Source organism: Pantherophis guttatus, chromosome 2 (genome assembly GCF_059756535.1).
Source record: "Pantherophis guttatus breed Tessera chromosome 2, ASM5975653v1, whole genome shotgun sequence".
Classification (NCBI taxonomy): domain Eukaryota; kingdom Metazoa; phylum Chordata; class Lepidosauria; order Squamata; family Colubridae; genus Pantherophis; species Pantherophis guttatus.
In genome coordinates, this window is record NC_142064.1 from 101,552,550 (window position 1) to 101,674,516 (window position 121,967).

Sequence of the window (121,967 nt, forward strand, 5' to 3'; positions counted from 1 at the left end):
GCAGAATTCGAAAATTCGGCAAAAACCTTCAGCACTACATTTTTGATATCAAAAGATAACTGCTTTAATGCATTTTTTGCGCTGTTGTGTAAAATGTGATTATTGCAATGAGCAGCTACAATATTGTCATTTTCCAGCAATAATTTTTGGTAAACAGATTTGTTCACTCCATAATTGACCGATGCATTATCTGCTGAGTAAGCTGAAACATTATTTATTTCCAATTCGTTATCACTAAGAACTCGACACAGCTGATTTTTTATTGATGTAGAATCTTCGAAAGAATCCTCATAAAAGTCTAAAATTTTCACACACAGTCCTTCTTCACAAGTAAAATATTGTGCAACAACGGGATACATTTTGCGATTTCCCTTGTTTGATGCGTCAGTGGAGAGAGAAAATGGAATTCCAGTTTTAAGATCATTGAGAACCAACTCAATAGAAAAAAGATACAAAACCTCATTGACAATAGCTGATGATTTGGTTCTTCCACAAGACATCTTTTTTACAATTTCTGAATCATCAAAAATTTGCTTCATTAACTTAATACCACAATCTTGAACCAGGAAAGAAATATGGTGTTTGATCCCATGGTAAGTTTCAGCCATTTCAGCTACAGTCACTTTCTCACTGAAGAGGAGTCTTTAACAATGAAAAACGAATTGATTCGCTTGTTGCTGGAAGCTATTTTCTCCTTATCTAAATGATATTTTGTGCTTGCATGCTGTGTGACAGCTTTTATACCATTATATTCAATTGTGAACGATTTCTGACACAATTTACAGTAGGCCGTAGTATTTGTTCTGTCGGTTTCGTTGTTGGTAATCCATGCAAAAGTAGCTTCCCAGTCTTTGGTGTATTTGCATACTCCTCTTTTTCATTTTAAAGAATTCGAAATCTCACCGCTATCACTCTCATCACTTGATGCCATTTTAGGTCAGTCGACACAAGCTACAATACATTTTAAAAATGTGAACTGTACATAATTTTATAATATATTTTTATTTTAATCTCATCATTATTTTTTTCGGAGAATCAAGTTCAATGGATATTCGATCTTTGTCTCATTCTAACTTATGAAAAAAAAGACAAAACGCGATTCTCCTATCCTTAGTCTCTTAGACTGTACAGCTTTAGATTATGTACCATTTCATGATAAAGCTTTTGAATAAAACAATGTCCACTATTTTGTGAAAAAAAATAGTGAACATAATGTGAAAAAAGTGGACTGTCCGCTCAAATAGTGGACACCTGGCAATCCTATAAAGAACTCAAGATTCAGCCATCATTATAAACCCCAATAATAGCAAATACCTAAAGGCAAATGTAAAATGCCTCTGCAGTGGGATAATAAAAGCTACTTTGTGAGAACCTGTCCATTAAAAATTATCAGTGGAATTCTTTCAGCTGTAATAAGGGGGATATGAGGATGAGGGTTATTATAAAAAGATCTTTTTAAGGAGAAAATTGTGATTTTTATCCCTAGTTTGTAGTGGTTGTGAACTGCGTTAAGTCATTTCTACATTAATTTTAGGGCAAATGGTTTATTAAACAAAATCAAAGTATTAAATTTAATTAAATTAAACTCATACTTCTAATAATTCCTCATAAAGCATTGCAGAAAACAAGTTCTGGGAAAAAGGAACATACAAAAAGTGGACAGGATTAGGGTCACTGAGGTCAGTATTTAGATGATGAGAGGCTTCCAATTTAGATATTACTTTCTGATATATGACCAAATGGGCTGTGCAGAAAATGTGTAATCCTCTATGAGGGCCATATTTAATATCCTAGGAATTCCTTGCCTCAACACATTCCCAGTTCTGGAACATAATTCAGGAAACCAAGAACCACTTTTGCAATATCTAAAATGGGAAAATTGTACTCCTGTAAGAGCTGTACACATAATGTTCTGTTTGAGTTAGAATATGATTAAATTTATGGCAGCAAAGCTTCCTTTCAGAAAGATTGTAACAAATTTCAAATACCGTAGGCTGAGGGTTTTGCTTTTCAAAGCAACAGGAGTGATGATAAAGAATAATAATACTGTTGGAAGAAAATTTCCTGAGTTTGTTCCCAGATGGGAAGCAGTCACCGATGCTGAGAAGAAATGACACAGAAGCGAGCTGCCAGAAAGCAGGGTTCTTTAATTCAGGAAGGCAAGAAAAGTAGCAAGTAGCAAGAAAAGAGTGTTCCTGGCTTGCAAGCAAAGTGTGACTCTGAACCTTTTATTCTTAATTCCCCTTTGAAGCTCCTTCAGCTTGATGGGTTTTGATGTGTTTCTGATTGCCCTGGGTTTTGTTTTCCTGTTTTCCTGGGTTAATCTTGGTCCCAGGTCTTTTGTTTTTCTTCTCCTAGGAGTTAATCCTAGGAGACACTGAGTTTGTCGATCAGAAAGGCCAGCAGTTTGGCTGTTCGAATCTCTTGTATAGGTCTCCTGCATGAGCAGGGGGTTGGACTAGATGACCTCCAAAGTCCCTTCCAACTCTGTTACTGTTACAATCCTGTCAGGGAGGCAGGAAAAAGGGAGTTTCGGTTTACCTTGGAGAGTTTATTTTTAGCCTGATTCTCCTTATCTTAATGGCTCTACTTAAGTGTTACTTTCAGCCTGTGCTTTTGTTTAGGGTTTTCTTAAAGGGAGAAGGGCTAGCTTGAGTCTCTTGGCACTGTTTTGTGAGGTTTCTGGTGCTGTGAGGTTTCTGGCACTATCCTTTTGGGGTGTACTTCCCACAATACTCATTTCTATAAATTGGAGGTTTTAGAACAGGAAAAAGTATATGAGATTGACTCACTTATCGTTTCCATAAAGCCATTTTGGATTTGTCTAATTATTAGACAAATCAAAATGGAGAATTAATGAACTGGAGGAAACAGTAAAATAACATCATTTCCAAAATGCTGTTTTGGGGGTGCAAGGTAGTCCTCCATTTATGACTACAATTGGGCCCAAAATTTGTCACTGAAGTGGTGGTTAAGTGACACATTAAGTTAAGTACTTAATGATAGCAATCCTGGCTCTTCCAGTTTCAGTTGTTAAGTCAGATCATTAAGCAGAGCCCTGGTGAGATGGCCTGGGTCTGGGTATTGTTGAAGGACTAGGCCCTCTTCCCACTCCACTGGGAAAATGATAATAAGAACGCTAGTATTTTCATCAGATTTGAGGTTCATTCTTCCAGTGCACCAAGGGAAATGCCTCAGTGTGCTGGAGAAATGGACCTCAAATATAGCAAAAAGGCTAGCAAACGCCATCATTCTGAGCCTTTCAGAACACTAGCATTTGTTCACTTTTTCTTCTCCCCCCTGGAATCTTTCTGAGCCTCCTGGAAGGGAGGGAAAAACACTAGCAAATGGCAGCATTCTGAAAGGCTCAAGATATGGTGCTTGGTAGCGTGTTTGCTGGATTTGAGTTCTGTTCCCTCAGCGTGCAAGAGGATTTCCCCTCCCTGCACAAAGTGGATAGGCAAACCCTCAGTGCACTAGAGGAACAGACTTCAAATTCGGTGTCCCCTTTCCTTGCAACTTTCTCTGCAGGCTTCCCCATTGCCTTTCTGCGGAAGCTGGCAGAGAAGATTGCAAATGGTGATCACATGATTGCACGAAACCTGGCAATTGGTTGTAAATACAAACAGGTTGCCATGCAGCCAAAATTCAGTCATGTGAATTTGGGGGACACAATGTTTTATGATGACTGGAAGTGCTTTGTGTTATGTATGTATCTATTTTGTGCGGGAAATTCAAATGCCCTGTGAATTGTGATTGGTTAACGGTTGCCCCTGAAAAATATATAAAAAGGGCTGTTGCCTGTGTTCCTTTGCTGAAGTCTCACCCTGAATTAAAGAGCTGTTGTCACTAGCCTGCTTGTGCCTCTCGTTATTCCCGTGCTACAACATTGGCGACGAAGGTGGGATTGAGGCCACAAGAGGCAAATCAAAAAGAGCTCTGAGTTTCAGCCAGGGTGACGAGCGAACACGGAGACACGGCAATGTCTGCCTATGTTCCGCCAAAACCCTTCGATCCGACCTGAGAGAAGTGGGGATCGTATCTGACCAGGTTCGAGTGTTCCCTGGAAGCAAGCGAGATGCAAGGGCTCTCCGCGAACTGAAAAAGAGCCCTATTCTAAAGCCACTGCGGGCCAGACATATTTGAGATGGCCAAGTCCCTCTGCGAGCTAACCCCAATCCAGACGGTTTCCTGGGATGTCCTTCAAGCAAACCTGAGAGCCCACTACGCTCCAGTTCCTTCGAAATTTGTACAGCGCTACGAGCTCCAGCAACGTGTACAAAGGGAAGGAGGACTGGTCAGCGCATATGTGGCTGCCCTTCAAAAAGCCGCAACGCATTGTGACTACAGAGATCTAGACGACGCGCTACTCGAGCAATTGATTTGTGGTGTTAAAGACACTCGTTTACAGAGGCGCCTTCTGGCGAAGCCAGATTTAACGTTAGCCGGCGCGCTCGACGAAGCCAGAGCACACGAAGCATCCACGAAGGCTTCTGAAGCGTTACAACGGCCACTGCCAAGCAAAGACGGCCCTAAAACAGCCCCCGTCCACAGAGAGGAGGCGCGAACCAGCACGGAGGAAGAGTCAGACGAAGACGACTTCCACACGGAAAAGAAAAAAAGCGAGCAAAGCCGCCACCACGAGAACTGTCCTAGCTGTGGCGGGGATCACGAGAGACAATCCTGTAAATACCGAGATGCCATTTGCAGGCATTGTGAAAAGAAAGGCCACCTAGCACGAGTTTGTAGAGCTCAATTTCCGCGTAGTCGCAAGCCACGTGACTACCGCGACCAACCGGAACCGGCTCGTTCAAAACAGCCAATCAGAGATGACAGTGCGAGAAAACGGCGCGAGATTCAAAAGTGGGAGACCTACAGCATGAGAATCGGCCAAGCTAGCACGACCGACGATGAGAAAATCTACGAAAGTAGAAATCGAAGGCAGACCATGCGAAATGGAAATTGACACCGGGTCTACCCTGTCTATCATGTCCTGGACTACTCTCAAAGCGCTCCTGCCTAAGATCCAGAAAACCCAGCTGTTACAACAAAAAGTTCGCCTCCTCGACTACCAAGGAAACCGAGTTCCTGTGGAAGGCGTGGGCACGTTCTGGGTCACCTACGGCGAGTTCCAGAAAGAACTGCCCCTGACATCATCAGCAAGCCGCTACCAAGTCTCCTGGGCATGGCGTGGTTCCGAGCCCTCGGCATGGGCTTCACGGGCATCTACAGCATTGGCGGGCCATCACTCAAAGAAAACCTCCTTCACGAGTTTCGGGACATTTTTGAGGAGATTCTAGGCAAGTACGTGGGTACCCCTATCTCCTTTAATTTAGACCCCAACGTGACCCAAATCAGACTAAAAGCGAGACGGGTTCCATTCGCTTTAAAGCCCAAAATTGACGCAGAGCTCGACAAGCTAATCAGACAAGGGGTATTTGTTCCCATAGATCACGCCAAGTGGGAAACCCCAATAGTCACGCCAGTTAAATCGGACAGATCAATCAGAATCTGCGCTGACTATAAATGTACGATCATTAAGGCGTTGCAGCAGAGCGCCTATCCCGTTCCGATCGTCCACCATCTACTACACTCCCTGGGGCCTGGCAAGCTATTTGCAGAATTAGACCTTGCGCAGGCATACCAGCAGCTGCCAGTAGATGACGCTACGGCAGAATCGCAGACCATAGTAACTCACACAGGTGCCTTTAAATGCACCAGACTACAGTTCGGGGTTAGCATCGCCCCAAGGCTCTTTCAGAGTACCATGGAGCGCCTTCTACAAGGCCTCCCTGGAGTCGTCCCGTATTTCAACGACGTCTTAATTAGTGGCCAGGACGAAACACAGCTTGGGAATAGGGTTAGACAAGTCCTAACCAGATTCAGAGAAGCGGGACTGAAACTTAAGAAGTCCAAATGCAAAATAGCGGTCCCCTCCGTGGAATTTTTGGGTTACAGAATCAACGGCACAGGCATTCACCCCATGAAAAGCAAAGTCAGGGCCATTCAGAATGCGCCCACCCCCAAATCGAAGCCCGAATTGCAGGCTTTCTTGGGCCTACTTAACTTCTATACGATATTTCTAAAAGACAAGGCCACCATTGCGGAGCCACTGCACAGGCTCCTTGGAAAAAACGTGCCCTGGGTGTGGGGCAAATCAGAAGCGGCTGCATTTAGAGCAGTTAAAAAACTTCTGTCCGAAGACAGTTTCCTCATCCAATACAACTCAGAACTACCTCTAGTACTTGTTTGTGACGCTTCCCCCTTTGGCGTGGGCGCTGTGTTGAGCCATAGACTGCCGAATGGGTTAGAGGCGCCCATTGCCTATTACTCTCGCACTTTATCTAGTGCTGAAAGAAATTATAGCCAGCTGGACAGGGAGGCTTTAGTGGCTGTAGCTGGGGTCAAAAAATTTCATGAGTATTTGTTTGGCCGGACCTTTGAACTTGTTATGGACCATCAGCCTCTTTTGGGACTTTTGGCTGGCGACAAACCAACCCCGGCTGCCCTCTCCCCCCGGATGACCAGATGGTCCATCTTCCTGGCTGTCTACTCCTACAGATGTTTTTCAACGTTCATCTTTGTTATTTTCAAATTGATGGGATACTCATAGTAACTGAGAAAACTGTGTATTGTAGCGGATAAGCTTCCAAGTCAGGTCTTCTGAAAGGTTCAAAATCCAGGTCTTCTGAAAACTCCTCTAACAGTGAATAAGAGTTGGAATAGCACCAAATGCATTGACCTACATTAGAAATGCTTCTCAGGCCTGTTGAAGGTTACTTCCCTCTCCAACTCTCACCCTAGAAGGGTTCTGAGCCACCAGGTGGCAGTAGAGGAACAAGATTGACTAAACTACTGCACTTTTGGATTTAAGATACCATAGTTGTGATTAAGATTAACTGAAGCCCCAATAGAGTTAGCTTCTAAAGAACATTTACAGGATCCCAGGGGCATTGATGAAATGGTTTAATTCCATGCAAGTAATATGTCCAATCTCTAGTAATTTCATAGGAAGTAATTTTTTTTATTTATTTGTGCTTGTACTCTGCATAAAAGTTGCTAGAGCAAATCTGATATCATGGAGGAAGTCTTAAAATGAATCAAGTGTATTTATAAATTGCAACTTAGAGCCTTATTATGCTCCAATGGTTTTTTAAAATTAGCTTCACTTTTTAACTGAAATAACTGTGGATAAACTGCAATTTAAAGAAAAGACAATATCATTGTGTTTTTCTGTTCTTTATTCTTAATGCAAATGTACTTTTTCAATATAATTAGGGGAAATTTTCTCTAATGCAGTGTCACCTTTGATTCCTATGCTAGATGGCCCTACTATATAGCAACAGCAGAAAAGTTTTTTTTTTTTTTAAACTTGGGCTTCCCAGAAAGACAGGTCTGAAAAATCTAGTCTAGTTGCAGATCCTAAATATGTTTAGCACTGCTTTCTGCCATATCCATGGCTGAAATTAAAGTATTACCTGTTTTTTCCCTCTTCATTATGTTCAGTAATAATACCATAAAAAATCCCATACCATAATTCTGGAACAAGATAAAGTCTCCTTCAAGCCTTTGTGCTTTTGTTACTTCTGGGATTTTTTAATGATTATTTGAGATATCTTAGTAAGGAGGTTCTGCAAATAAATACATAGATTTTTCATATTTTTGCCATGAGTTAACATGGCAGAACATTGTAAGAATAGTAAAAATACTGACATTATGGAAGTCCTTAAGAATAAGACACGCAAGCTTGATGTTCACATTTTTATTTTTGATCAAAATACTATTTCTTCTTGCATAGTAAGGAGAGTTTTGGTGTAGCATATTTGTGAATGTTGCTTTGGTGAGATTAAAGCCAGTTCATTTACATTTTGGATCTTTGATACTATGGCATGTTTATAATAAATAAACCATACTTCATACCTTTTCAGATAATACTTCCAGTGAATATTTACTTGGGAAAATGCATGGGTCAAATTCAGAGGTGGGTTTCAGCAGGTTCTGACCAGTTCTGGAGAATCGGTAGTCGAAATTTAGAGTAGTTTGGAGAACCGGTAGTAAAAATTCTGACTGGCCCCGCCCCCATCTATTCTCTGCTTCCCAAGTCCCAGCTGATTGGGAGGAAATGGGGATTTTGCAGTAACCTTCCCCTGGAGTGGGGTGGGAATGGAGATTTTACAGTATCCTTCCCCTGCCACGCCCACCAAGACACACCCACCAAGACATACCCACAGAACTGGTAGTAAAAAAATTTGAAACCTACCACTGGTCAAATTAAGTATTAAATTAGAAATGGCAGTTTTTTCTCTCCAAAGCATATTGAGAGCATGACAATTTCATACTTCAGAGCCAAAAGTTCCTGGACCTATGCTATGTTGTGGAAAATGGGAACAAATACTTTTTTATTGAACATTATGTTCCATATGCCATACTACCCTTTCATGGAAGATTTAAACAGGCTTTAACAAACAACTTGCATAGAACCTTTTATGGCAGCAAGAGATAACATAGAGAAATACAGTGTTTGCATTCAATGTGAGTACAGGTAGTCCTTGACTTATGACCACAGTTGAGCCCCAAATGTTGCTAAGTGAGACAGTTGTTAAGTGAATTTTGCTCCATTTTACGACCTTTCTTGCCACAGTTGTTAAGTGAATCACTGCAGTTAAGTTAGTAACACGGTTGTTAAGGGAATCGGACTTCCCAATGACTTTGTCAGAAGGTCACAAAAGGTGATCACATGATCCCAGGACACTCTAATTGTCATAAATATAAATCAGTTGCGAAGTGTCTGAATTTTGATCATGTGACCTTGGGGATGCTGCAATGGTCATAAGTGTGAAAAACAGTCATAAGTCACTTTTTCAGTATCGTTGTAACTTTGAATCGTCACTAAATGAACTTTTGTAAGTTGAGGACTACCTGTACTGTGTGTGTGTTTGGGGGAGGGGTTTAATCAGTGGTGAAATGTAAAATTTGTTACTACCGGTTCTGTGGGTGTGGCTCAGTGGTGGTCGGCTGAAAAGGTTGTAAAAAAATGCTTTTAAAGCCTCTGATGATCCCAGCTGACTTGCCTGATCGGCAGAGGTTTATTTTCATTTTAAAAACATTTTTTCTACAACCTCTTCGGCTGAAGAGGTTGTAGAAAAAAACCTTTTAAAAGCTTCTGATGATCCCAGCTGAGCTGCACGATCATCAGAGGCTTTTTTTTTTACTTTTAAAAGCATTTTTTCGACCAAAGAGGTTGTAGAAAAAATGCTTTTAAAAATAATAAAGAAGCCTCTGATGATTGCGCGGCTCAACTGGACATTGCGGGGGAGGGGCAGGGATTTTTGCTACCAGTTCTCTGAACCACCGCCTCTATCGCTACTGGATCGAGCGATCCAGTCCAAACCGGGAGCATTTCACCCACTCTCCACTCTCGTCCATAGCGATTGAAGGTTGGCTGTGCAAAAAAACTCTCATCCCTCCCCAATTCAAATCTTTAAGATACCATTGAAACTTTTCTGAATGCCTTCTGCCTAGCACTGGGCCTTAAATCTATGCTGAATGATGTAGGATTTTTTTATTTGGTTGGCTTTTTATTTTAGGTATTTGTAAACTATTTTTCCAATGCTCAAAAAAAAAAAGGGCCATTCTGTCATTAAAATGTAGTTATTATAGATACAGAAACAGATAATAAATGACTATTTGTATTTCTGCAACAGTGTGATCCATAGATCACCACCATTCTTGGTTCATTCTGATGCCAGTTGCTAAATCAAGTGATACTACACCATTGGGAGCCTGAACTGAACCTGGAAATGAGTGACTTTATCATAAATATCTCATAGTATTCATATGAATATCATACAGCTCTATGGATAGAAAATGGAAAATAAACTTTAAAATCAATATCAGAAATTGTTCTTGAAATATAAAATGCTCTTGCTGTACAGTAAAGGACTTTACCGTATTTAAGTGCATCAAGTCTTCATATTTTGTTCAAATGTTTCTGGCAGTCACTTTCTGTAATGCCAATTCATTCCAAAAGCTTTGATAGTTCCTCCATCTCTATATTTCAGAGTCTTCAATGGAGCTACTCAAGAATATCTTAGGGGAAGCAAATGGCAAGTCCTCACAGGGAGCCATTGAATTCTGAACTGGATATTCTTTACTATCCTGCTTAACATTTGCTGCCTTGTAGAAGCCAGCTTTTGTTGCTCGAGTCTGAAGTGTTCCCATCTCAAAATCCCAAGTTTGGCCTCTTCTTATTCTCTTCAAAGTATTTTTGAAGCCTTCTGTATTGAAATAGTAGATCAAGGGGTCCAGGGTACAGTTCATACTTGTAAGTAGCATAGTGATGATAAGGGCATTGCGCACTGAACCCCGCATGGTTGGATCAGTCTTAATCACGCCGGCTTTTATCATCCCATAGGCTGCCAGGATGGTGTTGTAGGGTACAAAGCAGATGATAAAGATGACCAGATTGACTACAAGCATGCGAATGGTCTTTTCTTGACGCAGGCTCCGCGTCCCACGAGCTCGGCATAGTTTCTGAAAAATTTGGATTGAGCAGACTGTCACAGAGGTCAGAGGGAGGAGAAAGCCAAGAATCTCTGCTAAAATGACCAGACCGAAGATTTTTCCCTGCCACAAGTTATTACTGAAGTTTTCAAAGCACACAGTGATTTCATTTTGTTTAAGGTTAGAATTTGTTTCATTTCCCTTAATACATGGAGTTGTCTTGTGGATTAGAGCAACTGGAACAGACCCTATCAGGATTAGTACCCAAACCACACAGCAGAGCATCCTGGCCACTTTGGGACGCCGGAGGTGGCGCCAGCGTAGTGGGTGGACAATAGCAACAAAGCGATCCAAGTTGATGCACATCAGGAAAAGGCAACTACCGTACATATTTATTTGGAAGAGAGAACCCGAGACTTGACAAAGGAAACTTCCAAAGGGCCATTCTCCCATGTAATAGTAATATATACGGAAGGGCAAAGACATGGTGAAAAGGAGGTCACTCATAACCAAGTTACACATGTAGATGGCCACCACTGACTTGAGCTTCAGATAGTACAAGAAGATCAAGAGGGACGCAACATTGAGACATAAGCCTGCTGTGAAGATCAAGATGTATCCAATCAACTGCAGCTTGTGAATGTCACTATTATTCGGGCATATAGTAACATTGGCAGCTGACATGCCTGGAAATAACCTGAAGGTAAGACTTTGATAGGTCTGTTTAAGATTCTGGAAGAAGCAGAGATTACAAGAGACCAAAAAAGAGCCTAGACTTCAAGTTGGTGCTCATAATTCTATTCCTTAATTCAGATGGTGGTCCTAACTCTTTGACTTGGACTTCCAGGCTTCACAATCCATTCTCAGTCATAGAATGATGACTCTAGAGGAAAATGAGAAAAAGTGCTTTATTATAGCATTCCAAAAAAGAAAAAGCATTAAAGTCTCCAAAAATGAAATGGCCCCTAAATTAGAGTCAGTTGATGTAGTGGCTAAGACACCAATCTAGAAACTGGAAGACTGGGAGTTCTACTTTTTCTTAGGCACAAAGCCAGTTGGGTGACCTTGGATCAGTTATTCTTTTTCAGGCAGTGGCAAACCACTTTGGAAATCTTGCCAAGAAAACTTCAGGGACTTTAATATCTTAGTTTTCTCTTTATTAATTTTCAATCCTGCCATCTCACCATATTCTTCTATTCTTTCTAATAGCTTTGGTCCTGTTTCTTCTGGATCTTCTAAGATAAACACCAAATCATCTGCAAATGCCTGTAATTTATATTCCTCCTTTTTAATTTCTATACCTTTTATCCCTTTATCCTGTCTTATATTTCTATTTAATACTTCCAGCGTCAGTACAAATAATAGTGGGGATAGAAGACATCCCTACCTTGTATTTTTCATAATATTAACCTTTTCCATCATATCTCCATTTACCATCACCATTGCCGATTGTTTGCAATATAACGTCTTAATCATATTGGTAAATCTCTCCCCAAAGTCCATAACTTTTAGTTTCGCCAACATAAATGGCCAGTTCACATTATCAAACACCTTCTGCGCATCGATGAATATCAATGCCATTTGTTTCTCTGGATTGGCTTCATAATATTCAAATGTATTCAAAATTATTCTCATATTGTATCTGATCTGTCTCTTTGGTAAAAAAACAATTTTGGTCTGTGTGTATAAATTTATTTAAAAATAACTTTAATCTTTCTGCCATTATTGAAATAAATATCTTGTACTCTGCATTATTTTTTTATCCATTGCAAGTCTGAGTCTGAGTCACTAATAAGATATTAGTGAAAAATGTTACAGAGAAGCAGAAAAGGGAGTTAACGAAGAAGTTAGATATTCAGATTACAAAGAAAGTAAAATATTTAGGGATTCAACTAACAGCAAGATGTGTTACGATTAAGGAAGATAATTATTATAAACTAATAAAACAAATTGAGACAGATTTGGAGAGATGGAAAAATTTTCTTTAATAGGAAGAATAGCAGCAATCAGGATGAACATATTGCCAAGGCTATTGTTTTTATTCCAAACAATTCTGATAAAATTGGAGAAAAAATATTTTGAAATTTTGAATAAAATAATAATGAAATTTATATGGCAGGGGAAGAAGGTGAGAATCAACTTATAACTGTTACAAGATGCGAGAACCAGAGGAGGGTTCGGACTACCAAATTGGGAATTATTTTACCAGGCAGCAGTGTTAACATGGATAAAAGAATGGATTGTACTGAGCAGTGGTGAAATCCAAATTTTTTTACTATCGGTTCTATGGGCGTGGCTTGGTGGCTTGGCGTGGCTTGGTGGGCGTGGTAGGGGAAGGATACTGCAAAATCTCCAATTCTACCCAATCCAGGGGAAGAATATTGCAAAATCCTCATTCCCTCCCCATTCCTGGGGGAAGGATGTTGCAAAATCTCCATTCCCACCCCACTCTGGGTCCAGCCAGAGGTGGTATTAGACGGTTCTCCAAACTACTCAAAATTTCCGCTACAGGTTCTCCAAAACCTGTCAGAACCTGCTGGATTTCACCCCTGGTGCTGAGAAATACAAGATTATTGATATTGGAGGGACATGATTTGCAATTGTGTTGGCACGCCTTTTTATGGTATGGAAAAAATAAGATACATGGTTACTTTCAAAGACATTATATAATAAATGCTTTATTATTAGTATGAGAGAAAATTAGAGAACAACATTACTCGAAGATACCAGTTTGGCTTTCGACAATGGAAGCACTAATACATCCAAATATTTTTCAAATAGATCATAACTTTGAATGGTTGCTAAGCAATCAGTCGTAAGTTGAGGATTACCTGTAACAGTCATCTGTTATTAAGAATTTTGATGGTGCCCATGTATAATCACAGGAGGAGATGGTGGACTTTTGTTGTCTCCTTTTATGAGCATAAAGCAATGTGTGCTTGATGAAGTCAGGAAGTATTCTCTACCTTGCCTACTTTAAGCATTTCCCTCCATGCAGAAACGGGCAGGAAGTGGTCTTTTCCCATCTCCTTCTGCAAGAAAACTTGCACCCTTCCAGGTGCTTCAAATGAAATGTCTGCTAGCACAGCTTTTACCAGCTTTCATCAGCCTGCTCCTTGGTTGAAGGAAAAAAGCAGACTTGCAGGAAATCCGGATGGAGCAGTTAGGAGCACAGTCCTTGCTGCTTAGATCATGTACTGTAAAGTAGAAAAATGAGAGGCATTGAAGCAGAATCAAGCTTCCCAGTACTGCAGATATTATGTATCAAAGAAGGAGGCGAGTTGGGGGTTTGTATCTTCAGGAGTTGTTAGAATGAGACTGAGGAAGCTCTGATCACTGGGGTTTCCATCAATTAGCAGAGGCCAAAGGGTGAAGTCCTGCTGATTTGTTGTGCTGGCAGAGAACTTCAAAACGCACGCCAAGAACGGTTGATGACTTAATAACCTAATTAGAAGCCTTTGGTCTGTCCCAGTTATTATCTAGTGTCATTTACCCAAGAGAGCATAGGTTAAATCTGAGTTTTTCTATTACATGGCATAATAATGACTTGATATTATTCATTGATTTTTTAAATAGTTCACAATTTGATGGGGTTTAGACTTAGTTTCAGATCATCTGTAGGGGCTAACAAATCTAAAAGCTTTCCTGATCATTACATCTGAAGGTTCTCCTTCTACCTGTTCACTGGATGGAACACAATTCTGCTGAAACTCTCTTCTTCCAGTGAAGATTACTGGTTGCCACAGTGACATGGATCACTGAAACAAGAGAAGATTGGTATTATCTCACTTAGTAACCTCCTACTGAACAGAACCTGGAGATCTTCCACTTTCAGGAAGCTGACACCGATAAAAAGAAAGTAGAAAAATTGGAATGAATCATGAGGTAAAGCCAACTTGAGGCATAATGGTAACAGGTGGGAAGCAGGGGTAAGCAGCACGTCACTTGTCAGTACCCCTAAAAAGCTTTATAAGCAATGCAGTTTAAGATTTCTTAAGCTATATTGTATGTCAGGTGCAGAGGTGGTATTCAGCAGGTTCTGACTAGTTCTAGAGAACCGGTAGTGGACATTTTGAGTAATTTGGAGAACCAGTAAATATCACCTCTGACTGGCCCCACCCCATCTATTCTCTGCCTCCCGAGTCCCAGCTGATCGGGAGGAAATGGGGATTTTGCAGTAACCTTCCCCTGGAGTGGGGAGGGAATGGAGATTTTACAGTATCCTTCCCCTGCCATGCCCACCAAGCCACGCCCACCAAGCCATGCCATGTCACGCCCACCAAGCCACGCCCACAGAACCGGTAGTAAAAAAAAATGAATCCCATCACTGGTCAGGTGTATTTCAAGCAAAAAGGAACTAGTTTGAAAATCTCAGAAGCAAGGTTGGGGCTGGCAATTAACTTGGGGTGAGGCCACCCTTTCATCACCAAGTACTTTAAAGTGGGTCCTTCTTTACGTTTTTGATCCTCTTTATGTATGATATCTTGATGTAAGAAAAATCTGGCTGCCATTTAATGGAATGCCCATCTCTTATTTTGCAGAGTTTTGCAAATGCTTATTCTTGTTTCCAGGCTCAGTGATTACCCTTCAATAAGCTCTATCCATGTAAGGTACACGGAGAGAAGCTGGTTTGAACGAATCAGACCTACCTACTGCCCGGGTTAGAGTGATCCTTGAGGAGAAGGTTAAGAGATTGAAGGAAGGGGGCATATCTGCACCATTCTAAAGTGTCCCATTGACATAGGGCTAATCCTAGTCCTTCGGAAGCACTTGACTACAACACCAAATGAATGCTCAGTGGAGCACAAAGGTTTGCATTCAAGGTAACTGCTGCTTAAAGGGGAAAGCACTACTTTAAAAGTGGAATAGCTATGGATTACTTAAGATATGGGTTGGGCATAACATGGCTACATTGTGCAATAACATAGCAAAAAGAGGCCTTTGGGCCAAAATTGTGGAGCTAGGGGCAGGTAAAATCTTTATTTTAAAAAAAGTTTTTTGAATGTCTTTTCCAGAATATAAGACCAAAGGAACAACCAAATAAGACTGACCCTGAAATATCCATTTGCTTGTTAAATAGTATTTTGAGATATTTGAATTTTTTGCCCAATCCCTGATGTTTATTATGAGATACCTACAATGGCATTCTCTCCTTTCATGCTATTATTTGGGCATTAACTGTACATATCTGCAAATTTTAATTGGATGTCAGGAAACCGAATTGCATTGTTACTATTCCATATTATTAAGTGTGAAGCATCCTGTGTAATGGATCAATAAATAAGATTAAATGAATGAGAAGGATTCTCATTCACCAGTGCCCTATTCAATATATCAATCATCTCAGGAATGATCAGCCAAAAACATTTGCATGGGTTGGTCATTTATGTACAGATGTACTATATCCTTGGAAAGGTGGAACTGCACAGAAAAATTTCAGTAGTATGAAAACAATCTTGGACATCAGGAATTTACATTTCATCAAAATAAGCAGAAGAATTAATGGTAAAACAACAATACTGAGAGCAAGCAACTTAGCTCTGTTGCCTAAAAGTATCTAGAACATGGCAGAGGTAACATTTAAAACAGGTCTTAATGAATAATCAGATTGGCACTTTTAACAAATACACTGCTGTTGCTTTATGTGATTTTGTAATAGCCTTTCCCCATGAATGCTTGATAAGAAAAATAATAAGAAAAAAGGGCATTGGGAGTATCTGAAGGATACTGAAGAAGATGCATTGAGGCAAGTATATCAGCAAGGCTTACTGAGTATTGGAGAGACCAAAATGGCCTACCAGAAAGACCAAATGAAGAGAAGAAAAGAGACATGGAAAGACAAAGCCTTATCAACCTAGAAATGAGGAGGAACTTTCTGACAGTGAGAACAATCAACCAATGGAACAACTTTCCTTCGGAAGTTGTGGAAGCTTCATCACTTGAGACTTTCAAGAAAAGATTGGACTGCCATTTGTCAGAAATGGTATAGGGCCATGATGGCGAACCTATGGCATGCGTGCCACAGGTGGCACACGGAGCCATATCTGTGGGCACACAAGCGTTGTCCTAGCTCAATTCCAGCATGCATGCGCACACTGGCCAGCTGATTTTCGGGCCTTCTGGGCCCACCGGAAATTGGGAAACAGTCTCGGGGGGGGAGGCTGTTTTCACCCTCCCCAGGCTCCCAGAAAGCATCTGGAGCCTGGGGAGGGCAAAAAACCCGGGCCTACTGGGCCCACTGCACCATCATGTGTCAAAAGCATGGGGAGCATGGGGGGGCGGTCACATGTGCATGTGCAGGGGGTGGGGTGCATTGAATTATGGGTGTGGGTACGCACGCATGTGACCCCCCCGCGCTCCTTCCACTTTTGGCACGCGATGGCAAAAAGGTTAGCCATTACTGGTATAGGGTCTCCTGCTTGAGTGCGGGGTTGGACTATAAATTCCCTTCCAACTCTGTTAATCTGTTATCTGTTACATGGCCAGTACATTAAAAAAATTGTACTTGAGCATCACTTAACACCATTGGCACTGACAAATTCACCATCGGTCTATGGCAAAAGATAACTGTACTTGGAACAGCTTACATCCTGCAATGATATCTCTAACACAATCAAACATCAACATCTGCCTATCCCTGGTCCTTGGGGAGGATTCAATAGATGGATAAAAATGCCAAATCCAATCCAAACATCTGGCTGACTGTATGACCAACCATAACATTAAAGTTGGCAAAGGTTTTCAAGCTGTGGAACATGTTAGTAAAAAAATAACAATAAATCCCAGAAACCAAAGCTTTAACGATACAAAATTGACTGCATTTGAATGAGCTACTTTTGTTTTAAACTCTCTCATAATCCAGTGTGAAAAACCAGAATTTATATAATACTCTGATGTTCTTTGCCCACATTTTTCCAACATAGCAAAGCAGCAATAAGGAAGCTGTACCTTTGTTGGATTTTTGTTTGCCCCGCAGCAGTACAAGAGAAATTCTGTCCAAATAAAAAGAGCAACTATCTCTGAAAAAAGGGTTTACTAAATCTGAGCAGAATCTTTTTTAAATTTTGTGCACAAAATTCTCTATAAGTATGAATATTTCACATTTTTTACCTCAGAATAATCACTACTCATTTTTCACAACTGGGATGCAGAGAGCAAAATCAGATACAAGATGCAATCAGATACGATATTGATCACTCACAGTACAACTTAATCTCTACTCATACATATGTATCTTCTAATCTCTAATTTAAGTTTGATTGTAGAAACCATATCTCAGACATGATCACACACAAATGGTGGAGTGTTGGTTTGGGCCAGATGACAAATTTTGGTCTGAGGTTTCTATTTTGAAGGTTTTCCTCTTTCCCAAACACCCCAATTTCCTGATTAATTTATTGATGTCAAAAAGGTTTAACTTTCATTTATCAGCATCAGATTTAATCCTGCACCCATTTTCTTTCCACTCCATGTACTTTACCTTTACCTTTGTGTAGGTTGGTGGAGTTACAGGCTTTAAATTTCTTCTGTTTAATGCTTGCAATGACTGAAGAAATGTTGGTTCATCAGCAAAAATTCAAAGAAACATCCAAGCAGTAAAAGAATGTGAGGCAGGTGGCAACAATTCTCAGTCCTACAAACTTCCCTCAATCTGTCCAACTCTACTTCCTCTCTGATTGTTTCCGCTTCTTCCTTCAGATGCATCACTTCACATTTTTGTCTCCATTCCATTATTTTCAGCCTCTTTTTGTAATGCAACTAACTAGGTTTTGGCAGGAATGTTCATTTCAGTAGCTAGTAAGCCATTTTTCATTAAGGCACGAATGAGAATGAAAGAAGCAGCAACTGTGGACATGTGACAAATAAGGAAGTAGGCTGGTTAAAACTCGTATTTACTGTCCCCACTTCACATTTCCTCAAATTTCTACCTTACCTCGAGTAGGGAAGAATGCAGAGCAAAGCAAAAAAATTAATCATTAACCAATATCTATCAGCAACCCTTGAGATCTGTCTTGGGAGTGTTCCCTAGATGGATATGTCACACAAAGCCCGGTACACCAGTGTTTCAACTTTTACACTGCCTTTCTATGGTCTTTCTGAAATAATGTGCAGTGTTGTTTTGCACTTAAGAACTTTTCACATCTTGTATCTGTAATACCTCAAGATAGCATTATTTCCTTTATTCAAATAGCGAGACGGCTCAAGATGTGCTGTGGCAGATAACCCAAACAATGATAACCAAATCCAATTTGGTTAGAGTTATAATATGGAGACCTAGACTCAAATCCCCACATGCAGTACATATTAAGAAAGTTTCAGTGATCTTGGTTGTTCATTTACATGCTAAACCAAGTTCAACCAAGCACATGATGGCCTTGAGTCAGTGGTGAAATCCAATTTTTTTTTACTAACGGTTCTGTGGGCGTGGCTTGGTGGGTATGGCAGGGGAAGCATACTGCAAAATCTTCCTTCCCATCCCACTCCAGGGGAAGGATACTGCAAAATCCCTATTCCCTCCCCACTCCTGGGGGAAGGATATTGCAAAATCTCTATTCCCACCCGACTCTCGGGCCAGCCAGAGATTGTATTTGCCAGTTCTCCAAACTATTCAAAATTTCTGCTTCCAGTTCTCCAGAACCTGCTGGATTTCACCCCTGCCTTGAGTGCTGTGTGAATCCAGACTTTGGCTTTGTTTGCATACTGCAGTGAGCCATCATTTAATATTGACTAAATTATAGATGGTTGACTATATGCACACCATAAACTATGGTTTATAAACCACAAGGCTGTGTTCATACAATACGCCAAACTAAAACAAAGAAGCCTGTTGCAATATTTCCAGGATCAGACTCAATAAAGATAATAGAAGTTAAAGCTTTAAATATATTTCTTTTTAATTATGATAGGCATTCTATATTCACTGAATATTCAAGGTAGAAGCAACGAGAATGGTGAGGGTGGCTCCTTATATATACAAGGGGTGGAGCTAGGAATGGGAGTGATAAGTTATGAATACATTAAAGTCCAAAGAATAAGTTAACCTCTGATGTTCCATATATACATTATTTACACATTGGAGAATAAGGCATTTACATCTGACAAATCCCCCTCTAAATGCCGGTTCGTTACACAACACCAATTACATTCTGATTCAGGACAATATAATACATATAATTTAGAAGTTAAATATTTGTGTTGTTTAGAAGGTAAGGGTTTTGTTAATATGTCAGCTAATTGTTCAGAAGTATCGCAATGTATTGCTTTAATGAATCCGTCTTGAGACAGTTGTCTCACATGCTTAAACTTTATATCAATATGCCTGGACCTTTGTCCAATTGCATCGGATCTGGATATTTCAATGGCCGCTTTATTGTCTTCATGCATAATAAATGGTAAGGTGGGTTTCTTCCAAACATCAGTGATCAGATCATTGAACCATACAAGGTTATTTGCAGCTTTGGACAAACAAACATATTCCGCTTCTGTAGTAGAAGTGGCTACTAGTTCTTGTTTACCAGTATACCAGTAAACTGGACAATCATTCAATAGAAAAACATAACCAGAAGTACTCTTTCTGCATGATGTATCACCAGCCCAATCTGCATCAGCATAACAAGTAATTTTTGGTTCTCTGTCATTATTGGGTTCCAACATTAAACAAAAATCTAATGTACCCTTCAGATATCTTAGAATTCTTTTGACAGCTTCCCAATGATACAAGGTTGGTTTACTAACATATCTTGACAATAGATTGAGAGGTAATGCAATATCTGGCCTAGTCCAATTAGATATATAAAGGAGTGAACCTATAACTGATCTGTAAAATGTGTTGTCTTTAAACTCAGGGGAAGATTCATCAGTGTTTCTAAGAAAATCAGTTTGCATAGGGGTGTCACAGGTTTTAGCATTATTTAAGTTACATTTGTTTAGGAGTTCGATGATTTTATCTTTCTGTGTGAGTTTGAATCCCCTTTTAGTTTTGTTAATTTGCACACCAAGGTATTTATTCACTTTACCCAGAGATTTCAGTGAGAAGTGTTCATTTAACTTATTTACAAAGATTTCCCTGCTCTCTTTATGCTTTCCAATGTATAAAATATCGTCCACGTAAATTAATACAAATTCAATATGATCATTACTCTTTTTTACAAAGAAACAGTTATCAGCAGTGGTGGCGTTGAAATCCATGGTCTTAAGTACTTTTACCAAGCAATCGTACCATCTTTTGCCGGATTGCTTTAATCCGTACAGACTCTTATTTAATAACCAAATTTCGTTCTTATTAGTGTATTGACTGTGTGGTGCTCTTACATATATTTCCTTATCTAATTTTGCATGTAAGTATGCGGTCTGTATGTCATATTGGAATACGTCCAGATTGAGTGCAGATGCTACTACAAGGGCTGTTTTGACACTCTCTGTTCTCACTGTGGGTGAATATGTATCAGTATAGTCTTCTGGATATTTTTGTGCATAGCCTTGTGCAACTAGTCTAGCCTTGTATAAGGTATTGCCTCCTTCTAAGTTCTTAATTTTATAAATCCACCTGGTACCTATAATTGTTTTATCCTTAGGTGCGATCGCAGGTGTGAATACATTTAATCCTTGTAAACTTTCCATCTCTTTTTCCATAGCTAGTTCCCATTTTTCTCTTTCTTCATGTGGAAGTTTCAATACTTCTTCATATGTATTAGGTGTTATTTGTTCTCCATTCATATGCATTATGTAATCTTTGTATTTATTTGGTATTTGGTTTCTATTGTTTCTAATAGTTCTTTCAGGCTTGCTATGGTTATCATGCAAATATCTAGCTTCCTTTTTTGTTAATGTGTCTGTCTTTATTTTATGCTGACTATTAGTCCAAGTTTTGGTTTTGTTCTTACTTTTATTAATATTTTGATTTTCTGTTGTTCCTTCCTCGCAAGATATCGTATCTTTACATTTATTAGGAAATATTTCATTAAGGTGCAATTTTGACCAATTGGCCTGTTCATGGAACACAGCTGTTCTGGATACTATAAATTTGTTATTACTATCAATAAATCTGTACCCTTTGGTTCCAGTTTCGTATCCCATGAATCTTAATCTCCTGGATACGTTTTCTCCCTTTCTCCTCAATTGTTTAGGTATGTGTACGTCTGCAGTGACTCCAAATATGTGCATGTGTGATAATTTGGGTTTTCTATTGTACATCACCTCATATGGTGTCTTATTCACAATACTGGACCAGGTTCTATTTTGAGTGTAATTCGAATAATGTAATGCCTCTGACCAAAATTGTTTGCCTAAACCAGCATCCTCTAATGTGCACCTAATCATGGTTTGTAGTGTGGAATTTTTCCTCTCTGCAACTCCATTTTGAAATGCAGAAAAAGGATTGGACGTGAAATGTAACATTCCTCTATCCTTTAACCATTGGGAGAATTCTTTAGACATGAACTCACATCCCCTATCTGTCATAATTTGCTTTATTCTGATATTATGTTGTGTTTCTATACGTTTGTAGAATTCCTTAAATTTCTGAAATGTTTCATCCTTGTGCTTTAATGTGTAAACAAAACCATATCGGCTGTAGTCATCCACTATTGTTAGGAAGTAACGTTTTCTATAGGTAATTGAGGGACTTAATGGACCAACTAAGTCCATATGTACCAAATCAAAAATATTGTTAGTTGATCTGTTAGATTTTTTTGGTCTGGGACTGGTTTTTAGTTTGGTGGACTTACATACTGAGCATTCCAAATAATTTTCACAATTTTTTATTTTGACACCTTCTGCGTGTTCAGTCATTTTTTGTACTACAGGAAAGCTTGCATGTCCTAACTTCCTGTGTAAGATGTGAGCACACTCATCATGAATTGGTTTACCTATTTTTGGTTTCTTTTCCTTGTATGTGTTTTTGTGATCATGAGTTATTCTACACTCATCATTGTCACTGTTACTGACATTTTCATCATCTGCTTCAATACAATCTTCCATATTTGAATCAATGTTATGTAAACATCTTTCTTTAGTTATCAGATAGGGTAGACCTCCTTTTATCATTACAGTACCTACATTTGTTTTGTTCTTTTCTATAGTTGCTTTCCCCTTTGAGAAAACTATATTGATATCAGATTCTCTGCTTAATTTTATGGCACTTAGTATGTTGTGAGGTATTTCTGGGATTAATAATACCCCCTCTATTTTCCCTAGACCAGGCAAGGTCACATTTCCTTTGCCTAGTACTTGAACCTTTTCTTGATTAGCTACCTTTATCACAAACTTATCTTCTATAAATGAAGATAATATACTTTTGTTGTTGGTGGTGTGATTTGTTGCACCAGAATCAATAAGCCAATTGTTATTCTCATCCTGCTGTGTTCTGGTGCTGTCTTGCTTATTTAGCCCATTCAGTGACCCAGATTTCCTCTCTTTTGAATTTTCTCTACCCCCTCTACCTTCTTTGTAATTTGGTGGGCTTCTATATTTGTGTCTATCTGTGGAAGATTGTCTGTAATTATATTTGCTCCTATATTCTGGTCTATGTCTCTCTCTTGAGACTTTGGGGCAGTCTCTTCTACTATGTTCCCTGGATCCACAATTGTAGCATCTAAAGGCCTCATTATGTTTATCTTGAAAGACTACTTTCCTAAAAGGTTTGTGGTCTGTTTGGTTACTGGATCGATTTTTTCTTGAATTGTCTTCTGCTATCAATTTGTTAGATAGACTTTCTATGGATAAATATCCCAAATTAATGGTATCTAAGTGTGACATAAAGCTATCCCATGATGGATCAAGTGAATTGATAATAACACTTTTCATTGTTTGATCTGAAATCACTTCCCCCCTCAATTGTAGCTCAGCTCTTATTTTGTTTAGATTTATCAAATGCTCACTTATAGAAACCCCTGGTTTTACTCTAGAGGAAAAGAAATCCTTAGACATTCTTGTGGTTGTAGCTACGCTATCGCTGTGAAATAGATTAAACATGCATTGAATTATTTCTGATACAGTTAGGTTTGGTTTGATGCTATGATACATTGCAGGAGACACGCTAGATATTATTATGAAAAATGCTCTATGATGTAAACAATCTATTTTTAAAGTCCAAGGTCTTCTTGGAGGGCTAGTTATAAAGAATAGTAAATTTTCTTTCATGAAAATAACCTGAAGCTGTTGATACCACTCTTGTAAATTAATGCCATCAATTCTAAGTTTTGGGAAGTCACTGGGTAAGTTACCTACATTATTCTGTCCATTACTTACAACCTGGGGCAGTCCATGATCTCTCAAGTGCAGGAAATTACAGAACGGCATTGGGATGCTTGCAATGAGTCTGCGCGGTTCTCTGGCCAGTTCAAGTCCTTCTGGGTCGTCTACGTAGTTTCGCACATGCGCGTTGTTCATTTCTTCTTTGGTGGCGTCGTGGAAGGTTCTCTCCCTTTCAGCTCTCTCGATCCGCTCCTCCTCAGATGAGTCGGTCTCTGGCTCGGTTTTTGGGGTTCTGGTGGTGGTGACGGTTCTTTTCTTCTTTTTGTGTGCGTTGGTATTCGATTTTGTCTGTGGTGTAGGGCGAAATCGGCATGGCTCTCTGGGCTCGGGCGTCGTCGCTTTCGAAGTCAGGATGGGAGCGTGCAGGTCTTGAGTCGCCGGTTTGATTTCTTGCTTCTTCGTAGATGTCTTGGTAATTTTCAGTCTTGGCCCAAAAGCAGCAAAAAGCGTTTTCATTGCTGATTTTACTTGAGATTTTGTTAAATCGTCTTCACTTTCTGATTTTGGATCATCTGAAGAGTTTGAGACTTCTTTCTCACTTTCTTCGTCTGATAGTGTTTTTCGCGCCAGAAATTTTGAACTGAGCGTTTTGATTGGCTCTGCTCCATTCTCTTTTGAAGTTCGTTGAAACCAAGATGGCTGCCATTCAAAATTTCGCGCGGGATCACATCTTTTCTTTTTAACAACTATTTTCTCAGTAGTCATCTCACTTACGATTTTTTGATCTTTGGGTTTTTCTTTAATGACGTTTTTCTCTCTCGCTGCTCCGCTGTTCTTTAGCATCTCCTGGAGGTCCGCGATGAGACTTTCATCATTCTTTTGGCTTTTTAGTATCTTTAATATCTCTGACCTGAGTTCGTTATTTTCTATTTCGATTTCTTTCTGGTCATTATTTTCACTCATTAGTTCTTCTTCTTCAGTGGTGTATTCTTCGGATTCTCTCGAAATCGCATTGGTGGATTCGTTGATCATCTCTTGATCAGTTTCTATTTCTTTGCTGTAGGCCCTGGTGTTGGGCCTATCTTTCTTGGACATTTTTAATTACTTATTGAGTCAATTAACCATCCTCTGCTACCAGCTTGTTGCAATATTTCCAGGATCAGACTCAATAAAGATAATAGAAGTTAAAGCTTTAAATATATTTCTTTTTAATTATGATAGGCATTCTATATTCACTGAATATTCAAGGTAGAAGCAACGAGAATGGTGAGGGTGGCTCCTTATATATACAAGGGGTGGAGCTAGGAATGGGAGTGATAAGTTATGAATACATTAAAGTCCAAAGAATAAGTTAACCTCTGATGTTCCATATATACATTATTTACACATTGGAGAATAAGGCATTTACATCTGACAAAGCCAAAATTTTACTTCATGTGACATGTATAACAGATTGAGATGGAAGGAAGAAAGAGACTTTCTTAGGATTCAGTCTTAATCTGTTTTACACATACTCCCAAAAATGTTCACCAGTCTCCTTCTGCCTGTAAGGGAGACCCAACCTGGAGCTGTTTCAACTGAGCTATTCCTATTTTTCCCCAGTCCTGCTGTAGAGGTAAATAGTCAATCATTGTATGATGATTATACTCTTGTCACTGTCCTCTGTTCTTCTACTTTGCATTTTATGTTCTAATTCTTAAATTAACAAGGTGCTTTAGAACAGGGGTCTCCAACCTTGGCAACTTTAAGACTTGTGGACTTCAACTCCCAGAGTTCCTCAGCCAGCTTGGCAACTTTAAGACTTGTGGACTTCAACTCCCAGAGTTCCTCAGCCAGCTTGGCAACTTTAAGACTTGTGGACTTCAACTCCCAGAGTTCCTCAGCCAGCAAAGCTGGCTGAGGAACTCTGGGAGTTGAAGTCCACAAGTCTTAAAGTTGCCAAGGTTGGAGACCCCTGCTTTAGAAAACACATCTAGGCAGGACTAGTTCCTTCTCTGCATGAAGTATTCCATTCTGAATCTTAGAGGTAGGATTTAAGAAAAATTACCACTTAATTTGACTGTTGTAATGATGGCTTTGCAAGACTGAGCTCCAGCCTTAAAAATTAGTGTTTCAATAATCATTTTCCTCTGCAGGATGGTTACATCATCTTCCTGTTCCAAACAACCACAGGTGCTTCTGCTCTTCTCTCCAACCACAGTCCAGACAGCCATTGCATGGCTACTGGCTTTCCAGATATTGAAACACGCTCATCAAATGAACTAGAGGAGTTGGGGCTGAGACACAAAGGAGGAAGCCAAGGCTCCATGAATCCCATGAGCAAGAAATGTTCTTGGGAATGGCATGTTTGCAGGTGAGGGAGGCAGATGCAGACAGGGACAAAGGCTGAAGCAGGGCAGAGTGTGAGGGAACAATTGGTCCATGAGCTAATAGGGAACTGCACAAGCCATCTCAGCCCCCAGTGCCTAGAGACAAAGCTAGGCAAATCATTCAAAGAGATGCTTTACTTTAAGTGATGTGCCTCTCTAGATACCACAAAACCACAGCTACCAAAGAGGCCTAGATATTTCTACTTTGAGACCATGGGAGGACACAAAGCAGCTGCACTATATATTCAAACAGCTGCTTTGCGACCTTAAGCTGTTCCAGAAGAGTGATTTGCTCTGAAATGAAGGACCTTGCACAGCCTCATAGCAAATAATAGCAAAGACAACTGGATGCAAATATCAGAGTATTATATTTTTATTTCTTGTATACTGTATACTGATAATTTGGATAATGTTCTTGACTACTGTATTAATAGATAGATAGATAGATAGATAGATAGATAGATAGATAGAAAGATAGATGATAAATAGATAGGTAGATAAACAGGTACATAAACATATATCTTATAATAGTGATGGCATGGAAACGTCACACGTGTGCACACATGCTCGTCAGGGCTGTGCTCTGGAAAAGCTGAACTTCTGGGTCCTAGCGCACATGCGTGCCCGACGATCAACTGGCTGGTGCACATGTGCAGGCCGGTTTATGGCACTGGCTCATGCACGAAGGGATCACGCTCCAGAAAAGCCGAACTTCTGGGTTCTGGCACGCATGCACCCCCTACAATCAGCTGGCCAGCGTGCATGTACACAGCAGTTTTTGGCACTGCTGCACACGTGAAGGACAGCTGATCATCCCGCACGCATGCACACCAGAAACCCAGAAGACAAACAGGCAAGGTTGCATGTGCCGGGCGACATGGCTTCACATGCCATTTTGGGCACATGTGCCATAGGTTCGCCATCATGGTCTTATAAGTTTATAAGCTACTTAGAGCTTTATAATAAGTATATGGGAGAAATCTGTGGACGTTCCCCTGGTATGAAAATGCTTATCATTATTATTACTTTTACTACTACTATTCAATTGAAAATATATATTCTCTAGGCAAAGAATATTACACTAACAAAATCTTTTGCAACATTTCCCACTCTATGAACAAACCAAGCCATTAAGATAATATATAAAACTTGATAAGGTAGCCTCAACATCTAGGCATCAGGCTTCCTACATCTATTTACAAAGAAAGCTCTTGGAAACTCTATAAAATCAGAAATGAGGGGGCTAGAGGAGCACTAGGTTCCAATATGTTGGGGCCATCAATAGAAGGCCTGCATTCCACCCCATGAACCTCTTCTCATAGGCTGGGAATCTGAGCAGATCCCTCTTGATGACTTGACAAGACAAACAGACTAGGCAGAGCCTAACATAACCCTGTGTTGCTCCTTGCAAGGACTTAGAGGCAATAATTAACACTTTGTAATCATTTGAGAGCCTTTGTACAACTTTGTGTTCAGTGGTGGGTTTCAAAAATTTTTACTATCAGTTCTTGGATGTGGCTTATTGGGCATGGCATGGCTTGGTGGTGTGGCTCGGTGGACATGGCAGGGGGAGGATACTGTAAAATCTCCATTTCCTCCCCAATCCAGGGGAAGGATACTGCAAAATCCTCATTTCCTCCGAAGAGCGTTCAGAAGCTGCAGCTGGTGCAGAGTGAAGCAGTGCAGATAGATTTGGGCCCCCCAAGAATACCTCCTATAACATCACTGTTTTGCATACAATTCTTCTGGGTACAATTCTTTTTTTTTTTTATAGTCAACATTTTTTATTGAATTATATAGTATTATAAAATACAAAATAAATAGAAAAGCAGTGGGGGAGGATGGAAAAGAGAAGTGAGGAAAGATAAGAAAAAGAAGCATTGACTTCTAACTCTCTCTGTTATAGTAAAATAAGGCATTAACATCAAATCACAACTTTTTGCTTTTTCATAATAATATGAACAAGCCATTTCTGTAAAGATCTATCAGTCTAATCTGTAAAACCCAAAGTCAGATTTTCATTCTTTTCCACATCAAGCACAAAGTTCAGAAGTGGTCTCCATGTGGAAACAAAAGTACTTACCATATTTTTCAGAGTATAACAGGCACCTTTTTACCCCCCAAAAGGGGGTGAAAATTTAGGTGTCTTATACACCAAATGTAGCCCTGCCCACCCACTGGCCCCCACCCTTTGGCTTCTGCCTCCCAGAAGTTACCTCCTTGCATGCAAACAGCAAGAAAAAACAGCCCCATTCAGCTTTAGCCTAGGCTAATTAGCACAAGTTGATTAGATCGGCCTCCCAACTCTCAGCTGATTTGCTCTCAGCTGTTTTGCACAGGCTCTTTTGCAAGCTCTTGTTTTGCAAGCTCTTTGCTTGCTGCAAACAGTTGCTGGAGCAGATTTTTTTTTCCCTAGCTAAAATGAAACTGAAAGTAAAGCAGGCTCTGCTGCAATGTGAAAAAATGAGGCAGGGAGAGAGATTTCTTTTTCTTTTTGCTCACCAAAAAAGGTAGGTGCAATCAGTGGGAAATTTAGGGCAAAAGAGGAGAGTTCAAGATTTTAAAACACAAAAGAAAAAAAGCTCTATTTAACTAGGGAATTGTAATAATTGAGATACTATTAATTGTATATTGTGTTGAAAGCAGAAATGGTTAAGTTGTGGTTTGGAGGAATATATGGGGGAAATTATTTGGTTTATTATTATTGGTAAATATAATTAGTAATTGATTTGTAAGAAATTAGATTGCATGGAAATAATTGGAATATTCATGTTCATATTGATTAATATACAAAAAAGATAGTTATAACTAATTGATTTATATAAAAATGTTGAATTTGTATTAAACAATTGTAATATTAAATAATTAACCAATGTGAGGATGGATATAAAAATAGATGACAATGGGAAGGGGTATAATATAGAATAGAAGGGGAAAATTGAATTTGATTAAGATTAGAGATGAGAATGAAGGGTAATATTGGGTTTTTTTTAAAAAAAATAGATGAGGAATAAATATGGCAAAAAGGAAATATAGAAATTGTAAATTTAATTGAAATGACTAAACACTGTTTAAATTTGTGAACCAGCCAAATACTCTGTTCAAAGAAAATACATTGTATGTGTGCTTGTCTAAAAAATAAAAAAAAACTTAAAAAAACAACAACCAAAAAAGATAGGTGCGTCTTATACTCCGAAAAATACGGTATGTTCTTTTCTTTAATCAAAGTAGTCAATTTTGCCATTTCAGCCAATACCATTTCAGGGTGCAATTCAAGGTGTTGGTGATCATCTTTAAAGCCCTTCATGACATAGGTCCAGGTTACTTCAGGACTGTCTCACCCCACTGCAACTGGCCCATACCACTCATACCAGCAGTGGAGACATGCTGCAGGTCCTGTCAGCCTGATTATTCTGGCTGGTGGGGTCCAGGAAAAAGGCCTTTTTTGCTGCCCTCTGGAATATCTTGCCCTGCAATGTGAGGTTGGCCCCAACCCTCTTATCTTTTTGTAAAGGCCTAAAGATGTGGCTCTGCCAGTCAGCTTGGGGCCCCAGTGAGGAAACAACACAATGGAGGTAAGTGATTGAATAATAACAGATCCCCCCTCCACCCCCACTCTCCCCATTTGTCCTTGTCTTTTTTTGTCTGGTTTTAACTTTTAGGTTTCACTGTAAATGTATCTATAAGACGCCCAGGGTTACCCTATGGTGAGATGAGTAGCCAATAAGTTTTATAAATAAATAAGCAAGCAAGCAAGCAAGCAAATAAATAGTGTTGGGTTTGGTGACCAGTGCAAACTCTGTAACTCTCGTCTCATTGAGTAATAAGAGATTCTTTTTGTTGGCAACCTGGCCATTGCTATCAGAACCAATTTTAGTTTCAAGGCTGTCTTCAAAAGCAACAGTTATCTTGCTACAAGGCTTCCCAGTCCAGGCAAAGCTCTAAATGGAGCATCAACCAAAGTGTACAAGCTGAAGATCAAGCATATTTCTTCCTTTCCCTTTTGTAATATAGTTGAAATATAACATCTGTACTTAAAATCACAATTCCTTTTATCTATTTGTCCTATTGAAAGTTGCCATGAGGATCGCATGAAGGTAAGTAGAATTTCACAAAACCTAATACTGGCATGCAGGTCTCCCTCACTATCTCCTTTCGCTTTGTAAGTCTCTTTTTTTCTTATTTCGCTTTCTTTCTTTTTCTAATATCTTCTTGGGAGATATATGTTTCATTGCCACCTCTACAACTTGAAATAAAACAGAAGTATTATAACCAATTTCATTTTAGAACCTTCTTTCTTGAGCCAGTATGGATCTAAGAGATCTTGTTTCTCAGGATTATTGTTCTTTTACCATGACATTCCTTTTCAGGTATACTGATTCATGGATGTTTTGAAAGGCTCACACTCCCCAAACTTCTATCTTTCCATGGACATTCACAAGAAGGCATCCATCTGGTGATGGATTTCTGAAATGCCTTTATGAAATTCAGAAGCGAAGAGAAGAATCTCTCCACCCTCTATTGATTCAGAGCTAAATTATATTTAAACATGAGGGCTTCATTTAGTTTTTACTATTAATATTTTTTGGCAGACTGATCCCAACCTAATGAGTCCAAATCTTTTTTTAAAAAAATTGCTAACCCTGTTGTTAGGCTATTCATTCAACATTAAAGTCTATAACTAAGCATTATTTGGGGTGAGTGGAAAGAACACTTCCTCCCTCTCCTGAATCTAGGTTAATAACTTTTATTGAAATAATTTTATCCTTATATTTCCCTTTACAACATCCCTGTTTAATTATTTGTGTATTTAGGTATCATTTTTCAAAACAGAAGATTTTTTTAAGGCATCTTATGTTTAAGAATGCCTAAAAAGTTCAGTTTAAAATAATAGGTTGAAATTAATTCATTCTTGATTGGAGAACATGTCTCATCACCACCCTGAACAAGTGACTAATCTATGGTAAGATTTGAACCTGAGATGTTCTGTTTCTTCCTTCCAACTTTTAGCCCCCCAGTTATATCACTCACCAAAGACAGTTCTTGCATTCCTGCTGGATGCCTTCCAAAAGAAAACATGAAAAGAAGTGGCAACAACAAAACATCCTGGTTTCCAGATACAAAAAGGTGCTGAATTAATTCGCTTTCATCAACAGTTAACATGAATCCCCCTTGACTTGCCCTAAGCCTGAACATTAATGGTAAGCGATACATTTGTTGAGTTCCCAGCTTAAGTCTATTGTGCTCTGAATTCCATGCTCAGATTGTCCTACCTCTTGGGTTCTTGAAGTTCTTTAAGCAGTAAAGTTATGCTGTTGTAGTAAAGCATGGGACTGGGAGTTGCACAGCCTGGTCATAGCTCCTTCAGGAAAGGAACAGACATGCTCAGGCTTCCTGAAGTCCTTTTCTGATCTGGCAGCAGGTAAAACCAGTCTTATGGGGTGTGTCAGGTGTGCTAGGAGCTGCAGATCCAAACAAGTTTCTGGGCCTACCTAGTAAGAATATTTAAAAATAATAATGATCAGCTACAATGGCATATGGAAAGATATCCCCTGACATTTCATGGATCAGAGTAATTTCCTTGTCTGGAGACATTATTCTTTTCTCCACATGAATTGCTGCACTTTCTCTTGAACAGACTGCCTGACAAACAACAATCCTAATTATTTATTTATTTATTTAATGAATTAATGTCTATTGTAATGCAATCTTGTGACCCTGGTTCAATGTCACAATGACACAAATTATAGCAATGTACAATCCAAATTACAAAAACAAACCAAAGCAGGACAGAAATATAGTAAGAACAACTAAAGGTGCAGGTGATGCTACTGAAAGATTCTTCAAAAAAGCTCCATTTTTAACAACTAAAACAACAATCTGGGAGCGTCTGGGAAGGTCTCAGCAGGGAGCTCATTCTATAGATCAAGGCTATGTGGAGAAGCAGTGCCTTCTAGCTTCAGCTCTTCTGATGTCCCAGAAATGTAAAACAAGGAGACCCTCCCTACTTGCTCCAATCTGTTGGAGGAGCCAGTCCCATTAGTGCCCAGGTGCCAAGTCATGGAGGGATTTATAGGGAAACAGCAGCACTTTAAAGTTACATTTGGAACTGAACCTGTAACCAATGTAGGGCCTGCCACACACATTTAATATGCTTCCAACATCAGGGGCTAGTTAAAAGACAGGCCACCACATTCTGGGCTAATCACTGCAATTTCTGAGTAGTCTTTAAGGTATCCCCATGTAAAGCATACTGCAGCAGCCTATATGAATGGTGATGAGAACATCAATTATTGTTGCTAGGTTCTCCTGCACCAGCTTAAGGATGTGTTTAAGCTCTGCTAGCCATAGCATTCACCTCCTGTTCAAATGGGAACCACAAGTCCAGGAGGATCCCTACATCAAAGACCTACTCCTCTCCATCCATGAATAACACCAGTATCAAAGGAGAGCCCTGCTATACAGGTAAACCTTGACTTACAACCATTCATTTAGTGACCATTCAAAGTTACAACAGCCTCAAAAACATGACTTACAACCAGTCCTCACAATTATAACCATCACTGCATCCCCACAGTCACATGAACAAAATTGGGTGTTTGAGAACCAACATGTATTTATGATGGTTGCAGCACGCCAAGGTCACATGATTACCATTTGCGACCTGTCCAGCTGACTTCCAACAAGCACAATCAATGAGGAAGACAGATTCGCTTAGTAACCACCTTAACTGCAGTGATTCTCAACAACCGTGGCAAAAAAGGCATAAAATTGGGTGCCACAGACTTAGCAACCATCTTTATTAGCCACAGAAATTTTGGTCCCAATTGTAGTTGTTAGTTGAGGACTACCTGAACAAAGAGCAACTCCAATTTCCTTGGATTCAGTTTGAAACTGTTCTCTCTCCAGACCATCAAGGCCCCAAACCCCAGGAAAGAATATTGGCAGTACCTCCCTTTATTACCCAAGATAGCAATGTGTAGTATACCGATTATTCATAGCTCAAATTGTCATCCTATGATCTGTCCCCAACAGTTTCAAATAAAAGTTAAGAAGCAGGAGGGTGAGGACTAATTCCTGTAAAGTAAGGGTTCGATAGGCTGATCTCACTTCCCTCTTTACAGCAGACTGAAACCATTCATAGGAGTGGAACCAGGGGTGGGCTGCTGGGGGTTCGCAGGGGTTCAGCAGAACTTCTAGCTAAGATTCTGTGCAGTTTGGAGAACCCCCAAATCTCACTCCTGGCTGGCCCTGCCCTGCCCCACCCTGTCCACCCCCCCGCCATCCCCCCAGGAGTCCCCACGTGGCCCGTTTTGGATGCAGCTAAATGCAGGGTGTGTGCGGAGGCTCGGGGAAAACGGGCCTACTGGAAATTCAAGAAGGCCGGAAGCCTGGGGAGGCTGTTTTCGTGCTCCCAGAGGTTTGAGGAAACCCTCTGGAGCTCGGGGAGGGCAAAAGTACCCCACCCCCTCACCCCCGCTGTGGTGCAGGAGGCCGACTAGGCCACGTCCACCATGGCCATGCCCACCCAGCAACCGGGCAGAGAACCCCTTGCTAAAATTTTTGAAGCCCACCCCTGAGTGAAACCCCTGCAAAACAGTGTCCCAATCCCTGACCTCCTTAGGTAGTCTAGTAAGATGCTAGAGAGAAGAAGTCTAAAAGGACAGGAAGGTCACTGTGAGGTCTAAAAGGAAAAGGAGAAGTGCACTATACAGATCACCCAAAAAAGAGACCAAAGTTGTCCCATTCCCATACACAGGCCTGAACCCAGACTGAATAGAGACAACCCATTCTTCTAAAGTAGTACTTTATATGTATTTAGAATATCTACAGTACCATGATTCATAATTCCAACATGCAGCTGGAAAGATGTAAGGCCTATGATGCCTCAATATCCATGCACATTAAAAATGAAGATGTGCTGTTTTTCTGGACTGTATTTAACTTATAAAAAATATGGGAAATGAGTAGCTGAAAAATCTGAAAATGAATGCAGTCAATGGAACTGTCCTACTGTATATAGGTCAAAACAAAGGCAGATATGATATCAGAGGATGGAGCATCAGGTTAAAAAGCAGCAGTTGAAAGGTATCAGTCTTCTAGAGGTAGTTGAGTCCTGTATTGCAAGAAGGCATATCTACACATTTTGATATCTTTCTGTAAAGAAAGAATAAAGCATATGAGGCCTCAATGTAATAAACTAGTATGTCCGTCTGCAAAACCATAATAAAGGAGAATTTTAAAATAGTTGCATAATTATTAAAATAAAGTAATAATTTAAAAGAGTTCAAAACAATTCTATTTACTATCATCACATTTTCCCAGGATTTTTGCTGCTGTAGGAAGTTAGCACCCACCCCTTTCCTAGAGGAATGAAATATTTTGGGAAATATTAAAAAGGCAAAATATTATATTTCCCTGGATGAGAAATGGAGAAGCATGTTCTAAAGACGAAACAGCTCCCATCTTTCTGTCCCCACCCTTTTGTCAATGGGCCAGAGGCAGAAACTCAATCTTTGTCCATGGACCATCAACTGCAACACAACAGGACGCATCTAGCAACAGAAACTCACCACATCGCACCTGGGAAGATTATATCAGCCAGCAAGGCTAGCTAAGACCCCCACCCCCTGGGAGTCTGACAATCAATCAGGATACTCTTTCGGGGTCCCAGGAAGTTCAAAGCCAGAGATAGCATAAAACCCGGGGACTCGCTGTATCTCACCCCTTTTCTGTTCAGGAACTCAAGCCATGTGATCCTGTCCATCATTAAACCATCTTTCCAAGCAGTCTCCATGTTTCCAGTGTCTTTTTCCCCACTTGGAGCTGAACCCAGAAGGATATTTCTTCTAACACTGCTCTGCACTAAGCAGCTAGAAGCATGTTTGCAAAATGGAAGACTATTGAAAAAGGTAGCATTGTACCCAAATGAAAGAAGAACAATTGCTTCCAACCCTTAAAAATAGTGTATGTCCAATAATTATTTTTAATACTCAAAAATGTGATATGATTTTATAGATTGAACTTTAAAACTGATGAAGATTGAGTCAAAAGTAATGTCATTGACAAAAGAATGCCATGTGAATTCTTTTGCCATGCGAAAAGAATGACATTTTTGGAATACTATTTGATCTGTCCCAACTCCTACAATTGTATTCTGTATCTCTGATAGTATTTTGTTCTTAAGGGTAGAGAGCTGTTAAATACTGTAGATAAGGAGGATAGCACCAGTTGAAAGAGCAGGAAACATTTCTCCGGTCACAGAACTACCAAGGAAAAAACCACACTCCCACCATCACTGGCAGGGCAAAATACAAAACAGGCAGCAAACCCGACACTCACTAGAACTAAGGCAGGCAATGAAACATCTGCAAGCAAACAACTAAGCACAGAGAGCAGCAAGAACTCCACATTTCAGCCCTGAGCTATATATATTCTCTTCTATAGGTGCTGTTCAGCCTTGCCCAACCTAAGGATTTCCATATTATGCTAGACTGCAGCTCCCATCAGCTGGCTGCTCAGGAATGTTAGAAATAATAATTAAAATGTCTGGAGACTGTAAGATGGGAAATGCTGATCCAGACCAGTAAAGCGGGCAAAGGGAAGGCCAGTCATGAATCACACATGTATAGGCTTGCTCTGCTTAAGTAACCCACAGTGATGTTGATGGATTGCATGGCAACTTTTATTTGAGCAGGCAATGAAAGGCACCACAGCACGTGGAGTAGCATACAAGTGGCAATGAAGTGTTTCCTCCATGAAGAAAATATTCCAGAGCAAAAAGCGCTGCCATGGAAGAAAACAGTGCCTTTGGGTTTCAGCTCTCCCTCCACCCCAAAACCTCTGGGACATTTAAGTAATGTTTTTTCTTGATTGTTTAAGAGGTCAGACCAATGCTGGTTGAAGGTGATCCCATAGGTACTTTTGAAATACTGGATAATTCAAAAGGTATCTGAGTTTCTATTTCCAGTCCTACTGTATTCATGTCCTACCGTGTTTCCCCAAAAATAAGACCCTGTTTTATATTTTTTGAACCCCGAAATAAGCGCTTGGCCTTATTTTTGGGGAGATCTGGTTATTTTGGGGCGCGTGGGCTCCTCTTGCTGTCTTACCTGATTTCCAGCTCTGCGTTTAAATATTTTCAGGGAGGGCTTATTTTCGGTGGGAGGCTTATTTTAGCGCATGCACTCAAAAGCCTGATTGGGCTTATTATCAGGGGATGTTTAATTTTCGGGGAAACAGGGTAATTAATATGGTGGCCAACCCAGATATCTTAAAAGAATTTTTGGCACCTCAAGCTTTCAAGTGCAACTGGTCTGCCCTCACCATGTGGACAGGTGAGCCATAGTGCTTAGGTATGTTAAGTAGTTGAACGTTTCATAGGTGCTTAATTGAATATAGGCAGTCATATAGTCTTGTCATTTTGTTGACAGTAGGAAAAGTTCTGGGAAGAAAAAACAGCTGGACAAGGAAGCAGATGTTATATTGGTAGAGTCGTAAGTGGACAAGAGCTGCGTGATTCCCAGGGTCTTCAGTTTGGAGGACCCTCAAAATGGGGTTGAAAGATATTTCACTAAAACACTTGCACATTTTTTAACAGACACTGTACCACAGAAATCCATAAACTTTATATTCAGCGCTGTATTGTTAGATATAAGGTGTAAGGCAGTGGTGGGTTGCCCCGGTTTGCACCGGTTCTATAGACCCGGTAGTAAAACCAGCGGGAGGCTCCGCCCACCGACCCCGACGTTATCAAAACGCTTCTGCGCATGTGCAGAAGAGCGCGCGCGCACGGCCCCACTACAAACCAATAATAAAGGTAAGTAGAACCCACCCCTGGTGTAAGGTCATATAACATTAATGCAGTGATAGGTGAAAACTGATAAACATCTAATAAGGAAGATCTGGTCTTCTGTTTTTTTGAAATTATGGTTAACATCGAGTCTTCTGGCTGCTAGTTGCTGTTCATGGACACTTTCTGCCAGTCTTCTCACTTTTCAGGCTTTCAGCCTTGGAACTCCTGGTGTGAGCAGGTCTCCACCTGTTATCTAAGGAAGATTCCCAGCTACGTTTTGTACCTAAATTAAGGCTTGGCCCATCAGCAGCTATCAGCATGCTGCACACTAAGTACCAAGGTGTTCAGGGTCATATGCAGAGACAGTCCCTCTGTAGCTTTCCTTTTCCTGGAAACTACCAAGCACACAGGTCAAAGTGATGCATCAGCAAAAGGGCTGATGAGTTGTCTTTCTGAATACTAATTTCCCACAGGCTGAAGTAGATTTCAGGGCTGCTAGAACAAAGCCAATCATCACAGTTCTTTTCCAAAGCAAAAACTTGTCACTTTTCGGGCAAAAAAGGCCATCGAATCTGAATTCCGTTTATGAGCACTGTGGCGTTGTTTTTCCAACAAGCTGCCCAGCGCATCAGAGCCTGAAACGCATGTCCTGCACTTTGTCCTCACCGGTTTCTGTAGATTACCTCCCGATAAGCCCTTCCTTTCTTTTCGTTTGTGTTCCCTCCCGCAGCGGAGGTGGGTGGGAGCACAAAGGCTGTAAGGGCGTCCAGTTCCAGCGGCGGATCACTCCCAAAACGCGGCTGAAAGCGCCGCGGGAGGAATAGCTGGCGGGACTTGGCCGGCGCAAACCAGGGAGGCGCGCGGGGCGCTGTTCTGTCGGGGCTGGGAGCAAACGGGAAATAATAGCGATTTTGTTACCGGAAGGAGGCAGGGTTTGATGTTTTTCATTTTTAAGCGCCTGAGCTATGGTTTGTGGTTTCTATTTTCATGGCTGGAGGCGTGCTGAACTATTCCAAGCCTGAGCGTAGTATGTACATAATTACCATACCATTTCCTTTCGGGGTGAGCAATTTAGAAAGAATAAAAAAAACCCGAGAGATAGTTAACGAAAGAAATTAATGGCTTGAGACGTGAAAAACTACATCCAAATTATACCGGTGAAATTCACTATACTGCTCCATGCCGTTTTATTCTTTGTAAACCATCTCTCCTTTCTCTTTCAATTCCTGCTATACCTTTTGTTCTTTACACAGCTCTCACTTCTTTTTGGGGAACTCAGCAGCTCCATCCAGTCACGACTTATATCTTATAACTCATTGTATCTTATAACTCATTTATCCTTCACAATCCAGCCCTTGTTCATTCTCTCTGCCTGATCAAACCACCTCACTATACTATTTTTGTAGCATTCATTTTGTATTCAATCAACATTCATTTACTACCCAATTGCTTATTTAACAATGTATACAGTTAAACATCCAGTAAACTATTTTGAAGCTTTTCCTCATCTATTGAAATCACATTTGCACATAAGAAGGTAGACAGAAGGCTGTCAGGGTTCTAAGTAATAGATCCATCGCAAGCAAAAACTCCGAGGCAGGTGGATTCCTCAAAGAACAGCTTTATTGGAAATATCATATTGGCACATATCTGGTGAAAACCAACTCTGAAGGGCCCCTTGGTTTTCACCTAATTAAAAGTGAATGTTTTCCCTCAACCCCAGTCACATGGCCCAATCAAGGTAGTGTCCGCTGGTCTGGTGACATCACTCCTTCCTTTGGCCAGGTGTGAGAACGTCCTTGGTTCCCAAGAGAAAGCATTTTATTTTGACTATACAACCCCAGCTATCTCTAATCCCCCTCCCTATCGCTCGCTCCAGTGTGGCAGCACTGAAGCTCCAAGATGACTTCGGGCAGATCAGCTTCAGGGTTGACAAGGACATTTTTGGATATTGCTGTTTTCAGTTCTTAGTGCAGTCATTCCTTGCAATAAACCACTCACATTTTACCCTCATTTTAATTTTAATTTTGGGTATCTTAAAGCTTCATTTCCCTATTTTTAGTAAATGTTCTTCCAAGGTACACAAATTCATTAACTTGCCCTCATTTTTCATCATTTATGGATAATTTGTAATTGTTCACTCCATTTTCTCTGTTTAAACACAGTTACTTCTTTTATAGATAATTAGTTTTTGGACCCCTGCTTCTCATTGCTCAGCGTTATCACTGGACGCACAATTGAACAGGTTTAAATTACCCTATTCCGGATATATTATGCAAAAACCTGGTTCTCTGGAAAAAGCTGTAATGCTGAGAAAGGTAGAAGGAAAGAAAATAAGAGAATGACCAGCAGCAAGGTGGATGGCTACAGTGGCAATGTGTATATAGTTGGAAGACTTGAAAGAAAAGGCCAGGGGGATAGATTGTAATGGAGAAAGTCTATGTGGTCACTAGGAGTTGAAAATGACTTGATGGATTGTAATCAGCTTCTCTTTCTATCATGCAGTCTACTGAACCTTCCCCACAAATTATTCTGGTTCTTAATAACATAGTAGTATCTGTATATAAAAATGCACTTGCAATCCTATCCACAGCCAATGAATCTCTAATACCACCATAAATATTTCTTATATATAAATCAATAAATACATTAAACAACCATGGAGGATTATACAGCCTTTTCTTACTCCCAGCTCAGAATGATACCATGAGCCATGGTGGTGCAGTGGTTAGAGTGCAGTACTACAGGCTAATTTTGCTGCCTGCTGACTGCCTGCAATTTGGCAGATTGAATCTCATCAGCCTGAAGGTTGACTCAGCCTTCCAACCTTCCGAGGTGGATAAAATGAGGACACAGATTGTTGTGGCCAATATGCTGACTCTGTAAACCGCTTAGAGAGGGCTGTATATAAGTCTTAAGTGCTATTGCTATTGCTATTCACTAAGCCTTCCATTTTAGACTATTCCTTAGACATCCAAATTCAATTCTCCAATCCAGTGTCTTTTTGTAGGATTATGCAACACCTGAGAAAGGGCAGTCCATGCAAACAGAGAAAAAGTGCTTTACAGTAAATCAGAACAGAACAAAATAACAGAGTTGGAAGGGACCTTGGAGGTCTTCTAGTCCCACCTCCTGCCCAAGTAGCAGACCCTATACTATTCCAGATAAATGGATGTCCAGTTTCTTATTAAAAACCTCCAGTGAGGTTTTTCTGAAGGCAAGTCATTCCACTGATTAGTTGTTCTCACTGTCAGGAAATTTCTCCTTAGTTCTAGGTTGGATTTTTTTTTGGTAAGCTTCTATCCGTTACTTCTTGTCCAGCCCTGAGGTGTATTGAAGAATAGATTGTCTCCCTTTTCTTTGTGACAGCCTCTCAAATATTGGAAGACTGCTGTCAGGTGATCACCTTAGTCCTTCTTTTCATTGAACTATACATACCCAATTCCTGCAACAGTTCTTCATATGTTTATTTATTTATTATTTATTATTATTTAAATTTGTATACCGCCCTTCTCCCGAAGGACTCAGGGCGGTGCACAGCCAAATTAAAATACATACAATACAAAATTTAAAATAATTTAAAACAGAATTAAATCCAATTGGCTTCCCGAAATATTTAAAACCCATTACCCTTAAAATAACCCTTTAAAAATTTTAAGCCAGCCCAGCTTGCTGGAATAGGAAGGTCTTCAAAGCTCGACGGAAGGTCCGGAGGTCCGGGATTAGTCGTATTCCTGGGGGTAGCTCATTCCAGAGGGTTAACATCATTTTATCCAGAGGGTTAACATATGTTTTATCCTCCAGTCCCCTAATCATCTTTCTTGCTCTTCTCTGTACTGTTTCTAGAGTCTCAACATATTTTTTGTATCATGGCGATCAGAAATGGATGCAATATTCCAAGTGTTTCAAATCCTGAGATATGCTGTCATACAATCTCATTACCCATTAGATAATTTTTCATCTTAATTTTTTTGCAATTATTTTCTTACATACTGTCAAACTTGCATTGCGTGTCTGAGTCAGAGTGGGAAGAAGAACGCTGCCAACAAGTTTCAGCTGCTGTAATCTTTTATTCCACCTGAACAGCTCCACTAACAAGTAAACTTGATGTGAAAATACACAAAGTCGGCGTTGGGAGCGGCTGCCTCCCAACGCCTTTTAAAGATCGCGCCCGCTCTTGCGGCTTGTTAATACGCCCTTCCGGGTCTAGCATCCACAACGCATGCGTGAGCCGCATCCTCCTCCTTCTCAGCGGCGGGCGGAGGGCGTCAGGAATACAAAGCCTGTCCCGACCGCAGCGTGACCGACTGCCTGCAATTATACTACTCACCCCCACCACCTGTGTAAACGTGAGATCCCACCCAACAACCCAACCAACCCCCACAAGCCGCTTGCTGCTGAAGGTTTCACAGCACCAGGATTCACCGTAATGCAAGGTGTCGTGGGGATCTCGACACATACATTTTGTCATCTGTAACTTCTTTCACATTACCATTCCACCAAACTTTTTAAAAAAAATCATAGTTACCATTTTACACACTTCTAAGACACTTTGTAACATACTGTAATTTTTTTCCTCTGTTTCAATCAGTTTTCACATTTTTCCTTATGTCCTCATTTCATTTATTGTGTTGGTAGGTTATCTTCTAATACTTTTCAATAAGTATCTTGTACTTATTTTCATCAAAACTTTCACTGTAGTTTTTAAAACTTTTATTTCATGTATATTTAAGTCACCTAACATAATCCTGTTCTTCTAGGACACATTCCTTCTGAATAATAGACAGTGCTACCAAATTCATCTCTAATTCTTTCATTATCACTATTTACAGGAATATAATGTGCATCAATGATCAATAAACACGCTTTTTCATTTACCTATACTAATTTAAATGACATCAATTTGTACAGTCAGACATACATTTTATTCCTTTTATTTATAATTAAATCTGTATCTTCACTTCCCTCCGTAAGTTCACCTTCATGCAGATTTGTTATGTTCTCCTCCTTTCTCTTACAGATACATATTTCTTACTTTCACTTCATTTATCAGTTCATACTTTTTTTCATTTATCCTTCTTACATCCAAGTACAACCCAACTAGGAAGATTTGGTAAAAATCATTGTTGAGAGACATTAACAGGACAACCGTATGAGATGGATTTAGTAGGAGGAGCTTCCAGAGTGAAATAAAAGGGTACCACTGTAGTACTTAAATACAGAGACTATATATTTAAACATCTTTAAATTGAGAGTTATAAAACAGTGGCTATTTATATATGTATATATGTTTGTGCATAAGTCTCTTTTGGCCCTGTACCTTTTTAAAAAAAAAAAAACTACTTCATTCTGTTCTGTCATTCACCCTTCGGTAAAATTCAAGAATTTCTGGCTCCAGAGCAGCACTTCAGTTTCTCCTTCCTCCCTGCTTAGCTCATGATACATCTGAACTTTTAGGCAGCCAATCCGCAATACCTGAGGGTGGAGATAGAAAGAATTTAGGGGGGAAAAAAGAGAGTTAGTGATGAATTCATCTGTCCTGAAAAATCGCTATATCTTCAAAGTGATACTTTCCCGGAGGTACTAAGCAATCTATAATGGCCCCATCAAGATGAACAAGATGGGGACACAAAAAAAGGGCAGTCTCAGAAACTGAAAAAAGTAGTTTATACACTGCTCAAACAACTAAAGGGAACACAAAGCTACTGTATGTAACGAACAAAGTATTTAATAAGGTATTTCATTCATTCAGATCTCAGATGTCTTCTGCTTGTATTCCCTTTATTTTTTTGAGCAGTGTATTTGGTGCCTATATCATGTTGGAGATACAGACTACAAGGAAGACTTTGTTTTGCCTGAGTCAGACCTATAGGTCACCCAGAGGTCTTGGATAAGAACTGGAGAGCAAGAGTCTGTTTGTGCCAACCAGAAATATTTAAATGAAAGAAATTTCCCATTGGAAGGAGAACAGCTACTAAAAAAGTATTTGAAAATCATGTTGTAATGTGTGTGTGTGTATATATGTGTGTGTGTATGTGTATATGTGTGTATGTGTATATGTGTATGTGTATTATATATTAATATGTATGCAGTATATTAATTACTAGGCAGTCAAGAAAAAAATGGATTTTCCTCCAAAAGTCTATTGTAGTTAATGCATTCTTTATGCTTATGTGAATCTTACAAGGATTAGTTTTAAGTTAGTAGAAATCCAAGCTGACCCATTTTATTTTTTACATATTTATTGATTCTCAAATACTCTCTTATTGTTTTCGCATTATTAAGTTTGGAATTAATTTAGTTGGTCTGCTCAGTTTTCATGCTTAAATCCAAGAAAAGTTTTTCAACCAACATGGCATTTTTAAAAAACGGTATTCCTGCTTGTGTTGCTTGGCATTTAAATGAGTATCTTGGTAGTCATCATTAATTGATTCCGGGAGATGCAATGAGTATCAAAAATGATGTGTACCAAACAATTTTTTTCCCATAAAATATAATATAGTGAGTCACAAGGCAGCGGACACTGACATGTTCTAGCTTGTGTGCTCAGTACCAAACAAATGATGAGTACCGGGACAAAATTTTGCTTTTTCCAAAATGCCTTGAGTACGAAATTTGATGAGTTTCAAAGCAGTTGAGTACTAAGGTACCACTGTATTTTGCCTAAATACCAGCCTTTCCTATATGGAACAGTATCAGATATTGAAGATCAGAGGTATTGCATCTGTACCTTGCAATATTGTCATACATTATGTAAAGACCTGGCTTTCTGGAAAAAGGCTCTAATGCTGGAAAATGTGGAAAGAAAGAAGACAATCAACTCTAAGATGGATGGACTCAGTTAAGTGATGATGGCACTGTTGGAATACCTATAAAACCAGGTGTGGAATAACTAATCATCAGAAAATATGTATGGTTGCTACTAGTAAAAATGACTTGATGGCACATAATCTATCAAAATTGTATCTCAAGTTAGGTATGACAAATCTTTTTCTATATTCTATAGACATATAGAAAGACAGAATAGGCTTAAAGTGAAAATCCATTTTAATGTTAATGAAACTCAATTCCAACTTTAACTATTAACTGTACCCAAATCAGCAAACATGGAATATCAGTGATGTCTGAAGAAAGGACCACATGAGTTCATTGGGAAAATTACAAGTGACCGAGAGTTGCCCTTTTTTCTTGAACAAACTAATGAAGTTTCATATAGAGTTATTTTGGCTGTTAAAAGGAAAGCAATAATTAAGTCTATCCACTCCTGGAGGGAAAATAACTCATTACAAATAATTTCTATTCTACTTTAGTTCCTAATTAACAAGCAATAAATATTTTATCCATTTAATAGTAGGGGAAAGAAAGAGCCTAGCACTGAAAGGAAGTTATAAAGATCAGGGGTTTTTGCTGAATTGTAAGCATACAATAGGATGCTTTTTAAAGACAGGGATTTTCAGCTTTTTATAACCAGTGAAAAGGTGCCATTTATTATTATTTTCTTCTTCTTCTTCTTCTTCTTCTTCTTCTTCTTCTTCTTCTTCTTCTTCTTCTTCTTCTTCTTCTTCTTCTTCTTCTTCTTCTTCTCCTTCTCCTCCTCCTCCTCCTCCTCCTCCTCCTCCTCCTCCTCCTCCTCCTCCTCCTCAACTTGGATATTAAAAAACATTCCACAGAAATGGTATATGACATTGCAGATATTGTCTAAAGTCTTTATTAGAAATGAGAAAGCTGGCCTCCTTTAGAAAGGCTTACTGATGGCCTGTGGGATAAAAAGATGGAAGTCCTCACCTTCTTGTTTCGGATGGTGTATTCCATGCACTGATTGCTCTTGAATGCACAATAAGTTGGATGTTGAACTCCTGTTGAGTCACAAATCTAAGAAGAATGAAATGAGACAGAAGTGGGAAACATGAGAGGAACAAACAATTCTAAAAAAATGCTGTTTTGTGAATGCCCACCTTGTTTGGGAAATCTCCTCCATGAAAAAAAGAATATTCTGACTGCAGCCAAAGAGCCACACGATAATCATCACAGCCATGAGCAGCCAAGCGACCACACCAATACTCTGCCCGCATGCCACCATAAGTTTCAAATCCATAAAATTCTTGCAGGTTTGGGGAACTCTAACAATAAGAATGTGAAAATAGAGGATTGGCTACATGGAAATATAGCTATAGTAAAAGAGGCAAGATTCTCCAATATCTTATCAATCTAACCTTTATTTACCTCAAGGCTCATAGCCCGATGCTGAGCCAGAATCCCAGGGTTAATATAGTTTGTGAAGATGCCATCACTACAGTGGGTACGTTTAAGATTGGAGGCCCCTTGACACTGCTCTGTTTTTAGAGAGCAGAATGCACATTCAGCACACAGATCTGCATGATGCCGGCCAAGGTTATCGCACACCTAGTAACCAGAGAACAAGATAAAAACAAAGCTCAAATTCTGGCAATAATCTTTAGGCCTTACTTCCCTAAATATGTGGCAAATCATTGTTGGGGTGAATTAGTCAGGAAACTGTCCCCAAATCACCGTATATTCTAACAACATACATGTTGTGGCATAAGCATTTAGTGGGGCCTGGAAATGTCTGTCAAGTGCTGAATTCTACTGGAGGGAAGATATCTTAGGTAATCAGCAGTGAAACTTACCAAATCCTCAGAGCCAAAGATTTTTCTTTCTATTTCTTTCCAGGCCCTGCTAATAGCTGAGGATATGCAAATGTCCTGAAGAACTGCATAGCAGAGAATCACCAGAGCTTCATCCTTGTCAATAGCTAGAAGACTGGTATAGCAAGAGAAAAAGAAGCAAGATAATGGGGGAATGATAAGAAAGACTGTTTTAATTTTATTGCTCTCTCCCCACCTGCCCATCCTATTGGGCAACTGTAATGCCTATTGTTTAGAGCAGAGGTCTTCAACCTTGGCAACTTTAAGCCTGGAGGACTTCAACTCCCAGAATTCCCCAGCCAGCTGGCTGGGGAATTCTGGGAGTTGAAGTCCTCCAGGCTTAAAGTTGCCAAGGTTGGAGACCTCTGGTTTAGAGAATAGTGCTTGTTTGATGTATAGCTAGGAATAAAACTCAAAGTCTTAAAACAAAAGTGCATTCACTAAAGTGGCACCTTATTCTCCCATCCCCACCCATCCCTACCTCTCACTTATCACTAAATTGTTCTTATTTGAGAAAGCTTGTAGGACTAACAAATCTGGGCTACACACATCCAAGACTACCCATAGATGACACCAGAGAATGCTGCAGCCTGTTTCTACAGTTGTTGAAATTCATTTTTTTCTCATTAACCTACACTCAGTAGCCCATAATGACAAAGTGAAAACAGAATTTTAGAAATGTCTGTAAATTTATAAAAAAGAAAAAGCTGAAATATCACATTGGCATAAGTATTCAGACCCTTTGCAACAACACCTGAAATTTAGCTCAGGTACCTCCCATTTCTCTTGATCATTGCTGCCATGTTTCTACACCTTGATTGGAGTTGACCTGTGATAAATTAAATTGATTGGACATGATTTGGAAAGGCACAAACCTCTCTACAGAAGGCCTCATAGCTGACAGTGCATACTTGTAGCAGAGCAAAAGACATGAGGTCAAAGGAACTGCCTGTAGAGGCCAGAAACAGAAATATTGCAAGGTACAGATCTGGGGAAGGCTACAATAAAATTTCTCCTGCACTGAAGGTTCCTAAGAGCACATAATTCTCAAATAGAAGAAGTTTGGCACAATCAGGACTCTTCCAAGAACTGGTTGCCTGGTCAAACTGAGCAATTGGGGGAGAAGCGCCTTAATAAAAGGGGTGTCCAGGAACCCAATGGTCACTCTGACTGTGCTCCAGAGATCCTATGTGGAGATGGGACAGAGTGCCAGAAGAACAATCATCACTGCAGCCCTCCACTGATTTGGGCTTTATGGCAGAGTGGCTAGACGGAAGCTTCTCCTCAGTGCAAAACACATGAAAGCCTGCTTGGAGTTTGCAAAAGAATACCTGAAGGATTCTCAGAGTGTGAGGAACAAGATTCTGTGGTCTGATTAAGCTGTTTGGTCTCTCTAAACATTATGTCTGGAGGAAACCAGGTATCCCTCATCATCTGACCAATATCATCCCAACAGTGAAGCGTGAAGTGAAGGTGGTGGCAGCATCATCATATTGTTGGGGTGTTTTTCAGCAGCAGGGACAGGGAGACTGATCAGGGCTGAGGGAAAGCCGAATAGAGCAAAGTATGGGGATATCCGCAATTAAAACCTGTTCCCCAGTGCTCAGGACCTCAGACTGGGCCAAAGGTTCACTTCCCAACATGACAATGATCCTAAGCACACAGCCAAAACAACACAGGACTGGCTTAGGGACAACTCTGTGAATGTCCTAGAATGGCTCAGCCAAAACTGTAACTTGAACCCTATTGAACATCTCTGGAGAGACCTGAAAGTAGTTGTCCACCGATGGTCGCTATCCAACCTGACTGAGCTTGAGAGGATTTGCAAGGAAGAATGGCAGAAAATCCCCCAATATAGGTGTCTAAAGCTTGTTGCATCATACCCAAAAAGTCTTAAGGCTGTAATTGCTGCCAAAGTTGCTTCAACAAAGTACTGAGTGAAGGATCTGAATACTTATGTCAATGTGATATTTCAGTTTTTTCTTTTTAATAAATTACAGACATTTCTACAATTCTGTTTTCACTTTGTCATTATGGGCTACTGAGTGTAGGTTAATGAGAAAAAAATGAATTTCAACAACTGTAGAATCAGGCTGCAGCATAACAAAATTGACAAAAGTGAAGAAGGTCTGAATACTTTCTGAGCGCACTGTAGTTACCCAAAAGGGCTTCATCCAGTGTCCCACCCGAACAATGGATTTTTTTTTCTTTCCTCACCACTATTGGTGCTCCCTTGTTTTCCCCAGTGGGTATCCAATCTTTAGAATAGCTAGAGTGTGTGGAGAGGGGCTGTAAAAATGGAATTGTCTTTGCAACATTGTTCAAATATCATCTAGAGAATCTCAATAACAAAGGCACAATTATCAGTGGATCAATAATCATTTTTTCATTTTCATTCACAGAAATGTAATAAATGAATAAATATAAATAAATGTATTTCTGTTGCATTTCAGGGAAAGGACTAAGAAGAAATGGTTACAGTAAATTCATTGCTACATTGGAGCAAGGGCAATAACTTACATGATTTAGGTTATGCCCCTACCTCAAACTCTAACATTTACCCAGCTGTAAACAAGACCTTATAGATACCATTGTCAAAGATGCCCATGATCTTCTTGCTATATGCCTTCATCAGCCCTCCAGTGTTATTGATACTTCATGCATGGGGTATAGACAAATCCTATATGACAGAACACTGAGAGGGCCCTGATTATTGGCTAAAAGAGACAAATGCCCATTCAAGTGGAAACATTATTGAAAAACATTGAGGAATTTATATAATTGCCTTTGTCAAACAGCTAAACGTCTTCTTTGATTTATACCCATTTGTTTAGTGACCATTCAAAGTTACCATGGCACTGAAGAGTGACTTACAACTATTCCTCACACTTGTGACCCCCATAGCATCCCCATGATTTGGGTGCTTGACAACTGGCTGGTTGCGGCATCCCTGGGTCATGTGATTGCCATTTGTTGACCTTCCCAGCCAGTAACAGGGGTTTCTGTGACTGTATACTCTCCTGGAGAATCCCTGCCCTCCTGGGTTCTTTGTGCATCCCACATTTTAAATTCAGTGTTTTTTTGTGGTATCAATATGCTTTCATCCATGAACAGATTTGCCTTAATCCAGGGGTGTTAAACTGGCGGCCCGCAGGCTGGATGCATCATGTGCAGGCCATGCCCACCCCAGCTCCGTGAAGGGGAAAAACTTCATGAAACGTCATGTGATGGCAACATGATGCGGCGAGTTTGACACACGTGCCCTAACCTATTGCTCTTCCAAAGTTGGCTTGAGATGTTATCATTTGAGTCTATGGGCAAGATCCAAGTTAAGTGCACTGTCTAGGTCATGCTTATATACTAGCATTTTAATTTTGTGGGGAGGGATTAAATAACAGTTGTAGTAGTATTGTAGAATTAAGAATGGGATGAATTGGATGAATAAAATATGTAGCAGTATTAGAGGATATACCCAATAAACTGTGAACTGCATAGAACTCTGAAGGCTATGGTAGTTGGCAACACTATATGAAATCGTTTGCTTTGCAATGTAGTTCTTCTCACCTCATACATAGCAAGGTCAAATCTTCATGACACTTGCAACGCCCACATTTTTTACTTTATAATATCCTCACTGTGTCTAGAAAGGCTTTGATATGTAGGTCAGTTCTCCTTCAGTTATGTTGATTAACTCAAGGATAAAGATAATGAACTCAGGCTTTCCTATGTTTAGAAAAAGGAAGAGTTGCATTGTTACAATAACTTGAAAGAGTAATTTACAGTCATCTGTGCCTTTGATAATTTAATGCCCATGTGTTGTGATTTCTCTTTCAACAAGAGAGGCCCTCCTGATTCCAGAGATGACACCCTCATTATTATTTTGATCATTATTTTGATTATTGTGATACATGAGTGTTCCTGGCTTTGCTTGCTATGACCCTGATGATCACTCTACGTTTTTGTTAATCTAATAAAGGAACAGGCTTTGACCAACTGCTTTGGCTCAATTCTTTCAGGTGAGATTTTTTCCACTACATTTTATGAAGAGGAGCTGTAAAAAAGACCCACTGGCAATGAATGATAATGCTGGCACCACAGACCTTTTTCCATTCCAAGGTCCTCTTCATACCACAGAGGTGATTTTCGGCACATGGCTGTCATCCCTTAACTCCAAGGTGACAAACCTTAGATAGCCAGTGGTCATACTTAGTCTTTGGCTAGTATCAAACACATGGACAGGACTAAAAGTTAATTCATTCTTTCAACATAGTCAAGTTTATTTTATGGCTTCAATTATAGCTTTACCTTAAAATTGCATAGTTGGGAGTCAGGGTTTGAAGGCCATAAAAAGGGAAGGATGGTGCTTTGCATGGACCTGGTGCATCAAGTCACTCTCCTCAAACCTACTCTTTTCAGAGTGAATAATAACTTAAGCATTTCTTATTTTTGTACCTACTCCTTACCTGTTTGTCTAGGTCAGGATCACTCTTTCTAAAGCAGGGGTCTCCAACCTTGGCACTTTAAGACTTGTGGACTTCACTTCCCTGGATTCCTTTGCTTTGCTGGCTGAGGAACTCTGGGAGTTGAAGTCCACAAGTCTTAAAGTTGCCAAGGTTGGAGACTGCTGTTCTAAAGTATTCCCCATAGCTTCCCACCCATATTTGAATCAACACAAAATAATGCCAGAGTAAACTTTGCTGTTCGAGTTGCCAATCTGTATTCTGCTTGCAGGGCATATGTTCTGTGAGTCAGTGTCACAGGGTTTTTTCTGATTTGCGACTTGCCATTTGTTATAGCCAAAGTGATGACCTTTCTCACCTGGCTTTGCTGTTGTCCCCCTTGAGCAAGTCAGAAGCCAACAATCAGAGCATTGCAGTGGGAATAATGCCAGTCTGACTTTGGGTCTATATCTAGACTTCATTAACTTGGTCTGTCTGCTCATTCTCCCACACCCCATGTCCCCCCCCCAAAAAAAGATATATATATTTTAAATGGGAAGACACCAAATGAGAAATAGCTTCAGAAAGGAGAGAGATATGCTTCCATGATTGCACAGCTACTAGGCCTTGAAAAGAAAAGAACTGACTAGCTCTTCTCTCACTTTGGAGAGAAGAGCAAATACAAGGAAACTGGTAATTAAGCAACCAAAACCCAATTTCATATCCGATTATTCTTTCTATAAAGGCACTGCAGTAAAAATAGTGGAGCCATTTCATATTAAGCCAAAGATACATTTCAGCATATGGATAAAGCAGATTAGCACAAGCATGTCATTTCTCTTTCAAATGAAATAGCAGAGCTATATATATTTTGTTTTCAAGCTGGATTTGGCCATTACCTTCCTGAGATGTCTTTTTCACTATTCAGACCTAGATTTTTGTCTTTCTTCTCTTTCATACTCTTTTCCTTCAGGTTCTTTTCCAATGACAATGCTTCACCAATCAGATGGTGGATGTCTTCAAAGAGATGCTGATTTGTTACCTCTTCTGTGACTTCAGCATTTTTGATAAATAAGGTGAACGCTTCAGGAGGAAAGGTGCTCATCTCAACATTTAAGCCAGTTGACCATTCAGATAGCTTTTGGGCTTCCAGATTACTCTGTGAAACATGGAAATTTTTCTTCAGCATGGGCTCCTGTCCTGAGACTGCAAAGGAGTATTTCAAAATGGAGTCAATATTGGAGCGGAGGCGGTCTTCAAGGGTTAATGGAGAAACCTCAATAGGGGCTAAGGCATGATTCTCCCTTGGGGCTGTAAGGAGAAGGTCAGTCTCTTCAAGGAGTGGCAGCTTAGGACACAGGATCCGCTATCCAGGAAAAAAGGGGGGAAGAATTGGGGATATGTAACTGTAGTATACACACAGAATCTCATTTCCACTCCTTCCCAAGATACAGATATCTCCAACTCCTAATGTATAGTCTATTTTTTATATTCTCTCTAATAAGGATGCCTAATTACATTATTTGTTGCTATTATTTCTCTTCACAATCATCTACCTAAAGATCCTTTCCCTTTGCTGTTGCGAGTACCTGTCATTGGAAGTAGGCTTCCCCATCTCATTGTCTGAAAGGAAGGTAGCACACAAAGACTACTAGTATGTAACTTTGTATTATTCTAAACAGATTTAAGCATTCCCTTGTTATATTGCCTTGTTATATATATATGTCCCTGTCATTAGGCTTCTTGAGTTCCACATAGCCTTAAAGAGCAGATGAACAAAGCCAGAAGAATTAGGAATGGGAAAGAGCTCTTGATATACTCTCTCCATCATCTTCACTCACAATTCATCAAATGGAATGCAACTGAGAAATTGCTGAGAGTTAAACCCAAGTTGAGGTTTTCAGAATTCAGATGAATCCATATATGGTAGCTGGATTGTGCAACTTTTAAAGAATCAAAAGATGACTATGGAATACCATGTTGATTGAAAAGGGACCTAGGCAAGAAAAAGTACTACTGAGTAGTAGTGGGGCAAATAAAAAATTTGACGTAAAATTTAATTTGAAAATAAAAGTAATTAACATTAATTAATATAATGGATACAATAAGTCCATTGTATTCAATAACTTCCTCCCTCTCTTAGATAGAAGAGGTACATAGGTATTTCCAATACAGAGGCTTTGGTCTTGGTTAAAAACATGATCCTTGACCATTTTCAGATATGTCTTCTATTTCCTCCAATTAATCCTGTATTATTGGATGTAGCTATCTGCCCTGGAAAACAAACCCAGTAAGAAGCCTCCTCAACTGTCTCTAGAACTTGGCAACATCTGTGTTTAAGGTGAACCACATAAACTTTGTCCTTTCTGCAAATCTAGCTAGTGGCAAATGTGACACCTCAGATGTAATTCCTAACACACCTAGTAATTATCTTTCTGCCAGGATGAATGGAGCAGAATGGGATAACCAGGGCCTATGCTAAACCAGTAATCAGTAAATACAAAAGCCTTTAGATCCCTTTTAAAGACCTCAGGACTTTCATGGTGAGAAAGACAGCTGGTTCCTGAAAGCCCAGAACTTAGAGACTGTCACCCTGGAGTAGACATAGAAAGACAGATATGATTAAAGGAACACAAGAGGCAAACAGAATTGTAAAGAAAAGTAAGAGTACTTAAATACTGGGGAAATTGTGATCAGGGAGCTCTGAACATTAGTACTAGTAGTTTTCATAATCCCAAGAAAGCTATTTTTACTATAGATGCCATGATTATAATAAAAGCATTGAAGCTATGCTGATACTTGAATCTATACTTCATTTCAGTGTCATTTTCAAGAACACAGACACCTTTCCATTCACCTAGTTTTTGCTCTCTCAACCCTTCACCTTCCATTTTGTTCCTTATCAGATTTTGCAAATAATAAGAAGATTAATGCAGTTTGAACTCCAGATTCTGAATATTCTTAGCTAACCACACTGACTCATAACTGTCAAGAAATGTGTGAGGTGTGAACATTTAATTTGCCATGGGTTAACTTAAGACAGTTAGAAAAAAGAAATAGGACATTCAAGGGGTTTGGCGCCATAGAGGCTTGTGGTGAAAGAAACAATTAGAAGGAGAAACTGTTGAGTGGAGAAGTGTAATACACTCTTAAGGGTTTTAAAAAGAGAGAAGACATTGGGAAGGGGAGGAGAGAAGATCCACTTAGTTTATTTCCTTATGCCTCTGATTTCCCTCCTGCCAACCTATTTCCTACTTCATTTAACTATCTCTGAATAGATAAGTCATGGATGAGATGTTTATTTCCAATTGTACTGATTCAGAAAGAACTTAAGGGTCTTTTCTTTTCCTGTTTCCCATTCCTCTTCATCTTCTATGTCCTTTTCCTTTCTCTTCTGTAGCTACATATGATAATTAATTGCTGAGCTTCAAGCAGAGAAAGCACTGGATATCTTTATGCAAATGAGTTGAATTTTTAGTAGAGAAACAAATGATTAATTCTAGTCTCGGTCTGAATATTTACTTAAAAAGAACAGCGAAAGCATAATCTGGATGTATGAGGGAGGCTATGGTTATGCTGAAAGAAAGCAATGAGAGAGTGGAAGAATGAGAAATAGAATAAATAAAGTCAGGGGTACCTTCAGGATTGATCTAATAAAAGTATCTCTGTGATATCTCTGGTTATATTTGGTAAGGGTTGCCTGGGGAGGGCAACTAATGGTCCCATGTTCCTAATGTGAGAAGACAAAAGGGAATTCTTAGATACTGAGAGAACCTCAAATTGTTGAGTATGTTTCCTTAAGGAGCATGGCTCCATAAAGAGAGTTTAGGTGGTTCTCAAAGGAGGCAAGTGCTTTGACATTGACCCACTCCATGATGTCAGGTAGTATTGCAAAGTCCTGGGTTATCTCCAAAGTACAATACAGACTGACTAAACACGGTGTGAGTGGAAAAGAAAGTGGATAACCTAGATTGGGCATAGACTTTAAATTGGGCTCTGGCTGGATTACTGGGAAGAGCCCTGAGGGGTAATAAGACATGAGCATAGAGTGGAAAATATCTGAATGGTACTATTCTGGACTATGATTAGAAGATGGAGAGAGGATCCTACCAGGAGATTATTGCAATAATTTTACTGTGAAACAATAAAGGCATATACTAATAAAGTCACAATTTTTCCACCAGAAATGCCTAGATCAGTGATGGTGAACCTTTTAGGCACAGAGTGCCCAAACTGGAAGGTGTGCACACTCACGCACCAGAGCACCAGAAACCTGATGGCCAGCTGGCTGGCATGCATGTGTGCCTTGGAAACCCGATGACCAGCTGCCTGAGCTGGGGTTACAGCGCACATGCCCACAGAGAGGGCTCTGCATGACACCTCTGGCACACGTGCCATAGGTTCACCATCACAGGCCTAGATCCTACAAATACTCATCATATAAAATTTACTACCCTGATGTGAGTCAAAAAGACTAGTATAAACTCAGCTATGAGGCAGCCCTCAAGAACTTTTGTTTAAAAAAGAAGCAGTGGGATAGACCAGTACCTTGAGCACAAAGGGAAATCCAATGAGGATCTCAACAACAAAAGACAAATAAGGACTCCTAAACAAAAGAATCTGGAAGTCTACCTGTTGTTAAAGAAGAGTTCACCAGGCAGAGGAACAGAAAAGAGGCAAAATAATAAGATAAAGGAAGGAGGGAATGGGGAGTAATATTAAGATTGTTGAATCTCTTTCCCCAAATAGGGATATATTTACATGCAAAGGGAGGCATTTCAGAATCATAAGTTCATTCATTACTATATTACATACATGCACACATCTATTACCTAGTAGTATTTAGTATCTTTTTGACAACATAGCATGCCCTTGAGTCAGGATGTTCAAATATTCCATGTTTGCCTTATGAAACTTCAAGATGTTATGTACTCCATGCATACATTTATAACAACTTATTTGTTTGACAGCAATATTTATAAACAAGAATATACGGTAGTTGTTTTTTTAAAAACAAAAACAACCTGGTCTTTGCATTTGTTATTTATTGAATCCACCAATATAATTTACAGAGAACTAACTAAACTAACTGCTAGTGGCCTACTGGATTTCCCCCCACCACCACTTAATCTAACTAACAATTACAGTATAAATTGACTTTTTCCAATGTTTCCTCATAAATATTTGAACTTCAAATCTCATTGTCAAATTCTCAGCAGTGGCCCTTCTAATGAGGTAATTACTGTATGTAAATTGGTCCAAACTGCTAGGAGACACCCAGTTTAGAAAGGCTGATTTAAGATCTAAAATAGGCTTAACAGATTTTAAATAAATAAATAAAAAAGAAATCCTATTTTAATTTAATTTAATTTTAAATTGGGGTATTTAAATTTTTGGGGTTTTAAGTTCAGCCGAATTTATTTAATAATTTTAAATTTTTAATTGATGTTTGTCTTGTGTTTTTAAATAGGCTGTACACCGCCCCAAGTCCTTCGGGAGAAGGGCGGTATAGAAATAAAATTATACTATACTATACTAGATAGAGAATTTTGGCCTATCACTTTGCCTTATCTAAAATGGCCCATTTCCCCCAAAACAGAAAGTTGTCCAAAAAGAAAAAAAAAAAAACTTCAGTCATTGCTTCTTTCAAGGTAAGAAACATTTTCTAGGGCATAGTTAGAGGGCCTCTGGCCTTCTGAAGAAGAGGAAGGAAGAGGAGGAAGAGGAGAAGAAGGAAGCATTATTCTCAGCATAGTTCCACACTGAGGGTTGATTACTAAAGCTTTGCCTAGCAACATGTAGAGGTAAATTCTGCTAAGTACACTTTTCATTCCAGTTTCTTTTAGACTTTTTTTTTTTGCTTGCTTGTCTTTGTGACTATTTGCACTTGCATTTTTAGCTGGTGCCCTCTGAATGCTTAATTATCTCAACTCTTCTCTTGGGACTGACTATGCTTTTGGACACATCATCAAGCCATAATAGTCCTTATGAGAAAGTAAATAAGTTATGAGGTGATGTGATGGTATGTGGGAATGACCTTGGGAGGAGGGGGAAAAGAATGGGAAGCATTTCAGAAGAGATCTTCCAGTGATTAAAAGGATAGGAGAAATACTTTCAGTCTTGTAAGATTGATGTTAGCCCTTCATGTTAGTCAGACATGAAGCACAACCAGGAGCAGGCTGAGGAATTCTGGGAGCTGAAGTCCACAAGTCGTAAAGTTGCCAAGGTTGGAGACCCCTGACCAGGAGCATCACCACTATCTTTATTGTAAGGTTACATTAAATAGAATCTTGCAAGACTGAAAGTATTTCTCCCTTCCTTTCTTTTTACCTCTGGAAAACTGGGGAGAGACTCTTCTGACACACTTATCAACTTTTTCCCCATCTGCAAAGTGAACTGCCTCTTATCAGATGGTTGCCTAGGTTGCTGGTCTTTCTCCTGTCTCCCAAGGTCCTTCCCACATACCATCATGGATGCCCTTGACGACATTTTCAAATCTCATCCCTTTACTCTCTTAATTTTAGCCAAGTCACTATCTATTAAGGGATTGACCCCTGTAAAATGGCTGTAAGGTATATTTATGGTGTTACCTTGGTATAGAACTTCTGGTTTAAGCATCGAAACTGTGCAAAAACACAAAAAGTCTCAAAATGTGGGCTTTGGGGAAGTTCAGCACAGACAGGACCTGGAAGCAGAAAGTGGAAGAGAACAAATTTTCTCCCAAGATAGCAACGAGACAAGTTTGCAATGAATGAAATTGTACCAAGCTGATAAAACAGCTATGTTCATTAACATCAATGGGCAGTGAAATTTTAATCTATCGAATACGTTCTGAAGGAGAAAACGTCATAATTTTGTTCCTTAAACCAATTAGAAGTCTCACAATATAAAATGTTCTAACATAGCATTACATTTTACTTACAAAATGCAAGGTATTAAGAATGCCAACATGCATTACAGTATTGTAGGCAAATAGCAACCGGAATTCCAAAGTAAGAAAAAATAAACCCCAACAGATACATTTCAAAAATTAGTTAGGGTGCCTAAATAAAAGAATAAGCACAAATTAATGTTATACAACTCTTCCCCAGATCATCTTCTTGGTAGCAGCTCCATAGCCCTTTTTTGTCCTATATGGCAATATTTTGGCTTTGAATGTGACATCAAGAAAAGAATCACACTTCTGGAAGTGCTGCTGCTGTTGTTAGTAGAAGTATACAGAGATACATACACACACTGATTTCCAAGAAACCCCTCCCCCCATGCATAAAAAATTTCAGCTCTATACAGCACCTTCACCTCTCCTTAGGGCCATTATATCTCACCTAGTGTTATGGACTTAATTGGGTCAATGTTTGATCTAAAGAAAGTAGTATCCACGGAAGAATATAAATAAGATTAAAAAGTCTATCTATTTTACATTTGAGAAAACAATTCTATACAGTTGGTCACAATGATCATCCTGCCAAACTACTGGGAATAAGTTGAGTACAGAGGCTAACTTTCCTTTGTATTGAACCTTTATTCTTCCTTATAGAACTGCAATTCATAAGTGCTCTATTGAAAAGAAAAGAAAGTAAATCCAATTATATATAACCCACTGGCCGAATGCCCCCTCTATTGGCTCATTTGAGAAGTAAAAATCATTTCATTTCTAATGTGACGTTTCCTCAGCCCCTCTAGGCATGAAAGAAAACCGGCTGATTATTTCCTGACACTGTTCATCTGTCCATTTTTCATTGGAGAGCCTTCTTACTGTGTATCCTGCTTCCCAGCATTATTGCTCAGCTTTAGCATTTTATTTGAAACTAGGGCAGATACAGCACCAGCAATCAATCTTCAGGCTTTCTTCTCCCAATTCCATAGAGGATTAGTGTTCACAAGGCAGTCTTCTCTGGCATTTATAACTGTCTTATTGTAGTTGATATTTGACTGTTACCACTCCATTTAGGAAAGCTATTGAATGAAGTTTAGTACCCGCGCTGCCACAGTCACAATGATTCAGGCTTTTGAACTTGGATTTACTGCCATCTTGTAACAGAGCAATCACATCTGAGGCCTTTGCACTCTTAGCGACTCATCTTCCCTTGCTATCAACTTCTACCTTTCAAGAGGGGTTTTGTCTATAGACACATACATGCAAACCAATGCATGGTTAGTGGGGAAATGGGGGTGGGGTGGGGTGGGGTGGGGGAAATACTACTAAGTTATTTTCTTTTCATGGAAAGACTTCTTAATGCTTGTTAATTCACAGCCTGGTAGTGTCTTGGCAGGTGAACAGTTCTAGGCCTGGATAAAACGAAGGCCCATAGGGCACACTAAATTAGTTGACACTTCACTATATTCTTTATATACATGAAGATATAGACTAGTCAATTATGATAAAACTATGAATATCAGCCTATATGTCAAAATGGGTAAAGATAATCTCAAAGCTTTAGATTTTCATTTTAAAATGAAAAAAATAAAAAGATTGGTGTCTCTAAAGTCACAGTATGTCTTCAGTGTGGATACGTCACAACAAAATGAGCAAAGAGGAAGGAATGTTGACCAAATCAAATTTGTGTCCCAACCTGTGCAGAGCTGGGGATAAAGATGGATCCATGTTTTCAAAAAGTGGAAGATTATTACTATAGCATACACATAGATATTTCAGGGTTAAATTAAGAATTTTTAACTACAGGTTATGAAAAACTAGCTATGTATGGGAAATCAAGTGCTACCAGCAACTCTCACCACAAAAGAGTGCTGGAAGAAATCTGAAGTGTGCACCACGTACCCTCTGGGATCTGGCCATGATTCTCAAATTGATCCAGCTCTATTATTTTAGGATCATGGCAACCTTTGTTACGGCGGATCTGACACACGAGGTTTGCCTTCCATGTGGGACTCAAGAAAGAGAAGAAGACCTTATATTCATCGTCCGTGAGTGGGCTGCCTGGGTTTGAGGACAAGGAACTTTGGATTGCTGGTGTCAAAAAGATTGGGAATCCTAAAGGAAAACAGCACAAGAAAGTACATATATTAATTGGGGGGAAAAACAGGACAGAACAATGTTCTGATATTTTATTAATATCAATAAACTCTGAAGAGCATTGGCATCAACCTCCAATATTTCAACAAAACTGATGAGCAAAAAATAAACTGGTCTACTGATAAATTTCCAATAGTGTAGCAAGATTAGACTTCCAGTAACAAAAATAATTTTCCTTCTTCCTCTAAACTATACTACTGAAATGAAAATTTGGAGATCAAAATGGATTTATGACAAAACTTTGAATTTAAATAAATTCTGAAACTCAAAGGCAAATTACTAGTCAAAAAATGTTTAATTTTGGGTTTATGTATGCATCAGGCTCTGATGAATTGATGTTGGGATTTTGGTGAGAAGCAAAATTTCCTAGGAGCCTAGGAGCAAAACTTCCTAGGATCACTTCCTAGAAGTGATCTTTCTCAATTCTAAAAGGCCTTGTATAGTAGAAAAGGTTAAGAGTAAGATATGTAAATTCTTTTCTGTGCCATTTTTCTTGAAGAAAATGGAGTGTATGCTAAATAAATGTGCATTGAGTATTACTGTGAATTTCACAAGGTACAGTACTTGAAAATCCAAAACAAACTAAATCTGGTATTTCGTTATGGAAATTGAATAACATCACTTTTAGATTTCCTTGAAATAAAGAGCCATCAGCTTCCCTAAGATATATTCTTTTCTTCTTTTGAAGGCTTTTCTAGACTTAAAATATAAGGGGGTCTATTGTTCAAATATGGATGTAAAATGTTTGGATATTTTAAAGTCATTGAAAAGAATTTCTTCAATTTGTTTAATGAGCATGCATTCTGATTTGATTTGATTTGAAAATCCCAAAATAGAACAGGCATACATTCAGTTAAAGGTGAAATATTTTTAAAAGTCACTTTTTTCCTCTTAAGTGCAATGTGAAGAAATAATGTTCTGCCATGTATGAAGCAAAAGCCAAGGGATAAATCTTTTCCTAATATGCACATATAGCACTTTAAGAGCAAAAGGAAGCAATGCCAGTTCAGATTTTATCTTTCCACCCACATACTTCCCAGCTTTATCAGATGGCAATCTTTAATCCAGGTAAGCAGACAAAGCCATTCTTCATACTGTCCTGGCTGGAAAAAAACTACTCCTCTCAAAACACAGGAAAAAAACATTGTCAGCAATGTTAATACATGTCAAATTAAAAATACATGTCACATTTTTCACCAAAATGTGAAAGTTCAGTTTCCAAGCTTTGGGAGCATCTTTGCTGTTATTAAGGACTTCACATTTCTAGGCTTTGTGATGGTCCAATATATGAGAAGAAATGGATCAGTACTAAAGAGTTTCTGGGACTTTTGTTTCATTCCATATTGGCAAGAACTGTTGGATAGAGACCATGGGGTAAAATATAAACTAGCAGGTACAATGGCAGTGATGGATTAAGCCAAATTTGATAGAAAAGCAGTAGTTTGAACAGTTTCTCGTCATACAGGTAAGTCAGCCACTCACCCACCAGAAAGGCCCATGGTGAGGTCCTGAACCTCAGGATTGGCATTTTGCTTCTTTCATGTTAGACTTCTCTACTTCTCACCAATACACCCCATTTCAAAGGCTAACAAGACCAGACACTTTTAGAATGAGAACACAATGACCTCACAGTTGAAGCTATTGCAGGAGAAACAAGAATCTTCTAGGCAGGTTAAAAATGCTGGTAGGAAATGGACCCATATAGGGCATATAGGACCCATATAGGCATATAGGGAGTAAACAGCGGTCACCATATTGTAAAGCAACAGGTTTTTCTATGTTCCTGGCCTTTGGTTGCTGTTAAAAATCAGAATATGGTAGGCAGACAGATTGTAGATACAACCTATTGAAAACTTTTTGTGAAATGAATGGAAATTCCACAAGATGCACTCGATTCATTTGAGAAAAACTTGTCTATTATTATACCTCATGTTAATGCCAAGGATGCAATGCAATATTGATTTATCAGGTATTAAGTTTTCTTAAAATCAGCAGAATGAGAAAGTTGAAGGCATAAAGCTCCAAAGGAATGTACTGTAGAAAACACCCATAATGTTTAAAACAATAGACTGAATCATTGGGAGTTTCATACTTTGCTGCAAGATAATCCAGTTCTGGAAGATTGTCTTTTATTAGATCTTCTATGTTTACCTTTGGGAGGCACCTGGATTGAAATGGGAGACTGCAAGTTCTAGTCCTGCTACAGGGTCAAATCCTACTTAGTGACCTTAAGCCTATCACTCTCTTAGAAGTAAGGACAAGCCACTTCCAAAATCTTGACAAGAACTCTGCAGGGACCTGTCCTAGGCAGTTGCCAGAAATCAAGACTGACTTTCCCCACCCCATCCCAAAAGGTATGCATTTAAGTAGGAAATTGATTAAACAACATCAGTTCAGTGCAGTGCTAAGTAGGGAATTTATGTATTGATTTAATGGATTTATAGGGCTACTGAACTCAAATACTATGATCTCAAAGCAACGTTGGATCTATTAATGTGCAAGTAAAGTGTTACATAAAACTATATAATCAGGTACAAATTCAGTCAGCATTTGTAGTAGGCTAGGATCAGGGTGCAAATTCAAGACACCTTCATCTATAGAAAATCACTAGGAAGCATTTGCCACGTTTCCCAGTGTTCTCTCATAGTATTATTGTGGAGATAAAACCAGAACAGAGAATTGTAGATAGTATGCATCACTTCAAGGTCCTATAATAAAACTCCCATTTTCCTTTCCATCAATACCAGTAATCGCTGAATATATTTTGATAGCCCACTTATCACTCAGTTCTGATAAGATTTTAGCTATCATTTGTCCTCTCTCAATTGCTCCTATCTTCAGAAGTATTGATGGCTATAGAATTTTTAACCATAGATAGAGACCCCATAATTCCTTTCATTTTAGTTTCATCTAGTGCCTCGCTTCTCTTTTAGATACCCAACAAAAATATTCTCCCACAATCCCTAGGAACTTCTTGTAATGTAAATCCTGCTGTTTTACTTACTGTTATGTTGCATTTTTAGTAAAAGTTGTATACTAACAATATTGAGTTTCTTAAAATAAATGATGAAATGTCGATATCTGACTCATTGGTATGGATGGAAGCAAAATATATAATATATTTAGGCAGTTCTTTCAAGTATAAAAGTCATTTAGCTCAATCTTATTAAATATCCTACTTATTCATCCAGTTTACTACTTACTTTTTCCCTTCCACTAATTGCTCCTTCTTTTATTCTAGCACCCTTTCCATGTTGGGAGAAACAATTTAATACCCTGAAGTGCTTAAATGGCAAACTGATATTTTGAAGTAGAAGAATTAGCAGCTGATAATTAGATCAATCATGCGACCGTCCACTCAAAAGTGAAAATCACTCATGACATATATTGAATTGGTTTTATTTAATGCATATTTTACAATATGGGGTTTTCCCCTAAAACAAGCACCACCAAGAAAAGACTGGAGTCTGGTTGGCTTCCATTACAAAATCCATGAAATATTTCGGACAGGGAAAAAAAAAAATATCACTTTTTAATATTTTTCCCATGAAGAAAAATGGGTCACTTTCCAGTTGCCTCTGTATAGCTCCCTCCTTTTAAAAAATGGAATGTTGTAGTAGTGGAGAAGGGAGAATAAAAAGCCTGTCTTCTTAAATTAGATACTGCATGAAAGGTTGACCTGATGGCCCCTCCTCTGGAACACCAATTAGGAAGTCTGGAAGGAAAACTGCAGTTTCTTCAATCAGATATTCCCTCACCAAGAAATCTTTGTTCCTTTAAACTGATGCAGGTTTTAAAACCTATGCAGGGAAAAGGGCTGTAGGACAACGACTGACTTCATCTTCCTCTCAAGGACAAGCAGTGAGTGTTTCAGTACACACAGGAACCATCAATGGATACAAGCCATTCACAAGTAGCTCTGCTCACCCAGAGTGGGGACCCCTACCTAACGAAGCCCCAGGAACTGGGAGAAGAGTGCTGAACCCCAACTGCAGAGCAGGGTATTTTGGAAACAGTATCTGGACCTTGGAAGATGATAAAATTTATTTTTTCTTCCTTTCTTGGGAACAGCGAGGACAGAACCTGTATCAGGAAGAAAAGGCAAAGCAATAATTGGGGGATCAATGCTATCCAAGAAAAAAATACACAGAACTGATTAAGAAGCTGATATTACTGCAAGCAAAAAAAAATCTAATATTTTAAGGTATTATTTTGACACTATCACTTTTAAATATTTTGTACCACTCTCAAATATCTATACAAACAGTGTATGTATAAATAGTCATACCACTAACCACATAGAATTCAAATTCTGAATAATACAGTTGAAGCTTTTTCAACATGTGGTCATGCAGGAGTTGGGTTCCAAATGCTCAATAGAGAGATTCATTTCATTTATAAATGAAATTGGATGCTGAAATTGTGGCCTTGATACGCCAAATTGAATTTCTCCAATGATTATAACTTTTCCAAGAGATCTTTGTCACTTGCTGGAAGGTACTAAAACAATTTTTTTCTTCATTTATAGGACAAGATCCTGAGGAGTCTGAGAAATCACTAATGGGACTAATAGGAGAAATCTGAGGATGAACTGTGCGTTCTAAAATCCTGACAATAATAATGCATGGCCAAATGGAGATATCATAATTAATATTTTAATTAAGTTCAAAAGCCGGTAGTTTTTAATGCAATGTTACTTCTGGCTTCCTGGTTTATTTCCTTATCCATGGGAATGGAATACATAAACCTTATTAAACTGAGATTTGATTAAATGTCGCAACTCTATTAAGCTCCTATAAATATTAAACAGACTTTGGTATAGGAATAAAACATAGGAATGATGTTTTATTCCTACTGTTGATTCTTTGAAAAAATCCTCCTCTATCAGGGACCAAAATTTGATATCCCAACATTTCAGAAATCTTACAAAGAAAACCAGGGATTAGAGAGTATAGTTACTTACCATTTCCCTCTTGGCTTTGTTGTCAAGCCGACACAAGCAAAATGGAACCATTCAATGGAGCACTAGTAAAGGATACAAATCACACAGAGATGAATCAGTATTCTTCTGGCAACTGGTCATGATCTAATTCTATTTCAAAATATGGCTCTAATGCAAAACCTCTTTCTTGACCACTTATGTAGTTTTGATACACTATTATAAGAGGATGGAACAAAGTGGCCTGCAGCTATTTAGACAGTGGTAAAAAGTTATTTATTTAGCTATTTAATTTTTATTTTGCCTTTATTATTTTTACAAATAACATAGTGCGGTGGACATATCCAACTCATCTTCTTTCTCCTATTTTCCCCACAACAATCACCCTGTGAGATGAATTGGACTGAAAGTGACTGGTCCAAAGTCATCCATTTGGCAAACTCAGGATCTCCCACTTTGTAGGCTGGTCCTTAACTACTAGAACAAATTGGCTCTCCGTGTGAGGGTATGGGGCAGACTGGATAAATGCTTCAGGCTGCTGAACTTTGGTAGAAAAATGTAGGGCACAGATGAATGACCAGGATAGCATCTGGTCCTTTAAGCGCTTTCCTGAATGCCCACTGACCATAAGTTCTAAAAACTTACAGCATGGTTTCTGCAGTTTAGATTGCACAAATGTAAATTTAAACTCTTTCCTAGAAGAAGCTTAATACTTTTCTAAAAACTCTGAATATCTTCTGCAATCTGGTCAATCAATCAGTAAGTCAATCAAAAGTTGTCAAAAGTTCATTACAATCAAAAATACTCAAGGAATATCTTCCACAAGCCATTAAATAATCCAAAACAGAAAACAGTATGCTCTCCACTGCATTTGTGATACAGTCATGCCTCCTTTGCAATATTGCCCATGCAATTGTTCTCTCCCTCAACCATCAGAAACATGCCCAGCATCCACTCTCCTTAGTCTAAAGGAAAGGTTTATAAACTGTGGGCACACTTGTGCATAACTGTTTCATTAAGTGCCACCTCCATCTATAGCTTCCTTAATGAGAGGGGTGAGGAGGTGAAATATTGATAGAAGAGCTATTGAAATATATACAGATATTTGAATGTAGTGAAATACATTCCAGGGATACTTTTAATGGCTTCAGATAGAATGAATTCAAGTGAAAGTATTTCTTAAAACAGTGCATTTGCCCAATACAGAACTGCAGAAAAGAAAAAGTAATATTTTGGAGGTGCAAAAAGCTCAGGCTTGGCAAGGAAACAAGACTCCTGAAGCAAAGGACTCACTTTCTAAACAAAGTACCTAGCACCGTGATGGCGAACCTATGGCACGCATGCAGTGGGCACGCGAGCTCAGCTCTGCAAGCTGATTTTCGGGTCTTCTGGGCCCACCAGAAGTAGGGAAACAGGCTGTTTCCTGCCTCTGGAGGGCCTGGGGATGGGTGGGTGGGGAAGGCCCGTTTTTCTTTCTCACCTGGCTCCAGGGCCTCTCTAGGAGTCTGGGGGGGCAAAAACGGTCTTCCCCACACTCCCAGAAGTCCTCTGGAAGCCGAAAATGGCCCATTTAACAACTTTTGGTGGGACCGGAATTTGTCAAAAGGGCCATTTTCAGCCTCCGGAAGACCTCTGGGGGGGGGGAGGCAATTTTCGCCCTCCCCAAACTCCTAGAAAGGCCCTGGAGGCTGGAGACAGCAAAAAACGGGCCTTCTGGTCCCACCAGAAGTTGTTAAACGGGCCATTTTCAGCCTCTGGAGGACCTCTGGGTTGGTGGGTGGGGAAGGCCGTTTTCGCCCTCCCCAAACTCCTAGAGACCCTGGAGCCAGGTGAGAAAGAAAAACGGGCCTACTGGGCCATCACATGCCAGGGGTGGGGGGAGGTCACACGTGCATGTGTGAGGGCATGGCGTATAAAATTATGGGTGTGGGCAGTGGTGGGATTCAATTTTTTTAACAACCAGTTCTGTGGGCGTGGCTTAGCTGAGGGCATGGCTAGCTGGTCATGTGACCGGGTGGGCGTGGCTAGCTAGTCATGTGACAGGGTGGCCGTGGCTATGTGCATAGGGACTACTCAGATGGCTGAAAAAAGTCACTTCTGACTGGTCCTCACACTTATGACCATCCTCACGTTTCTGCCCATTGCAGCATTCTTAACAGCCGTGTCAGTCATTTCACAACTAGTTCTCTTCACAGTGAGAAGATAGGGCGCAAAACATAAAATGTGAGGACAGTCATAAGTGCAAGGATTGGTCAAAAGTGAGGACCTGTCAAAAATAACTTTTTCAGCCCTCTGAGTAGTCCATATGCACAAAGGGACTACCCAGAGGGCTGAAAAAAGTGATTTCTGACAGGTCCTCATACTTTTGACTGTTCCTCGCACTTATGTCCGTCCTCACATTTATGCCCATTGCAGCATTCTTAACAACTGTGTCACTCATTTCACAACTACCTCTCTTCACCACGGTGAAAAGATAGGGCGCAAAATGTAAAATGTGAGGACAGTCATAAGTGCGAGGACCGGTCAAAAGTGTGACGACCGGTCAAAAATAACTTTTTCAGCCCTCTGAGTAGTCCCTATGCACATAGGGACTACCCAGAGGGCTGAAAAAAGTGGTTTCTGACCGGTCCTCGCACTTTTGACCTGTCATCATTTATGCTCATTATAGCATTCTTAATTAAATTAATTAAATAAAAATGACCTGCTGGAGCAGTCAGAGGCAGTCCAAGGCGGGTGTTCGGGCTGGCTGCAGGGCAAAGTGATACAACTGGGGTAGGTAGGCCGCCCAGATAGGGGCCCAGGTGGGAGGCGGGCGCAGGCCTACAGGGCTGGCTGCAAGGTGAAGCAATGGGATGGGGTAGGTCAGGAGTCTGCAACCTTAAACATTCAACCTAAGCACCCAGTCATTTCTTAATTACCTGGGAATATGCACCTTCTCATATAGTCAATGGGACTTGCTTCGAATAAATATCTGTTGTGAATAGTTCTGTTGTAGAACTGACACATGTGAGATTGCAATATAATACTGGACTGATAGTGGAATCTTTCTTTAGACTAGTGCTTATATAATATTTTAAATTCAGGAGATTGATTTAAGAGCTAAGGAATCAGCTGTGCATTGATCAGGTAGCCTGTTGGGTACTTCCCTAATACCCAACATAAATAATCTAAAATGGCTACTCCACCTAATGATTGTTAGTACTGTTACTATATATGTTTACTTGGTTGTGGTCCTGTGCTCATTTTAAGCTCACATTGAACCCAGAAGGGGAAAAAACTGGAATGTACATGATTTCAGAAAATAAGCATTCCTTGTTGGTTGTAAAGAAACTTCCTGACAGTGTGAACCAATATAGGTGCAGAAATATTTCAGTCATAATTTCACATATAAAATAGCCATTTGAACCTGCATATTGTTCAAAACAGTCATTAGTATTATGGCTGATGTTTGACAGCAAGCCTAAAAGGCAAAGATCATAAGAGTGCTTCTTTCTCTGTATGTATACAAAACATCACATACCAGTAATAGCATATTAAGATGGACTTATGCAACCTGATGTACAAATAAACACGCACATACTTATGCTCTGGACTATAGTCATTGAATGCATGTAAATCCCTGAAAAATATGTGGTAGCCCTGGGCAAAAGAAAGGCAGTAAAATCACTCTAGGTGAAGGGACAGAGTAAAATATTAATACATAATAAATAATGGAACAATTAAAAATAATGGCACAGAGTTTTTTTTCTCTCTCTCTCCCTTCCTTCCTCTTTCTTTCTCTTCTATCTCTCTCTCCTTCCCTTTCTTTCTTTCTTTCTGTCTATCTCTTTCTGTCTCTCTTACTCACTCACTCTCTCACACACACACACACACACACACACACCTGGTCTTGGCACAAAGTATCTGTTGTTACAGAAGTTCTCATTTCTCTCTCTAATACACCTCATACTAATTGATACCCTATCTCTCAATGTAAAGCCTATGCATGTTTACTTGGCAGTAAGGCTACTCTCTTTCAATGAGAATTACTCCTAATAGATACACATGATTGCAGGCAGACAGCTAGCTCCGTTGTTTAATAGGCTGTAAGTAAAATTTCTACATTAACAAAATTTATACCTAAACAACAGAATATAGGAGCAAAAAATCATAGCAATAATCTGAGCTATGCTTTTCTTCTTTAAATGGAAGTACTACCCATTTTAACCAGACATTAAGACTCCCCCCCACTTTTGCTTGAAACTTTAGGGTGGGAGGGAAAAACCAAATAAAAACAGGAAGGAGGCAAGGACAGAAAATGGAAACAGGAGGCATTTTTCAGCTGCTTTCTGGGACTGAAAAGTTGAGGGGACCCAAGGAAGCAGCATCCAGCCGGGATTAAGAAGACCCCCGCTCCCACCCCCCACCATCCCACGCTGCCTTCTTTTTTTCTCCCTGCCCCCGCTCTTCTCTCTCCCGGGAAGAAGGGGACTAACCTTAAAAAAAAAAAGAAAGCTCTGCTGCTGAGCAAGGAAAGCAGTAGCTGGGATGGATATTGCTACGGAGTTAAAACAATGAAAAGATTGCCCTTCCCCTGTTCCTACCCTCCCTCTTTTCCCCCCCCTTTCTTTTGGCACCGGAGCCAAAGTGGTTTCTTTCGCTGCCTGCAAGCTGCCTCTAATCTGCAGTTTACTCGTGAGCAAGTTTACTCGTGAACATAGTTCTCTTTTGTTTGTGAAGTCCCCCTCTTTTTCCACCCGCCCAGCTGGAGAAAGACAGGAGAGGGCTGCTGCTGCCCCTATCAGTCCCAGTGCAGCGGCTGCATGCAACGCCACTGACCGGCAGGGAGGGGAGCAAAGCAAAGCTTGCCGAGCTCCCCCCTCATCCCCTGCCCCACCTGCCACCCCAAATTGCGCCCCACTGCGAGACGCGCATTTTACCGGAGAGTGGCAGCTCTGGGTCATCTCTCAGCCATTGAGTTCAGGGAGTGCGAGGCAATTAACTTCTTGCACTCAGAAGTTTTCCTTTACTTTGCAAGGTTTTTCCCTGCACACAACGGCTCAGAGACGACCTGGAGCTGACAGTCTGCGCTCTGCCAGGCGAGCAGCAGAGCGAGTAAGCCAGTGATCTGCCGGCTTCCTGTAATCTGCAGTTTACTCGTGAGCCAGCAATTTAACAAACGGTTCGGTGTGCTGTGAGGCCAATAAATTACAAAAAAACACTGAACCGTTTGTTAAATTGCTGGCTCACTTGCCCCACCCCACCATTATTTATCGGCAATAAATAGTGGTGCAGAGGGGCGGAGAAAAGGGGCGGGGCGAGCCAGCAACTTAACAAACGGTTCGGCCAAACCCCCTAGAACCGGCAGAATCCCACCACTGGGTGTGGGCATGAGTGTGGATGACCCCACAACCCCCTCCTCCTGGCACACGATGCCAAAAAGGTTAGCCATCACTGACCTAGCATATAATGATAATCCTAATCCAAGGGTTTTCCCAGGGGTTAACTTTTAAAAATGAACAAATGTGGAAAACAAGTGGAAGACTAATTTAGCAATTTAAGAAGATCATATATGCAAATGTGCCACCCTGCCAATTTGTTAAGATCCTAACAAAAGGTTCCAACATGATTTCTATTAAAAAGTATTAAGGCCATTTATGTCCTTCATTATGTCTTATTTGCTTAGCTCCCCTCATTTCCCATCCTCTATTAGCAAGACTCTCTTACGTCAGGGTTGTCACAACCAATCATCTCCCCATAGGAGACCTGGTGGCAGAGGCAGTAGGTGGGCTCATTGGGATCCACAGGCATATCCAACACATCAGAAGGGTGGACATTTCCAAAAGTCACAGAAGGCATCCCATATTCTGTGCTGCTTTAAATGAAAAAAGTTGAGTTAGCAAGAGGTTTTTTTTAAATGTCCCTAGGAGAATTCCCTCCAATCTATATCAAATAAGCCACTTATTATGATAAATGATTGGTCTCAGGTTTAGCACCTGAGAGTGCTAACGAAAGATGGCTGCAAAGAATATAAATCCTTCCATTCCCCACCAGTCAGAACTGAAGAAGTTTCTTGAATGAGAAGTGAAATGTTTTCAAACAAAAAACCAAGAAAGCCCAGCCCGGCCTTTTGGAAAAAGCACCTTTTACAACTTGCCTCGTAGGAACTTTATCTTCTCAAATTTAGGGAAAGCATGAGCAGAACAATTGTGCTGGAAATGGAGTAGACTTATCTAGGGAAGATCAAGCACCACCTACTAGTACATAAACTAGTGGCCTAAGTCTGCTGCTTCTTCCCACCCACTCACGTGCGGACTAATTTCAGCTTCTTCTGGGCTGTTTTTGGTGTTTCTTCATCAGAGTTTTTTCCCTTGGAACGAGCACGAGCAGCTTTCTTTTCTTTTTGGGCACGGCCTTCTGTATGGATAATATAAAAAGAAAAGTACAAGTAAAATATCTCTGTATAGACTGAAATGTTTCAACTAATAAACCAATTAATTGTACAATACACAACTTCCAGTATTCCACCTTTGCTTATGTTCTAACTCTGATCCAGTTCCATGTTGATTGAGTTCATTCAAGAATTTGGACAATGATTATGTCAAAATAAATAAATAATTCAAAGTCCATAATGTCAACTACTATATAATTTTGATATTCTTAAATTATTCTTCGTTTCTCTTTGTAAAAGTCATGTTGATCTTTTTATTCATAAAGCATGTTCTATTGCTCATTTGTTTCAAAATCTAGCATTGATATTTTGTAATATTTTCTGATTTGTCTGAGAGAAGATCTAATAAACACCTTGTTCTCCCACAATCTACTCTCTTAAGCTCTGAATCCTAAAACTGCTTACCAATCTTCTAATAAGAAATTTACATTTATGTTAAAAATATTTTAATATGTATTTTCCATCAAGATGCTAATTTGCAAACTAATCCTGTTTTATTGTTATTAACTACATATGCCCAGCTGCTGCCCAAGACCTTCAAAAAGTTATGTACTTCTAATGCAGCATCCTTCTCAGTTAAGGTACACTTGCAGGAAGAAGGTATTAGGAAAAAAACCAGAAACTGTAGTACAAAACGTATGCAATTTATCTAAACAGTATAGCTTTGGAATAAGCAATTAATCTTCTACAGTATTTGTTACAGGAAAAATATGCTATTTTGGAGAACTTAATTTGTTCATTTTGTTGATTCATAAATTAAATGTCTAGTAGAATATATTCATGTTTTCTTGACCTTTTAAACTGCCCAAGCAATTAGTCTTTTCCCTTAGAGTTAGTCTGGTGGAGTAGTTAAGGTGCTAGCCTAGAAACCAGGAGACCATGAGAAAGATGGGCAGTTGAGAAATGTGAAAAATAAATGGCAGAATATCAATTTAATAAAAATAGTTACTGTTCATATTCTTTGCCTGCATATTTCCACAGACAACTAAGAAATTATTTTATGGCTTTCAACTATACTACAATTATACTCAAATACAATTTTGAGTATATAATAAACAGAAAAAGGCTTGTTTATCATGCTAATCTAGTCTCTAAAACTGCATTTCAAAATTAATTCATTACTGGGTAATCCCCAAATATTCCAAAATAATGTGTATCCAACATAACATTTTTTCTAATACAAAGAACTAAGCAATAGATGCGACTTAGTATTTAAGAAATCAAATAGCTACAAATAAATCTCAATGCATTTTTCTTTTATGATTATGCGTATTAATTTCAAGTAGCTTTCAAAGTCAAATTTATTCCCATTGTCTCATTTCTGTAATAAGATAACAATAATAAGGCTAACAATTATAAGTCAAGGTTAACTCCTTGTAACTGCCTTCTCCCTAGGATGTTTTCCAACAATCCAGTCTAAGCAACATTCCTGGAACTTTCAGTGGTTCCACATCAAAGAAGTAGTCAGGTCCAACCCTGCCTATTTATTGAGCCACATTTGTGTACTGCCTATTCTTGTAACTTGTAGCTTACAATATACAAAATTACAACATGCATAAAAACTCAATATAAAAGCAACTAATAAACAAAACAATAAGGTATTGTTCGTAAGAGACATGGCTACCCTTAAAAAGATTTTCAAGCCTGAATGCCCACTGAAAGAGAACTATCTTAACCACTTTGCTAAAAGCCATAAGGGGAGGGGCACATCTGACCTCCAGGGGCATGCTGTTCCAGAGGGAGGGGCTGCTCCTGAGAATGTGCTTCTCTGAGTCCCTGATCTCTTTCGGGGTGGGCACCTGAAGCATTCTCTCCCTGCTAGACTGCGTAGGGTGAACAGATTCTACCTGGAAAAGACAGTCCCAACAGAAATGAGAGGCCAAGCCATATAGGGTTTTATAGGTAATCATCAACATCTTAAATTGGCCCAGAAGCAATTCCTACAACATGTGGTTTATTCTGCTGAATCAACTAACACCAGTGAGCAAGCGGGTGACCACATTATGTATGATCTAAGGCTTCAGAGTAATCTAGGATAATCCCCTATAAAGCAAATTGCTGTAGTCTGACTGAGAGATGAATTACTGTCTTCTGCATCTCCTGATCCAAGAAAGAGTGCCACTAGTAGATCTGCCAAAGCTGGAAGAAGAGTCTCTTGACCATAGCTTTCAACTACAATTCCAGTAGGAATTACTTATCTTCCAAGGTCAGGGCTGTTACCCTATTTCAATCTTATTTTCATGATGATATCTAAATATTTTCTCAAAATTGGTTCATATTTAAACCAACAGTATTGCTTAAGAGTATAGCTATTAAATGTCAAGACTGGCACCAGGGAGACTCATGTTCAAATCCATCCTCAGCCACAGAAGCTCACTGAAAGTTAGCCCTTGGAGGCTGGTCCAGGCAAGAAATAGTTTGGAATCTAATTGGAACTGCACTTTATTGCAAAGACTATAGGAACAGAATCTTGAAAACCTGCAATGTTTTCCCTTTCTCCCTCTTGTATCAAAGAGAGAAATTTGGTTGCACCTTTTCTGAGTAACAAATTTTATTAACAGAAGCAAGCTTTCATGAGCTGCAACTTTTATCAGGTGGAGTCAGGTTAAACTTCTAATATTCTCCTTATTTATCTTTTACAGTATTTTTCTCCTATACATTCAAATCCAATTGTAAAAGATATTTCTCCCCTGCCCCCCACATCTCTGCAGAACTCACTCTTTTTCCCTTTGCTAGATGAGCTGTCATAATCACTTGATTCAATCTGTTTCTCTTTTAAGTCAGCTTCAAACCGGGCAAGATCCGTATCCAACCTTCGGATGTGCTTATCTACCTGTAAACATAATAGAAGTGCAAGAATATTATTTGAGATGAGGGTCAGTTCATCAGCACAATGGAGATTCTACAAATAAAAGAAAGAAGCTGGTTACACTAGTAACTGAAAATGAATAAGTGAATGAAATCCAATGAATGAATGAAACTTTATAACATTGTCTTCTTGCTGTATCTCATACCATTTCATATGTCTGCATAGCCAATTGTACTTTGTCATCACCAAATTCTTTGCACTTCCCATAGGCCTCCTGGATTTGTTTGAGAAGACCCACTTTCTCTTCTGAAGACAGAGTCCGTGCATTGCTGATATATTCTGTAGCCAGTTTATCAATCTCTGATTTAAGATCTAGAAGAAGCAAAAAAGTAGTCTGATGAAGACTATTTTACATAAATTCCACAGTAACAGAAATGGACATTAAAATTAACTTTAAAAAAATGTGTGACAAACAATTACTCCAAATTAATTGCTGTCTTCCATGCATCCTATCTCTTATTCACCTTCTGTTCGTTGGTCTAGATCTCGCATAAGCTGAAAGTTTCTCTGCAGTTCAAAAGGCAAATTCTCAATACCTAAAAAGGAGGAACCCAAAAACAGGAAAGATGATCAGCCAAGGGGGAAAATAACATTGTGCTATTTTCTTTAACACATTAACACATGAGCACCCATACTAATGGGTGTGCGTAGGTCAATAGAAAATGAATTGTCAGATATTTAATTTTATATTCAAATATCAGCATGAGAAAACACAGAAATGATTATCTGCATCTTAAATGCCATGAGACACAAATTTCTCACTAAACATATCGCAGAGTTCTGGCCAATCCTAGCTGTGACTAGTATATATTTGCTTATATGTATATGAATACTAGCTCAATTAGGTTTTCTGCCATTTATCACAGAGGAATTAGTCAGCTGAAGCAAAAATTAAAAAAAAAATGTTTACAGCAAAGTCTCTTTTATGGTACATTTGTTTCACTGATGCAGGAACATCTGTTTTACTCCCCAAACTGTTTTGTAAATGACCAGCATACTGTCTGCATCTCTGAAAATGTGCTTTCTTCTAACGTATCCTTTAGGTAATTCTACCTCTTTCCTTAAAAGGTTTTAGCCTTCAAAGTACATGTATTTAAGGTACAACAATTATCACTGCTTGGAGTCCACTGGAGCTGAGCAGCTAATAAATTCAAATAAACGAATCATAGATCTACTCTGCATAGGTACACCCATATAGGCTGAATGTTGCTTTTAAAATGAGGGAGGCATGCAATTCCATCCCTTAGAACCGGATTACACTACAATATATCTTAAAGTTGAGCCAAACTGAACAAAGAGATTGAATAATCGCCTGCAAATCTTTCGGCTGCTCTTGGAAAGCTCCATTTCAGCATCTAAGGTGGATCAGAGACAATATCAAGAGTGTCCCTACCACCCTCTTCCCTCATCACACCTTTCCCAGGAATAACGCCCCCGACTAAAAGGGCGCGGCACCGCCTTTTCCCTTAGAACCGCGGGTAACTACGAGAGGCGGGAAGACACTCATTAGGGGTTTCCAGATCATGCTTCACCCACCGGGCAACCATGATGAGCCGAAGCGCCCTCCTGAACAGGTTCTCTCCGCTGCTGAACCTATGAATGGCCCGAACATGCAAAGAAGAGTCCCCTTGACCTCATGCGCCCACCCAGCGACACGAAATCGAGACGTCTGCCGGCATTTCGCGGCCTCCCTCCCGGCCGAATCCCACGCCCGGTCTTACTATCCAGGTAGTGCTCCAGGTACATCCCAGCCGCCATTTTGGGTTCCAGCCAACCGCCCAGGCGCGTCTCTTGGCCCCGCCCAACCCCGGCATTATTTCCGCCCTGAGTGAAAGCGACTTCCGTTCTGCGGCAGAGTCGCTTCCGCCTGCGTGCCGGGTGGTTGCTGCTTTTTAATCCTGTTTGTAGAGGCGGTTGCCCTGCCCGTTTTAGTGATGGCAGAAAGGGGAAGAGGTAGTCCTGGCTATCTCCCCCCCCCCACCCTTTTTTTTTTAACCTACAGTAAATGCATGTGCCCCACCCTTTTTTTTTTAACCTTAAACGAATACCTTTTTTAAAAAACTAAAACAAGTAGATTTTCGGACTGGGCGCTCTGAATAGCAGAATAACAGAGTTGGAAGGGATCTTGGAGATGATCTAGTAGTCCAAGTCCCTGCTTAAGCAGGAGACCCCACATACCACTCCAGAGGAGGGGCTGCCAGTTTCTTCTTAAAGGCCTCCAATGACGGAGCGCCCACGACTTCTGAAGACAAGCTGTTCCACTGGTTAATTGTTCTCACTGTTACGATGGTTCTTAGTTCTAGGTTGCTTCTCTCCTTCATTAGCTTCCATCCATTGCTTCTTGGCCTGCTTTCAGATGCTTTGGAGAATAGGTTGAGCCCCTCTTTATGGCAACCCCTTAGATATCAGAACACTACTATCATGTCATCCCTAGTTCTCCTCACTGGATTAGACATACCCAATTCCTGCAACTGTTTTTCATAGGTTTTAGCCTCCAGCCCCCTAATCATCTTTGTTGTTCTTCACAGCACTCTTTCCAGAGTCTCAATATCTTTTTTATTAATATGGTGAACAAAACTGGATGCAGCATTCCAGGTATGGTCTTACTTTATAAAGCGGTACTAATACTTCATGTGATCTTGATTCTATCGTTCTGTTAATGCAACCTAGGATTGCATTGGCTTTTTTGAATGCTGCCACACACTGCTGGCTCATAGTGATTATCCACTAGGTCTCCAAGATCCCTCTCGCAGTTACTGCTATTGAGCCAGGTTTTGCCTAATCTGTACCTGTAAATTTGGTTTTTTCTTACCTAAATGTAAAACCTTACTTTTCTCTACAGTGAATTTAATTTTGTTAGATAGGACCTAGTGGTCAAATCTGTTGAGATCCATCTGGAGTGTTGGCTAGTCCTGCCAGTTTAGCGTTGTCTGAAAATTTAAGTTCCCTTTCTATTCTGTCATTCAAACTGCTCTTTTCTTACCGTTGATTCTTTTTAGAAAGAAGACGTTTCACAGAAGCTCGGAGGTAGTCACTTTGAAGTGTCTCCATTTTTCAAAACGAAGGAGAATTTGGGAATTTTACAGTCAATTTCATCAGATGCATTGAAGAGGAATGGCGACAGTGAATAATGTATAGAATCTATAGTATTCTAGATTGAGTTGTGCCTTCATTCCAGAAATCCAGTTGATACCTGGTTTACTCACAGAACTTTGGGAATTTTAGTGAAATCACTTTTTTTAAAAAAATCACATGCAAACAAAGAACGAAGCAAATCCACAAAAGCATAAAGTGCTACTACATCAAAAAGCTGATCCTACAGTTAAATTCATATTTATTCTCAGCCCTTTAAGATAATCCCCTCGAGGTATTGTACAACGGTGTAGTCTAGAAATAGAAATGCAATAAAAATTATTTGAAAACACATCACATTGCTAGGATTTTTCCTACAGGGCAAGATTTCTTTGAGCAAGAAGAAAAAAAGGAAATTAAGTTTGTACATAGTTCAAATATATTTTGATTTATTAAACAAATACAAAAATGTAAATTGAATCACTGACAAAAGCAAAGGCAACTGAAAAGGAAAATAAAAATTATGTATGGAAATAGAATCGTAAGTGACCTTGAAAAAGTTGTAAGCATGCTTATACAGTATTTCTTTCCACAGAGAGAACTATACAAAGGCAAAATCATTGGCAACAGTTCTTGAAATTGCAGGATTTTTTTAGAGATCCTAATTGTATTGATTTTTTCTGTTAGAGCAATTTGCGACTTAAGTTTATGTTTATACTTCTGAACCATGTATTTCAGATTTCTTGCCATAAAAAAACTGGTGGCTAATAGAAATTAACTAAATTTCTTGTATTGCAAAGATTTGTTTGTTTTAGGAAAAATTAACAAAACTAACATTTATTTGTTTTAATGCAGGTGTGTCCAACCTGTGGCCCACAGGCTGCATGCAACACTGACAACTACAATAGAGTCCCACAAGATCATATAAAAAATTAAGGAAGTTTGTTATTTATTACATTAACTATATTATATATTTTATGTGGCACAAGACAATTCCTCTTCACTCAGTGGAGCCCAGCCATGCTAAAGTGTTGGATACCCATGTTTTAATGTTTTATCTTGTTTTTATTACCACATAGAGTCACCTCTAGGTAAGATGGGTGGAATATAGGTTTAAATAAATAATTCATTGTGACATATTATTGGATGATGTTCACCTGTTGGAAACATAGAAAGTCAATAGCTGAATAATTGATCCTGTCCTTTTAGTTTTTTGTTTGTTTTTGTTTTCTTTAGAATTATTTATTTATTTATTAATTTTATTTATTAATTAATTTTTGTCGGATGTTAGACATATGTTTATACTGATGGTTAACCTACTATATTGATGATTAACCATATGTTTATACTGATGATCAACTTGGAGGTTGATTCCAAGCTTCCACTACTCATGTTTCCAAAAAAAAATATATATATACAAAATGTCTAAATGGACTTTGCTGTCAAAATGGATATCTATAACTTTAGAATTTTGTCAAACCTGTCTAGAAAAGTTACAGCTGATATGTGGAATAGAGTGCCATCTGTTGATTAACTTCAGAAGCAAATCTAGATGACTCAGTGAAATAAATTTAAAAACCATTTTAAACTACAGAGTACCATATTGAGAATCTCTGAATTCATATTCCAAATAACCATTATAGGACTATCAAAAAAAAAAATCTGTTGTGCTATAATTCCCATCTTAAATGAAGGCTATTGGTAATCTTGTTAATGAATTTAATGGGGAAGATTGATTTATGTAAATAGTTTACAAAAGAATGATTGAACTTAGATCCAGTTGGAATTTATGGCTTATATAAAACATATTCAGCAGTTAATAGGTTTATTGGAGCCCATTATCCTACCATTGTTTTATGGTGGGCATGTACATGTACATTGCACATGTATTTTGTACTAAAATATATCCTTATGCTTAAAAAGAGGATAACCGAAGAAAAAGTTCATGACCTTTAAAATTGTTTCTATTTTTTCCAGCCTTTTAAGTATTCAGGACAGTTTTGAAGTAAAAAAACATTAAATTTCTGCCACGTTAATTCAATTGGTACCCATGGAACAGTTGATTTCCTAATTAAATGATATTTTTAGTTTAAATATATCAAATAATTTCAAGTTGGGTACATCTCAAGCGCCATTATGCTTTGTATTGTATAATTTGTTTATTCCCATGCTTTTTATAGTTATTCATAGTTGCAAAATATGAAATCAGACAATGGACAAAGATTTGAAAGATTTAAGGAAGAAGCTGAATCCATACTAAGCTGTCTGATGTCAAAATGACAACGTGCATCATAAGGTCATCATGCAAAGCAACCAACCTAGAACTTGCATGATGATATCTGATATAAGTATGTAAGTTGTATCATTTCCATCATGTTATAACCCATGTTGTCATTGCTTCTCCCATACCCTTTCCTGAAGATTTCCCTATTTCACCACAAAGCAATGTTAATGTATGATTTTGCAGTAACTTAGAGTAGAAAGTCATAATTACAATTCTGTTGTTTCTAAGTACAGTACTCATTTTAACCGGGCTACTGGCAAAAAGAAAATGCTTGTTCAAATATAGAGAGGGGCAAGCCATTCAAAGCCTTGTAAAACTGATTACTCCATGGAACTGAAATTTGCAAGCACTATTAGGTGAGAGCCAGTTCAAATTTAGACACAATCCTGAGGAAATTGTGTCTTCTTCACTGTGAGTTATATTGTGTATGTGTGTGTGTGGGGGGGGAGTGCGGTGCACTGAGGGAGCTCAACTAATCTCATTGTACGTATGTTGTGCATACGTACAATCTTTGGCTTGTAGATATTGGTATTTGCTTATTTGTTTTGAGGAACAAAAGTTTGAAAGACAGGAACAGAAAAGGAATATTGTGGTTAAAGACCTCCATCCTCTAGCACTAAAAGAAAAGACATCTGAAGTACAAGTGAAGGAGAAATCTGACATATGAATCTTTATAGAATGAATCTTTACTGAGAATGCAAATCAAGAAGTTTATTCTGATCCAGTATGCTTCCTTAAATCCAAATTGATGGTAACATGTTCCAAGCTATCTATTTCTGGAGCAAAATACACTGGCATTAAATGTTGGATGGTGAAAGGCAAAATTTCCCATATAGTGGGGAAAATAAAGGAAGTTCCACTTTCCGGTAGTAAGTTGCAAACAGAGGAATAGAAGAGATCAAGAATATGTATTGATCCTATGAAAATAAGAAAGCCACAATATGTGCAACTCTATTATTCTGCTATCCTTCCTTCCTTCTCCATCTCTGGAGATTTTTAAGAAGAGATTTGACAAACATTTGTCAGGAATGGTCTTGGGTCTCCTGCTTGAGCAGAGGGTTGGACCAGAAGACCTCAAAGGTCCCTTCCAACTCTGTCATTCTGTTAAACAACATGCAGGTACCTGACAGTTTTAGACTTGTTCCAGCATAAAATTAGCATAGTGGATTACTCTGAAAGCCACTTACCATATCACGTGGTAATTTTACATACTGAATTCATACTTTGCAACTGATGAATATATGTTTTCTCTGGCTTTAACTTTAGGCTGTCATGTAAACATAGCTACTGATTTATAAACCATGTTTTTGCACTGTATAAACATACAGTATATAATTTTGCTTTATTTTAAAAAGGTATGGTTATAACAAATCCTGGCTTACTGCAAATCGTGTTTGCTATTGCAGCAAATGCTACAGACATAAAAGACTGTCCAAATTTTAACTAGTTGAAGGCAGTTTTGACTACATCAGAAGTGAGAGCAAAACCAATTTCTCAGGAGTATTAGAAAAATGCAAACAGCCACACTAAAGAGTTTTTCTGTTTAAAATTCAACTTCCTCATGGTTTTACAATCATCATCTTACCTTCTTGTCAGTCAATCATTTCTAGAAGAACTGCCTAGTCTGTCCAAGAATTAGGAAGAGGCATTTGAGATAAATGGAGAATTTATTTGATTGTTTAGGGTTATACCAAGAGCACTGAAAAAAGAGTAGCTAATTCTAGTCCTCTGACAGGCTACATATACAGTTCATTAATACAAGCCATAAAGTGGTTTGGGTGATTGTAATTGAATCTGTGACTAGCCATTGTGATTTGGAAACTATGATCTCTAACTTTAACAAATTATGATTAGGACAGTGGCTTCTTGCTGCAGGCTATGCACAATTTAGAGAGGGTTCATATAGGTTGTATGTATTTTTTTTACAAAAACCTTATGCAAATCACTATTAAAATTTATGGGTTTTGCATCTTGTTTGTGCAAACTGAAAGGAGCACTTGTGGTCCTTCAAAGTTTGAAAAACCTGTGATATATAGATTAAATTTTAATTATTAAAAGTAAGTATATTTATTTATTGCCCCAGCTTAACCCAAGAGAAAAAAATCATTTCTTTTTAAATAATTCCATTGTTATGGGGTATCACACATATTCATTTATCATTTTGGGAGATGCCATATCACAAAAATTTGAGAACCCGTCTTAGTACAATATTTCAACTGAGGCTTTGATTATTAGCCAAACATAGTCAGAAGGAAAAGGCAGTCACTGGGTAAATTTCTGTCTTCTAGCTTCATAACAAGAACCACCTATTAGCGCTCGTCACCTAGAAAGAGAGATTAAAAATTAAGAGAAATGTACACATATTTCCTTGGTAGTACCAGTGTCAGGATGAATGCTGCATTTCTTTGGAAATTTCTAAACAAGGATGTGGAAGCTTGTATCAGCCGATAAAACTAAAAACATATCTATGCTAATTGAAATGAAATTAATTTCTTTCACTGCAACTGTTGTCTGAATGCTGGGAAGCTAATATGCACATACAAAGCAATACCTCCTTTGTGTCCTGCTCCCCATCAGGTTTTCAGTGAGAGCTAACTTGGATTTTACTTTTCACTGCACTGCACTGCTTTTCATAAGCTTCAATTTACTTATTAGGTTTCCCTGGAAATGAAAAAAAGCTTCTGAAATAAGTGCTAGACGGCTGAAACCTATGTCAGTACTGTTTCAGTGTAATCCTCATGGCTCTGATCATAAATGTTAAGTCTGCGAAGGGTGAAGATCTGTTAATAGTAATTTATATTGTAAATTGCTTGGAGTTACCTAAATGAAACGGACAGTTTAGAAATATAATGAATGAATATTCTGATTAATTTATACATTGTATAAACTTAAGCGTAAGCCCACTGAATATATAGGAACTACCTTCCTAACATACATATGTTGGACTGCATTCTTATACACCCCAATTCACAGAATTTTAGATCTCGGAGATTCCTGGAGAAAGGAAATGTAGTTAAAATCAGTTCCTGACTAAAATGTTAAATATACATTAGGAATTGATGGTGGATGTCCTGTCCGCTTCTCAGATGTTATTGCAGTGATAGAGAAGCACAGATTATCTTCAGCTGATCAGAAAGTAAGCAATGATTTCTTTCTTTTATCTCCATTAATTATTTTATGATCTACATGTGAATAATACCTGCATCAATAAAGGAATTAAAGGGGAAGCTGTTAGTCCTGCTGAACAAGAACAAGGGGGCAGCTGACCAGATTGGTCCAAAATACTTTAGCCTCCAAATCAGAAAACTCAAAGGAGATCTCTGTTCACACTAATTACCATAGGGGGAAAAATTTCCACAGAAGGGGGCCAGTTGGGCAATGTGCTACTCTTATTCCACTCGCATGTCTCCCATTTTTCAACAGAACAACTCCAACAGTATGCTTGTGTTGTTGTCCATCCCTTTTTTCTCTAGGCTCATATTTTTTACTCAAGAATATTTTCTAATTTATCTCTTTTTTGCCCTTTAATTTACAGGGCCTTGTCAATAGCATTTTCCCATGATCTAGAAATTTTATCTCAAACAAATCCCTCTAACAGTGATAACCAATGACCCAGCATTTGCAGGATCCTTTTATGTGTTTTTGAAAGAAGGTAAGGAAGTGGCTACCTTGTATCCTACTAAGCACTGGGGAAGATAACTCCTTTCACAATCTCCCCCCCTCCCCCGGGTATTTTTAGATTGGCTTATTTAGGAATGGGGATAAAGCTGGATGAGTAAGGGACAGGGAAGGAAGGACACCATTGGGATGGTGAGAAAGAAATAACTGCATTTGTACCTAAGATGAGAAGCAAGTTTTCAAATTCCAGCACAGCAGTTGGAACAAAATCGTGAATTTTCTGCTCAGCTTTGTAGAAGTTGCCAGAGTAATGTAACATTGCCCAAGTCCTAGGCTGATTTTTTTGTGAAATGAGTAGAGACCAGAAAAAGGCTTAGCACAAGATATAAATTAGAATTTATACAAAGTATGAGTCTAAAGTAGAATCCTTTGGAGATCAAAGCTCAAGATGGCCACAACTATGCAGTCAAAGTTCTAGTCTTTTTATATGTGTGTTGTGCAATGAGGAGCTGTCTCTTCCCAGTTATATCTACCCATCCATCCATCAGATCCAGCAGAAGTATGGTCTGGATCCTGCCTGTGAAGGAGTTCCATTGGTCAGGACCCAGGCGATGCACCTTTCCTCCTGTAACTCCATCCCCAGGAACATTATTCTCCCTGAGGTGAAGTTAGCCCCATCTCTTGATCAAGCCTTGATCAATAAAGGAGAATATTTGTAGCTCACAGTTGAAATGAAGGGGTCCTTGGTGTTCTCTGAGCTTGCTTGTTTTCTTGCAGACATTTCATTACCCAAACTAGGTAAACATCATACATAGGTGCTGATGATGTTACTTAGTTTGGGTAATGAAACATTGTAAGAAAGCAACCAACCAAACACAGAGAGCACCAAGGATCCTTCAGAAAATGTTGAAAATGTTATTCCATCAATCCTAGAAATCCTGTGGTGAGTCTGTGAAGTGGTTGAATGAGACTAAATGACCATTGTCTTCCCGCAGTCTTGGGGTTCTTTATTCCTTTATGTTTTATTTCTTATTTATGTCAGATTTGTAAAATATTGTGATACAGTTTGATTATTTTGTAAGATGCCCACAGGCACTTTTTATGATATGGGCAGCTGTAGGAATTTGCTAAATAAAGCAATATAAGAAAAGGGGTGGGCCGCCAATCATATGGTTATAGCACCATTTCTACTTTTTTAAAGACCTCCCTAAACAGTCTGGGAAAAACTTTTTTTCATAGTAAATGATAGGCATATGCATTTAAATTTATTGTTGTAATTCACAATTCAAAGAAGTCTAGATTACTATTTGAATCCAACCTCTAACCACTCTGGTATACCCAGTCATATATTCTAGTTATATATTATATAACTATTTATATATTATATATTCTAGTTATATATTATATACTAGAATATAGTCATATATTCTAGTCATATATTCTAGGTCTCAACCAAACTGCCCACCAGAGCCTCAAAAAACTGAAAACCCACTACCAGTTTGGGAAACTTTACTGTCACCTCAGCAATTAGGCAAAGCAGCCCTGGCAGGGAACTCAATTTCAGGGGGCTATATCTCAGAGAGAGACAGCTGTCCATCCAGGTTTTGGTAATGCATATCAGGCTTGCCCTGACATCCACAATTAAATGGCAGATAATAATTGTAGAGAGATAGATCTTGCAATTTGTAGCAGCTGCCAAAACCTCAGGGCTTTGTTGGATGAATCTGTTATGGCCTGAAGACATAAATTAGCAGGTAAAAGAGAGTAGCCTATTAAGAATATGCTTTACTTGTCCTGCAAGGTAATTTAATATCCATTTGTGAGGACAATTAGTTCTGTCTCCTTGAAAGACAGTTATAACGCTACCCCCCCCCCCCAAGGCTTTTGTTTGCACCAGAGATTGTGATGGCTTTGGCCAGACGCTCCTTGGGGGAGTGGGGGGGATTGGACTAGAAGACCTACCAGGTCCCTTCCAACTCTGTTAATCTGTTAAATATATCATTTGAGATAAATTCACTTCAGTGCATATTTATTATAGGATATGATACACTCATGCATAAGATTGAAGCAGATCAATAGTCAATCTGACTTCAGACATGGCTTCAATCCTGAATCAGCTTTAATTGTTCTAAAACAATTAGGAGTATGGCCCATCTTAATTTAGCTGGACTTCTTGGCAGCTTTCAGTATTATTGATTACAACATCCAATCTGATTGTGGTTAAAACACAGAAGGGCATCACCTTGAAATATTCATTGGAGGGTTTTTTTAAAAATTAAAACGTCAAGATTGTTTCAGTATCAATTATAAATGACTTAAGTCTTAGTTTGTGCTTAGTATGCAAATCAGTTTTCTGTATTCAACAGTACTTATTTCTCACATGCAAGTTCACTTCCTATACTTTGTTTGAACAGTCTAATTTACTATAACTGGGTCAAAAATATTTACCAGATCTATTGCAAATAATTCAAATCAACCTGTTATACTTTCAATTCACTTTGGTCCTAAGATTCACATGCATAGCCTAAGCTATTGAGTCTGTACTGACCAATTTGGGTTAAGCAACTTCATGTAAAATGAAGCAGCTCTCCCAGCTGAAGCAGCCCTTGGACCAGATGTTTGTCAACCTTAGCAACTTTAATATATATGGACTTCCAACTCCCAGCATTCCACAGCTTGCCCCAGACCATGGGTGTCAAACCCACGGTGTCATGTTGCCATCATGTGACATTTTCCTTCACGGAGCTGGGGTGGGCATGGCCCACAGGCCGCCAGTTTGACACCCCTGCCCTAGACAAAGCTTATCTGTTACTTTATAAGATTCCAATAAGACTTCTGAAATATATTGTCAGTGGATTTGCTTTTGGAGATAGGTCAAGAATGTCAGTTGGTTCAAAGTAATAATAGGTTGGTGAGGATCAGTGTTAACATAAATACATGGGTCTTGATTAGTATATTTTTTAGATATCTAAATGACTTGAAATGTACAGGAGAACCTTGTCTCATAAACTTGCTTGCCTACTGCGATTCTCATAGAAAACCCTCTGTGTTTTGCTTACCTTCCAAGGCTAGGTAAACAGGAAACGTTGTGCTACATTTTTGTAATCCTTATCACAAGTTGAGATTCACCGGACACTTGGGTCTTAAAAAAAATCTAGACAAAGCTTTAAAAAATAGGATTTGAATGGATTATTTCCATTGCTATTTTTGCTAGTTAATTTCATCTAAATCAGTACAATAATTTCAACTGTTACATTGGTTGATTTAATCTATTTGATGAACTATCCTTGATGTAGAAATACTAAAAGCCAACATATATAATTCTAAAGTATACAACATATGGGCTGAATTCTGGCGATCCAGAGCATTTCCAAGCTCTGGCCATCCAGGCCCCTAATCTTAATTATCATGAAATTCATACAAACCTGGGAGTTTCTCAGGAAATAGCAAAACACTCATAAATCCATGCTTCTCTAGTGTCTGAGCAAAAGACAAGTTCAAGAGGGGGGGAAAAAAACAAGAGGAGAGAATTAAGAGGCTTGATCCAGATGAGATCAGAGAACAGAGCATCCACATACACAATAAAGAGTAGCATCAATCTGATAAAAAAAGTCACTCCTACTTTAGAAGTAGTACAAAGGGAAAAAGGAAATAATGTGTACAAAACCTGGATATGCAGTCTTCAAGAAAATATGTGGGCCTTAACATCATATATTTTAATAATTTCTAGTAGGCTTTGAACCTAGAAGATCCACTTATAACCATCTTACTATCATCCTTAATCTTTAATGAACCACAAACACAAACACAGTTTCATTAACATTAAGAGGGCTTTTGGAATTTATTCTTTAAAAAAAGTAATGAAATTAAATACAAAAGTTCTAATGCAATATTAAGGTTGGAAATTTAAAATACCCCCCTTCCTCTGGGAAATGCAATATGAAAGATTCTTAAGAACAGCTGAAAATTACCCACACTGAACTAATGCGGCAATTTGAAAAGGTAAGAGCAAACAAATTTGTCTCCTTAACTTTCAGTAACCAGTCCTCTTCAGTGAAGACAGAAAAATATTGAGAAAAACACAAATGTTGCCAAATGCCTCAACATTTGTCGGTTCTCTATTGATTACCCTTAACACTGCATCTCTGGAAAAGTGCTTTATTTATCACCATAAGGAAAACTGTGAAATTCTCTCACCCAAGCTTCATTTTTCTACAATGTCCTCTCTCTCTGGAGTAGCTTTAGAAGTCAGAATACTGATCCAAAAACTTCATGTAAGACATGGGCAAAAGGTAAAGTCTCTTCACACATAGGCAAACTACCTTTATATTCTCCACCCACTCAGCCTCTTCAAATGTGTATTCTTATTTTAACTTCCATCACTGTTGTAGCAATTTCCCCCAGGCTTTTTCTTAAAAGTAGATGATGCTCATAGATCCTAATTCCAATGGCCTGTGGAGGATAATATTCTCAGCCCCTCACAATCTGCACAGTGAAGGATAAACATGACAGGTGGGAAAAGCAGCATGCTCCCAGTTCCAACATGAACCTTAGAGCAGGCAGGAATTGAGGACCTAGAATACTCTCATTCTGTTCTTGAGGGGAAATGCCTGAGGGGGGCTAAAATATTAGCAGTGTTCTTGCTGCAGATACATAAAGAGTTATTGCCTGCCCACAATCTTAGTTCTTCCACTGCCCTGTCAGGGAAAGAACTCCTCCTGTTGCGCTCTATGTGGCCCTTCAAGCCATTAATCTAGTTACAAGGAAGCTTGTAAAGCTGGAAAAAAATCAATCTCTCTCATGAATGTGAGCATCTTCTGCCAAGAATACACAAGATGGAAAAATTAGCACATAACTAGTTACAGCCCTGAATCAAGGTCTGCTCACTTTCATCCTCCTTTCAGGCTTGTGCTCAGAAAACAGCTGTAGCTCTTACAATGCTTGTAACAATCATGGACGTGTTATGTGGTCCAGAAAATTAATACCCTGAGGGAAAGGAAGTGCAGGATTTTACCAGACGTGCATGTACACTTAAAAGTGTAGGGACACATGCACACGAAATTCATACCCATGCCCAACATAGAAACAGAACACACGCACGCACACACACACACTCAAGTTCACCATAATCCCTGCAGCCAAAGCACAATCTTGAAATGTTTATGCACCGTTTAGATTTCAGTAGGACTTTGTGTGCCCTACAGAGGGGAGGCAGGAGGGAGGAACATCCATCAGTCCTGGTCCATCCCAAATGTGTGGGATCATCAAGTCATTCACAAGTTTATCCTCAGACAATGCTGCTTTTAGCTGACAGGAAAGCAGTGCAAATTGCACAGAAAGCAGTCTGCCCTGGACAAGCTCTGTCATGACTGAGGGAAGAACAAGCAAACCTCATATTCTTGCCTTAGGTATCCATCTACTGCCAACAATGGGTAGAGTCTTCGTTTGTCTAGAAAGGCACCTGAACTGATTTGTTTTTATGCAAAGTAAGTTCTTCCACTCTTTAATCTATAGCATGTACAGGCCTACTAGAGACAATTTTTTTCACTTAAATCCCCATTAGCTTTTGGAAGCCTCTTTTTTGCCTCTGTGGCCCAAGGAATTACCAGAATATTGAAATGAAGGAACAAGAAATTACAAGATTAAAGCAAAGGGGAAATACTTTGAAGATGAAGGCAGCAACCAAGTATGAAGGATAAAAATCAAGGACTGAAAATAAAAGTGTGCAAGGATAATGTGGTTTTATAAACACAGATAGAAACAGTTACAGCAAGGACAGGGGCAGGCTGGATGGGATTGAAGTGTGAATAGATATATCTATCCAACTATTTGTATATAGATTTATATATATATATATTTATATATAAATTCAAGTGGAGAGAGGGCCCGAGTCTGTTGTTTGGGAAATTTCCCCTTCTAATTGATCTCTCTGTGCAGTGCAGGAATGATTTTTTCCACCATTTCCTCTTCTTCACTGTTCACCCCCTGGAAGATTCCTCTGATTCTTGCTCTCCAAGCATCACCACACTACAGCCATCTTATATCCAGCCTGGCTCGGCAGTAAGGACAGTGAAGGAGGCATCTGGACCGCACGTAGAGAGAAATATCCCAATAGTTCCCTTCTCCGGGGGCTTCCCCCAAAGACCTCCTTTGAGCCTTGGGTTCCAGACTGCACTTATTGCAGAAAGGGGGAAAGAAGGGAGTGAAGACAGAAAAACAACCCTCAGTCTTTTTTTGGGGGGGGGGTTTGTCATTTTGGCACTCTTACCACTAGGCATTTTTTTGGTTTAGACTTGATGCCTGCAGGAGGCTTAACATTATGGTGGTGGTTAAACCATACAAGTTTCTAAGTTGTAGTACCCACCTTCCCATCCCTAATTCTTCCTGAAATTGGCTAGGAAAAGATTAGTCACTCCCCCATTCCAATGCCCACTCAAGTAATGGGTTATGCAGACTCAGCTGTCAGTCACCAGCAACATCCCATTATCTTCAAGGTTTTGTAAGCCGAACAACATTTGATGCCTAGAACAGGAGCAGCCATTCTTCCTTCCTCCAGCTCACAGGAAAGAGAGGGTGAGGGAAGGGAGTGACATAACGAGTGAACGTTCTCCAGTCTAAACCCCAAGGGAATCTTTGGAAGACCCCCAGTCACCCTCATTCACCTGCAATCAGTCAATGCTGAAGCTCCTTTCATCCACTGGTACCCCCTCATTTCTCATCTCTGCTGGATACCTTATCAAGCGAGAGAGAAAGTGGGGTTCCCTTAATGAACAAGAAGGCCTGGTGTAAGGGAGGAGCCCTCTTCTTGCACAAAGAGAGTTCAACCCCGTTTACGGGGGAAGGTTGTGCCTCTGGAGGCACTAATGGTAACACCAAGGAGCGGCCACTAAATAGATAGAATCCCCATTTCCCTCCCCCTAAGGGAAGCGGTCACAAGTTGCTGCATGAGGAGAGGCCATCACAAAAGAACTACCCATGGGCACAGATGATGCAGGAGAAGTTTTCCACTCCCCTCTTCAGCCATGGTCTCTAAGAACTGGAAAGGTGCTCCACTTGGATGGTGCTGGTGCTAACCGTGAGGCAGATGTCTTTGTGATGCTCCGAAGTTTTATAAGGGGTAAGGTCAAAAGAACACTGTGGGGGAGGATTGGACGGGTTGTCTCCAGATGGACCCCCTGCTGCTCCACTGCCCTGTGCTTGGAAGTGCTGCTGCTGCTGTTGCGATGCCTGTGATTGAGCCTGGACTTGGGCTTGGACCACAGCCACCTGTTGCTGGGGGTCAGGGATGTTGTGTTTCCGCATGTGTTTCATCAAATATGTTTCCTGAAGTGGAAAAGAGGCACAAAATAAATTCAGAACCATGGATACAAGTGGAGAGGCTAACTCTTCCATTCCACTAAGAGGATGGGGCACAGCAGAAACCTGTTTCCAGAGCTCTCCTCTGAGGGCAGTGGCCAAATGGTCCTCCCGTTGTCTCCCTCTTTCAATTAAGTTGTGCTTACCGAGGTATAGGCCCGATTGCACATGGAGCAGTTGTAAATCTTGGCATGCTTCACTGTGTGAGTGGCTAAATGAACCTCCAACGAGGTGGCATCTGTGTATGCTCGGTGGCAATTGTGGCACTTGAAGGGTTTGTCTTTGTTGTGCTGCCTTCTGTGGGACTAGAGTGGTAGGGAGCAAGAAAAAGGGCAATGAGTTGAAAGCTTGTACTGTCCTGTTCGGAGGTCTATTAATGTTACTCAAGGAACTGTCTCATCTGTATGGGACAGGCAGATGAGGCATGCTGCTGATCCCCTCAGTCAAGGAATTCTGGCTGGTAGGGTCCAGGAGAAGAGCCTTCTCTGCTGCAGCCTTGGTGCTTTGGAACATCTTGCCCCCTGAGGTGAACTTAGCTCTCACCCTCCTGATCTTCTACAAGAGCCTGAAGACCTGGTTCTGCCAGTTGGCTTGGGCCCCTGATGAGGGAGCACCACTGGATGTGATTGATCGACTAAGAGCAGCTCCCACTTCCCTCCCTTGTACATTCTGTTCTTTTCCTCCCTATCTTTTAGTTTTAGTTATGATTTTAGTTTTTTGTTATGTTTTTACCATTTGTATATATATGTATTTATGGTTTTATTTTTATGTTGTAAGCTGTCCAGAATCACCATGCAATGAGATGGGCAGCAAATAAATTTAATAAATAATAATAAATAATGCCATTTCTTAAATAAAAATCAGGCATGTGTATGCGTTCACAGGCATGGATGCTATCTATGTATCTTCTAAGCTGGCAATTTACATAGTATTTGTGTAACCAGATCCCCTATCATTTGTTTTGGTTTTATCTTGCCCAAATTTGTTCAAAATTTGCTGGTTACATTGTATTTAAGTTCCCAAAGAACTACTGTACTTTTCAGAGTATAAGACACACGCCCACCAAAAAAAGTGGGCGGAAATGTCTGTGCGTCTTATATAGAGAATGTTGCCGAAGCCCCGCCCACCCGCTGGCCCCCCACCCTTCAGCCTCTGCCTCCCAGCAATTTACCTCCTTGCAGCAAACAGCATTGTCAGCTTCAGCACAGCCTGATTTAGGACGAGCAGCTGATTGGATCAGCCTCCTGGAATACCGCCTATCAGCTGTTCCAGGATGCGGGGACTGCTGCCGCCCATCACCACTGTCACCTATCGCCACCTCCATGCGCCCCATTTTTGGCCCATTCTAGGTGGCAGGGATCGTCGCCACTGCCTATCCCCGCCACCTGGAACGGGCCAAAAACGGGATGCATGAAGGCTGAAAATGGGGCACGTGAAAGCGGTGATAGGTGAGAGCGGTGATGGGCGGCAAATTGCTCAGAGGCAGAGGCAGATTTTTTTCCCTTGTTTTCCTCCCCAAAAGCTAGGTGCATCTTATACTTTGGAGCGTCTTATAGTCCGAAAAATATGGTAAATTGTACATCATGCTATTTCAAATGCCATGTATATAAATTTCAACTTAATATAAAAACAAAGGCAAAGCTACAGCAGTGAGTTTATTGTTGCTAAGCAAATAAGCAAGTAACCAAGTAAATACATTAGTATTATTAAAATCTATTAAAGCTGAGCAGTGTAGTTGTGGTTGCCACACATGCTTCCTCTTGGCAACGAATTTGGAAACTGAAGGTAGCAAGCAAGACCTATAACAGCATAAATTAAGATCTGTACTGGTTGTAGGAATGACATCCTGTTAATTTTTGAATTTTGCCTTAGCAAAGTTGGATTCTTTAACTCTGACATTTGATAAAGTGGTTAGTTTGAATCATCAGCCTCCTCTTACCGAATAAAAACAGATTCTCAGGATCACACTTTTTATTTTCCTTCAAAACTATTTAGCTTTGTCACAGTTCGCAATCAGGCTACTGGTCATTATGTTAGATTTTCCTAGCAGAACTGTTGATATAAGCCATATGATTGCAAAAGTATAAAAACAAAATCAAATGACACATTATAACAAACATGTATAAATGTCAACTTTCTGTTGCTTACTTTGATGCAAAGTTACCACTGATTGGGATTGTGTTTAATCAGTGTACAACATCTAGTGAGCAATTTTATTTTTACTAATAACAACTATGGATTGGATGCTGATTACTAGCAATTCAGCAACGATCCCAATGAAATAAAAAGGAGTGAAGTGCAACATCCTTAACATGGGCTGGTTTCCCCGTCTCCCAGTTTATGGAATAAGCACACAGCCTGGATGAAAAACAGAATGCTGGAAGAGAAGGGACGGAGGACTCCCTCCTTTCTAAAAAAAAACCACTGGGCGCATATGTTCTTTTGATTCGCCTGCCTGGTGCCTCTGGCCTAACGTTATCCAGCCGATGCTTAAGGCTACTGCCACCCCCAATGTTTTCCCAAGTTGCTGGATATTTGGATCAATTCCTTTAGAGACTAACCTAGAGGAAACTGAAAGCCTTACCTGCAAATTTGAAAGTTGTGTGAAAGCCTTTTCACAGCCAGGGTGAGCACATTTATAGGGTCGATCTCCAGTATGAATCCTATTACAAAAAGGATAGAGAGAAAAGATCAGCAGAAGAAAAGTCAGCATAGAAACCCACTCCCAGATGTTCTGAAGATGCCCTCCAGCTGAGCTAGGCAAGCAAGAGATGCACCGCCCTTCACCAACTTATTTCCTTGTTTCTTTGATCAAGCCACATGCCACCTCCTTCCCAGTCCAGTTTAGCTAGGTAAGCTCAGAAGGAAAGCCCGCAAGAGCATGCAGAAACAAAAGGAGAGGGACAAGCAGCTCACAGGCAAGAGGCAAACTCTCAGTTACTTCAGCCACCTGTGGCAGTGCCAGGGGAAAGGACTGGAGAACAAGATCTCAGTCCAAACTGAAGTTGCTTCTTTTACTTCTGCCCTCCACCATGCCAAAGAATGTGCTTGCTCACGCACATTTGCAATGCCTGCCAAAATAACTAAGGAAAGCATACATTTATCCTCTAAAGTATCAAGGAACATTGCCATACATTCCACTTGTACAGTGCCACTTCTTTATTCCCTGTAGCTTCATGCCCCTCTAGTCCATGCCTGCCTCAGTCTCTCTCCCTCTCTCCCTCTCCCTCTCTCTCTGGGACCCCCTGGAGGGGAAGTGAAAAAGGGTCACATCTTCCCCAGGCCAATATTCCCTGCCCTGGCATGGTCAGTGTCTCCTCTGCAGCCCCCACTCTTTCCTCTCTGGCAGGCCACATCTTTCCAATTGACAGGACTGGCTTCACCCCCCACCCTCTCCCTGCATGCTTGCCGTGTGTGCTCCAAAATAAGTGCATGCTGACGGCACGGGGGGCCAGGCTGGGCCCCCAGCCTCCTTGGCCCTTACCGTGTGTGCTGCTGTAGGTGGGAGAGCTGGCGGAACGCCTTCTGGCAGTAACGGCACGTGTAGGGTTTGACCCCCGAATGGATGCGGAGGTGCTGGGCCAGGTAGGACGTGTTGGCGAAGCTCTTGGAGCAGTGAGGGCACTTGTGTGGCTTGACAACCGCCGTGTGGAGCTTGGAGTGGATCCTGCCGAAGAGGAGGAGCAGGGGCAGCAGTTGGACATGACCGCCAGCAAGCTAGCAATGACAACATGAGGAATGGTACCATGCTGTCTCTCGCTGCAGTGGAGGAAAACCAAGTGGGATACTTTCCTTGAACTCCACAAAAGGGAGTGCAAGACCAGGAGGCCAGAGAGAGGAGTCGGGAGTTGTGGGAGTATGTGTATGAGAAATCCTGGGCTGGGGAAGCAAGGGGACGGAGCTGCTCAGCAAGTGTTTTTGTGATGTGAAGTGGGGAGGCCATCAATCCTGCACCTACAGATTCAGTCTCCCAGACATTAAGAACTCCTGTCTCTGACGACCCAATAGCTTCTCCATTTTCTCACAGACTGTTCTGTGGCAAAGGACCAGATAGCATACATTAAGAGGCCCCTCTGCTCTTTGCACAAAGTAAGCATGGACCAACTGGCAGGAAATGGCTGAGATGCTCTGAGCAGTCTCCCCATGGGCACTTGCCTCATGCTACGATGTTGGCAGCATGCATCGTGGATGTCTCCCCAGTCTCATCGGATCTTACCGTGTGTGCTGTTGTAGATGTGAGAGTTGGCGGAAGGCTTTCTGGCAGTAGCTGCAGGTGTAGGGCTTAGCCCCTGAATGGATGCGTATATGTTGGGCCAGGTAGGAGCTGTTCGCAAAACTCTTGGAGCAGTGAGGGCACTTGTGTGGCTTTGCCTCGGTGTGGGACTTGGAGTGGATCTGCATTTCTGACTTGGAGTAAAAGGTCAGGGAACACATCCGGCACCTGAGACCAGGTTGAGGGGAAAAGAGACAAAGTCACTCAAGGGCAGGCCAGTATCTATGTCCCTAGGATCATCCATAACTGACCAGAAAGATCTTATCACTCGAAAGAAGAGCTGCCCATATCCAGTCCTGACCAATTCTGTTAAGAGGTAAAGGAATAAAACTGATTTGGATTCGGCTCTTTCAGGGAGGCCTTCCTTAGTTTCTACTGCCTGGGAATATGAACAGTACTATGGTAGCTCAGCACATCTGGAGAATATCAAGCAGGGAATAGTTGATCTTCCTTTAAACTAAAGAAACTACGACAAGTCCCAGGGAAGACATAGCCAGTTAAAAGTATTTTTGTGCTAAATCCTTAATCACTATGGAATCTGAAATTTAAAGATTCTTTCTCAATTTGATGTTGAGAAAGATGTTTTGAACTACAATTTGTTAATCCCCAGCCAGCACTCTAACCTGCTGAAGTTGTAAGTGCCCCAACACTGGAGGTTTTTAAGAAGAGACTGGATAACCCTTTGTCTGGAATGGTATAGGGACTCTTGCTTGAGCAGGGGGTTGGACTAGAACTCCGAGGTCTCTTCCAACTCTGTTTATTTTGTTGTTCTGACTGAATTCATATCATATTGATATTAAATTACTAGATGAAAAATGGATATTATATTGATTTTAATTAGGCTTTTAAACCTTTCTATTATGTTCAATTCTTTGCAGTCATTATAGTGTATACAAGATGTTTCTTAGACCAGATACTGAAAAAGAGCCCAAAGGGTAAGATGGTTAAAATTCATGAAACCATGCACAGGATCAGAGAATCATAAATCATAAAGACTTTGGAGCAAGAGTCTTTCTACCATCCTGGACAAACAGTTGTCCAATCTTTTCTCGAAAACCTCCAGCGATAGAACACCCACAACTCCGGGAGGCAAAAGCTGTTCCATGGGTTAATTGTTCTCACGGTCAGGAAACTTCTGTTTCAGGTTGGATGTCTCTTTAACAAGCTTCTACCCATTGCTTCTTGTCCTACCCTCAGGTCCTATAATAAATATATAATAAATAATAAAAATATGATCCTTATATTTTTAACCAAAATACCGTGAAAAATGTGCAACTCATGGATAAGCCATCCTTCAAAATTTTTGTGTGTTTCAATTTTCATAATTAACTTACCTGATGGTGCCACATTTTCATGGTATTTTTAAAAATCTAAGGGACGCCTTATCTATCAGTATATATTTATTTATTATGTTTATTTACATATGGATACTTTATTACGGATAATCATTTGGAGATAAATTGAACACAATTTGGGGGGGTTTATTTTTGAACCAAAAAAATACATGTTTTATGTGCAAATATATATGGTAATAGTAACAGAATATTATATAGACCAATACAATGCAACAACTTAAAACTTTCTGATAAGCTTCAGCTTCTGCAGCAGTGGAACGATCTTTCACAAATACATTCTAAGCTTCTTTCTAGCATATATAAAATAAGAACAAACATATTCCTAACAAAGCAAATATCCTCAACAAAGAGGTGTAATTTTACTGAATACCCTGATTTCTAAACTAAAGGCTGGTATAGTACAGTGTTTCTCAACCTTGGTAGCTTGAAGATGGGTGGACTTTAACTCCGAGAATCCCCCACCCAGCGCTGCTGGCTGGGGGATTCTGGGTGTTGAAGTCCACCCATCTTCAAGCTTCCAAGGTTGAGAAACACTGGTATAGCAGAATGTCTCCACTAATCAGTTGTGCTCCTGTTAATCTCATCTTGCTAGGGTGCTCCAGCATCTAATAAGAATATTCTGAACAAAAAAAACAATTAAAAGTCATAATTATATAATTTAAAAAAACCCAATTGTAGGGAAATGTCTTGATTCCTCTACTGAAAATGGCCAGAGTAATGACAAATACAATCCCTTACATTCCATAAGCCAAGGGGGAAAAATCCTCTCACATGTCCAAGAAATAGGTGACTGAAATCCTGTATCAACTTTACATAGGCTAAATATCAGCCTAGACTTGCTGAAGGTTCATCAGTATACTTGAAGGCACCTAGTTCCAAAGTTATGGATAGCGTCCATATCAGTTCTATATAAATTAATAAGTAGCAAAAATTAATATAATAAAACTCTGTCTAACACTATAGACCAAGAAATCCAACTCAAAGCCTATTAGCATAGACATCCATAAAAGAGAGGAGTAAAAATGTGGACTTTTTTGTTGTTGTTGTGGTATCAGGGACTTTTTAAAGTAAAAATGGATGCATAAACCTTGAAGATAAAAACATCAAATTCACTCTTTAAATACCCAAAACCCATCCCACAAATTATCTACACCAAGCCTTACTGTGACTGTTTTGTCTACATAAAACAGCTTTAGGTCTTATTTTCAAGACATTTTGTCCCCATTTTCTTTTCAGGGGCTACTGATTTCAAATGATTTTACCATGTCTAATATGAAAACAAGAGTCCAGGTTTAACCAGTTGAGTAGTTAAATCTAATTTATTAAAAAAATAATGGTCTCAATAAAAGGAAATTGACACTAATAACCCCAGAGAATCTAGACGTATAATATATGGAAACATATATAGAAACAGCAATATTTCAGTCACTCATGCCCTAGTCACTTCCCGTCTTGACTATTGCAACACACTCTACATGGGGCTGCTCTTGAAGAGCACCAATAATACCATTTAATATTATATTCCTTAAATATTTTATCACAAGATTACATTAACTTATAAATTTGAAATTTGAAACAACAAAGGTGTAACAAGACCCAACCATATGAGTTAAAAAGCATTCAAATTTCTTACCCTGCGCTACTATAAAAAAAAAAATCCAATGCCCATCCCTTTTAAAATAGACTTTAAGGAGTGCAAAATACATGAAGTAATGTTTTCTGATGAACTAGTTTCATTTTTTAAATCTATATGATGTATATGTCACATTTTTAAAGCCTGGACTCATTGATTTTTAAAAACTGGATATTCCAATTCTTCCCCTCACAGATCAAATATATAGTAAATGCTAAATTTATTTTACTTTTAATGTGTTGTAAAACTGAATTATTGGTTTCAAGCACAGTATTTTTTAAAAGTGCAATAATTGCAGGCATCTCAGATAGCTAATGTATCTGGGCTATACTGTTTATGTAATATATGTTTCAGTTGTATGTACAAACAGTCCTTGACTTACGACCACAATTGGGACCGGAATTTCCATTGCTAAGTGAGTTGTTAAGCGAGTTGCACTCAATTTTATGACCTGTTTTGCCATGGTTGTGAAATGAATCACTGCAGATGTTAAGTGAATCATGAGGTCATTAAGCAACTTCAGCTTCCCTCTTGACTTTGTTTGTTGGAAGTTGGCTGGGAGGTTGCAAATTGTGACCCCAGGATGCTGCAACCATTTAGCTATGTAAAGCATTATTCCCTTTTAGCCCAAATATTCCAACAGAGTTTTGTGCCTGCTATTTTCAGATTTGAGTTATACCACATTGTCAGCTTTTCATGTTATTCAGAATCCAACTGCTTATCTGTCATTAAGCAAATATGACTAGCAGCTTTGAAACTAAGAAAGATAAATCTTGGTTTAATATGCCTAGATCTTAACATCTGCCATGATATAAAAGGCATTCCATATTTGCTTTCTAAATGACCCCAGGGAAGAAAATAATCCTAATATCCCTCATTCCTGAAAAATACAGACATTAAGCCAAATTATAACGTTAAAACGGTGGAAGACTCCTGTAATTTCTTGATGGCCTCTCATCCAATTACTAACCAAATCCATCCCTGCTTAACTCTTTCAATATCAGCTGATATTTATTAGATGCTGCCATCTGACATGAGATAAAATTCACATACACGGTATTTCCAGTATTCTGCTAGATGGTGAAAAAAATATACACTAACTTATAAGTACACAAATCAAGAAATGAATTTTCCATATGATCACCAACACTAATTTTATATACAAAGTGCATTTCTCATAAACAAGGATGGTATAAGTAAAAATGTTGCTTTAAAAGCAATTGTAAGAGAAGGGCAAGGCAAAACAATATATTTAGAAATATCCAGTATCACAAGTGCAAGATTCCCACACTGACAAATAAATAAGCTTCCTCCAAAAAGACATTAATTTTTAATAAAGCCTATTGTGCTACTTGCTAAAAATAGGGTTTTTGGTTTGTGGGATTTCAGCAATATCTATAGTACAAAGCTCAGTCCTCAAATTTTATCTTGGAGATATATTCTTCAGAAGAATATTATTGCATTCATATAAGCAATCCAACTATGCTATTACATTAAAATACTTTATCAATCCCAAAACAAGGACAGCATGATCATCCAGTCAACTACAGTTCTGTCAGGCAGAATTAGACATCATAATATGACCATAGCCCTTGATAATTTTCATTACCTCCTCAAGAGTTTAATGTATTCATTAGCAACACCAGAACAAGACATAAGTACTTTTTTTGGTGCTTTAGGTGGAAAAGAGTGGATAAATCATGAAATAAACTTCAACTGCTATACAAAGTTTAGCACTGCCAGAAAGAGTAAAACTGTAACTCACATAATGGAGACATGAGCGACAGACTAAATTCACATAGGTAGTTCTGGCATGCAGTTGCATGTACCAACCATTATGTTAACTTAGAGATCAACTTACAGAAACAACTAGATTGTAAAAACCAGCCAGTGAAAACGTATTGTTCAGTATAACCTGCTAGGTTCTATTGCATACTTCCCTCTTACCTAAATCACAAGTAAACCAGAAGCGCAATGAACTAGAATGCCACATCATGGAAGAAGACAGTTCCCCTGTAATTCAAATGAAATACTACTTGTTCATATGTACTCTTGTGAAATCTGCCCAGAGCGTTTTGAGTTGGGTAGGCTATAAAAACTGTCAAATAAATAAAATGCAGGATTTCTAATCCCCAAAATCTCACCTGTATGTCTTGCCATCTTTGTGCTGGTCGTCTTCATCTTCATTGGGTAACACAAAAGGATCACTCATGTCCGGCAGGCCCGTTTCCTGCAGTCGCTTCTTTTTTCTTCCCCTGGGAGCTTTAGGGGTGATACTGCCAGCAGCACTCACTGCCCCACTTTCTGCAAGGATGCCCTTCTTAGAAAGGTCAGGTATTACTTGGAGAGCTGCCTGGGAACCAGGAGGAAGAGCTGAGACAATCATGGGTGCAGAAATGGGAAAGGTTTGCACAGAAGAGGCTGTGGTCACCAGGGATCCAGAGGGAGAAGTTATTACCAGACCAGGTCCTGTATGAGAGAAAACAGAAGGATTGTTTCAAACCCTACAAGTCCTAATCCACCTGTCAGCATGTCAAAGAAAGGAAACCACACTAATATACTTATGTATAATTATATAATACATATATACTAATATACTTATATATAATTGCCACTGGGCTAGGCCTGCAGGGCTCAAATTTAAATGTTCACACATAAGCTTCATCCTAAAACCCTAAGTCTACCTCTCTGAGTTGCTGCAGGAAAATACAAAGGAAAAAAAAAGTATGAAAGCAAGCTTCAATAAAACCACACACCCGGGCAAGTGTGATTCTATTTTCTAGACTAGATCAGCTTTTATCTAGATTGAAATGTATTTTATGATACAGCAAAATTTAGGTCACATTACACATTTAATCAGAATGCCTCTTTTCCAATGTCTAAGAAAAGCTAAACTATATTCTTTTATCAAGAACAACCTAAAACGTTGAGTTAGCAACTGGACCATCCAAATTACCTCACCTGTTGTCATGAGCCCAGCAGACTGCACTGGTACCACTGTGATGTTCTGTGTTACTGACGTCTGGCTGGTTGGGGTAAGGTGTTCTGGCTTGGTGTCAGAATCCATAGAAATGTTGGTAGGAAGGGCCACAGAAGTGGGGACAGTCAGTAAAGTAGGATAGTGAGGAGGAGCCAGACCACAGCTCTTTTCTGAGGGCAACAACTGCTCCTTCATTTTGTTAATGAACATGCTGTTGTCAATCTAAAGAGAAAATAGAAGAGTTTTAGAATAGTCATGGGCCAAACTTCATAAAAAGCAATTTACATTTCAGATGTTCCTTACCTGTCCCGAGACTGTGGGCACTCCTGGCCAGAAATACGGGGAGGAGTTGAAGTGAGATTCTTCCATTCTAGCTGGAAGACATAAAGATACAAGGCTGGTTGTCAAACTATGTAATGTCTATATGGTACTGAGAACCATCTTGATTCCTCCACAATACCAGTTCTGATTCTGAGACTTTGTTAGTTCATTGTAAACAAACTAGAATTTACTAGCATATTCTGACGTTCCAAACATTAAAATAGCTCTCAAATTTTCAAATGATCTCAAAGCATCATCAAAAGGAAATCATGCTTTGTATAGTAACTATTTTCATGAAAATACATGGTAGGAATATATTAATATTCCAATTTCTCAGTATCTTTCAAAAATATTGGTAAGATAGCAAGCAAAATGTAACAGCAAGATATTTGGAATCACTAAAAATGATTGACCCTCTATTTTAACACAAAGAATTGGCAAAGGACGTTGCATCTCAATGTTGTAAACCTACTAATAATTACTAAATATTGGGTGTTTGCAAAACTAATCTTGTTAGTTCTCTGGCATACAATGAGGGACACAAATTATTTGCTGAAAACTGGGGTAAAGTCCAACATTGTGCATTCCCAGGTGATTTTTCAATCCTTCAGAAAACGTTTTACAGGAGAGCTGGAATTGTATTTCTAATTCTGTTGAGGAAGTTGCACTACTGAATTTCATAATCAGCCACAAATAACAATATCCTAATTCTGGACACACTCTGCTGAACAAAGTGTTAAAAACACTCTCTCCAGTTGTGGCAAAAAGATGCTGTCCTGGTTCAAATTCCTGTATTTCTGCACTCACCTGCCTATAGAATTTCATATATAGCTTCTAAAATTATGATGAGTGATGTAATGTAATCCCTATTCTTTCACTTTGAAAAATCTCAGAATGCTATATTTTAATCCATCAAATTAAAAAAGACTCTCAGTGCTACATGTTGTTAAATAATCTTTGATCTAAAAAACTTGATAATAGAAAAGCAAGATCCATGTCTTAAAAACTCTTGATCATATAGCTTTTACAAAGTTTATATAGCATGACACAGACATACCAGGAACATGCCACTTAAATTACTTATTCAAATTTCAGTAGCCTCCAACTTCTGACAGAGCTCACAATGGATTTAGTTTCTGTTGTGCTGAAGGATAACAAGGAGCAATTAAAAAACAAATATTCTTGGTTTCATTGAAATGCCCAAAATTTAATATACATGTTTCAGGGTGAACTTTGAAATATTCATGGCATGTATGTATGTTATCTAACACTTATATTAGCAGATCACAGCTAGTTAGCAACTCGTTCCCTACATTCTCAAGCATCCCAAAGGAAAACTGTGCTGTTCTTTAAAGGCAGTTTTCAGCCTAAAAATGCTAAAGTTGCAGATGAAACATACCAAAAGCCTACTATAATTATGCAAAAATGAGCAATCATGAATTCTACAATTGCAGTGCTAGACTATTCTTTCCTGGAAATCTGCATTCCATCTCCATCTTTCTCCCAATCTCATCTTGTGGGCCTGCACCTGTTTTAGAAAAAAAACTAGACTTCAAAGAGAAATGTCAAACAAGATCATTGAAGCATCCCAAGCACAGGCCTAGAAGTCTACCAGATTCCGAAATCGGGTATAATTAAATGTGTGCGTACAGGTGGGGGAAGAACCTAAAAGAAACCATCTACAGAAAACATAGCTGAGGAAATGAGATCTCTTGCCGTTCAGACATACGTTATGTTAGATCAGTGAGTTTACAAAGCCCAACCTCATGCTCCAGGGAAGCCCACAAGCAATTTAGGGAGCCAGCCATCCTCCTTTTTTCTCTGGCAACAACATTCAGAGAGATGCAGGCTTTGAACCTCAGGGAGCTATATAAACTAAAATTGTCAACAGCCAACGGTAGGCTTTGTCTGCAAAGAAGGGTGTACAGTACAGCATCACGATGCACGCCAGGAAGACCAACTTTCTCTGGTCGGTCCCAATTTCCCTCCCGCTTTAGAGGCGCCAGAAATCGAAGACACCAGCGAGGCAACCCGCCTTCCCCCCCCCCACTCCCACTCCCAGGCCCCCTCGCACCCCCCCATTCGCACCCCCGGCTCCCTTCGCGCCCTTTCGCTGGCACTGACCCCGCCCGCGGCCCCTCGCTCTCCGACCCGCCCGGGCTGAAGCGGGGAATAGTGGTCGAGATGACGCGGAGTCCAGCGGCGCACGGGCCACCAGTTGAGATGGGGCAGCCCCGGAACCTCCGCCGCCACCGCCGCCACCCGCTGCCGCCGCCGCCGCCGTTCCCCCGGAGAGCCAGGCGGACAGCAGGCAGCCCTTCTCTTCCGCTTCCGGATGATTTAACCCCGGAAGTCCTCCTTGTCGAGGAAAGCCACTCATATTCTCCCGCCCGCTGCCCATTCATCTGCCCCTCCCGGCCCCCGGAGACAGCCCCCCAGCTCTGGCCCAAGTGGCGGCAACGGCAACCTCCTCCTCCTCACCGGAAAAGGGAGCAAAGAATCACTTCCGAGTAGAGGAGGCGGCGTTTGAGTTAACACTTCCGGGGCACGGCCGCGGAGGGCTGAATCGCTTTCGCTGCTTGCCGGAAGCGACGTGTTTCCTGGACTCATTTGAGGAAGAGCGGACCTTCTCCCTTTCCTGCGTTGAACGTTTGGTCTAAATCAGGGGGTCTCCAATCTTGGCAACTTTAAGACTTGTGGACTTCAACTCCCAGAATCCCTCAGCCAGCTTCGTCAAGGCCGTAGGAGAGAAAGGCCGGCACAGACACCGGAGAGGGAGGCTAAAAATCGACAAGCGTTGGCGGAGCTCCGTGCAATCCGAAGTCTCATTTAGAGACTCAGCCGTCTACACTGTTTTACCCACCCGGCTATCACGGATGAAGGTGAGGAAAAGGAAGGCCGTTGTGGGGGAGTTTGACCCACATCCCCCCTCCAAAACTCTCCGAACTACCAGGACTCAGAAGGAGACCCTAAGCCTGTCTGACCCAGAGCAAAACAAAAAGACAGGCAAGCTTGTCTTCAGGGGGACACCAAAGGGAATAGGGAACTACCTGCATTGTTGGCAGATGGATGTACCTGAAGATCATCCCCTCAGCATAGACCCAAGAACTTTCTTGCAGGGTGTGCACCCCCAGATCCGTGACAAGCTCATAGAAGAAATTCGGGCTTGGAGAGGACTCAAATTCCAGCTGGTGCTAAAGGTTGATCTCTGGAAAGGCGCTTGCACAGAGGCTAAGCTTTGTGACAAACAGGAAGTTGTCTTGCAGAACAGTGAGATCGACATGGCACTAGGCAAGGCATTCAGCACTATTCAGGAGAGGCTTGAGAATTGGACCCAGAGAGGTTCCGGTTGGATGGTTGAAAGAGTGCAGAGACTCTGGCTTAATATTGCCCGGTATCAACCCATCCGGGGTGGCTCCTACATCTCAAAAACATCTGTGTTGAGAAACACAAAGGCAATCATAAACGTGAAAAACAAAGATGATCACAGTCTGAGGTGGGCACTCCGCTCAGCCCTGTACCCTGCAAAAGACCACGTGGATAGACCCTCTCAGTACCCCACTCAGGACGGCCTTGATTTCAAAGGGATTGAAGCCCCCACACCCATCTCCCATATCCAGAGGGTAGAAAAACAGAACAATCTAGCCATCAATGTCTTTGGCTGGGACGAGGGCATCATCATCCACCGGCTCAGCTGTCAACCGGAAAACATACTCAGGATCAACCTCTTGCTGACCGAGGAGGCTGGTAAATTCCACTATGCCTGGGTGAAAAGTCTCAGCAGACTTCTGTATCATCAAACTAAGCATCGAGAGCGCAAACATTTCTGTGAGTGCTGCCTCCACTGCTACACCAGGGAAGACCTGCTGAAAGACCATAAGCCTTATTGCCATGGGATTGGGCAGATGGTGGTGAAAGAGGTGATGCCAGAAGAAGGTAAAAACAAGTTTTTCTTCCAGAACCACCAGAAGCAGCTCCCATTCCCATATGTCATATACGCTGACACTGAGGCCCTCATCACAAAGATCAATGGCTCCAAGCCCAACACTACAAAGAGTAACATTCAAAAAACACAAGAGCATGAGGCCTGTGGCTATGCTTATATAGTTGTGCGCTGTGATGGTCAGACAGAGCCACCAGTTATAATCAGAAGGCCAAATGCAGCAAAGGACTTTCTAAACTCTCTCCTAGAAGAAGTAAACAAAATCAAGTTGGAGCTGGCCAAATCCCACCCCATGAACCAAGACAACAAGCAGGCCCACAAGACAGCCACTATCTGCCACGTGTGTCAGAAGCCACTTGATGGAAAGATTGTCCGTGACCATTGCCACACCACAGGGAAATACCGAGGTGCCGCCCACAATGACTGTAACCTTAAGCTGAGGCAGCAATCCAGAAATCCAGTCATTCCAGTTGTCTTCCACAACCTGAGGGACTATGACTCCCACCTCCTGATGCAGGCTATCTCAAAGGTAAAGGGGCATAAGATCACCTGCATTCCAAACAACACAGAGAAATACATCTCCTTCTCTCTAGGGCCACTCCGGTTCATTGACAGTGCCCAGTTTCTGCTGGCCTCCCTTGACAAACTTGTTTCAGCTAACAAGTCTGAAGACTTTCAAATTATGGCTCGGTTTGAGTCCAGCAGAGAAAAACGAGAACTTCTGCTGCGTAAGGGCGTCTACCCATATGAGTACATGGACTCTTGGGAACGATTCACTGAGTCGCAGCTCCCACCAAAGGAAGCATTCTACAGCAAGCTCACAGATGAACATGTATCAGAGGCCGACTACATCCATGCCCAAAAGGTCTGGGATACCTTTGGGTGCCAAACACTAGGGGACTACCATGACCTCTACTTGACTACAGACGTACTCCTCCTAGCAGACATCTTCGAGACCTTCCGGAAGACTTGCATGCAGCAATATGGTCTAGACCCTGCCCACTATTATTCGAGCCCAGGCCTTTCTTGGGATGCACTGCTAAAGAAGACTGGTGTGGAGCTGGATCTGTTCACAGACCATGACCAGCACCTATTCATTGAGAAAGGAAAACGGGGTGGTATTTCCATGGTCTCAAAGCGCTATGCAAGAGCCAACAACTTAATGGTAGAGGGCCATGACTGTTCTAAGCCGAATATTTACATCATGTACCTTGATGCAAATAACCTATATGGATGGGCCATGAGCCAGCCTCTTCCTACAGGTGGCTTCCAGTGGGAAAATGATTTGCAGAGTGTGGAAAAAACCATAGTGAACCATCCAGTAGACAGCCCAGAGGGTTACATCCTCGAGGTGGACCTGGAATACCCTGTAGAGCTCCATGACATGCACAACGCCTACCCACTGGCTCCGGAGCGCATGGTGGTTCAGGAAAAGTGGATGTCAGAGTACCAGCACAAGCTCATTGGCAAAGGCATGGCATCTACCGAGGTTGAAAAACTGGTCCCCAACCTCCGCGACAAGGAACACTATGTACTACATTACCGCAACCTTCAGCTTTACCTGTCTCTTGGCATGCGCCTGAAGAAGATTCACCGGGCCTTGAGATTCAAGCAGAGTCCTTGGATGGAGCCCTACATTAGGATGAACACAGACCTCCGCAAAAAAGCGAGCAGTGACTTTGAGGAAGACCTGTACAAGCTAATGAACAACAGTGTATTTGGGAAAACCATAGAGAACCTCCGCAAGCGAGTCAATGTCAAATTAGTACGTGCAAACGAGGAAAAGAAACTGTGGAGTCTTATAGCCAGCCCAGCATTTGCACAGGCAAACATATTTGATGATGACTTGGTAGCCATTCAGGTTCACAAGAGCCACCTAGTCCTCAATCGGCCTATATATGTGGGTATGAGCATCCTTGATCTCTCAAAATATCTTATGTATGACTTCTACTATAACAAGATGAAGGCTCAATATGGGGAGTGCTGCCAACTCCTTTACACAGATACCGATTCCCTCCTTCTTGAGATCCAGACAGAGAATGTATACGAAGACATGATCACACAGGCAGACCTCTATGACACATCCAACTATCCAAAAGATCACTCCCTCCACAGCATAACAAACAAGAAGGTCTTAGGGAAGATGAAGGATGAGTGTGCTGGAGTGGCCATTGCTGAGTATGTTGGCCTGCACCCCAAGATGTATTCAATCCTGGAGGCTGGTGGCCCAGAGGCCAAGAATATCAAGAAGGCCCAAGGTGTGAAAAAGAGCGTTGTGAAAAAGCATATCCATCATGAACACTATAAAGAAGCCCTCTTCAGCAACAGGACCTTCGGCCATTGTACATATGTGTTGCGGGCTGAGCGTCACCATATCTATGGACAGTACCTGAACAAGGTAACGCTGTCTCCCTATGACAGCAAGCGCTGGATTGCAGAAGATAGGGTGAACACCCTAGCTTATGGCCACAAGGATGCCAGAGGCCAGCAGTACCTGGCTAGGAGTGGATGATACTATATGTGATGGCAGCTGGGTATCAGGAGACACCTGGAAGAACTCTTCCTAGACAGTTGGTATAAGTTTCTCATTGTGGAATGTAGAATATTAAACCAAAATCAATGTAGCTTAAAATATTCTACTCTTGACTCATTTATCAACATTCCTCCAGAAAGCTGAAGTCTGTCTTGTTTTTTTTCCTCTAAGGGGGAGGGAGCATTAATGAGCAAGATTTTTGGCTTACTCCTGTCTCATGAATTACTTTTTTACTCAGTCAATTTTTGATGTTGCACTTATGATTGATTATTTTAACCAAGAAAAGAAAGGCTTATATACATCTGAATGACTTCATGGACAATTTTTTTTTACAGTGTTCTTGTGATTTTAACCAGATGGACATTCTTGGGGAAAGTCAGTATTATTCCAAATTGTTTCCATTTCAGCATTAAGTTTCTGACTGGATTTGTGGAACCCCAGAGCTTTAGAAATTGTTTTGTAACCTTTTACAAATCGATAGGCATATGTGACATTTTACAGAAGTCTTCAGCAATTTCTTTGGTAAAGGGACATTTTACTATCTTTGGCGGACATGTAAAAAAGCTGAAAAGTTTTGGATTGAAATACTTAATTCAGAAAATTTTACAGATTAATATACAATTGCAACCAGCGGCTTTTCTTCTGGGATTGATGGACAAACATTTGGAAAAAAATGTTTTTATATGTCATAAGTATGAGATTAATATATACATATATGATGGAACCTATATAGAGACTAAATTGACTCCTTGGATTGGAGAAAAGACAATATTTATATTATTGATTTGAAACTCCTTACAAACTTTTTGTGTGAAATAGAAAAAAAGATATAATTTATGATTTTGATGATTAGAAAAATATAGATGAAAATAAAGTATTTTGAACCATTACAATAAGAAGTAATTTTATATTTGCACTTATAACTGCTATAAAGAAAACCAGAAACTACTTTTTTCTATTACTTTCCGTTCTTTTTGTACTTTTGGCTCTGTTGTGTTTTTTTTTCTTTACTTTATATTCTTGTTACTTTTTATCTCTTTCTTGAAAATATTTAATAAAAATATTACACACACAGGAACAGGTAGTCCTTGACTTAGGAACCACATGACCAGACCTATTTTTGTGATTTTTTTTTTGGTTAAATGAATGCTGCAGTTGTTAAGTGAATGTAATGGTTGTTAAGTGAACCCATTGTTTGCTATGGGTGTCGAGCCTCACAGCATGCTCAACAACGCTACCGCGCGATGACAACAGCAAAGGATATACAGACGTTTACATACAGACAGGGTGATGGTGGCACGGGATGCAGGCGGTCGTGTGCAGGGTGTGGAGTGGAGGTGTCGTGTGCAACGGGTGTAGGGTGGTTCCTGAACGTTGCTGTGGTTCCTGAACATTGCTGCGGAAGAACGCTCCTGAGCACACCGATGGCCAATACGCTGATGGGGAAGGGTGGGGTGATAATAACGGGTGTGGTATTAAAGGAGGAAATGGACATAATGAACCGGCGGGCTATTTAAATGCTCACCTTCAGGGATCCATAGCGCCGATTTCGTTCGCTTTTGCGAATCGCAGCGTGTGTCTGGAAGCCGACGTGAATAAACCAGCATTCTGCAAAGAGCTGAACTGTGTTTGCTGAGTTTTGATTGCGTCTTGCACGGAACTACTGAGAGGAAATCGGTGCTCCCCTTTTCTGGCTATGGATGGCGGAGGGCGTGGATACAGCCACTGCTTAACCGGCCCTGGAGGAGGAAGGGCCACCACCCAACGCGGAGGAAATCCCGGTTGAGCCTCAGCTTTCGATTCGGCCAAAGGAACGAGGATGAAGCCACAGTTAGGGTGAGGAGACTAGAGAGGCTGGGCTGGCGAGGGGTGTGGCCAGCCAGGCAGATCGGGGGAGTGGTGGCAAAGCCCCACTTTGGCTGCTCCGCCGAACGCTCGTAAAGACCCAACGTCGCCTCCATACAGCGAACGGTTTTATCGATGGAGAGAGAGGCGTTGGGTCGACGATGATGACGGGGAGTGGAGTTACTCAACAGGACTGGGCCAATCCACCATAGAAGTACTCCGGGAGTGGATTGGGGAAGCCAGCTTCCGTGACGCACAGTCCTGGCAACCGTAGTTGACGGGGACTGACTCTAACACTGGCTGGCACCCTTCCTCTACAGGACAAGAGACCCGGCTCCGGTTAGCCAGCCCCAAGGTGCGGGTGGGCCCTTCCCTAGGCGGTGGTTCCCGCCTGCCTGCCACACACCATCCAACACCCCAACCTGTTGGATCTACATGATCTGTCCCCGTCCACACACACACACAAACACAGCCAGCCGAGGGTTAAGGAAGCACTTGGAACACACCCAGGTCTTTATCTCCAACTTGGCAGCGATATACACACCGTCTGCCAAGTGCTTTTATTTCCACAGAAAACAGAAAGATAATATACTTAGCGTACAAGAGTCCAAGAATTATTATTCCTCTCAGCAGTTTCGGATGAGGCTTTAGTGACTATCCAAGGTTTACTTTTGTTCGTCACAAGGATCACTGGCCACCACCCTCTATTATATAGTCTCTGGGGTGTGGTCCAGTGACTCAGTTCTAATCCCTAGCATGCCTCCTGAGCTGCTGCAATCGTTTATCACGCCTTCGGAGGCATGCGTCCAGGAATGATGTCTCTCCCTCGCTCTCATCCGAGCCACCTGTCTCCCTGCTAATCTCCTCTCCCTCGGCCGGCACCTGAGACAGTGCCAGAGGGGAGGGGCCTGGAGAGGGAGGCCTGGCTGACTCCTCTTCCTCATGCTCGGAGCTTTCTTCCTCCGATGGGACAGGCTCAGAGGGCGGGCCCACAACACTACACCTATGGGACCGGTACTTGGCCCGCTTCGCTCAGCTCTGGGACAGGCTGCCAGGAAAAGACAACTCTTGCATACAAATCCCAGGCTGACAAGCACCAAGCTCCTGCTCCACCTTTACGGGTAGGGGACATGGTATATCTTTCTACTAAATACATCAAATTAAGGCTCCCCAGTAGGAAACTAGGATCAAAATACTTGGGCCCCTTCCCCATTGTCAGGGTTATCAATCCAGTCACCGTAATGCTGAAACTCCCTCCGTTACTGGGGAAAATTCACCCTGTATTTCATAGTAGCCTTTTGAAACCAGCTAAACTAACCCAGAAAAACTGTGATCGTCCTGGTCCAATCACAGAGGGTCATTATGAAGTGGACGAAATATTAGACTCTAAGATACAAAGAGGGAAGCTGTACTACCTGGTTAAATGGACAGGATATCCAGTAGAGGTGTCCTGGATACCATACACTGATGTACACACCAAACGGCTATTGCGACGGTTTCATAAATTAAATCCACAGAAACCGCGGTTAAGCGCTAATGGTGTACATTTGTCTCTTACAGAGGGATCCTTGGTGAAAGGGGAGCTGCCTGTCGAGCCTCGCAGCACGCTTGACGCTACCGCACGATGACAACAGCAAAGGATATACAGACGTTTACATACACACGGGGTGATGGTGGCACGGGATGCAGGCGGTTGTGTGCGGGGTGTGGGGTGGAGGTGTCGTGTGCGACGGGTGTAGGACGGTTCCTGAACGTTGCTGCGAAAGAACGCTCTGAGCACACCGATGGCCAATATGCTGATGGGGAAGGGTGGGGTGATAATAACGGGCCTGGTATTGAAGGAGGAAATGGACGTAATGAACGGGCGGGCTATTTAAACGCTCACCTTCAGGGATCCATAGCGCCGATTTCGTTCGCTTTTGCGAATCGCAGCATGTGTCTGGAAGCCGACATGAATAAACCAGCATTCTGCAAAGAGCTGAACTGTGCTTGCTGAGTTTTGATTGTGTCTTGCACGGAACTACTGAGAATGGGCTGCCATTCCCCCCCCCCCCCAGAAACTGGAAGTAACCGCTGATTTCTGGCAAAAATGTAGTAAATTGCAGTCACATAACTGGAGTGCTGCAAATGATTGTAAGTGCAGACTGGTTGCTGAGCACCCAAAGTGCAGTCATGGGACTGCAGAGGGGATGAAGTTGGAACTCCAAATGAGTTTTAACTTTTGGAACTTAACTTTTGAAAGCTGCATTGTTAGTTCAAATGCTCACTGCTCCTGGGATCTTTTGAAGCCATTCTTCAGTTTAGTAGTCATAGCCCTGACAGCTTCTACACCCACTGGGACTGCTTTGGTCTTCACTTTCCACATCCTGAGTCTCTAGCTCATATTTTATGCCTGGGTCCCCAACCCCTGAGCCGTGGTCACTGCTGGGCCATGGCCTACTTACAATGGTCACACAAGCACATACTCACACTCATACAAGCTTGACTCACACAAGCGGTAGGTTGGTGCGCATACACTCACAGCTCAATTTGTGTGAGTGGCAGGCTGGCGCGCACACACATGTATGCGCAGCTCAGTTGACCTGCATGTGCGTGTGTGCTGGCCTGCCACTCACACAAGTAGAGCTTCATGTGTGTGCTGACCCACCGCTCGCATGGCCCAGTTCCCCTCTCCCCTCCCCCCTGCTGGGCCACCCAGCCACAAAGGTTGGGGACTGCTGTTCTATGCAGATGTTCCTGTGCACAAATCTAGCTATTTCAATGTTGCTCAGTGTATGCTGTTCCTGCCTGCATTTTACACCCTGCCACTATGTGTTGGACTGTCTCTGAGGTCTCTGGACTTAGTCTTCATTTTGGGTTCCATCTAATATGATAGACCCCTGCTTCTATGAATCTGGTGCTTAGTGTCTTTATATGCTGTAATGATCAGTACTTCAGGGCTGTTTTTTAATCCAGCCCTTTCCACCCTCTGGTAGGGTTTCCCAATGTCTGCCACTTCAGCTGTCTGTTGTTGATACATCCCATGCAGAATCTTATCTTGCCATGGCACTTCCTGTTAGTTGTTTCTCCCATGTCTGCTGCTGCCTCAGACATTCAGCTTTCATTTTTGGGTGCTATCTTGTACTTCTGGATACTCTGGGTTTTATCCAGGACAGTGGCTTTGATGCTCACCAGACCCTGTCCACCTTTCCGAGTAGTGTACCGTTTCTCTCTACATCGTAAGGAACTTCCAGGTCCTCATATTGGCAGCTTCCATACCATGCTTTGTCCAGCTCTCTATACCAGCAGGTGTCTGATAACTGGAAGAGCATGTTAATGGTTTAGATCTTTTTCTCATTGAGCTGGCTCTTCAGGGCCTCTCTTATCCTTTAGTGGTACTTGGATGTTGCTGTCTTCCTTGCTTCCTCATGGTTCCCTTTTGCTGTGGGTTGCCAAGGTTCTTGTAACAGGCCTCTTTATCTGTTGTGTGGCTTGCTGACATTTTCACCCCATTAGTTTTAACTATTTTTCCTCTCTTGACTATCATCTATTCATATTTCTCCAATCTAAATGACATCCTAATGTCCTCACTGTAGAGCTTGTGGGTGCTCCATTGCAGGTTTTCAAGAAAAGATGACAATCATTTGAAATAGTGAGAGGACTCCTGTGTGGGCAAGGAGTTGGACTAGAAGACCTCCAAGATCCCTTCCGGTCCTATGATTCTATTATCTGTGTCAGGTGGATCAGTGAGTCAATGTCTTCTCTCTTAGCATACATCTTGATGTCACCTATGTAGGGGAGGTGGCTGATGATTGTTCCATTCTTCTATCCATATCCAGTCCTTATGGTTATCTGACAGAGGGGATCAAACCTATGCAGAACAGTAGTGGATACAGTGCATCACCTTAGTACATGCCACACTTGATGGCCACTTGTTTTAAGCTATCTTGAGCTGGCTTTTAGAATTGTCTTCTAGACTCCCATTAAGTTTTTGAGGAAGTTCCTTATTGTCCTGTTAACTTTGTATAGTGTCAGGCATTCACAGTGTGTGTGAATGTGTGCGGCATTGGGGTGTAGGTTTTCCTTTAGTCAAGCCAAATTGTGTTTAGATCGTTCTGTCTAGGCTAGGGGACTCCAAACTTGGCAACTTCAAGACTTGTGGACTTCAACTCCCAAAATTCCTCAGCCAGCCATGTCTAGACTTGAATTGTGGGTGATTGTTCTGTCTATGAACAGCTGGTGTTTTGAGCCTCGTGTTGTTCCCATGCCTGACACCTGACAGGACTTTCCATGATGTGAGGAGACAGGTTATTGACTAGTTGTTGGATGGTGCTTTCTCTTGCAGGAATATTTCATGATCAACACTGTCCTTTCTGTTAGCGAGTCTAGGTGCTGCTAGCTAGTCATCAGTGCTGCTAGGCATTCATGTACTGCTGTTAGTTTTATTTAGCCAGTAGGCATGGGTCTTGACCAGGCCAGGTGCTATCCAGCTCTTAGTGCTATTGTCCCACTGTTGGATGTTTGCTACTGTGATGGTGACTGGTTCCTGTTCTGGGAGATTGTTGTGGTCTGCAGCCATTTTGCATTAGTGTTACGTGTTTTCTCTTTATCCCAAATTATCATATCCACCAGCTTTGGCTTGATGCCTTGCTGGTGTTCTGCCATCAGTTGGGGAAGGAAGGGGGGAACAAATAGGCAATAAAGTTGTATACTTTTATGATGGGAAATTGGGAGGGAGGAATTGACAATTGAGAAAAAAATAGAACATTTTGAAATCTAGTTTGTACTGGCACACTGACATCTTCAAAGCCATTTGCCCTAAGAGTGGATTTTCATCAACCCAAACACCCCAGCATTTCCCAAAACATCTTGGCGGTGCCAGTTTGGCTACACATGGACAGACTCTGGGGGGAAGGGTTAGGGCAGGGGTGTCAAACTCAAGGCCTGGGGGCTGGATCCGGCCCACAGGGTGCTTAGATCCAGCCCACAGGGCCGCCCTGGAAACAACAAAAGAGTGGCTCACAGTGCCGAGCTCCATTTTTGCTGACAGGGTTGCTGGAGGCCATCGCAGCTGAAAACAGAGCTCAGGAGGCTGTTTTCTGTGGCAGAGCGCTTGAGCCACCACAGGTGCCCCTTGACATGAGTGACATTGAGCTGGCCACACCTATCCTGGCTACACCCACTCTGCTCCCCCCACAGCTCAAACACAACCCTAATGTGGCCCTCAATGAAATAGAGTTTGACACCCTTGGGCTAGGAGTTTAGTTCTGTATTGGCACATGGGAATTTTAGATTCTGCTTGACTTTACTGCAATCAGCATCTCTTAGTAAAAGTGCCTTTTCACTTCAACCAAATGGAGTCTAGAGTTTTACTTTCCTAAGGGATCAGACTGGGGCAGGTTCTTCCAGTACTGTTCAATTTCTGCTGTTGGTGCTTCTGCTGTTACTGTGTTGTTGCACAATAGTGGTCCTGAACTATATTAGGAATCCTTATATTCATTTCTAAATTAAAGGAGAGGGGCAGTTGCTTAGTAAGTATTAACATTTTGGCTCTGACTAGTGCAATAAACAATAACAATAGAAATTACCCATTGCAGCCACTAGGTGGTGACATTTATACAATGATAAAATCCTTAAATACTGTATCAAAGGCCTGTTTGACAAATTAATGAGAAGATGCTTGCCTCTACTTCAGTGGCAGTTTGTTTCATAACAGGCCATGCTAGTAAAAAAGCAGATTTGTTCATCCTTAACTAAGTGTGTATTAAAGTACAGGATAAATTATGTGGAAATAAGCAATACTACTACTATTACCTTGAGCCTGAGCCATGTTAGATTTTCAAAATTATACTGAGTATTTTGATTGTATTTGGAGGTAAATAGTAACTAATGGATATGCTTCAGCAGAGAAACTATGAAGGATCTTGAAAAGGTCCCCCCCACCCCCACTAGCTGCAGAACAGTTTTATGGGCTAATTTCAATTTCTGTTCCACTTTAAACTGTTCTGCATGCAATCATCACTAGTGTTTATGACCCTCATGTGAAGAATCATAATTCCCTAATTCTATATGCTGGAATCAGTAAAAATGATGTTTTCTCCAGATACAGTTTTAGTTTCTTCTCCCAAAAGCTCAAAGATTGAGCTGCTTGAAAAATCCAACCATGAATATTTTGGATATTCAGACATACCCAGTCCTTACTGGATATATCTGGATATTCCATATTTTATTGGAATACAACTTATTTTATAGTCTTGATCAGCAAATAATATTTTCTAATGATCATGATGGGAAAAGATCTTAATGACTGTAAATATTCAGTCTAATTAATGAAGAACATTACATATAGCTCATCTGTATCCAGAGATATATGGTAATGCAGCAGGATGATTAAAACGATGTGCTATGGACCAGGCAGATATTAAAGCATGACTGAGGGATAAAATTACCAAGAATCAGGATATGAACTTCCAGGGTCAAGAATGGCCCAAGAACAGCTAGATCCCTTTCTACATTGTCTTCTAAAGTAGGATAGAATGGGAATGTTATTGATTTGGTCATTTGGCCATATCAAAAGTACAAAACTGATACAAGTATACAATTAAGTGCAGAGAAAACAGCAGGAAAATTGTTTTTTAAACTGTAGCAATATTTCATGAGAAGATTGAGGATAGTTGGTCAGAGTCCGACAATAATAAGAGATGAGTACACAGAGGAGCTCTGTGTGTAAAAGAACTGTGGGAAGTGTGTAAGGACTAAGGTGTACTCCATTTTGGGCAGATTGATCACCTGAATTCTAGCACTAGCATAGAAAAGCCAAGAATGTGTAAGGCTGTACATGTGGTGCATAAGGGTTTTGCTCTTTTATAGTTGGTTATTTCATTTGCAGGTTTTTGCCTTAGTTCTATTGCTGCTGTTTCTATTTTGGGAATCAAGGATCTACAACTATCTAATTACTCAGTTATGGTGGCAATGGATGCACCACTGGAAGGCTTTCACTCATTATTAGGTTAGGGATAGGTCATCAATGGGTCCTCCTGGATTCATTATTAATTGAAGAAGGTCTGTTATGGTGTTAGCCAGGTGTGTTTTAAATATCTTAAGATCATAGTTTTGGTGTCCTACTGATATTCCATTTAGATTCTACTGTATTATTTATTTTATTTATTTATTTATTAATTTAATTTGTATACCGCCCTTCTCCCAGAAGGGACTCAGGGCGGTGAACAGCCAAAATTAAAAAACATACAAATGCAAAAGTTAAGATAATTAAAAGAATTAAATCATTGGCTACCCAAATTTAAAACCCCAATTCCATAAAATTTAAAATCCCAATTAAAGACCATTTAGGCTAGGCCGGCTTGATGAAATAAAAACGTCTTCAGGGCTTTACGGAAGGTCCGGAGGTCCGGGATCAATCGTATTCCAGGAGGCAGCTCATTCCACAGGGCGGGTGCCCCCACAGAGAAGGCTCACCCCCTGGGGGCCGCCAGCTGACATTGCCTGACCGACGGCACCCCGAGGAGGCCCTCTCTGTGAGAGCGTATTGGCCGGTGGGAGGTTATCGGTAGCAGCAGGCGGTCTCGCAAATACCCTGGCCCTAAGCCATGGAGCGCTTTAAAGATGAGAACCAACACCTTAAAGCGCACCCGGAAGACCACCGGGAGCCAATGCAGCTCGCGCAGGAGAGGTGTTACGTGGGAGCGCCACGTCGCTCCCATAATCACCCGCGCGGCCTCATTCTGCACCAGCTGGAGCCTCCGGGTGCTCCTCAGGGGGAGCCCCATGTAGAGAGCGTTACAGTAGTCCAGGCGTGACGTAACCAAGGCATGAGTGACTGTGCACAAGGAGTCCCGATCCAGAAAGGGGCGCAACTGGCGTATCAGGCGAACCTGATAAAAAGCCCCCCTGGCCACGGCCGTCATATGCTCTTCTAAAGACAGTCGTGTGTCCAGGAGGACGCCCAAGTTGCGAGCCCCCTCTGTGGGGGTCAGTGACTCGCCCCCAATAGCCAGCGATGGCACCAGCTGGCTATACCGGGACGCCGGCATCCACAGCCACTCGGTCTTGGAAGGGTTGAGCCGAAGCCTGTTCCTCCCCATCCAGACCCGCACGGCCTCCAGACACTGGGACATCACTTCGAGGGCATCATTGGGGTGGTCTGGGGTGGAAATGTACAGCTGAGTGTCATCAGCATACAGATGGCATCGCACCCCAAAACCACGGATGATCTCACCCAGCGGCTTCACATAAATGTTGAACAGGAGTGGCGAGAGGACCGACCCTTGCGGCACCCCGCAAGCAAGGCGCCTCGAGGTCGACCTCTGCCCCCCTGCCAACACAGACTGCGACCGGTCAGAGAGATAGGAGGAGAACCACCGCAACACGGTGCCTCCCACCCCCAGTCCCTCCAGCCGGCGCAGCATGATACCATGGTCGATGGTATCAAAAGCCGCTGAGAGGTCTAACAGGACCAGAACAGAGGAACAACCCCTGTCCCGAGCCCTCCAGAGATCATCCACCAATGCGACCAATGCCGTCTCCGTGCTGTACCCAGGCCTGAAGCCGGACTGGCACGGATCTAGATAGACGGTTTCATCCAGGAACTGTGGGAGCTGTCGCGCAACCACACTCTCCCCAACCTTCGCAACAAAGCGAAGGTTGGAGACCGGACGATAGTTTGCCAAAACGGCCGGGTCCAGAGAAGGCTTCTTGAGGAGGGGCCTCACCACCGCCTCTTTCAAGGCAGGAGGCAAGAAACCCTCTCTCAGAGAAGCATTTATGATCCTCTGGAGCCAGCCTTGTGTTACCTCCCGGGTGGCCAGTACCAGCCAGGAGGGGCACGGGTCCAATAAACGTGTGGTTGTGTTTAATCTCCCCAGGATCCTGTCCACGTCCTCAGGAGTCACAGGGTCGAACTCATCCCAGGTAACATTCTCAAGACCAGCCTCAGTCACCCCGCCGGGATCTACCCAGTCAGAGTCCAAGCCTTCCCGAATCTGAGCGATTTTATCGTGCAGATACTGTGCAAAATCCTCAGCCTGCCCTTGCAAGGGGTCCTCCCGTGCTCCCTGATGTAGGAGGGAGCGGGTCACCCTAAACAAGGCGGCTGGGCGGTTATCTGCCGATGCAATAAGAGCGGAAAAGTGGTTACGCTTTGCCGCTTTTATCGCCACTAGATAGGTCTTAATATGAGACCTAACTAGTGTTCGGTCGGATTCGGAGCGACTCGCCCTCCAACCACTCTCTAGGCGTCTTTTCCGGCGCTTCATCTCCCTCAGCTCCTCGGAAAACCAAGGGGCCGGGCAGGTTCGGCGTCGGGTCAGAGGCCGCAAAGGCACGACTCAGTCCAGAGCACCGGCGGCTGTCCTATCCCAGGCAGCCACCAGATCTTCAGCCGAGTCGTGTGCCAGAGTTTCAGGAACTGGCCCAAGCTCCCTCTGGAACCTATCAGGATCCATCAGGCGCCTGGGGCGGAACCACCTGGTCGGTTCCGCCTCCCTGCAGTGGGGTGCAGCGGTCGAAAGGTCCAGTCTCAGGAGAGAATGGTTCGACCATGACAGGGGTTCAATAACTATATCCCCTATATCCAGACCACTCCGCCACTGACCAGAGATAAAAACCAAGTCCAGAGTGTGTCCTCCCACGTGAGTGGGGCCATGAATTAATTGTGTCAGGTCCATGGCTGTCATGGAAGCCATAAACTCCCGAGCCATCCCAGACGCCCCACCGGTAGATGGCAGGTTGAAATCCCCCATGACCAAAAGTCTGGGGGTATCAACCGCCACCCCGGCAATAACGTTGAGAAGCTCGGGCAGGGCCGCTGTCACGTGGCAGGGAGCCAGGTACGCGATCAGCAGGCCCACCTGCATCCCATGGCCCCACTTCACCAGGAGAGACTCACATCCGGCTATCTGAGGTACAGTGGCCTCCCTCGGATCAAGACCTTCCTTTATAACGACCGCCACCCCCCCACCCCTGCCCTGGGCCCTTGGCTGATGGAATGCGCGGAAACCTGGTGGGCACATCTCTACGAGGGGGACCCCCCCCTCTTGGCCCAACCAGGTCTCTGTAATACCTGCCAGGTCCGCACCCCCCTCCTGTATTAGCTCACAAATGAGGGGGGCCTTATTAACCACGGACCTGGCGTTGCACAACATCAGTCTAAGGCCTGGGCTCTGAGACTCTGGACAGCCGGGGAAACGAGAAGAGTCATGGGGGCCGAGGCATGCCACCGCTTGGAGATAGCGGGTGCGTGCCCCCACCAACTGATGTGGCCCCCTACTCCCGCCATATCTGCCCCTCCCAACCACGGTCCTGATAGAACTGCCCTCCACCCTATCCACACTGAGCTCCTCCACACCCCGCTCCCCGCCTTCCGTTCCATGCCCCTGTAACGGGCCTGACCTATGCCCCTCCCTCCCCACCCCCCGCCCTAAGCCCCTTAAAAGATTACAAAAAGACAATTTTAAAAAACCCCACAACCTCCTCTTTGCGGCATGCCATGTAGGTTGCGTTTTTTGGAAGCCAAAATGTTAGTTCATGCAGATAGTCAGGCTGTGTGACTTCAGAGTTAGATGGCCAATTCCAGAAGATGCTACATATAGATTATTGTTATGTTACAGCAGTTGTACTTGCAGGAGTCTTTGGATAGAATTCAATAGTTTAAAACTATAACAAATAGAGAAAGAGTGCATTAGCTCCTCTGATTTCCCTTGTGGTTTCAATCTACTTTAAAGTGATGGTTTTAATTTTAAATTTTAAAATAGTTCAAGACCAAATTATTTGAGAGATATGTTGACCTATTTGACCCCTCCTGCCTTCTGAGTTTATTGAAACTTTACTGCTCTTCTTTGAAAAACAGTTTGATAGGTGGGCCCAAATGAGAAGGCTTTTAATTTTTCCCATATTTTTAATTAAATATTTTGAAGGAGATGAATAATCAAGAAAAAGAAATAGAAAAAAGGATAAAAGAATAACAGAGAAATGAATAAATGGATACTTTACATTTATATAACTCATTAAAACAGTTCCATCCTTATATATTCTTCCATTTATTCTTGATAGCTCTCTCCCAAGGGTTTTACTGAATTGCTAGTAGAATGTTTTTAGTTTTAGTTTTAGTTTAATCTTAATGGTAATTTTTTGCTGGCTTTAATTTTATTGGTGATTCTTAATGATGTTTCTGATACTGATCTTTTATTGTTATAAATTGCTTTGAGTGGGATTTTCTTGTACAATAGCCTGTACATATTGTAAATAGAGAAATAAGTTGGAAATTCTGTAATATCCAGAATGCTTGATAAAGGGCAAGAGACAGAAGCTGTAAATACAGTTCAACATATGGATCTGGGAAAGATAAGTCTTGAATTTCAGTACCATGGACAGTTGTTTGTAGCAGGGTGAAAAAAAAAGTCAAGTTTCAGAATCATGGAATAAAATTCCATCATCATCTTTCTTTGATCATAATAAAAAAGACATTCTCGAATCTTCTTTAAACTAAGGAAGAAGGGGGAGAGAGAGAGAGAGTGAGAGAGAATCAGTGTGTGTGTATGTGTATGTGAGAGAGAGCTGCAATTAGATGTCTATACCATGTGAAAGTTTTTACAGTCATGCTTGTATCTTGATATCAACCAGTGGCTTGTGCAAGACTTTTGAACAGAAAGTATTCTTGCCCTAAGCTCCCTGAGAGATATGCTATCATCTTTGTAATGTGATTGGAAAAACCATTAAAATTTAAATCTGCAATGTTGCAATTGTAAAAAATTTCAGGCTTGGGGACAGGAAAGGAGGCATTTTGCGAGAGATTTTGTAGAGAATTCATCAGAGGGTATTTGTCTCTGGAACTAAACTAATTGATGAGTTGATTATTTAAACAAATGCGCCATGGTGGCACAGTGGTTAGAATGCAGTATTGCACTGCAGGTTACTTCTGCTGACTGCCTGCTGCCAGCAGTTCGGCAGTTCGATCCTCACTGGCTCAAGGTTGACTCAGCCTTCCATCCTTCTGAGGTCAGTAAAATGAGGACCTAGATTGTTGGGGGCAATATGCTGACTCTGTAAATCGCTTAGAGAGGGCTGTAAAGAACTATGAAGTGGTATATGTCGAGACATATGCTATTGCTATTGCTATTGCTTTTCTATCATAACAAGCTTGGCGTTAAGTATGGTCAGGAAACCACCAATTTGTGTTTAGATTCCAAGACTGGTTAGAAAAAACAAAGACCATTCTGGCACTTTAGACATTTTGTCATTATGACAAAAACATTTATATGATTGTTAAATGTGTTCAAGGATCGTGCCCAATGACTCCATAAGCAGGTATTCATTAAATCAGATATTGTTTATTAATTAAGCATCTTTTCATTACAGGTACAAGTCTGGAACTGAAGCAGGACCGCATGGCTGACCCTTAAGTACCCCCTAGGCGTGGCTATGGTAAGGAGGGGTTATTGGGTTAGGGTGGACCTTGGGGGCTGGCTTGTCCAGCCCCTCTGCCTCTAGCCCTGAATCAGAGTCAAGGCATTTATACCTGACAAAACCCCCTCTAAATGCCTGGCCGATGTGTTCTTGTGTGGTGCATATCTGAGGTGCCCTTTTCAAGAGGACACCTAATTTTGATATTAAATACGTGTGCTGTTTATTTTGCAATGGTTTGGTTAGAATGTCCGCTGTTTGTTCTTCTGTGTCACAATGTATAACTCTTATGAATCCTATGCTTGCGAACTGTCTGACGTGTTTGTATTTTATGTCGATATGCCTCGACCTTTGACCCACTGCTTCAGCCTTAGATATTTCCATAGCGGCTTTATTGTCCTCGTGCATGATGATAGGATAGTTCGGTTCGGCCCATATGTCTGTGAGCAGGTCATCAAACCAGACCAGGTTGTTGGCGGCCTTGGACAAACAAATATATTCGGCCTCTGTTGTGGATGTGGCCACCAGATCCTGTTTGCCTGTGTACCAATGTACTGGGCTGTTGTTTAGAAAGAATACGTAACCTGAAGTACTCTTTCTGCATTTCACATCCCCAGCCCAGTCAGCGTCTGCATAGCACGTGAGTGTGGGTGTTGTGTTGTTCTCGGGTTCTAATGATAGACAAGCATCGGAGCTCTGCTTTAGGTACCTCAGTACCCTTTTGATGGCTTCCCAGTGGTACACAGTGGGTTTACCTACATGTCGTGATAGCAAGTTAACTGGCAGGGCGATGTCTGGCCTAGTCCAGTTCGCAATGTATAATAGGGAGCCTATGGTGGATCTGTATAATGTGTTGTCCTTGAATGCCTCAGCTTCATTATACATGTCCTTCAAGAAGTCTGGTTGCATTGGTGTTTCACACCCCTTGGCGTTTGTCATGTTGCACTTATGTATTAGTTCTAAAATCTTGTCCTTCTGTGACAGTTGGAAACCTCTGTCGGTTTTTGTGATTTGCACTCCCAAGTATTTATCTACCTTACCCAATATTTTCAGTGTAAAATGTTTTCCTAGTTCATTGGCGAAGTCATTACATTTGCCAGACTGGCCACCGATATACAAT

The 121,967-nt window shown here is 40.7% G+C and overlaps 5 protein-coding genes and 2 long non-coding RNA genes across 22 annotated transcripts; 3 read left to right on the forward strand and 4 right to left on the reverse strand.

Annotated features, from left to right (window-relative positions):
* Positions 1 to 7,747: 7,747 nt before the first annotated feature.
* LPAR5 (lysophosphatidic acid receptor 5) lies at positions 7,748 to 31,475 on the reverse strand. 4 transcript variants are annotated; one of them, XM_034410954.3, is made up of 3 exons: positions 25,745 to 26,055; positions 13,335 to 13,700; positions 7,748 to 11,386 (listed from the first exon to the last, which is right to left on the reverse strand). In XM_034410954.3, exon 3 carries the CDS (start codon positions 11,185 to 11,187, stop codon positions 10,051 to 10,053), a length of 1,137 nt encoding a protein of 378 aa, XP_034266845.1. In that variant the 5' UTR covers positions 11,188 to 11,386; positions 13,335 to 13,700; positions 25,745 to 26,055; the 3' UTR covers positions 7,748 to 10,050. The 4 variants fall into 4 exon arrangements, with proteins under 4 accessions (XP_034266845.1, XP_034266842.1, XP_034266843.1 ...); XM_034410951.3 differs by lacking the exon at positions 13,335 to 13,700 and adding an exon at positions 17,990 to 18,348; XM_034410952.3 differs by lacking the exons at positions 13,335 to 13,700; positions 25,745 to 26,055 and adding an exon at positions 31,340 to 31,475.
* A 10,304-nt stretch (positions 31,476 to 41,779) lies between these two features.
* ACRBP (acrosin binding protein) lies at positions 41,780 to 60,622 on the reverse strand. 2 transcript variants are annotated; one of them, XM_034410963.3, is made up of 9 exons: positions 60,487 to 60,622; positions 58,746 to 58,958; positions 56,557 to 56,651; positions 50,866 to 51,332; positions 45,510 to 45,642; positions 45,085 to 45,264; positions 44,817 to 44,981; positions 44,647 to 44,733; positions 41,780 to 42,336 (listed from the first exon to the last, which is right to left on the reverse strand). In XM_034410963.3, the coding sequence occupies exons 1-9, from the start codon at positions 60,497 to 60,499 to the stop codon at positions 42,223 to 42,225; spliced, it is 1,467 nt and encodes a 488-aa protein (XP_034266854.1). In that variant the 5' UTR covers positions 60,500 to 60,622; the 3' UTR covers positions 41,780 to 42,222. The 2 variants fall into 2 exon arrangements, with proteins under 2 accessions (XP_034266854.1, XP_034266853.1); XM_034410962.3 differs by having other exon boundaries at positions 60,483 to 60,606.
* Positions 60,623 to 60,627: 5 nt separating this feature from the next.
* On the forward strand, positions 60,628 to 63,772 carry LOC117661805 (uncharacterized). Its single transcript, XR_004590127.2, has 3 exons — positions 60,628 to 61,354; positions 62,242 to 63,204; positions 63,529 to 63,772. It is a non-coding gene; the product is annotated as an uncharacterized LOC117661805 (long non-coding RNA).
* ING4 (inhibitor of growth family member 4) lies at positions 62,384 to 75,100 on the reverse strand. Of its 4 annotated transcripts, none has more exons than XM_034410967.2 (8): positions 74,960 to 75,100; positions 73,703 to 73,774; positions 73,384 to 73,550; positions 73,088 to 73,202; positions 70,227 to 70,335; positions 69,646 to 69,793; positions 63,964 to 64,025; positions 62,384 to 63,083 (listed from the first exon to the last, which is right to left on the reverse strand). In XM_034410967.2, the coding sequence occupies exons 1-8, from the start codon at positions 74,994 to 74,996 to the stop codon at positions 63,044 to 63,046; spliced, it is 750 nt and encodes a 249-aa protein (XP_034266858.1). In that variant the 5' UTR covers positions 74,997 to 75,100; the 3' UTR covers positions 62,384 to 63,043. The 4 variants fall into 4 exon arrangements, with proteins under 4 accessions (XP_034266858.1, XP_034266859.1, XP_034266857.1 ...); XM_034410968.2 differs by having other exon boundaries at positions 69,646 to 69,790; positions 74,960 to 75,089; XM_034410966.2 differs by having other exon boundaries at positions 69,646 to 69,790; positions 74,775 to 75,053.
* On the forward strand, positions 75,095 to 76,662 carry LOC117661804 (uncharacterized). Of its 2 annotated transcripts, XR_009622290.2 has the most exons (3): positions 75,095 to 75,191; positions 75,767 to 75,833; positions 76,238 to 76,662. It is a non-coding gene; the product is annotated as an uncharacterized LOC117661804 (long non-coding RNA). The 2 variants fall into 2 exon arrangements; XR_015732334.1 differs by lacking the exon at positions 75,095 to 75,191 and having other exon boundaries at positions 75,697 to 75,833.
* A 922-nt stretch (positions 76,663 to 77,584) lies between these two features.
* On the reverse strand, positions 77,585 to 102,632 carry ZNF384 (zinc finger protein 384). Of its 8 annotated transcripts, none has more exons than XM_034410957.3 (11): positions 102,255 to 102,632; positions 100,113 to 100,183; positions 99,791 to 100,031; positions 98,974 to 99,298; positions 93,785 to 94,009; positions 93,053 to 93,235; positions 92,153 to 92,231; positions 89,715 to 89,873; positions 89,287 to 89,535; positions 85,638 to 85,692; positions 77,585 to 80,917 (listed from the first exon to the last, which is right to left on the reverse strand). In XM_034410957.3, the coding sequence occupies exons 1-11, from the start codon at positions 102,529 to 102,531 to the stop codon at positions 80,904 to 80,906; spliced, it is 1,878 nt and encodes a 625-aa protein (XP_034266848.1). In that variant the 5' UTR covers positions 102,532 to 102,632; the 3' UTR covers positions 77,585 to 80,903. The 8 variants fall into 8 exon arrangements, 7 of the variants coding, with proteins under 7 accessions (XP_034266848.1, XP_087742613.1, XP_034266852.1 ...); XM_034410961.3 differs by lacking the exon at positions 77,585 to 80,917 and adding an exon at positions 101,188 to 101,274 and having other exon boundaries at positions 85,468 to 85,692; positions 102,255 to 102,395; XM_087886487.1 differs by lacking the exon at positions 93,053 to 93,235 and having other exon boundaries at positions 80,243 to 80,917; positions 102,255 to 102,624.
* Positions 102,633 to 102,667: 35 nt separating this feature from the next.
* Positions 102,668 to 107,684, forward strand: LOC117661806 (uncharacterized). Its single transcript, XM_034410969.3, has one exon. It carries the CDS (start codon positions 103,007 to 103,009, stop codon positions 106,583 to 106,585), a length of 3,579 nt encoding a protein of 1,192 aa, XP_034266860.2. The 5' UTR covers positions 102,668 to 103,006; the 3' UTR covers positions 106,586 to 107,684.
* The last annotated feature ends 14,283 nt before the right edge of the window (positions 107,685 to 121,967 follow it).

Coding starts and splice junctions, on each gene's coding strand:
- LPAR5 (XM_034410952.3), bottom strand. CDS start 11,187: ATGTCAGCTGCCAATGTTACTATATGCCCGAATAATAGTGACATTCAC.
- ACRBP (XM_034410962.3), bottom strand. CDS start 60,528: ATGCCAATCCTGAGGTTCAGGACCTCACCATGGGCCTTTCTGGTGG. Junction 56,652..58,745: donor TCATGGCCAGATCCCAGAGG/GTACGTGGTGCA, acceptor TTCTGCTTCCAG/GTCCTGTCTGTGCTGAACTT. Junction 45,643..50,865: donor GAAAAAGACATCTCAGGAAG/GTAATGGCCAAA, acceptor TTGCTATACCAG/TCTTCTAGCTATTGACAAGG.
- ING4 (XM_034410965.2), bottom strand. CDS start 74,850: ATGTTCGGGCCATTCATAGGTTCAGCAGCGGAGAGAACCTGTTCAGGA. Junction 73,775..74,774: donor CGGCTCATCATGGTTGCCCG/GTGGGTGAAGCA, acceptor CCTCCTTTTTAG/GTATTGAGAATTTGCCTTTT. Junction 73,551..73,702: donor TCTAGACCAACGAACAGAAG/GTGAATAAGAGA, acceptor TGCTTCTTCTAG/ATCTTAAATCAGAGATTGAT.
- ZNF384 (XM_034410956.3), bottom strand. CDS start 102,531: ATGGGCAGCGGGCGGGAGAATATGAGTGGCTTTCCTCGACAAGGAGGA. Junction 100,184..102,254: donor AGCGAGGGGCCGCGGGCGGG/GTCAGTGCCAGC, acceptor TATGTCTTCCAG/CTAGAATGGAAGAATCTCAC. Junction 99,299..99,790: donor TGCTGGGCTCATGACAACAG/GTGAGGTAATTT, acceptor TCTCTCATACAG/GACCTGGTCTGGTAATAACT.
- LOC117661806 (XM_034410969.3), top strand. CDS start 103,007: ATGAAGGTGAGGAAAAGGAAGGCCGTTGTGGGGGAGTTTGACCCACAT.